Source organism: Equus quagga, chromosome 11, assembly GCF_021613505.1.
Source record: "Equus quagga isolate Etosha38 chromosome 11, UCLA_HA_Equagga_1.0, whole genome shotgun sequence".
Lineage (NCBI taxonomy): Eukaryota > Metazoa > Chordata > Mammalia > Perissodactyla > Equidae > Equus > Equus quagga.
In genome coordinates this window covers 49949173-50093351 of record NC_060277.1, presented here as the reverse complement: position 1 = coordinate 50093351, position 144179 = coordinate 49949173, and the positions used below count along the sequence as shown (strand labels likewise).

Below are 144179 nucleotides of genomic sequence, written 5' to 3'. Positions count from 1 at the left end.
GCCGCGGCTGCCCCCTTCAAACGGAAAAGCCCTGGAAAGTTCAAGGAACTGATTATTTGGCCCAGGTTACGTATTTCAACTACTTATTGTTTGTTTTTAATTTCCAGGTTAGTAATATTAATGCAAAAAGACCATCTGGGAAAACTTTTTTTTTCTGTCCAATGTAGGTTCTTTGTGGATAAGCAAAAATGTTAATTATTTAAGCAAAAATGTTTTTTTATATGGAGCTGCAACAATGTGTTCAATAAAGAGTTATATCACTGTGCTGTCCGCTTCTAGGCCCAGAAAAACAGAAGCAGATTGCTTTGTATTCCTAAGGAAGGTGTGGAGGTCATTGCTAGAAATGAATTTTAGAATTTGCCCCAAATATTAATCTATAAATACCATTCTTTGTTATTGAGATTTGCTATAGGAAAAACACCCTCTCAGGAAACCCTTTCAAATGATCTTTCATAAGATTCTAAAATTTCTTAAAATATTTTTAGATTAAGAAAGCCACAGATTAACAACTGGGAAAGGGGAATTTAAAAAAATAATTCTTGACAATAAGACATTGGCATAATTAAATTAGATGAGTTCTGGTGATTACTAAGGAATAAAACACCTGGATTCAATAAAGCTTCAAGCATTTAAGCATGTAGTAAAGCACAGAGAGACGGGGTAAAATGTGTAAATTTGAATTCTTATCCAATTTAAAGTCAGAAAAATAGGAATCACACAAAATACTCTTGGCTTCCTGGGCAGAAATGAGCACGTCAACACTACAGGCTATGGCAGGGTAGTACATTATTAATCCATTACGGATACCCAGTTAAAGGGCTTGATTAGCAAATATAAGGCTGTGTAAAGCAGCACTCTTCAAACTGGGGCTGTGTGTATAGCAGAGTTCTTGGAGACTGCCCTCTGAGACCTGGAGCAGCGGCTTTAAGGATCCAGGTCCCCACCCTTCAAATGGACTCTTTCCTAAACCCCATGTGTCTATAGGGGCACGCCTTGCACGTGCTCCTCTCCTACCTCTCATGCCTGTTATCTTTCTCCCAGTTTACAAAAGAAGAATAAACTTCCCTTCTTGAATCGGACCATGTTGCATTCTCCCAGGGTAGAAAAATCTTTCATCAAACCAAAGGGACTCTTTCACATATAAAATATTGCCAGAGAGAAAGAAAGAGCATCAGTGAGAAATACTGAAGGCCTAGATCCTTTATTACATCCAAGTGACACACTTAGGAAATGATTTTTTCATCAAAGGTTTTTACCTACTTATCATAGAATTAGAATATTTAACTGTGAAAAGCATGTTGGGAAGTTTCAGTTGGGTAGCAGTGTGTGCTCTGTGCATGTTTATGATTCTCAGTAGTGAGAATGAACTTGCTGATTTGTGTTACTGACCTGCGTCTCAACCTGTGTCTGCAGTAGCATATTTTGCTCAGTTTCAAGGAAGAGATAAAAATGTCCATGTTTATTTACTTCAACTTTTTTCAAAAGATTATTGTATAACAGAAACCTGTTTTCCTTTTTACATAGACACAAATCTCTAGCTCATTGTCACTCAGTCATTCTGTTTATTTATGTACTCAACGTTGCTCTGCTGTAAATGCACTTAACATCAATCATTAACTCACTTTTCATAAATTTTATATTTACAAGGGACTCAATACCTTCTCTTTTCTTTGCTGTTAATTTCCCATACAGTAAATTGTATTCTTCAAAGTAGAACAGCTACTTAGGTATGGCTGTGTAACAAATATTCTTAAAATGCAATCTAGGATGTAATACCCTGAACTTTAGAAAATGATCTTTATTTAATTAGGATTAGCTTCTTCCACTCAGAGGTTATTTTAATATTGTCAAATGTACAATTATAAACTTAATAATTTTCAACCATACAATGAAATTACTAAGTAATCCATATGTAATAATTCTCAAGTGTCTGTCTTTAGAGCCATCTGTCACACCTTTTTAAGGCACTTCAAGTCAATCTAGAATATTGAAATTGGCGGAAAATAAGTCTTTGTTCATGGGAGAAGGAAAAAACTTTTGTAATTTCCAGTTTTATGAAGTTGTTTTTATTAGGTTTTGTCCACATCCAGCTCCATAAACAAGATGCCTCTATAAGAAAGCACAGCAGGTGTAACTAACCATCAATTGTTCAGTCTTCATATAGCTTTAAGGTATGTTTACCAGAAAGGGAAAAACTGAGTGTCTCTTAGTTTGCATGGCAAAATACTAGATTATAGTCTCAGTATCCCATCCAGTTTAGGATTTATCCTGGAGATTTTAATATTTTACCTAAATATTATTATCAGTGGTTGCATTAAAGTCACCTGAAATGGGTTTGTGGACCTCCACTTTGTACCTTCAACTTCTGAGAGGCATGTGCAGTGAAGAGATCCGTCACTTCAACACAGGTTAAATCTGAGAGATGCCCACAAATAACCCATTCTCTCTCTTATTAACACTTTTCACACTCAACACAACTAACATTTACCTTTCAAAGACAACATGCAGAGTATTTCCTGATAAAACAAAGTGCTCTAGGACACGAGAGATTTAGGGACAACAGACTCCCTGTAGCTTCAGGTGATGGTTAGGAGAAACGTTTGATGCTGATGCTCCCAGCTAACCACTCAATTTTCCAGCAAGTTGTGCCATAATCTGTGCCATGGCCTGGAGGATGCAGGAAACCCAGTCTACCAGTCAGCAAAGTCAGTGGCAAATGTGGTGTCTTAGTCAGCTTGGGCCGCCGTAATCAAATACCATAGACTGGGTGGCTTAAACAACAAACATTTATTTCTCACAGTCTGTAGGCTGTGAGGTTCAAGATCAAGGTTCCAGCTGATTTGGTTCCTGGTGAAGACTCTCTTCTAGGCGAGCAGATGACCAGCTTCATCACTTCATCCCCACATGGCTTTTCTTCTGCACTCATGTGGAAAGTCCTCTGGTGTCTCTTATAAGGACACTAATCCTGTTGGGCCAGGGCCCACTCATATGACCTTCTTCAACCTTAATTACTTCCTCAGAAGCCCTCCTCCAAATACAGCCATCCTAGGGGCACTGGGGCTTCAACATAAGAATTTGGGGGGGACTCAGACATTCAGTCTGTGACACATGGGAAATGATAATTAGGTGTATGTCAAAAACATGCAAAACAGGGACTGAGCAGTCTGGCGGAACAAACCACTGCAAACCTATTGACCTAAAACAACTATTTAATGCTCACAATTCTGTTGTTCAGAAATTCAAATACTACTCAGAAAGGAAAGCTCATTTCTGCAAAATGTGGTGTTGGCTGGAGAATCACGTGCCTGCTTTCTTAGCTGGTTGACTGGAATGGCTGGGCCTCTCTCTCTCTTCCCCTTCAAAGGCTCTTGTTCTCCAGGGCATCGTTTTCTCCACATGCTCTCTCTTCACATGGACTCTTTAGGTAGTTGCTGGTTTCCCCCATGATAAAAAGCAGGAGCTATACCACCTTTGAAGGCGTAGGCTCAGAAATCCCTGACTGTCACTTCTGTTGCACTCAATTTTTCAAAACAACCACAAGTCCAGTGCAGACGCAAGGTATGAGGAGATAGACTTGCCTTCTTGGTCAGAGAAGCGGCATCAGTGCGCGAGGATGAGAGTAATTGTTATCGGTTCTAGTGGTAGACAAGTTTACCAGTCTGCCTTCAGGCCACAACAGTTTACATCACTTCCACAGGCTAACCATAGTCAGCTCTTCCAAAGCTCCCAAAGGCTCCTTCAATTCTGACAAGAGGTGCCATGCCAAGTATTTCTTTATCTACATTGATAATATATTATTTTTTTTAAAAAATTTTATTTTGGGGAATAGTTTTTGAATTAAATGATTTTATAGGTCAAGAAATATAAGAAAAATAATTCTCAGTTCATAAACGAATATTTTTCAAAAACTATAAATGTCCTAGTATAGATTTTTAATTTCATAGTCACCATTGAGTAATTCTCTTACATCGCTTTCTGCAATGATGGACACGTTCTATGTCTGCACTGTCCAATGCTGTAGCAACAGCCGTATTTTAATACTGAGCACTTTAAATATGGTTTATGTGACTGAGAAATTGAATTTGAAATTTTACTGAATTGTAATGAACTTAAACTTAGCCAAATGTGACTAGTGGCTGCTGTAGTGGACAGTGCAGGTCTGACAAGTCCTTCTGCGGGTTAGGTGCTATACAATTCTTTTCTTTCAACAGACTTGAAGGAGAATAATTGTATTGTCCACTGATAGACTGAATGAGTCATGGCAACCACCCATGGCCACATAGCAGGAAACATACGGCATATGCACATTAGGAGAATAGTTCAAGGAGGGTTTAATAAATGGACTGTTTATAAATGTGAGCAGGATGTAGGGAAAGGCAGAGATAGTACAATACCCTAGGGATAATAACAGGAAGGTTGTTCCCATCTTTGGGCCTGAAGGGATAAGAAGGAGAGTTTATCAGGACCCAGAAGGAGACAGTCAACGTAGAGAGGGTCACCTTGAAAGAATAGGTAACTTGGCAGGGCAGGAGCTAGGAGGATAAATATCCTTCTCTTCTCTTCCTATCATCTCCTGCCAAGGGATCTTCATTGGTCAAATCCAACTGGAAGCATGAAGGCAAGTAAGCACCTTGATGTAGTCTATACAGGTTAGCTTCCAGATAGAAAGAAGGGTAGAAGAGCATGGCATAGATGTAGAAGGATAAGTAGAAGATACTCAATACATAAATAATTAAAATAAAATAAGTTTTATGATAAATTATTATGTTTTTTTGGCATCCAACTCAGATGGAACTCAAAGAATTGAGTGACATTGCTGTAGTTAGACTCTTTATATTGTTTACTTATTTATGTGAACAAGATTTTCTCAATCTGAACTCTGTCTCATTTGAGCAATAAATGATTCTTCCAAAGTACATGAACTGAGTGGAAGGGAAATCCCCATCCATCTCAGATGTGTTTACAAAAGTATGATTAGAATTATCAAATGTTTAATATATTTACATATTTAAATCAATGATGAGTTGTAATAATTATAATTACAATTTAATCCAGAGGAAACTTTTCAACAGCAAGAGCATACAGTCAGAGAATTTTTTAACTTAATGTATGTATATTCAAAGAGAGATTATATAGTAATCAATAAAAGACTTTTAAAGTATAAATAATGTCAGAAAACTCCCTAAATCTGGGACAGGAAATGAACATCAAGATCCACAAAACCCAAAGAACTCCAAATAGATTGAATATAAAGAAGGCTTTACCAAGAAACATTACACTCAAATTGACAAAAGTCAATAGCAAAGAGAGAATTTTGAAAGCAGTGAGAGAATAGCAACTCATCACAAACAGGAGAATACCCCTCACCACCTACATAAGACTATCAGCAGGTTTCTTTTTGGGGTGGTGAAAGTGTTCTGGAATGTTCATGGTGGTGATAGATGCACAACATTGTGAATATACTAAAAGCCACAGAACTGTACAGGTTTTTTCCAGTTTTCTTGAGAAATAATTGACATACATCACCGTGTAAGTTTAAAGTGTACAGCATGATGGTTTGATTTACATATATTGTGAAATGATTACCACAATACGTTTAGTTAATATTCATCATCTTATACAGATATAAATAAAAAGAAAAAAATTTTCTCCTTGTGATGAAAACTCTTAGGATCTACTCTCTTAATTTTCCTGTATATCATACAGCGGTATTAACTATAGTCATCATGTTGTACATTACATCCCTAGTACTTATTTATCTTGTAATTGGAAGTTTGTACTTTTTGATCACCGTTCTCCAATTCCCTCTTCCCTTACCTCCCACCTCTCTAACCACAAATCTGACCTCTTTTTCTGAGTTTGGTTTTTGTTTTTGTTTTAGATTTCACATATAAGTGAGATCATATAGTATTTGTCTTTCTCTGTCTGACCTATTTCACTTAGCAAAATGCCCTCAAGTTTCATCCGTGTTGTTGCTAATGGAAGGATTTACTTGTGTTTTTATGGCTAAATAATATCCCATTGTATATATATGTAGATAGATATAAATATATATCAAAACTTCTTTATCCATTCATCCATTGATGGACCCTTAGGTTGTTTCCATGTCTTGGATATTGTGAATAATGCTGTAATGAACATGCGGGTGCAGATATCTTTTTAACTTAGTATTTTTGTTTCCTTTGGATATATTTCCAGAAGTGGAATTGCTAGATCATATGGTACTTCTACTTTAAATTTTTTGAGGCTTTTCCACACTGTTTTCCATAGTGGCTCTACCAGTTTACAATCCCACCGACAGTGCACAAGAGTCCCCTTTTTCTTCACATCCTCCCCAGCATTTGTTATCTCTCATCTTTTTGATAATGGTCATTCTAACAGGCATGAGGTGATATCTCATTGTAGTTTGGTTTGCATTTCCCTAATGACGAGTGATGTTGAGCATCTTTTTATGTACCTATTAGCCTTTCGTATATAGTCATGCACTGCATAATGACATTTCAGTCAATGACAGACTGCAGATACAATGGTGGTCTCATAAGATTAGTACCATATAGCCTAGGTATGTAGTGGTCTATGCCATCTAAGTTTTATAAGCACACTCTATGATGTTCACACAATGACAAAATTGCCTAATGACACATTTCTCAGAACATATCCCCACTGTTAAGTGATGCATGACTGTATCTTCTTTGGAAAAATGTCTGTTCAGGTCTTCTGCCCATTTTTTAAACTGGATTACTTGTTTTTTTGCTATTGAGTTATATGAATTCTTTACATATTTTGTATATTAGCCCCTTATCAGATGTATGGTTTGCAAATATTTTTTGCCATTCAGTAGGTTGTCTTTTCACTTTGTTGACTGTTTCTTTTTCTGTGCAGAAACTTTTTAGTTTGATATAGTCCCACTTGTTTTAGATTTTGTTGCTTGTGCTTTAGGTGTCATATCCAAAAAATCATTGCCAAGACCCATGTCAAAGAGCTTTCTTCTAGCAGTTGCATAGTTTCAGGTCTTAGTTTAAGCTTATAATTCACCTCTAGTCAATTTTTTGAGTGGTGTAAGAGGGGGTCATTCTTTTACCTGTGAATATCCAGTTTTCCCAGCACCATTTATTGAAGAAACTGTCTTTTCTCCATTGAGTATTCTTGGCTCCCTTGTCAAATATTAGTTGACCATGTATGCTTGGGTTTATTTCTGGGCTCTCAATTCTGTTTCATTGATCTATTTGTCTGTTTTTATGCCAGTACCATACTGTTTTGATTACTACAGCTTTATAGTATAGCTTGAAATCAGGAAGTGTATTGCCTTCTACTTTGTTCTTTCTCAGGATTGCTTTGGCTATTTGGGGGTTTTTGTGGTTCCATATACATTTTAGGATTGTTTTTTCTCCTTCTCTAGAAAATGCCATTGAAATCTTGATAGGGATTGTATTGAATGTATAGTTGGTTTTGGGTGTGGACATTTTAACAATATTAATTCTTACAATTCATGAACTCGGGATACCTTTCCATTTATTTATGTCTTCTTTGATTTCTTTCATCCATGTTGTGTAGTTTTCAGAGTAGAGACCTTTCACCTCCTTGGTTAAATTTATTCCTAAATATTTTATTGTTTTTGTTTGTTTGTTTTGTTTTGTTTTGAGGAAGATTAGCCCTGAGCTAACATCCACCACCAATCCTCCTCTTTTTTTTTTGCTGAGGAAGATTGACCCTGAACTAATGTCCATGCCCATCTTCCTCTATTTTATATGTGGGACGCCTGCCACAGCATGGCTTGATAAGTGGTGTGTAGGTCCGTGCCTGGGATCTAACTGGCAAACCCTGGGCCACCAAAGCAGTGTGTGAACTTAACTGCTGTGCCACTAGGCTGGCCCCAATATTTTATTGTTTTTGATGCTATTGTAAATGGAATCAATTTCTTTATTTCTTTTTCAGAAAATTTGTTAGTGTATAGAAATGCTATTGATTTTTGTATGTCGATTTTGTATTCTGCAACTTTACCGAATTTGCTTATTGGTTTTAATAGTTCTTTTTGTTGAACTTTAGGACTTTCTCTATATAAAATTCTGTCATCTGCAAATAGAGACAATTTTACTTCTTCCTTTCCAAATTTGATGCATTTTATTTCTTTTTCTTGTCTAATTGTTCTAGCTTGGCCTTCTAGTACTATGTTAAATAGTAGTGGTGAGAGTCTTGTTCCCGATCTTAGAGGAAAAGTTTCCAACCTTTCACCACTGAGCATGATGTTAGCTGTAGGCTTGTCATACAGGGCCTTTTTATGTTGAGATATGTTCCTTCTGTCTAATTTGTTGTGTTTTTTTCATGAACAGATATTGAATTCTGTCAAATGCTTTACTGTGTCTGTTGAAATGATCATATGATTCTTTTCTTCCATGCTGTTAATGTGATGTATCACATTGATTGATTTGCATATGTTGAGCTATCCTTGCACCCCAGGGATAAATCCCACTTATCATGGTGAATGATCTTTCTAATGTGCTCCTGAATTTGGTTTACTAGTATTTTGTTGAGAATTTTTGTATCTATATGCATCAGGAATATTGGCCTATAGTTTTCTTTTCTAGTACTGTCCTTATCTGGCTTTGGTGTCAGTATAATGCTGATCTTGTAAAAAGAATTTGGGAGTGTTCTCTCTTCTTTGCTTTTTAGGAAGAGTTTGAGAAAGATTGGTGTTAATTCTTCTTTAAATATTTGGTAAAATTCACCAGTGAAGCCATCTGGTCCTGGACTTTTTTTCATTGGGAGTTTTTTATTACTAACTCAATCTCCTTACTAGTAATTGTTGTAATCAGATTTTCTATTTCTTCTTGATTCAGTCTTGGTAGGTTCTATGTTTCTAAGAATTTTTCCATTTCTTCTAGGTTGTCCAGTTTGTTGGTATATAGTTGTTCATAGAACTGCATACTTTAAAATGCTATAAATGTTATGTGAATTTTACCTCAATAAAAAAATTACTATGGTACTTAGATTCCTTGGATAAGTTAACACTGATAAACTTTTATTTTACAATTTGATATTTTTGGGGGCCGGCCCTGTGGCACAGCGGTTAAGTGTGCATGTTCTGCTTCAGTGGCCCGGGGTCCGGCGGTTCAGATCCCGGGTATGCACATGGCACCGCTTGGCAAGCCATGCTGTGGTAGGTGTCCCACATATAAAGTAGAGGAAGATGGGCACGGATGTTAGCTCAGGGCCAGTCTTCCTCAGCAAAAAGAGGAGAATTGGCAGCAGATGTTACCTCAGGGCTAATCTTCCTCAAAAAAAAATTGATATTTTCAGTATTCTTAAAATTAATCTTTGTTACAATTTAAACTAGAATGAAAAAAATTTAGATGTTACTTAAAAAACATATGAAAGGGTGGGTTCAATCAGATGAGACTGCTGATATTTGACCATTTTTCACCTACAAAAATGACAGTTTCATATGATTCAATTTAATAGTTTTCAAATTCTGTTAGAAAGTACATGCAAAATAAGTTTGGAGACCACTGATGTAAAGGATCTGAGAAGGAGGGTAAGTTTAGCTCCTGCCAAGGTAGGGGGAAAAGTTAGTTTCAGATGAATAAGAACTTTTTTTTTTGGTGAGGAAGAATGGCCCTGAGCTAACACTTGTTGCCAATTGTCCTCTTTTTGCTTGAGGAAGATTGTCACTGAGCTAACATCTGTGCCAGTCTTCCTCTGTTTAATATGTGGGATGCTGCCACAGCATGGCTTGATGAGTGGTATGTAGGTCTGCACCTGGGATCTGAACCTGTGAACCCTGGGCCGCTGAAGCAGAATGCATGAACTTAACCACTACATCCTGGGGCCAGCCCTGAGTGAGACATTTTAAAGGGGGTGAATGGAAGCATAAGCAGTCTGTAGTGAAGGCAGCATGTAAAAATTCAGCCTCTGGGGCCAGGTGGCATGGGATCAAATATTCCACCACTTGCTTGCCATGCACCTCAGCTTCCTGAACTGTAAAATGGTGATGACATTTTACAAAACTTACCTGATAGGGTTGTTTTGAGGATTAAATGACCTAATGAATGTAAAGAGCCTAAAGCAGTACTATTTAAATAAATATTGTTATCAGTCAGCCATTGTCACAATAACATTGCACAGCAAACAACCATAAAATCTCAATGGCATAAAACAATAAGCATTAATGTCTCACTCCGCCCCTGTGGATTGATTAGAGTTGCCTCAGGCTTCAGGTTGGACCCAGGTCTGCTCCAAGAGTCTCTCCTCTTTGGACCAACAGCTAACCAAAGCATGTTCTTCTCATGCAAAAAGCAGGAACACAAGGAGATGTTAAGTCTCCTTTGAAGTAAAGCTTTTTTCTGAGGTTTTTAATTTTCTTTTGTTTCATATGTCTTTCTAAAATCTTGTCTTTTTATTGGAATTTCAATAGAGAATATATTATTATCTATAAAAAAAATTCCTTGATTGTGAACCAAATTCATGCTTTAGCCAAAAATACTGGTCTACTCCATTCTTTCAAACAGCCTGCTCCCCTTCCGCAGCAAACAAGCTACAAAAGCCCTGGACAACGTGGATACAGGAAAATGCAAAGAATTCGTTTTCCTGGCATTCTGAATTTGTTTTGAGTACAATTCTTTCTGTCCCTTTCTTTTGACAAGCCTATCTTGTATCCTGTCTGAGCAATTTCATACATCTACTGAAGACAAATAATGTGGAAAACACATTCCACGTGCTAGCTAAGAGATTCATCTTGCCGCCGAGCAGGCAAGGCAGGGTTCAAGGGGCATTTACATCTCCTCCCATAGTTTGGCCTTTATGTTTTACTATCAGAAGCCAACAAAGTTTTAATTTCATCTTCTTCTATTTTCTAGTGAACAAACAAAGGAAGATTCTTTTGATGAAGAGACTTAGTGGAAGAAGTTGATGTATTACATCTTTGCAGATAACTCAAATTTACGAGCTTAGGCGAACAATTTACCAATTCCTTCCTCTTGAATAGTCTGTTTTGCTTGTGAGAGTCTGGTAACAAAGTACATAAAATCAACACTTTTGTTCATCTACCACTGCTATAAATTGTGTGTAAAGTTATCTTATGTACCTGGCCAGGCTGAAAAACCTATTGAGATCAAGTCTTTGCCACCAGTGTAGAAAACGGTAGAGACTCGGCTGAAGAGCAAGGAGCACCATTCTCAGCGTGCCTACTGTGGCTTTCAAACACTGATGGGGCTGTACTTGTTTCTAGAAAGAAAATTCTAATTAGCAATGGCTGAGTGTGTGTGCCATGTCTGTGCCCAGGAGCCAAACCGGGAAACCCTGGGCCACCGAAGCAGAGCGCACGAACTTACCCACTCGGCCACGGGGCTGGCCCCACAAAACTTTTTTGTGGAAGTTGTGTAATTTCCACTGAGATAGAAATACATGGTTATTTGGAAGGAAATACGTCTAAATTTTATTAGTGGGGTTTGGGATGATTATGATTCCTCTTCTGTACTTTCCTCTATTTATGAATTATTTACAGTGAGCAAGTTTTATTTTTACAAGTTGAAACATTCCTAAAATTCATGATATAGTTTCCTCCCTCCCCATTCTTGTAATATACTGAGGGGATAACATTTTATACATTAAAACTAGCTATAAAAGGGACTTTTCTAGGCTTCCCGAAATTCCTGTCCCCTGTCATCTTTGTTCTTCACTCTTTTCCACGATCTCAGTCAATGGCACAGCTGCTTCTCACCACATAAACACCTCAGTCCCATGTATCCAGCCCTTGCCTTGATCTTCAGATCTAGTCCTGCAATGCTGACCACTGCCAGGTAGTCAGGTGAGCCGGAAGCTCCATATGGATGCCTTGTCAGCACACTCAGTGTACCCCAAACAAACTCGGGAATGGTCCTCCAGGTCTGCTTATCCTCCTCTGTCTGTTTCTGTTAATGACACCATTTTCTCTAGGTCATTAAGAAGGGGTTTCTCACTGCAATCCTTACCTTCTCTTATCTATTACATACAAACAGTTGTCATCATGGTCTATCTTCATGTTTCTCACATTTAATTGTTCCTTTCCATTCCCTCTGGCAAAATCCTAATTCCAGCTCTCCCTTGGGCAATAGCACTGTACTTACCAAGCACTTCTTGTTTATTAACCTTAATCCTCACAACAGCCCTAAGAGGTAGGTACTCTTCTTATCTTCCCTATTTTATATTACCTTACCAGAGGTCATAGAGTTTGTACCTGAGGTCACAGAGTTTATGAGGAGAGCTGGAGTGGAGCCCAGGCAGTCTAAGGCCAGAGACTGTACATGTACCTTCCAGCCACACAGCTTCTAGAGCAGCAATGGCAACAATAGCTTCTCATTAGTTCTCACTACATCCCTATGTTGGTACTATGCCTATTGTAGAGATAGGAAAACAAAGGCTTGGAGAGGTTCGGAACAGAAACACCTCATGAGCTAATCTGCCTCCTTACCCGCCTACCTCCATCAAGATTAATCTTCTAAATGTACCTTTCTGATCATTCCTTTAAAAAGGAAAATAAAACCCAATGCTCCTCATTTCCCAGAGAATAAAATCTGAATTGTCTAGTTTGTCATTCTGGGACTCCCCACCTGATGCCCTCTCACCTTTCAGCTTTATCTGCCACTCTCTACTTCTGCTGGATGGGTCTCCTGGCTGCCCCTCAGCCGTGCCCCCAGGTCCTGCCTCCATTCCTTTGAGCTCAAACTTCTATTTTCACTTCTTAACACCCATTTCAACTGCCATGTAAATATTCTCCCTTGTAAAGGAGCATTTGGAATTTTCACTCAATGGGAGCCATGCATTAGGCACATTCTAAAGGCTATCAAGACTTCTCTGCCATTAGACAGACCCTGGAAAGAGAAAACCATATTTAGTTTTTCCAAAGTGCAAAAACTAGGCTTGACAGAGCGATCCTGTTGCTTTCTTTTCTGCAATGGTGCCCCATGGTGCATATTATCAGTTCAACTATCTATCTATCTATATAAAGTAATAAAATAAAAGAGCAGGATTGTTAGTGAGTGTAGTGGAAGCAAGAGGCAGATTGAGTGTCCTTTAGCTATTAACCTTGAGAATGATGACTTGCGTAGTCCCAGCCTTGAGACCTCTTGCGCCTGCAGCGCTCTTTCATGTTGATCTTCCACTGTGGGCTAGCGCAGTGGTTTTGACCTCCACCTCCTCCTCCTTCTTCCTGTTCTTGTTCTTCTTCCAGATCTTTCTTCTTCCAAATCCTTTTGTCAAAGAAAGTCTTACCAGGAGGCTCGATGTGAACAATAGTTTTAAAACAGGGCTGCTCTGCTGGAGGTGGAGGGGGGGCCTGAAGCCCTCTTCATTTGTCCCCCACTTCCCAGTGCCCCTCACTGTGCCTGAGGAATTCGTGTGGACCAGTTTTCAAGGGCCATGTGGTTGTGTGTGGGCGTGCAGGCCTGTTTAGAGGTGGGGTGGGGAGGAAGGCGATTCTCTGGTTCATAAAAATTAACATGTTCCAACCTCTCCTCCCTTTCTTTCTAAATTAATTGCTTTTATATTCTGGGCTCCCTAGGACTTGGGTTGAATTGTAATCCAACAACTACTTGTTTCGGGCTTGCCAAGCTGCTTCCATGATGTGAGGTTTCAGAGAGACATGCGGAGCGGTCCCCACCTCCAGAAATTGGGTAATCTACTTGCGAGGCCAGGACTGTCACGTTCCTGAGAATGGCTCTGCATTTTCAGATATTCTGTTCTGCTTTCTCGCTCAAACCTCAGCTCTAACACTTTCCCTATCTGCCTGCCTCCCGGACAGTCCCTGCTTACTTCTCCCACTCTCACCTCAGCTCCACATACTCCTCGACTCTAAATCTGAAACTAGGCTCTTTCTCAGAAAACCCAGAAAGTTCGCAGCATCAACATCAGAGTTGTCTGGTAAAAGAACAAAACCATGATGAACAGTGAGAGGTGGCGGGGATCAGCCAAGTGACAAAAGTATCACAAATAATTGGGGAGAGCTGTGGCTTACGATGAAATCTGTGAAGCCCCTCATGTACGAGGGGAGTAGATGTGTCCTGGAGGCAACGCATACTCACGTTATCTTGACTGGTCACAGTTCCCTGATGCCTCTGGTCTTGTGAGCATCTCTCTATATTAATGTGATTGCAGTATTAAAAAACAGATATTTTATATATAAAAGGCCTTTTATTGCAAGTTAACAACTACATCTGTAGTTCAGCCAAAAAAAAAAATAGAAATCTGTTCCAAAAATGGAGAAATGTTTCAAAAATGGAGGAAAAAACTAGCTGTGATAGATGTTCTAAAAGAAGGGACTATATACATAAAACCATATTTACTATAATTTCTGGATGATGACTGGGATTTCCAAGGGTAATACTGACCTCACCTTGTCTGCCTGCTTTAACAACAAATCCCTGCATGGATTGTGGCTTTATTGTACTTGATCGTGCTGTAGAGGACGAGCCGAGTTGCAGGGTAGCAGACTGTTGCCCAGTGTAAGGGACAACACCTAACGAGAGAGCCATCCAAAGTCAGGCTGGTGGTCTGGGAGAGCAGCGTGCGTCCCTTCCCAACTCAGACACGGGCTGGCGTGAGTTCCTGCATTTGGAGGGAGATTGAATTGAAAGGCCTCTAAAGTCCCTTCCAACTGAACATTTTATGAGTGTATGGATATAAGTCCATTGGGAGGTCAGGGAGGTGAGCAACTATAATTAGAAGGAGATTTAGCAGAGGGCCTTCCTAATGGAGGAGGTTATTGGGGCTTGCTTTAAAGAACTGCTAGGTTTTGGAGATGGGGTGAGGAAAAGGCATCATTCTCGGGGGGAAAGTATTATGTCAAAGGTGTAGAAGAGGCTGGGCAAGTGCAGGGGAATGAAGAGGGCAGCTGATGTTGATGGAGGAAAAAGGAAACAGGACAGAAAGAGCCTCTGGAGAGAGAACAGGAGTTGACCTGTTTGAGGCAGTGGTGAGCTTAGCAAACACCTGACAGCTGTTGCTGCAAAGCTGACAGCTGCCTAAGGACATAGGGACTTTGCAGCAGCTCTGAAGTGAAGGGAGGTGGAAAAGCTGGGTGAGTACTGAAGCTTCTTCCCCAGTGCCGAAGAACGGGATTTTCCCAAATGCAAGGGTGGGGCTACCAATCAGAACTCCCAACAGCTCCACGCAAAGTAATCTGCTGTCTTAGGGTGTCTCTTGTCTGTATCGAGATGAAAGGGCAGCAAGAAAAATCTGTAAACGTCCGACTAAAGTCAGGACAGGACATTGTAAGAACTTGCATTTCCCCACAGAGGTGAAAAAAGACTTAAAAAAAATATTATAAAGATCCTTTGTTAGTGAACAAACAATTACCAAGATGGGACAAGGTGATTTATTAAGGAATTGAAACAGTGGAAGCAAGCCTGTCATGGAATTGTTTCAAAAGGATTTTTAAGTGACTATCCATTTTGTAACTCTACTATTATAATTATTATATAACTTATGTTATATATTTATATATAAATCATAATATAAAACCATTACAGGATGGTTTGCAGTAGTGTGCAGCTTGGAGTGAGGGTGTATCCCCTGGATTCCAAGTGACCAACGTCTGATGTCACCGCCCCACCTGAGCCCTGGGGAATCGGGCTGTGCATGTTATGGCAGGTAGCCAAAGAAATACCATGGTGGTCCCATCAGTATCTCGAAAGCTCTGATGCTTCCAGGGAGTTTGCATGTTTCTATGTTTTGGCATCAGAGGCTTATTACTGTGTAAATCTGTATTTTTATTTTGTTCCTTAAATCTAAGTAAAGAAAAGGGAAAAAGGCAAAGAATGCATTCAGAAAATTGGTAGTGGGACAAATTATGTTTCAATCAATTCGTACTTTTGTAATAAAGAGACCTCGAATCCAGAAATATCACTAACCTAGAGCAGGTGAAGTCCCAAACTGTCTAGCACTGCCATCCACTGTTGGGGTGGGAGGAAGATGCTGGTTGTGGGCACAGAGGACTCATCGCAACGCTCGTTATTTGGGTAATGAGAATTCCCAGTAGGATAAAATATCAGCAACTTATGCCCATTCTGAAAAACAGACAAAAGACTTGTGGCTTGGATTCTGGTGATACCAGTGTTGTTTCTATTTGTACCTACCCCTGTAGACTATTCTCTCTCCCTGGATCCTGTCAGTTTATAACGGACCCTGAATTTATCGCAAATAAATTTTCCAAGACATTGTAGTTTTTCCCTCACTTTTAAAATGTTTATACAGGTAAGATTGGGATGAGATGAGGGGAAGGGGACATTCAAGGCAAGAGAACCAGCCTGAGTAAAGACAACGTATTCCTGAAGGAGGGAAACCTGAGTGGGAGCAGCCAGGCGGGAACAGACGATTTCTCCCAGGGTGGGCACAGTGGAAGGCTATGGAGTGATATTTTGGGGGGACAATCTTCTATAGTAGCGGACATGCTAGGCTATAGAGTGGTGGGGAGAAGGTGACATAGCTCACAAGTGGGTCTTTATGAGGAACAATGGAGGGTACTGGGTTGCGGCTGAGTGCAAAGTCAGGGAGCAGCCCACAAAACCACCCGCACTTCTGACACCAGGTGCAAGTTTAGGGGTCCCCAAGAACTCCCTCAGTTTCAATAATTTGCTAGAAGGACTCATGGAACTCACTGAAAGCATAACTATCATACACGTGGGTATGGTTTATTACAGCGAAACAGTGCAGATTAAAATGAGCCAAGGGTCCACTCACAACTAGAATATACAACTATGTACTGGGGGCCGTCGGGGAGAAGAAGAAGAAAAAAAAAGAAGAAGAAGATTGGCAACAGTTGTTAGCTCAGGTGCCAATCTTTAAAAAAGAAAAAAAAGAGCCAAGGGAAGAGATGCATGGAGCAGAGTCCAGGAGAGCACTGAACTCAGTTTCCAGTTCTTCTCTCTCAGTGGAGAATGGGCAGTGTTAACATATTTCAAGATAATATGCAGAAAGTATTGCCAATCGGGAAAGCTCACCTGAGCCTTGACGTCCAGAGTTTTCATCAGGGCTGAGTTACACAGACCCGACTGGCCACCCACATCACTGACCTCAGTGTCCAGCCCCTCTGGAGGGCTAGCTGATGCCAGATGACCCAAAGTCCCTCCCTAAGTCACACTGTTAGACTATCGGTGTGGCCCAAGGCCCTCAGACATCTTGGCAGGGAAGATATTCCAAGGGTTTAGAGATCACCTCCCAGGGACCAAGGGCAAAAGCCAGACCCCTGTTTGGGTAAAGTTAATTCTTTACTACACACTGAAGCAACACTGTTTTGCCCTTTTATTCCTTTTCCCTCTCATTTCTGTCCCTTCCCCAAATCTTTTAAGGTACGAAACAATCTGTGTCCTGAACACCCTCTTCTCAGCTGCTGTTGAGTCAGGCCACCGTCCTAGTGACTGGGCTCCAAGAAATGGGAGCAGGGTCAGTGGCATGTCTTCATCCCACAGAGTGCCCTGGGCACACCTCGTGGGGCCAGCTCCCTGGAGAGTGTTGTTTGCAAGGACGGCTTCTGCTCATGTGGAAAATTACAACAAATACAATTCACCTCAGAGGCCAAGGACTGAAAGTCTAATCTCCATGGTGACATAGGGACCACTCCTCTCCACTGAGGATGGAGCAGTTGAAGACTTATTTGGGGGCATATATTCTCAAACAATGAGGTTTCTAAAGAATACTAAATTACCCCAAAGAAAGTAACTACGGGATCCAAGCAAGGCCGTCTCAAAGCCTTAGCCCAGGTCCTTTGAAAGCTCTCTCAGGTGGCCTTGTGTTTGACTTGAGATTCCTTTCATTGCCAACCTGCTTCCCTCAGTGAGTGCTTAGCAGAGAAGCCCGCTCAGAAGACGTTTCATTTCTCGAGAGTTTGCTGCCTGGAGTCATAGCTCATCTTCAGTCTTCCTTAATCATCTTGAGAGATTTCTGTAAGGGTTGCCTGCCTTAAAATGTTTTTGAATTCTTTGGAAAAAGCAGATTGGGCCCAGCTTTAGGCTTATGCATACATTGTAAATGCTAAAGGGCTTTATTTGCAAATAAATTATTTTCCACAAGCACTTGTCTAACTAAATCATACAGCAAAAAATAAAAGGGCTTGAATTTACGAAAACAATCATTATTTGCAAAGAGAAACCCTTTCAAATGTGCTCATACCTACCCACATCTGCTTTTTGACGTTGGGGCCAAAACGCGCTTGAATTTAGTGTTTTGCTTCCAGTGCACTTATCTCAGAATTATGAAATGAAATAAATAGGGAAAGTAAACAGCGTTATTTTAAAATAATGCAATTTGTATCTAATGTGGCCATGTGTGGTACTCTAACTTGTTATGCTGAACTGTAATTTGAATTCATATCCTACATTTTAAAAACTAACCTAGGGTTTTCTCCTGCATTTTCAAAAGTCACTATTATATTTTCATATTATCATTGGCATTGATTAAGCTATCATACTAGTGTTCTGCTTTATATATTTTAATTACATGTTTTATATTTTGTACTTGTACCCTGAGGCAATTTTAACATGAAGGGGACAATTTTATAAATGGAAAAAATATAGATATATAAAATGAATGCTGTATTCTCTGCTGCATGAAACATTTAAAAGCCAGAATTCCTGCCCCCAAATTTTTATAGGCAAAGTAAAATTATAAGGAAAATTCGATGCTTTAAATATGTCAAGAGTAAGTTGTCTCATTTGGTTTGATTTTTTGGTTTGTTTGATATAGTTATGAAACCTCCTTAAAGATGAATCCATTTTTGCTGAACAGAAGGTATGAAGGTTTATTACATGGTTATTTACAATCATTAAAAAATTGGAGATGGGCTGGCGTGGTGGCGCAGCAGTTAAGTTTGCACATTCTGCTTCTTGGCGGCCCACGGTTTGCCGCTTCGGATCCCGGGTGCGGACATGGCACTGCTTGGCTAAAGCCATGCTGTGGTAGGCGTCCCACGTATAAAGCAGAGGAAGATGGGCATGGATGTTAGCTCAGGGCCAGTCTTCCTCAGCAAAAAGAGGAGGATTGGCAGTAGTTAGCTCAGGGCTAATCTTCCTCAAAAAAAAGAAAAAAATTGGAGACAATGGAAGTGTCCAAAAATGGGTGGCTAGTTGCACAATTATGTAGCATCCACACCATGTGATCTATACAAATCAGATCATAAAATATTATTTAATGACATAGAAAAACGTTTACTATACGTTAAGAGAAAAAAATCAGATTATAATCAGTATACAAAGAATAGTCATTATTTTATTAAGAAAAAATATGTAGACTATGAGTAGATAATACATGTAAATGTGCATAGGAAACCCTGAAACACTTTTTATCTCAAGTTAGTAGTGGTTCTCTCTGCATGAACTAGACATGGTTTGGAAGATCATAAATCATTAAATATTGTTGAAGAGACTTTGAGATCATTTAATTCAGTTACTCATTACTTCACCAGATAACTCACTCCATTTACAGATTGATCCAAATATTTGGGAGTTCTTTCTTAAATGGAACTCCTATCTGCCTCCCTGTAGATTCCACCAACTGGTGCCACCTCTGCCCTCGGAGAAGTGTGGAATAAATCCAGGTCCTTATGCATCACTGCTCTTTAGCTGTTTGAAGACCGCTCCTCCTTCTTCCTAAATCTCCTTTTCTTCGGGGTAGCAGCCCTAGTTTATTTGATCTTTCTTTGTGGTTTCCCGACTCCTCCCATAGCCCTGCCACATTTATCTGGAGGTCCTTGAGTTGTCAGCATTCCTCTTAAGACGGGTCACCCAGAGTGGACCCCGTGTTCCCAGTGTGCTCAGGCCAGCCAGAATCCAGTGACCTGGTGCTCCTTTGACCTCTAACCAGCAAAGGCTGTGATTCATATCAACTTGAAGCCAACTAGAACTTTTCCAGAGAATTTCTACATGAGCAACTATGAAGGGCCATCTTCCCCAAGCTGAATTCATTCTATTAATTCTCTGAATCCAAAGCAGGATCTATACAGTGATAACAATCTGTAATTCAGCTTCCGGCCTTTCTATTAATCCTTACTAAGCCATATCTCATTTGTTTTACTTCAAGTCTATCAAACTCATTTTAAATCTTGATTCTATCCAGCAATATATTACCTCTTTTTCAGTTTTTTCCTTCCCATATTGATAAGTAAGCCATCTCTATCATTCCTCATCTCTGAAAACCACTTTTTTTATTAAAACATATTTTTAAATAATTTCTTTCTTTTTTTTGAGGAAGACTAGCCCTGAGCTAACATCTACCAGCAATCCTAGTCTTTTTGCTGAGGAAGACTGGCCCTGAGCTAACATCTGTGCCATCTTCCTTTATTTTATATGTGGGATGCCACCACAGCGGCTTGATGAGCAATGTGTAGGTCCATGCCGGGGATCCAAACTGGTCAACCCTGGGCCGCTGAAGCGGAACACACAAACTTAACCACTCAGCCATGGGGCTGGCCCCTGAAAACCATTTTAAGGGCCAGGACTAGAAGTCTCTGATGTCCTGAATCTGCTTTCACAGAGGCCTTTATGGGACAGTATTTCATGGACACCCCCTCCCACTCACTCACCATAACTCGGGAACCAGGACCTGCGGCCAAGGAGAGGGAGGAGGCCCTACCTGCAGGCACAGTCAGTGGCTGGGGAGGAACTCAGCCCTGAATCTCCTGCACTCGAATTCTAGCGCTTTTCCCACCATCAGGCACAGTAAAAAGAATTCAGAAGAAAAAGTGGAGACAAAACTAAAGAGAGGGGATTTTCCCAAAAGAAAGAAAATACAGTGAAAGAATGGAGTTCCAGGTATCAGTCATGTGTATATGGTGCTGACAAGCTGAGAGTCTATAAACCGACTAACAGGTTGGATCTCTGCCCAGTTACCCCTGTAAGTGCCACCCATGTCTGGCCGGTTTATTTGGTGAATGTGGTTTCTGGAAAAATCTTAGATGGGGAGCCGAGTTCCTAGGAGAATGAGTCAGCTGTGAATTTCAGAGACTCTAGTCTTTATCTTTACGACAGTGTCCTCGCTGGAGCTCAGGTTGCACACCTACAAGGGGAGGGAGTTAACGCGCCTTGGTGACCTTCAAGCCTTCCTCCGTTCAGGATTTTTGCTATGAAGATGAGTCGATGCGGCATCAAGGGGCGGTTCACAGCTCTTCCTTGTTATGCTGCTCAAGGTCATCTGTGAAGCACAGATTCAATGTTTCCAGAGCCTCGCCTTTGCTCAGCAGTTCTTCCGTTTATCGCACACTGACTCCCTGCTTTTTCCACACTCCTCAGGCACTGCTTTACCCCACTCTACACGCTCTCTGCCTCTGCATGCTCCTTGCTTTCCTGGAAAAATGGCTGAGGCCTAAGCCGATGGCTCAGAGCAGGTGTGGCAGTCTCAGAGGCCTGGATTCACATGCTCCTCACTGCCAGTGACCCAGCCCGTCAGTTAACTTCTTACAGCCTCAGTTTACTCAGATAAAATGAGGATGATGATTCTCTTGGACTGTTGAGAGGATATGTGAAAGGAAGAGTGTAAAGTGTAAAATAGATTGTCTGACACACAGAAAACACAAATAGATGTTAGCAAAAGAATCTTCACGTTTCTCTAACATTTCTGTCTTCACCCTCTGGTCTCAGAGGAAGAAGGATCTCTATTCTTTTTCCGAGGCTATCACGGCTTCATTTGTGTCCATTACTGACAAAACAACAGAGAAGAATCACAGGTGCGTGTAACAGGACGTCCAGAGGAGGGCAGGCGTCACACCACAGCGCCCTGAGGGCTGGAATTCTGCCCTTGCTGATGGCCACTTCAGCTTACGCTCAGGGTCCCTCAGGACCACAAGACGATTACAGCAGTTCCAGGGTTACATGCTTCCTTTTTCACATTCAAGCAGAGAATGAGAGTTGCTTCCAGAACTTCTCAGAAGAGCAAAGAAGCATCTTTTTCAAAACCCTGAAGAAAATCCCTCCTCTATCTCAGTGGGCTGAATTGGAGGAATTGCCTACCCTAAACCAGTAACTATGGTCAGGTGATAAGTTCAGGCTATTTTAGGCTTGAACCCTATACTCTGTTTCTAGAAACAGAGTGGAATCAAATTTCCCCAAAGCATATAGGGTGTGGGGTACCCAGGCAGCATTGTCGAATTGCACAGTGCCAGGAGGTGTGGTTCACATAGATTTCTATTCTGGAACGGTGCTCTGTGCCATTCACATAAAACACAGTCGGAACAGCGTTCCCTAGAGTTACTCAGTGGGCAACTTTGGACTTGGACAGAGGTACTTGAAATTAAGTGTGGTTGCCATCAGAAGGGGTACTAGATCAATATCTACCCAGTAATAGGTCATCACCAAGTCCACTCCACCATGTGCCTTTGAGTCTATCTCTCCCTCCATCCTATGGAACTTTTCCTTGTTAATTTATCCTTTTCCTGTTTTTTTTTTTTTTGGCGAGGAAGATTGGCCCTGAACTAACATCTGTTGCTAATCTTCCTCTTTTTGCTTGAAGAAGATTGTCACTGAGCTAATATCTGTGCCAATCTCCCTCTAATTTGTATATGGGACGCCACCACAGCATGGCCTGACGAATGGTGTGTAGGTCTGCGCCCAGGATCCAAACTCGTATACCCTGGACTGCCAAAGCAGAGTGCACAAACTCAACCACTACACCACTGGGCCGGACCCTTATCCTTTTTGTTGAATTAGCAACGGCTCCCTTTTTATTAGGTCATTTGCTTATGCTTATTCTTCTTCACCCAAAATCAAAGACAAAAATTAAAGTTAAATCAAGTTAAAATTTAAAACTCAAAGCTTCCTCAAACCTGCTACCCCATCAAGCTACCTGGGCTTCCCACCACAGACATTGAAAGCACAGTCTGTATTCATTGCCCCAGCTCAGTAATGTTGCTCTGTCTCCACGCTCTGCTGAATCTGCTCTCTCCGAGTCATTTTTCTGTAAACGAATCCAAATGTCAGGCCAGTCCCAACTTCTCTGATCACCACATCCTTCTCCTTGAAACTCTCTCCTCCTTTTTATCCATTTATCTGATCAATATTTACTGTTGACCTACCACATGCCACACACTGGGGTAGATGCTGAAAGTGCAAACGTTGATAGAAACCAGTCCTTGCCCTCGAGGAGGCCAGAAAGGCTGGTGGGAAGACAGCCAACGAAACAGGTGAGAGCCATGGCGGAGGCACATGAGAAGAGGAAGCATCTAAATCTACTAGGAATCAGAGAAGCTTCAAAAAGAGGCAATTCTTGGACTGTTTTAAGAAAAAGTAAGGAGTCTGTCAATTGGAAAATGTCAAAGGCACAGGGATGAGCAAGGTGCAATCAGGGAACCACAAGTCCTCAGTGTGTGTATTGGGGGTGGGGGAGGGTGGGGGAATGTGGGCAGGTGGGATGAAGTTGTTCCAGAAGGCCGAAGCCAGGTCGGTCAAGGGTTTGGACAATGTGACAGAGATCATGGGTAGCCACTGAAGAACTCTGAGCCATTTAATGGCATGATCAGATTTATATTTTAGAAAGATCATTCTAGTGGAATGGTGGAGGACAGAACAGGCCAGCAGATGCCCAAGAAGCTGGAGGACTCGTAAGAAAGGTGCTAAAGAATTCACATAAAGATGAGGATGTTTCTGAACTACAACTGTGGTGCTGTGTGTAAAGAAGGTAGAATAAAGTCGAAAGATATTTAGAAAATAAAAATCTATAGCATTTAGTGTGGGATAGGAAGGAATGACCAGTAAAAAATGGGGAAACCAAGTGGGAAGAGAAATTCAATAATGTCAAATATAGCAGAGTGACCAGTGAAGAGAAGGACACAGACTCTTCCTGGTTTTCTCCTTACTTCTAGGACCAGTTCTCACTCACGCTTGGGCCCCTCGGCAGAGGCGCTCCCAGTGACACAGCCAGAGCAGGCTTCCTGACACCCTCCCCTTCACGTCATCGTCTGGTCTCATGACTTCAGCAATTACAGCTATGTCACAAACCCCAGATCTACATATTTGAGTCTGACTTCTTTCTCAGATTCCAATGCGAGTTTTCAGTGGCTTCCTCACTGTCTTTATTTGGACGTCCACTTACGCATTCTAACTAAATTGAAATCATCATCCTCTTTCCAAACTTATTCCTTCTCTGTTTCCTAATCTGTCAATGCTGCTACTGTCCTTTTAGCTGGACAATTTGCCGTCACGTTTGTGTCCTTGTTAGTCCATTCATTTATCTATCAAATATCATTGAGCACCTAAAATATGTCTTGCACTCTTGTGTGTGCTGTGGACATAGCAATGACCTAAACAAAGTCCCTGCCCATATAGAGCTTCATTCCAGTGAGGGAATACAGGTCGTATCATATCAGATAAGCACAATGATTTACGATGAAGTAGGATGCAGAGCATTAGAGTGACAGAATGCTTGCTTCCCACATTCAGTCAGTGGGGAGGGCCTTTCACTTCACTTCTGACGCCTCTGGCGTTTTTCCTCTCCCCTCTATTCCCACACTGTCCAGTTTGCCCCCATGGCCTTTATCAAAATCCTATGAATTGGCAGAGTCTATGAAATACAAGAAATTTGAAGAGGAAATTTTAGTAGACTATCTCCAGACTTTAACAAATGTCTGAACAAAAATACCATAAATATAGTTTCTTCCAAAAATATGTTAATAATTATCCATTTCTAGAATGAGACATTATTTCCCAAAGAGGTGCTAATTTGTCTTTCTAAGCAAAAGACTGAAGTGTTTAAGTTCTGTATCAACTTACAAAAGGAAATTCCCATTTAGAGGACTTTCAAAAGCAAATAAACCAGCTGAAGTTTCCAAATATAGACCTATATGTGTTGAATTAATCACTTGTCCTAACCACCAGCATTCTGGTTTAGCTTCTGAATTATTCTGTACATGGGAAATCTCTTCAAAGTATAGATTTGGAAAAGAGTGTAGTAGAGTACTAATAGCCTACTATATGAGTAGATTTGAAACCCCATATGATTTCAAAATTGGCCAACTTTGCCATGGGCTCATGAACAAAGGTTGCCATAGTTTCAGAGAATCAATAGTGCCCTCTAAAGGAGATCCCTGTGAGGTACATTCAATATCTACGTTTAATTCAGCATTTATTCTGCCAAAATGTTACCCAATTGTCATTCACACTATGGATTCAAAAGTGTAAAAGGAATGCAGGCCAGCCTTTGTCGTAAGTCCCACAGGTCGCTGCCCACCCCACTTCTGGACAGGTAGAACAGAAAGGCCATTCTTCAGCCCAAGACGCTTCTGCTGACTGTGAACTACTGTCAGCATCCTTGAGGAAAGCTCCTGGAAAGGGAAAAGGTGATGCTTTCTGAGTTGTGGGTTGGGAATCCTGGACTCTGAGAGATGGGAAACTCAGAAGGGGATCCAGGTAGATGTCTCAGGAAAGAGTGTTACACTGAAGGAAAAATGGGTAGAATTGATACTGAGGAAGCCGTGTCAGCTTTTTGCCCAGGGCCAATTCTGAAAACCTATATATTGGGAAGAAAGCCAAATCAGCTGAATGGGAAGGGGTTGGGCAGTGTAGGATGGCTGAAACACATGAAAATTAAAAGAAAAAAGTGATATGAAACTTTTATAGATTGTCATCTGTCCATCTAATTTTGTGGTTCATTCTTACATTTTTCTTCTATCCTTTTTACAGGATACCCAGAGAATTATTCACAAATTGCTTGATAATGTTACCAGAAATACTGGGCTAAACTTCATGTTGTTATTATCAATTAGGAGCAGGGTAACTCTTAGAGACTAAGATCTGCCTTAGAGACATAAAAAATCAGTAAGTACAGATGACTGCTAATCCCAAATATAAACGCCTGCAGCAGTTATTATTGTCAGAACGAGATGGTTGAGAATGAAGTTTAAAATATTTAATGTCTTCTGTTACCAAAACTACACCTTTAGAACACTGTGTACATTTTTAAGACTTTTCCTTCAGAGCTCAGGTCCAATGTTCTCAGACGATAAAGACCACAGATTAGGCTGGCGCTCAGCACAAACATCTGGAGCAGGCCGACAGCTCACCTGCACATTCGAACATAATGCTGCCTGTGAGCCTCGCAGCGACCTTGCAGAGCAAGAAAAAGATCTCAGAGAGTATGAGCAGCATTACGTGGGAAACAATTTTCCAATATCATTTTTTCTACTTATTAATTGGAATATTAAGACACTTGAAGATATATTAAGTTAAATATTAACGGAAGTTTCAAAATCTGCTGAGATGACCCATCAGCCACAGTCAGCAAAGCTGGTCCCCAGCTTTGGGGACAATCCAGGTTAAATGGCACATTCCAGCAGAGCCCGCTGTGCTTAGTAGAGCCAGGTGATAGCACTGTACCATCTTAATCAGATGTGACACATCAGTCTGAAGAAATCTGAGAGTTACGGCGAATAGAGTCATTCTGAGCAGACTGCTCAGACTCCTACCAAATCTGGAAGGGGCGTCATCAGAGCAGAGGCCTGCAGGAGCTGCAGTGACTCACAGGCCTCCTGGGGTGCATTTGCCTTCAGGGGCTAGAGTTAAAAGGGGTTTTAAATGTTCATTTAGGGTTCCCTTCCAAAATGGCTCTAGCGAAAGACAGATCCCAGAAAGCACAGATTCCTTTAAATTTCCAGGGCAGGAGGTAACACAAGATCCCTCCTCCTGTGATTTATCCTTTTTATTGATTTATTTTTATTGAGTTCATAATAGTTTACATCAATGTAAGATTTCAGTTGTACATATTTCTTGTGTCACCACATAAGTGTTCCCCTTGAGCCCCTGTGCCCACCCCCCACTCCCCTTCTCCTGTTAACCACTGAACTGTTTTCTTTGTCCATGTGTTTGTTTATATTCCACATATGAGTGAAATCACCTAGTGTTTGTCTTTCTCAGTCTGGCTTATTTCACTTAGCATAATTCCATCCAGGTCCATCCATGCTGTTACAAATGGGATGATTCTGTCTTTTTTCCTGGCTGAGTAGTATTCCATTGTATATATATACACAACATCTTCTTTATCCAATCATCAGCTGATGGGCATTTGGGTTGCTTCCATGTCTTGGCTATTGTGAATAGTGCTGTAATGAACATAGGGGTGCGTATGTTACTTTGGATTGCTGATTTCAAGTTGTTTGGATAGATACCCAGAAGAGGGATAGCAGGATCATATGGTATTTCTGTTTTTAGTTTTTTGAGGAATCTCCATACTGTTTTCCATAGTGGTTGCACCAGTTTGCATTCCCACCAGCGGTGTATGAGGGTTCCCTTTTCTCCACACCCTCTCCAATATTTGTTATTTTTAGTCTTAGTGATTATAGCCATTATAACAGGTGTAAGGTGGTATCTTAGTGTAGTTTTGATTTGCATTTCCCTGATGATTGGTGGTGCTGTACATCTTTCCATGCGTTTACTGGCCATCTGTGTATCTTCTTCAGAAAAATGTCTGTTCATACCCTCTGCCCATTTTTTGATCAGGCTGTTTGTTTTTTTGTTGTTCAGTTGTTTGAGGTACTTATATATTATGGAGATTAACCCCTTGTTGGATATATGATTTGCAAATATTTTCTCCCAATTGGTGGGTTGTCTTTTTGCTTTTTTTAAAAAATTTTTATTGAGATTATGATAGTTTACAACCTTGTGAAATTTCAGTTGCACATTATTGTCAGTTGTATTCTAGGTGCACCACTTCACCCTTTGTGTCCACCCTCCACCCCCTTTTTCCCCTGGTAGCCACTAATCTGCTCTGTTTGTCTACATGTTTAACTTCCACATATGAGTGGAGTCATACAGAGATTGTCTTTCTCTATTGGGCTTATTTCATGTAACATAATTCCCTCAACGTCCATCTATGTTGTGAATGGGATGATTTTATTCTTTTTTATGGCTGAGTAGTATTCCATTGTATTTATATACCACATCTTCTTTATCCAATCATCAGTTGATGGGCACTTAGGTTGCTTCCATGTCTTGGCTATTGTAAATAATGCTGCAATGAACATAGGGGTGCATGGGACTTTTGGAATTGCTGATTTCAAGTTCTTTGGGTAGATACCCAGTAGTGGGATGGCTGGGTCATATGGTATTTCTATTTTTATTTTTTGAGAAATCTCCCTACTGTTTTCCATAGTGGCTGCACCAGTTTGCATCCCCACCAGCAGTGTAGGAGGGTTCCTTTTTCTCTTCAACCTCTCCAACATTTGTTACTATTTGTTTTAGTTATTTTTGTCATTCTAATGGGTGTAAGGTAATATCTTAGTGTAGTTTTGATTGCATTTCCCTGATGATCTGTGATGATAAGCATCTTTTCATGTGCCTATTGGCGTCCGTATATCTTCTTTGGAGAAATGTCTGTTCATGTCTCCTGCCCATTTTTTGATTGGGTTGTTTGATTTTTTTGTTGTTGAATTTTGTGAGTGCTTTATATATTATGGAGATTAACCTTTTGTTGGATATATGACTTGCAAATATTTTTTCCCAATTAGTGGGTTGTTTTTTTGTTTCAATCTTGTTTTCCCTTGCCTTGAAGAAGCTCTTCAGTCTGATGAAGTCCCATTTGTTTATTCTTTCTATTGTTTCCCTTGTCTGAGAAGGCATGGTGTCCAAAAAGATCCTTTTAATACTGATGTCAAAGAGTGTACTGCCTATATTTTCTTCCAGAAGCCTTATGGTTTTAGGTCTCACCTTTAGGTCTTTGATCCATTTTGAGTTTATTTTTGTGAATGGTAAAAAAGACTGGTCAATTTTCATTCTTTTACACGTGGCTGTCCTGTTTTCCCAGCACCATTTGCTGAAGAGACTTTCTTTTCCCCATTGTAGGCCCTCAGCTCCTTTGTTGAAGATTAGCTGTCCATAGCTGTGTGGTTTTATTTCTGGGCTTTCAATTCTGTTCCATTGATCTGTGCACCTGTTTTTGTACCAGTACCACGCTGTTTGGATTACTGGAGCTTTGTAGTATGTCTTGAAGTCAGGGATTGTGATGCCTCCACCTTTGTTTTCTTTTCTCAGGATTGCTTTAGCAATTCGGGGTCTTTTGTTGCCCCATATGAATTTTAGGATTCTTTGTTCTATTTCTGTTAAGAATGTCATTGGGATTCTGATTGGAATGGCACTGAATCTGTAGATTGCTTTAGGTAGTATGGACATTTTAACAATGTTTATTCTTCCAATCCATGTGCATGGAATGTCTTTCCATCTCTTTATGTCGTCATCAATTTCTTTCAGCAAAATCTTGTAGTTTTCATTGTATAGGTCTTTCACTTGCTTAAATGTACCCCGAGGTATTTTATTCTTTTTGTTGTGATTGTGAATGGTATTGTGTTCTTGAGTTCTTTTTCTGTTAGTTCGTTATTAGAATATAGAAATGCTACTGATTTATGTAAGTTGATTTTATACCCTGCAACTTTGCTGTAGTTGTTGATTATTTCTAAAACTTTTCCAGTGGATTCTTTGGGGTATTCTATATATAAGATCATGTTGTCTGCAAACAGCAAGAGTTTCACTTCTTCTCTCCCTGTTTGGATTCCTTTTATTCCTTTCCCTTGCCTAATTGCTCTGGCCAAAACCTGCAGTACTAGGTTGAATAAGAGTGGTGACAGAGGGAATCCTTGTCTCGTTCCTGTTCTCAGAGGGATGGTGCTCAGTTTTTGCCATTGAGTATGATGTTGGCTGTGGGTTTGTCATATATGGCCTTTATTGTGTTGAGGTAATTTCCTTCTATCCCCATTTTGTTCAGAGTTTTTTTTTTTTATCATAAATGGCTGTTGGATCTTGTCAAATGCTTTCTCTGCAGCTATTGAGATGATCATATGGTTTTTATTCCACAATTTGTTGATGTGGTGTATCACATTGATTGATTTGCGGATGTTGAACTATCCCTGTGTCCCTGGTATGAATCCCACTTGATCATGATGTATAATCCTTTTGATGTACTGCTGAATTCAGGTTGCCAAAATTTTGTTGAGAATTTTTGCATCTGTGTTCATCAGTGATATTGGCCTGTAGTTCTCCTTTTTTGTGCTGTCCCTGTCAGGCTTTGGTATCAGCGTGATGTTGGCCTCATAGAATGTGTTAGGAAGTGTTCCATCCTCCCTAATTTTTTGGAATAGCTTGAAAAGGATAGGTATTAAATCCTCTCTGAAAGTTTGGTAGACTTCCCCAGGAAAGCCATCTGGTCCTGGGGTTTTATTGTTTGGGATGCTTTTGATTGCTGTTTCAATCTCCTTCCTTGTGATTGGTCTGTTCAGATTGTCTGTTTCTTCTTGACTTAGCTTTGGGAGGTTGTAAGAGTCTAAGGATTTATCCATTTCCTCTAGGTTATCCATTTTGTTAGTATATAGTTTTTCGTAGTATCTCTTATAATCCATTGTATTTCTGTGAAGTCTGTTATTTCTCCTCTTTCATTTCTGATTTTGTTTATTTGAGCTTTCTCTCTTTTTTTCTTTGTAAGTCTGGCTAGGGGTTTGTCAATTTTATTTATCTTCTCAAAGAACCAGCTCTTTGTTTCATTGATCCTTTCTACTGCCTTTTTTGTTTCAATAGCATTTATTTCTGCTCTGATTTTTATTATTTCTCTCCTGCTGACTTTGGGCTTTGGTTGTTCTTGCTCTAATTCAGTTAGGCATAATTTGAGATTGCTTATTTGGGATTTTTCTTGTTTCTTAAGGTGTGCCTGTATTGTGGTGAATTTCCCTCTTAATACAGCTTTTGCTGTATCCCATATGAGTTGGTATGGCATGTTATCATTTTCATTTGCCTCCAGATATTTTATTTCTTCTTCAATTTCTTCAATGATCCATTGGTTGTTCAATAGCATATTGTTTAGTCTCCATATCTTTGTCCCTGTCTCAGCTTTTTCCTTGTTATTAATTTCTAGCTTTATAGCATTATGACTGGAGAAGATGCTTGTTATTATTTCAATTTTTTAAAATTTACAGAGGCTTGCCTTGTTTTCCAACATATGGTCCATGCTTGAGAATGTTCCATGTGCACTTGAGAGGAATGTGTATTCTGCTGTTTTTGGATGGAGTGTTCTATATATGTCTGTTAAATCCAACTGTTTTAGCTTTTCATTTAATTCCACTGTTTCCTTGTTGATTTTCTCTCTGTATGATCTGTCCAATGATGTGAGTGGGATGTTGAGGTCCCCTACTATTATTCTGTGATTTTGGGTATCTTCTTTTAGGTTTAATAGTTGCTTTATGAACTTTGGTGCTCTTGTGTTGGGTGCATAGATATTTATAAGCGTTATTTCTTCTTGATGTAGTGTCCCTTTGATTATTATATATTGCCCCTCTTTGTCTCTCTTTACCTGCCTTATCTTGAAATCTACTTTGTCTGATATAAGTATTGCGACACCTGCTTTCTTTTGTTTGCCATTAGCTTGGAGGATCGTCTTCCACCCCTTCACTCTGAGCCTGTATTTGTCGTTGGAGCTGAGAGGTGTTTCCGGGAGGCAGCATATTGTTGGATCTTGTTCTTTAATCTATCTCACCACTCTGTGTCCTTTTATCGGAGAATTCATTCCATTTATGTTTAGGGTGTTTATCGATATATGAGGGCTTAATGTTGCCATTTTATCACTCATTTTCTGGTTCTCCTTTCCTTTCTCATCCTGTGTGTTTTCGTGTACTAATTGAGTTATGTAGTTTATGTTGAGTTTTTTTGTTTTCTCCTTATGTATTATTTGTGTCTCTGTTCTGCTTTTTTGTTTAATGGTTACCATGAGGTTTGTATTCAAAATCTCATAGATAAGATAGTCCATTTTCTGATGGCCTCTTATTTCCTTAGACTAAACTGATTCAGTCCCTTTCCTCTTCCCCTCCTAAGTTGTTTTTCTCACATCTTATTCCATCTTTTGTTGTGAGTAGTTAAAATGACAGGATTATCTTTGTTTTCAGTGTTTCCTTCCCTTTATCTTTAATGTTATACTTGAGTATTTGCTAACCTGTTCTGATGTATAGCCACACTTCTCTGATTTTGTCTACCTATTTATCTGCTTACTCTGTGCTATGTAACCCCTTTATCCTTTTTTATTTTTCATGTATAAGGGCCTTCTTGAGGATTTCTTGAAGGGGTGGTCTTGTGGCTACAAACTCCTTTAGCTTTTATTTATCTGGAAAAGTTTTTATTTCTCCATCATATCTGAAGGATATTTTTGCTGGGTAGAGTATTCTTGGCTGAAAGTTTTTGTCCTTCAAAGATCTGAATATGTCATTCTAGTCTCTCCTAGCCTGTAAGTTTTCTGCAGAGAAATCCACTGAAAGCCTGATAGGGGTTCCTTTGTAGGTTATTTTCTTCTGCCTTGCTGCCCTTAGTAATTTTTCTGTCATTCACTTTTGCCAGTGTCACTACTATATGCCTATGGGATCAAGGACAATTTTCCCATAACGATCATCAACTCAGTAATGCATACATGCATTGGATTTCCCTCATTTCCCTGTTTCACTCTCCCTGGTCTCTCACTCCTGTTTCCTGGTATCACTTCCCAAATAAACTCCTGTACACAAGCTCTTGTCTCAGGATCTCCCTTTCCCAGGAACAGAAGGTTAGTCAGGCATGGAAATCTCACCCTCAGGATGGCCTGGAACCTAATTCACCAGTCAGATGGCAATAAGAACCCCACTGTGGTGGAATGAACCCAAGGTAACTGAGAGACGACTGGGAACCTTACCACGAAAAGATTGCCTATGAGCACTGGAGATATTTAGCTACAGAATTAAGACTAAAGCAAATGCAGAATAGAGTATCAGATCAGAGTGCAAATGTTTTACGCCCTAACATTATGGAAATTATAAAGCTAATAAAATTTGAGAAGAGAGAGAAATAGGAGGTATAGTAAGTACATTAACTACTTCTGTAATAGTTTAGAGTTAAAAGATAGCATTTAAGGGGCTGGCCCTGTGGCTGAGTGGTTAAGTTTGCGCGCTCCGCTGCAGGCGGCCCAGTGTTTTGTTGGTTCGAATCCTGGGCACGGACATGGCACTGCTCATCAAACGATGCTGAGGCAGCATCCCACATGCCACAACTAGAAGGACCCACAACAGAGAATATACAACTATGAACCTGGGGGCTTTGGGGAGAAAAAGGAAAAAATAAAATCTTTAAAAAAAAAAAAGATAGCATTTAAAACTGATGACCCAAGAAGTAGAAATATAATAATATTTAACAATAAAAGGATAAGAAAGATAATATTATCAACTAGAATCTGTTGTTGGAGAAAAGGGGTGAAGAGAAAGAAACATGCTAATTTTTAACACTGTTGGAAAGGGAATTAATAGATACTAGTCCAAATAGATAATAGTCCAAAGTAGCAGAAGACTAATAGGCAATAGAAAAAAGAATCCTCACAAACCTTTCTTAATATCAACAAAAATACACACACACAGGTATACGCATGTGCAAAGAAAGCAAACTACACAGTGAAACACATTTTAAAAACTGCTATAAAGAGTATAATACAGTGGAACAAAGATTAAGCTTATCTGATTATCAATAAGTGTAAAGTTACTTAATTTATATATTGAAGGAAAGATTTTCAGACTGGACCACAAAGTAATACCTAACACTATGCTTTATATAAAAGACATATTTAAAACAAAATGATCCAAAAAGTTTCAAAACAAATACTAGGAAAACACCTCCCCAAACAAAAATAGGATCAGAATCCTAATATCAAAAAAGGTGGAATTCACACCAAAAAGCAGTAAAAAATACACAAAAATAAGGACTTTCTTAAACCAAATGGGCACAATTCATAGTGAGTGTATAATTATTAATCTTTCACGCACCAAATAATACGCCTGCAAATTTTATAAAGCAAAAATTACAGAACTGTAGCTATACACACACAAAAAATAGAAACACATTCTATTGATATAATTCATCACATTATTAGACCTAAAGAGCAAACCATATAATCCCATCCATTGCCACCAAAAAAGCATTTGGAAAACAACTGAATCACCATTCTTGATTACAAATATTCAAGTAAAATGGGAAAAGATTATTATTTGCTTAACATGATAAAATAAATCTATCTCAGCTCAAAGGTCAGCATCCTGCTTAAAGGGAAAACAACAGAAGCATTCCCACCAAAAGTTATGGACAAAACAATTGTGACCAGTGTCACTACTATTACGTGCTGGAGGAAGGAGCCGATGCAATCAACCAGGAGAAAGAAATGAGAGATGTGTGAAACAGAGACAAAGAGCTAAATCTATCATTACCAAAATGATCACAAACCTGGAAAACTCAAAAAATAGCTTTTACATATACAAATAGTAATCTGATAAAATATATGATGAAAGTAAAGTTGCTATTTACAATAGCAACAAAAAGATTCAAAACCTAGGAATGGACTTAACAAGAAATGTGCAAGACCTATACAAAAACAACAACAACAAAACTTTGAAACACTACTGAGGGACACAGAAGAACGGAACAATGAAAACACGTATTATATTCTTAGATAAGTCGGCCAAATATTATAACAATTTAATTCAATTTTAATAAAAACATCAAAAAGTTTTTGTAAAAAATTGGACAAGATGACTCTAAAGTTTATAAGGCAAAAAGTAACATGTATCAAGGAAAACTCTGAGAAACATGAGGTGAGCAATGGGGTGAGGAGCTAGCGCCACTAGACATTAGATATAGTTTCAGAAGTTAAAAGTGTAATATTGGCACATGAATAGAAAGGCAACCAACGGAACAGAAATTCCAGAAATAGATCCAAATACACAAAATAATGTCATATATGATAAAGGTGGAATTTCAAATCAAAGTCCAAAGAAGGACTTTTCACAAATAATGTCAGGACAATTGGACAGCCATTTGGGAGAAAATGAAGTTGAAACCATATCTCACAGGATATACAAGTATAAACTCTATATAAAATGAAACTAAAAAATTGTTAGATGAAAATAATTTTTTTATAACGCTACAGTGATTCAGAATAAATAACTGATACATTTTACATAAAATAAATTATGCATGTTGAAAACAAAGAACAAATAAGCAAAATCAAAAGACAAAGGACAAACTGGAGGGAAAAGTTTCCATGTCATGTCACAGATAAAGGGCTAATCTCTCTAACATCAATAATCCTAGATATAAAGATCAATAACCTAATAAAAAAATGGAAAAAGAATATGAACAGGCAGTTCAGAAATGTAAATGGCTCTTAAACACAATTGCACACTTAGTAAGGGAAATACAAATTAAAACTATATCAATATCTATCAGAAGGGCAAAACAGGCACTTACATTGCTGATGAGTGTATAAGTTGGTTAAAACCATGGAGGATAATATTGTAGTATCTGTCAAAATAACAAATGATATACCTCCTGGCCCATTAACCCCACTTCTGGGGATTTGTCCTACAGATATGCTTAGATATACCTGAAACTGATGTACAAAGTCATTCGACAAAGCATTCTTTGTAAAAGCAAAGATTGGAAGCAATGCACATGCTCTGGTTATCCATAACAATGGAACACCATGAAGCTACTTTTAAAAAGTGAGGATGCTTTCTATCTAATGATACGAAAAGATGGCAGTATTAGCTTCTCAGGGCTGCTCTAACAATCCACCACAAACTGGGTGGCCTTAAAACAACAGAAATTGATTCTCCCACAGTTCTGGAGACGAGAAGTCTGAAATCAAGGTGTTGGCAGGGCCACATTCCCTCTGAAGGGCCTGGGAAGAATCTGTTCCCGGCTTTTCCTAGCTTCTACTGGTTGCTGGCAATCCTTGGCATTCCTTAACTTGGAGACATCACTTCAATATCCACCTCCCTCTTCATATGGTGTTCTCATTTAGATTAGTGTTTGATTAAATAACTGGGTACCACAGCTAGCCAAGTTGACAAATAAAACTAACCATCACAATTGCCAAGAAATAAAGTGAAAAATAAATCAAGATACAGAATAGTGTGTAAAACATGCTACCTTTTATTTACAAAAGAGGAAGAATAAGAATTTGTATTGCTTGTATTTGCATAAATTCTGGAAGGCTTCTCTCAGTTAAATGTGTGCTTGTGTAACTGGTTAGATTACGGACAAGGAAAGGAACAAGAATTTACTATATACCTTTTTATATCATTTTGATTTTTAAAACATGGAATGTATTATCTAGGCAAAATGTTTAGTTAAAAAAAAATGATGTAACAGTAAGATCTGTGGTATTAGAATGGGAAAAGATCATCAGAACAAGATACAAAGTCCAAAAATAGAAATAAACATGCACGTGCGCACACACACACACACCCCCCCTAAAAGTGGTATTTCAAATGAAGGTAGAACTATATGTGAATTTTACGTCCTTTTGCTTATCTGTATTGTCTGTTTCCTCAATGAACTTTCATCTGCAGCACTAGAAAAACGATGCAAATGTCTTTAATCCCTTTTGGGAAGTTTAGCAGAGACAAACGACTATTGATCAAAGCCTTTTGAGAATCAGAGAATTCCTCCCCTTCCTAAAAATGTTTAAAAATTGATAGCCTCTCCTACTTGTTGTAAAGATACATTTCTTACCTTGAAGGATTTGAAGGGAGGAAAGAAAGGAGAAAGGCCTAGCAACTTCATAAATTGTGCAGCTCAGGTATTTACGAAACTCAGAATTAAAAGTGCGAAATGATCTTTAGGGAAACTGTTTGACGTGATTTTCTTATTTCTATTTATACTTTTTACACAGAGTGACCTTGTGCAGACCCATCTACACATTTCATACATGTGGAGTGAGTCTTAAATCTTCCTTCCATTTGCTGGACCTGTCCATATGGACATCCCAAAACCAACTCAACATGCTTGCAATGAAACTCCTCATCTCACCTCCTACCTCTCAAATCTGTTCTTGGCATAGTCCCCATTTCAGTCCTTGTCACTGTCTTTTTTTTTTCTTTTGGCCAGCCCTGATGGTTTAGTGGTTAAGATTTGGTGCTCTCACTGCTGCGGCCCAGGTTCATCTCCCACTCAGGGAACCACACCACCCGTCTGTCAGTTGTTCATACTGTGGTGGCTGCATGCTGCTGTGATGCTGAAAGCTATGCCACTAGGATTTCAAATACCAGCAGGGTCACCCATGGTGGACAGGTTTCACCAGAGCTTCCAGACTAAGACAGACTGGGAAGGAGGACCTGGACACCCACTTCTGAAAACATTGGCCATGAAAACCCTCTGAAGAGCAGCGGAGCACTGTGTGATACAGCGCCAGAGGGGAGAGGATGGGGCAAAAAGACCGGGCAGGGTTCCGCTCTGCTGTACACAGGGGCGCTGGAGTCGGAATCGACTCCAAGGCACTAACAACAACATTGTCATTTCCGCAGTTACTGGGGGGCCTTTTTTCTCTCCTCCTCTCCCATATCTAATTGATTACCAAGTGCTGTCAATTCTCTCTCATAAATAAGTCTACAATTCATCTTTATGTATGCCCATTGACTCATTATTTCTTTTTTCCAGTTTTACTGAGATATAATTGATATACATCACTGTATAAGTTTAAGGTGTATAGTATAATGGTTTGACTTACATATACTGTGAAATGATTACCACAGTAAGTTTAGTTAGCATCCATCATCTCCTATAGACACAATAAAATGAAAAAGAAAAAAGAGGAAAAAAAATTTTTTTCCTTGTGATGAGAATTCTTAGGCTCTACTCTCTTAACAATTTTCTTGTATACCATACAGCAGTGTTAACTATAGTCATCATGTTGTACATTACATCCCTGGTACTTATTTATCTCGTAACTGGAAGTTTGTACATTTTGGCCACCTTCTTCCAATTTCCCCACTCCCCACTCTTCACCTCTGGTAACCACAAATCTGATCTCTTTTTTTATGAGTTTGGGGTTTTTTTAGATTCCACATATAAGTGAGATCATACAGTGTTTGTCTTTGTCCGACTTATTTTACTTAACATAATGCCCTCATGGTCCATCCATGTTGTCACAAATGGTAGGATTTCCTCATTTTTTACAGCTGAATAATATTCCATTGTAAATACATACCACAACTTCCTTATCCATTCATCTGTTGATGGACACTTAGGTTGTTATCATATCTTGGGTATTTTAAATCATGCTATTAACATGGTGGTGCATATATATAACTTTTCAAGTTAGTTTTTTCATTGACTTTGGATATATTCCTAGAAGTAAATTGCTGGATTATATGGTAGTTTTATTTTTAATTTTTTGAGGAACCTACATACTGTCTTCCATAGTAGCTGCACTAATTTACATTCCCACCAACAATGGACAAGGGTTCCCTTTTCTCCACATCCTCCCCAGCATTCATTACCTCTTGTCTTTTTGATAATGGCCATTCTAACAGGTGTGAGGTGATATCTCATTGTGGTTTTGATTTGCATTTCCCTAATGACTGATGATGTTGAGCACCTTTTCATGTACCTGTTGGCCATTTGTATATCTTCTTTGGAAAAATGTCTATTCAGGTCTTTTGCGCATTTTTTAATTGGATTATTTGGGGTTTTTTGTTACTGAACTGTATGAGTTCTTTAGCTATTTTGGGTATTAACCCCTTATCAGATAAATGGTTTGCAAATACATTTTCCAATTCAGTAGGTTGCCTTTTTACTTTGTTGAATTGTTTAGAACTCCACTGATAGTTTCATGAGGCCTTCCTTTCGAGTAACTTCTCTCTTTTCTCTTGCTGCTTTTAAAATTCTTTGTCTTTGACGTCTGACAATTTAACTGTAGTGTGTCTCTATGCAGCCCTCTTCGGGTTCACCTATTTGAGGTCCCTTGGACCTGTTGGATCTGGAGGTCTATTTCTCTCCCCAGGTTGGGGAAGTTTTCAGCCATTACTGTTTTAAATATACTTTCTGCCCCTTTTTCTTACTCTTCCCCTTCAAGAACTCCCATAACAAGAATGTTGTTTCTTTTCACTGTGTCCCACAAGTCCTGTAGGCTTTCTTCACTCTTTTCCCTTCTTTTTTCTTTTTGCTTTTCTGTCTGGATAATTTCAACTGTCTTACCTTCCTGGTTGCTGATTCGTTCTCCTGCGTGGTTGTTTGCTTTTGAAGGTCTTTATTGAATTCTTTTATTCAGTTACTGTGCTTTTCAGCTCCAGGGTTTCTATTTGGGTTTTTTGGATGGTTTTTCTTTCTTTGTTGAACTTCTCATTTTGTTCCTGCATTGTTCTAATTTCACTTAGGTGTCTGTGTGATCTTGTCGTTCACTACATGTCTTTCAGAGGATTATTCTGAATTCTCTGTCTGACAGTTCACAGATCTCATTTCTTAGGGTCAGCTATCAGAGCGTTGCTAGTCTCCTTTGGTGCTGTTGTGTTCACCTGATCTTTCATGATCCTTGACTCCATGCGTTGGTGTCTGCACGCCTTAGGCAGTGGTGTCCCCCTCCAGACTTTGCAGGTTCACTTTGGCAGAGCCAGTTCTTCCCCAGTCAGCTCAGTCTGGGCTTCTGGAGTGTCTGCTGGCTGCAGGGTGGGCTCTGCTCTTGCCTGGATTCTCTGGTCAGCCTTACTAGATGGTCGGGACTGGTAATATACTCAGCAAGAGGTGGGGCTACAAATTAACTTTGCTGCCGTGGTGGGGCAGCCAGATGGGACCCAGGGCCCACAGAGCTTGTTGTTTGGGGACTGGAACCAGACAAGAGTCTGCACTGAATATTCTGGTCAGGTGAGGCCATCAGTTTTGCTCTGCAGACAATGAAAGCCACAGGCTGTGCTGTCTGTTCAAGTGCCACCGTAAGCAGGGCTGTTATGTGGGCTCTGCAGCTCTGTGTGCTCTGGTAAGGTTTCCTGGTCGAGCGGGCTGAAGGCTGTATTCAGCAGTAAGTGGGGCTACAAGTTAGTTTCCCTGCCTGGTGCCGCGGGAGCAGCAGCTCCAAGGCCACTAAGGCTCTTTATGGTCTTGACTCAAGCCAGCCTGTGCCCCAAGTTCCTTGGTTGAACAGGCCACTGGCTTTGCTCTGGGGACCATCAGTTCTGCCTGCCCACCTCTTGGCTCGAGTGTTGCTGGGTTACACAGCTTCCAGGTGTTCTCGCTGGCCCTTTCTGTGAGTTGGAGCTGCCACACTCTGCAGCAGGTCAGGCTATGACTAAGTTCTTCTGCTGGCCATGGGCAGACCAGGCTCCAGGGCTGGCAAAACTCCTTGTTTAGGGGCCTGAATTAAGCAGACCTGCACCCTGCGGAGTTCCCTGGTCAGACTGCGCTGCCGACTTGGTTCTGCAGATGAGCCAAGCTGCTGGTTGGGATTACTACCTGGGCTCTGCGGGTAGGAAGTTGGTCTGCCCAGCTCTGAGTGCTGGTTGTTGGAAGCCCCAAGCCCCCTTCTCTGTCACAATCAGATTCCCAGAGGTTGAGCCCTGTAGAGTCCCCTGCCCTCCCTGTGGGGCAAAACCAGAGTAGGAGCCCTCACAAAGTGGCCCACAGTGCTGGGGGGGCTGGATATTACCTTGGGCTCTCTTTTCCCACTGGAGGAACCATAGCTGTGGTGCTGGGGCAGCCTGGGGGAGGGGCATTGAGGTCTGCATGTAGCTGTTCCTCTCACCCTTCTAATGCAGTCTGTCTTGGTCTCTGTGATGAAGGGGTTTTCAGTCTCACTCTCCTGCTCTGGGGCTCTCTCAGTGGTGTCTTGTCTGTGAATAGTTGTTGTTCTTCTTGTGAGGGGGAGTGAAGTCAGGAATACTCATCTTGGTGGAGTCACTCTCTCATTATTCTTATGTGCAATTCCTGAATGGCTTAATCCATTTTCCACATTAGATGTTACAGTTCCAAAATGAAATCTTATGTCATCTAAAAATCGTCTTTTGACTTCTAGTAAATTGCATTTTATATTACAGAAGCTCCATAAACTCTTGTTAAAGGAATGAATAAATGGACAACTGGATGATGGGCAGTGAGTAGATTCAAGCAGTCATTTTCAGACTTATGAGCCATAAAACAATTGTTAGAAGAAATGCCAACCATTTAAAGCCATCTGCTAGTCCTTAGCCTCTGAAACAACTGTCCGTATCACATCAAACTATTATAGATGACATTGTTTTTCTTTGTAAGTTTCTTGATTTTATTTTATTAAATCAACCAGAGACAATGATCACACTTCATATGAAATTTTGGGATTGAATACATCAATAAATAATAATAATAAACCATAACAGAATTTCTGCTGTACTACAGATACAATGGATATATATTTCCAAGCGGTAATTTAAAATTCAGAATTCTTTTAGCTCCAAATCCATACACAGTGTGCACCACAAAGGAATGCTTTCCCTAAAATAGAAGTGACTAATTCTCACCCACTAAATCGCTATTCAAAACACACTCTCTGTAAGTATACTAAACCTCTCTGTCAAGCTTTAAAAGCAGCTAGAGATATAAAGTACTCTTCTTGCTACAAATTTAAATGCAATCCTGACCTGTATTTTTATGAATTAATAAAAATCTTACTTGGGCAATCTGGGTTTTGCAGTTAATCAAGAAAATTGTATCTTTGACTGAGTATCCTAGCAACCTCTCAGCAGCTAAGGAAAGACACAACTGACAAGATACACTGATTTAATTATGCTGCTGGTCTCCATCAAACTTTGCAGTTAATCAAAAAGATACTTAAAAACAGAACCAGAGTTAAGTCACAGGTGAAATTGAGACCTAGTCGCAAAGGGGCATAAGAGAAGAATTTCCTAACTAAAAGAGAAGTTTTTACTCTGGAACGTATTTATCAATAAGCAGAGTAGCAATGAAATTGGTAGTTATGATTATGCAAAGGAATTGGTAAAATAATGATTGCAGCAGGGGTGTCAGAACCAATATATTAATTACTCTAAGAGATTGCTGGTCCCGGGGCCAAAATTACATTGGGATAATCACAGCTTTATAGATCTATTTGAAACTAGCAACCCCACTACATTTTGAATGGCCCATCCAAATGTACACTTTCTAGTGGCAATGCATTTTATGGGAGATAAGCCTTGGATAAATACGCTTCTCTTGAGTGCACATTTGGAATACAGCTAATTTCATCACCACCACCTCCCTCAACCACCAGTCGCCTACCCCATAATCACCACCACTATTTTACAAGGCCCAATACTTGGCACCATCTTTATCTGTTTATATCTACATCCGTTTCTAACAGATTACACAGACACAGGTCTATCCTAGATGAGACGAGGTTTTTTGGTAATAGATGCATAAATCAAGGAAGCCAGAGAAAAACAGATGGAGACTTTCTATAGCAAACAAAATCCAAACTCATGCAAACATGATCTACTTTGTCTATAAATAAACACTTTCTCTGGATATATGTAAGAATTCTTGTTTATATATATCTGTCTTCACAGATGCTAAAGAGTGGACACATGACAAATTGGAATAGTTTTAATTTTTCTTTTAACATCTCCCCTGTATATAGGCTAACTTCTTCTAGATAACTTTAACATTTCTTAAACCTCAAGCGCAGAAACTACTTGCCTGGACCGTACACGCACACATACACCCACAGACACACACTCTTCTCAAACTTTGAAAAAGCTGAACTTAAATTTAAGAAACTTGTTGCTCTAACACAATGCATGCTCACAAAGAACGCCAAATTTAAACCACATTGATTAGTTTTTCTTCAAGGAATACTGTAGGACAACGTTTTGAAGGTTTTTCTGGAAGCTTGGGGCTTATAGTCTGTGATGGAGGAATGACATATGAACTACACAATCGTTTTGGTGCTGCTTATTCCAATAGCATTTCTCTTTCCTGACTAATTCAAATCTTCTGATATATTAGTCACAGACAACTGACAGTTACAGACCATTACTGGTTGGAGCCATAAAGACGACAGTGGTTTGTTTCTAGCCCAGATAGCATGCAGTGTGAAGGGGCAAAGGCAGTCTGTACACTGCACCTGCACACTGCAACCCCGCGCCCTAGGTGCTGGATTTGAATTTGCAACACGCCGCAGGTAGCCATTTCTGTCTATGTAGGAAGGCCGCCCCGCTAGTGTTACCGTAAAGCAGTGGTTCTCAAATGTGCGCCGCATCAGGGTCCCCTGGAGGGCCTGCTTAGATACAAGCTGCTCCACCCCAGAGTTTCTGGGTCGGGCGGGGTCCAGAGAGCTGGGAATGGGCATTCCTAGTAAGTTCCCAGGGGACACTGCTGTGTCCCTGGGGGACACATTTTGAGAACTACTGCCTAAAGTATAAAGCAAATGTGCCTATTTAAAGAATGCTGAATCTGTTCTTCAAAACTGTGGATATCGTCCAGGGAAATACTATTATTTTCTGCTTAGGACCAAGGAATGCATTTTTATTAAAAATCTGATTTCAGAGTTACAGGCCCCATTGATTCTGGACCCTGGTGATAATGTTTGAGGTGATAACATTAACAGATTTTCCTGGCCTAAGTTCTTTGGTTCCATAGATTCTATTTCTCTACTGAAAACTATTTTAGATAAAGAACAGATTTGTGCTGATTACTTCAAGGAGCTCTTCTGTAAGTGCTGAGGAGAGTAAGTAGTACACATGTCACTGAAACGAGAAGCAAATATTGAAGCCAAATTTAAGATTTGGGAGGTAGTTCTTACAGAAGAAAAAAGACTTCAATAAACCTTTGTTCCTAGGTGTACCCAGTAGTTTGTGGTATCCATGACTGCCCATGCAGGCTAATTCTGGGGTTCTTTTCATCAGAGGGAAAAAACACCTGAAGTGTATGATGTTCTTTTATAGACGGTGTGAAAGCAGGCTAACCAGGATCAATATCAACTGGGAGAGGAATTCTGAAAATTGACATTCAGCTCACAGAGAGGAAAGGCCACCGCCGTTGGCCCTGCTGTGCAGGGCGTCCTGGCTGGTCCACGGGGAGGCCGCATCCTGAATCCTGATGCCCTGCCTTCAACATAGTATGGCCCTGATTTCTATCTGTCACTCCTCCATGGAGACGCCCAGTGAAGCAAAACCACACAAATCAAACTGCTTCTCCCGTAGCTGCTTGTTCAGAGCAGCAGCACAGGGCCTTGTGTTCTAGAAGAGTGTAACCTCTGCAGGGTCTGTACAGACAAGCGCCATTTCAAAGATGGCAGAGTGTAGGGGAAAATAACATGTTTAGTTTTTTGAATTTCATATTGACAAGCTTCTGCTGTTAAAAAAAATCGGGTGTGTTGATACAGAAATAAAAGAAAATGCTGAATAGGTGATGTCTCGTTATTTTACTTATTCTCTTCTGTCAAGAATACCTCACCTCATTTGATCCTCACAATAACCTTGGACTGTATGATCAGCGCCACTTCACATCTGAGGAACCTTAAGAAAAGTTAAATTATTTGACCAAAGTTGTAATTAGTAAGTGGCAAATTCCAACCCAACTCCCGACCCCAAAGCCAGTGCTTTTTCTACCTTACCCTGGCTACCCATTTCTAATTTTTTTGTTCTGGATCAAGATAGATTATATTCATTTATATATGGATATGTATTTCACGAATGTAGCATTTAGTATGGGAAAATATATATCTGGATCTCTAAGCCTTTTCTAAGAACTTTAAGAAGTGTAGTTTAAATGTCTTGCATATTCATCTTACCGACTGCTGAAATTGTTCACCTTTTAATAACAAAATAAACTTGATAATACAACTCCATGGGGTAATCATATCTTATTATGGAAATGGCTTATTGCTAGGAATAAGGCATGTTGAGGCTTTCTCCATAAGAGACATTAACTTAAAACTTTTTAATTGGAAAATACAGTAATTTGGGGGGGGGGGGCAGGATACCCAAACTTCTTGCTCAGGGGAAGATGCCTCCCACATTCCATAGAAATCCTGACCATTCCATGAAGAGGAGGAGGAGGGGGGAGTCCATCCTTCCCCTGCACAATGCCACCAGCCCTACAGGTGAGCAGTAACATAAACTAGCCAACCAGACTTCTGCCAGAGCTACAGGAAAGTGTTTCTTTTTTTGAGGTGGGTGCCAGCTGAAAGGATGATGTGGGTCTGAGGCCATAAACTGCAATATTGTTACCAAATGTAGAATTTTCCTGGAAATGACACCCAGCAAGGCTATGAGGTAGACAGAATAAGCATTATTATTTGAACCTCCAGACCAAACCACACTTTCTTGAGCTTTCCAAATTCAAGCTAAAAATAATTTCCTTATTTTGCTTAAGCTAGTTTTATTTGGGTTTCTGTCACTTACCACTTAAACAGCACTAATGCAAAACTTTCAGATATTTTATTTCTTTGGACTTCTTAAATTGAGACTATTGGATGCAGTCTACTACCTGTGTAATCTATCACTTATATAGTATAATCTATTAGCTTTAACTATAAAACGGGAGGAACAAGTAACTACTTTAGAAAAAACTTGGTGAGGATTAAATGAGTTAAAGCACATAAATAAAAACACCAACTCCCAGACCTAGCATTCACCGAACATCAGTTCTCTCCCCCTTTTCTCCATTACCTTTCAAAACACCAACAACAATTATCTGCGCATTTAAAACTGTTCTAAGTGTTTTTCATGTATTAACCCATTTAATGTACTCAGCCACCCCGAGGCAGGCACTGTCATTAGCTCCATCTTATAGCTGCAGGAGGAGGGGGTGCCCAGACAGATTTTGTAACTTATCCAAGGACACACACAGACATTGTGGGAGAGCTGGGATACAAATTGTCAGATTATGCAATCAAGTCCTGTGTTTTCTGGATTTCACTTTCTTTTTGCTGCAAGGCTGTTAACTCTCACCTCTCCTTATGTCACTGAATCTGTCTTCAGAAAATCTTTACAAAGTTTAGCTTTTCTACTCTCCTGTGGATTCGGAAACAAGCTCATCAACCTTACTGCACAGTTAATGCTGAATAAAGTAAGGAAAGTCTTAAGAGGCAAAATACGTTCAGTACAGATGCTTTATGATAATTAATTTGGAGCTTTAGAAGCTTCTCTTGCTAGTGCAAGAGTATAGTGTCAGTGTTGTTATATACACATACCTATGCTCTATTTTTTCAATTATTGCCTAAAAGAAACCCGTAATTAGCTATGATAGTAACAGCTGATGTTTACTGAACGCTTATAATGTACCAGGCACCATCTACTCCTCATAACCACCTTAAGTAATCTTACAAGAGACCAGCACCAGCTGAGGAACCCCAGGACTCCCAGGGAGTGGGCTCGGGTGCAGGGATGTGACCGGTGCAGCCTGGCTCCATGCTCGGCAGCCACTTTGTGAGTGCATGGCCAGTGGGGGGTCTTACTCTCCTGGCACCTAATACAGAGTAGGGCACCCAAGAAGCACTCAAACAGTTAATGAAGGAATACATGCTCTTCACTAAAAGGAGAGCACTTTCAAAGGATATAAAAGGGGACTTCAACGTGAAAGAGGCATTCATTGTGTAGAAAGGAAAGAGCTTTAAAGGCAGATCCTTTCTTAACAATTTATGGTACATTCCTTAATCCTAAAAGACCCATACTGTCACTGTAATACAAACGTCTCTTCCCTTTTTCATCTGGCAGATCTGCATGCTCTGCCCAACTGACACCCACCCAGGGACACCAGAGGTTTAGTATGCCTGCATATGAGACGAAGAGGAGGGTTAGAAACACAGTCAGCCAGGAAACAAGTTTAGGTTATAATTCAATTTAATCCTCTCTACCCCCACCTTTTTTATATTTTAAGCAATATATACTATTATGATAGCTATTAAGGGTGAAAGGATTAATTAAAACTCTAATTATGTGATAAGACTAGCATACTGTCTAACCTGATTTAGGGCAAATTCATCTACTTCAAATAAAAATACTAGACAGAAAAAAAAGGTGAATAATGAATAAAAATTAACCGTGCAGGTACTATTTTTATATATTTCCTAAGTGACCTAAGGTATCATTCAAACAAAGAGTCATAGTGCATTTTTAATTTTTATTAGTAAGAGTTGGGTACAAATAGCAAATTTAACTTGATATTTAGAAAAAAATGATTCACTCACTAAGGTCTTCATAAAGAAAAATCCATTCTGTACATTTTAATCTCCAATTTTAATTCTTAACACCATAATGCTTCTAAGTCTGAAACTTCACTTTAGGTTTAATTTTAATAATTCTGTCTTGTTGCCTCTGGTTAAAGAGATTAGAAACATCAGGTAGAAAAAAAGCAAGAGACTAACTAAAATCACCTGAATATAAAACTTTACTAGAAAGTTTTTTTAAAAATCTTTAAAACCACCTAAAAATGAGAATACTTTTGGCAGAAAAATTAGCAGCTATGAACAAAATTAACATTACATAATATTTTATCAAGAACCGCATTACAATAGTATTGTGGTTTACATATATTAGAATGATTTGCAACATACTAAATGCCTATTTATATCAAATAAAAATCTCTTTATTAAACTTTTTTTTTAATATAGTTTAGCTCTTTTGGGAGATTCAGTTCCCAATAAATGACAAGAACACAATTTAGAAGATGATAGGTGGTACATCTTTTAATTAGAGACCTAACCAGGTAAGTCTGGTCAAATGGTTGTGAAATTATATCCAATAATAAGCATCTATAAAAACTCAAGACAAAAGACTAATTCTGCTCCCCTCATCAGGATGTGTGCTCGGTGTCAGAAATCACACTATGAGCAAATACATAATAAATTCTTGAAACAACAGCTCGTTTTAAAATAAGTGCCAATCTACATTTTTTTTATTCTTCCCCTGACACACAATTTCTACCACTCTTCATTTTAAGTGTTTTCTCCTTGGTTGGTGGTATATTACTGCTTCTTAAAGACCAATCAAACACAGCATATTCCAAGCTCATTAATTCCTTCACAGGTGAGCTGAAGGGAGCTACAAACAGCAAAAAACCAATGGATTTCAACAGCAAACCATCCACCCTACTCAGGCAAGGCAAAGCCCCATCTCCAAAACACTTCCAACCAAGGTTGCTCTAAAATTAGTTCTGTAAGTCCAACAGTATTACACTCTCATTTTCTCTTTGGTTTGACAGTAAGTTCATATCTTAAAAGGATATATTAAAATTTCCAAGTTACACTACTCTGGAAACATAATTGAGTTGAAAATCCTTCTCTATTGGGACGAAATTTCTTCTATGCTGTGTATTTGGTATGAAATCTCACACCCAGTCACTGAGTTACAAAGAATGTAGGAGAACAAGGAGAGGAATTACTGACTGCACTGTCTCCAGGCCTCTGGGAGCCAGGACAGGGGAACTGCCCATGCCAACAGACAAAGGTCTTCTGAATTCAACCTAATATGTTAGCACAGTTGTAGCTAAGTGATTTGATGAGACTTGTACTGGGAAATGAGTAGCATTTAACTGTGGTTCCTTCCAGAGATATGGGAAATCCCAACATTGTCACTGCTTCCACTTAAGAGTAGCTTAGCCTTGCCGTGTAAGACAGGCACCCCTGCCCCCATGCACAGAAGACAGGGTTCCTAAGTTGCACCAGTTTTCCACCACCTGGGAGCCACACTTTCCAACACAGAGCTTCTCACTCTTAATGGCCATTCAACAATCAGCAGGAAGACTGAACTTAGCTCAATGAGAATATGACCAAAAATAAATTAATTAATAAATAGGGATAAAAATTGGAAAAGAATATGAACACCAATGGAGTAAAACTTCCCATACAGCTGATTCGAGAGAGAAAATCTATTTGTAAATAACAAGTCAAAACCAAGTAAGACACATCTCTGATTTTGGTTTCATTCAAAAGAATCTTTCATTCCTGGCCAACTAGCTATGTGGTGCAATATGATCTACTTCTTATTTACACTCTATCTATTAAAAATAATTCCTTAGTAAGGACTTGTTAATATTAAAAAGTCTAAATGTTTATAATAAATACTGTATTACAATATTTTAATATTTACAATTGGGAAAAATGTGTACTCTAGTCAGTCATCTCAGTGCTACTTCTTCAATTTCCTCTTCTACAGAATCAACTGCTTTTACTGCTGGTTTACTGTTTGCAGGTTTTAATCGGTGTCTATTTGGATTAAAACTTCTTCCTTCGCCGAAGAAAAAGTCATCATCTTCATCATGTTCTCTACCCCTCCTGCTTTTATCCCCAGGGAGAAAACTGAGAGGGTCAAAGTCTCCTTTGCTGGCAGCCAGGGAATTTGGGTCACTGCTTTTAGAGGAAGTGGTACTGCTGCCACTGGCACCAAAGAGCTGTTCCATCAGATTAGCTTTTTTCTCTTTTCTTGTAATTAAATCTACACTGTCATTACTAAGTTTCTCTAGGCTGTTTCTTTGGAAATCCAAAAGGCCACTTTTTTGGCTAAAAGGATTTGACTTCCCTGATGTTTTTGCAAATGAAGGTACATAGCTGCCAAATGTAAGCTCATTTGGAGAGGCTGGGCTTCTAATATTTCCTGGATTCTGACCATCTCCTTTGGTTAAAAGGCTGAAGTCTTGCAAATGATGCCCGTTAAACAATCTCTCTGAGGATTCAGAGAACATGTGTGTTTTGGGGCTTCTCTCTGGGGAGCGCAGTTTTGATTCCAAATCAGGCAGCAATGGCAGAGGAGGACATTTTAGATTCCGAGAATCCTGGAGTTCTCTGTTGATTTCATTCAGTTTAGCAAGTAGCATTTCTCTCTTCAGTCTTTCTTCCTCCTCTTCTTCCAGTTTATCAATATTTTGAATCTGACACATTTCCATTTGGTATCTTCCAGTTTCCAACCCTGGTTTTTCTTCTCTCTCCAGCAAAGATGTCTTTTCTTTCTGCTTTTTAGCAAGCTCTTCTCTTTCCCACTCTGTATGAAATCAAATTTTAAAAATGGGATTTTATAGCAGTCAATATTTTTAAAAAGGAAAACAACTCTCATCTTTTACAAAACAACAGTCATTACCTAATTTTGGTATTATCAGTACATTGAGGATGGATATCACAAATTTCATCTCTATACTTGACATTCTGGGATTCCAAAAGAATATACTTGATGTGTATTGCATTTAAGATTCATTTACAGAAACAATTTTGTTCTTCAATTTAGGGGTGGGGAAGAAGGTTCTCTGCCTATGTTTTATACCTAGTATAGGTTCGTACACTGAATGGAGGGTGGTGGGATGGATGCAACAAAGACTTTTATTTTAAACTTAAAAATAAATTGAAACTCTGGATGTCATACCCTGAGAAGGACACAATATCATTTATATAATATTCTAACAGAAGAAGCATTAAGCTGAATCTGATGAAGAGAAAACTTCAGATAAACCCCAAATGAGAAACATTCCTTTTAAAAAAATGAGTCTGTATTCATCAAAAATGTTAATCTCACAAAATATTTTAAAAACGCTGTGAAACTGTTCCAGATTAAAGGAGACAGAAGAGATGAGAACTAAACGTAATTCATGATTATATCCTGAAAGGAAGAAAATGCTATAAAGGACAACACTGTGTCAACTGACAAAATTGTAATATGAACGGCAGATTAGAGAAATGTGTTCTATCCAAGTTAAATTTCCTGAAATTGAAAACTGTACTGGAATGATATAAGAGAATGTCCTTATTTTGGAGAAATACATATGGAAGTATTTTAGGGTATGGGCAGGAGGTACACAACTTACTCTTAAATAGTTCTTTGGCTATTACTGCCACTTTGCTATAATTTTGAAATTATTTCCAAAATTAAAACATTAAAATATGTAAGAATACTATAATTGATAGCTTTAGTAAATAGCATACATTCCCACTAATGTCAGAAATCATTCCATGTAGATTCCAGGAAAAAAAATCAGTCAAAAATGACAAACAGAAGTGACAGTCTTCTGTTACTTTATTCCTTTTCCTGGTACCTTCACAGAACTGACCACAGTATCTAATTTTCTGTTCTATAGTTTAACATGTGAAAGCATCTCCCTTTGTGCATTAGCCAACAGTGATGTAAATATACCTTCTATTTCAGCTGTTATATTGTTTTAAATACATACACACACACACACAAATATACAAATACTAATTTAAGCAACAATTAGGTCATGATTTTATGTTCCACTGACTTTAAGGAAATAAAAAAAAGGATTTCTCTGTAAGCAGTTACTTTATAACTATTAAAATACATTCAAAGGACTAGAGTCTGGCATCCCTCTCACCTACACCTTTAAGACATTTCATCCAGATGGAAATGAATTTATTCCTGAACTTCATTTCTAGTATCTGAAACTATGTGAGTTGGTTCACTAAACTTCCACACTAAATGGCTGAACATGTTAAAGATTTACTTTACATGTTAAAAACAAAGAAAAATTAAAGGAATATATTCAGGACCTCACAATTCATTGATTTTAAAGCTTGGGCTAGTCTACAGATTCATGAGTCTCAAGGTCAAGCCAACAAAGAGGCTTGTCTTTCAGTTATCTCTTCAACAAGCTTTAGTTAATACACATTTTCCCCCTTATCTGAATTTTCTGAAGTCACCTGTCCTTACTCCCTAACCCCAAACAGCAACTGACTGATAGTCTTCATTGTTTTCTCTTCCCTTGGCAACTTCATTCAAATGTTTGTGACTCCTCACAGACCATCCCCCACTTCTGAATCAACCTCTTGCTCTGTATGACCAAGTCACTGTTCAGCTGAAGGCATCAGGAGAAGCTAACCCTCTCCTTCCCCAAGGATGCTGACTCATCGTTCGCTCGAACAAACTCTTTCTTACCATCCTCCAGTTCCTCAACCTCTTGTTTTACAACTTGGAGTCCTTGATCTTTAACGAACTTTTCTTCTCTTTCCACAATTGAATTTAGAAGCCCTGCTTCTCCATGCTCATCCCTCTCTTGAGATTCCAGGTCCTATTACACATTTTTTAAAAAAACACAAGTTCACATGTAGGAAAAGGGGAAGAAATTATCTAAATATCATAGATTTATCTCCCACTAAGCATGATACCAGGCTTAAGTCAGAAATAAAAGCAAATTTAAATTAATTTCAAATTTCAATGAATAAAGCAGCAAGTCACAAGTTACCATCCCTTGAAAAGCACACAAAATTATTTCTTAGTTAAAATTTTTAAAAAGCATTTCTAAGACATATCAGAACCAACATAATGGAAGTAAAGCCAACACCTTACATAAAATTCTGAAGAGACAAGTTTCAGAAGTATCCTTGCTTTGTACATTGCACAACAAAATCTGATTAATTCAGTTAACCAGAAAAGGCTATTAACCAACTATGGAGGCCAAGTGAGATGGTACTGGAACTGTAACACGGGCAGTGACAACTGTATTGAATCTTTCAAGTTTATACTATACCCAAAGCCTCCAACTAATAAATTTTATAATATTTAAGTCAAATAAAAACGTAAACAAAATTCCTTGTTTCTTATGGTCCCTTTCACGTGCATGTACGTAATTTTTTTAAATAAATGTAAAATACCTATTATTAGTAGACTTATATAGTTGAGAACTGTCCCCCAGAATGCATTCTCTCCTTTTTCCTTTTAGATACAGAATCCCTTGAGTTTTAGCAGGGCAGACAGCTGTTCAACTGGAGACTACATTTGCTAGCCTCCCTTGCAGCTAGACAGGACCAATGGGATGTGAGTGGAAGTTACATATGCAACTTCTGATCACACTTATAAAAACAAAAGCTGCTTGCCCTCCACTTCCTCATTCCTTCTCAAAGGGGGGTTGAGCCAGTTCCAACCAGACACTCTTTAAGATGGAAGAGCAATAAGAGAGAGTATGATTATCATGGAACAAAGCTGTCTACCTGGATTTCCTACTGACCTTCAGCCTATAACAAGAGAAAGAAACTTGCATCTTGCTTGAACCCACTGAATTCTGGGTCTCTTTACAATAGCAACTTAGTTTCCATAGCTCCCATTTGCTGAGGCCCTTTAAAGTGGCAGGATCAGTCTTAAGAGCTTTACAAACTTCATAAACAGTTATAAGCACAACCCTGAAGGGTAAGCCACCCCTGTTCTATAGATTAGGAAACTGAGGCTCCAAGAAGTAACAACTAAAACGTTAGAACTAGAATGTAATTAAAAAGCAGTGCTAACTCCAAGACTACACTCTTTTCACTGTATCAGGTTGCTGTTCCTCCTGTTGAACCTTATAAAGACCAAGGTTTTTTATCCTTTTAAAGAATTACTTTGCTATCCTACACTTTACCTTTCTCAAAAAGACAAATTAACATCAAAGTACAAACATAGGAAGAAACACACTTAGCAGATAGAGCTAACTTGTCTAAATTGTAAAACAAAAACGAAATAAAGAAACAAATAAAAAACTAGAGTACACACAGGAACCAAATTAGTCCATCCTTTCTGTTTTATACCACAGGAAGAGATCTCGGGGTGACTGAAAAACGTACATGGCACACAAATATAGGATCATATGAAATACACAGGATCCCTGTTATACTGGGTTTTTGGGAGCTTAAACTGTAAATACTAAAGAAAAAACCTCAGAGAAAAGGAACTTCCAGTATTCAGTGTATAAGTCCCTTTAAATGAAGGTCCAACGCAGAACCTCTGAATTCCATTCTCATTTCATTGATACAAAGTCAGATTCCACTGGAATTACTTTGCTCAGCATTCAGTTAACCTATAAAATTCTCTTACATAGGAAGCCAAAAAAATTAAATGTAGTCAAATTCTAACAAATCATTTGAAAACTACTACAATTTGCTATTAAACATAAAAGCAAGGAGGATTTTTAGTGACTATTTGGGTACATAAAGGTAAGAACTTAGAAGGCAAATTTTTCTTCTCTTCTACCTCCAACCTAGAAGGAACAATCAACCTTTCTGAAGCATCTGAAAGATGCAATGTGAACTAAGAGTCAATCCAAAGAAATTTAACAAAACGCAGATACAACAGTTGCATATTTACACAGATAGAGCACTAGATTCACTGGTGAAATTTTTAAATGTTTGACATTGCGTTTTTAGGAATAACTTCAAACCTAGAGCCTAGTATCTAATCATATTGCTAAACTCACCAAAGTAAGATGTTCAGGTTCTTCCCGTTTGTTTTCATAACACATAACTGTTTGTGGTGATAGAGGAAATGCTTCCAGCTCCAAGTCTTCACTGGTTTGTACTCCTTTTGTACACTGGTCTGTAAAATCACTCTGGCATGCAGCTATCATAAAAATTATAAGAGATTTTTTCTAATCATATTGAACAATGCTAACATATATGGAATTCAAACTGCATTATGTTCACCATCTAAATAAGATAATCCATGTTTTGTTCAGCTCCATGACTACTCACCATTACTATTATTGTTTCTAGGATTTACTGGCAATTATGTAATTTGAAGGCAATTCTGACAGGTAAATCCTATTAAGCTCTTACAAAGTTCATGTTTTTAACATTTTATAATTCACAGAAGAGAGAAGTTTATACTTGTGTTTAAAAAAAGTAAAGATATGCATAACAATACCAAAATGTTTATGAGTGAAATGAAACAAGAGCTGGGATTTATTTTAAAATACTCCAGAAAAAAAGCAGAAAACATAGATGAAATAAAATTGGTAAAATATATAACTGTTAAGGCTAAGTGATACATAAACAAAGGTTCATCGTGTTATAGTCTCTAGTTTGCGGTATGCTTATATATTTTCATAAAAGTTTAAGAATTATCATAAGAAAAATTTCTGAAAATTACGTAAAGCATAATGTTAACAGCCTCAGGAGAAAAAGCCGGGAAAGTTGAAAGGATTTCTGAAAATATAAGGAAATTTAAATTTATTTCAATGAAGTTCTTTCCCCTTTGCCTTCCTTCTACTTCAGAATTAATTTATTTTATTAATAAGTAATAGCCTACAGTATGTTTTTCACCCATAATAGCTACTATACCATTTTTTCTTGGTGTAAGTTCTTTTTCTTTCTTTGGAGAAGACTTTGGAAGACGATTAGAATATATGTTTTTTATATCCAGCTCTCTCTCCTTTTCCTGAAAACAAACCCAACATAATTAACAATGCAGAGTCTCAGTTTAAAACAAAACAAAAACTCTCACCTTGTCAACTGGTATTTTCCTGACCAAACTGGAATATATGTAATTCAGCTTCCCTTTGTAACTACTAAACTATAGAAACGAGTATCCCTGAGCCATTTAGGTTAGAGTAGAGCAATGACTCTCCCTAAAAAGTCCAACATGCACTGGCAGCAAGAAAATGAGAGCAAATACCGAAAAATTCATTTTCTACCCATACCACCTGTTAGAGCTAGTATTGTCTTAAACTGTCTTCCAGGCTTAGCCATAGAGACAAAGAATTTAGTTAGCATCCTTCAAATGTGGGTTCTGAATTACTAATGAGTTAAAAATTAGCCCATTTTTTTAAACACATATGTTCTTGACTATTTTGGGACTATGGCTTTCTCTAAGAATTTGATTAACAAAACAAAAATTCCACACAAGATAATAGATAAAACCTCAATTTTGCTAAAAATTTCAACCCATCAATGACCTCTGGATAGAATTAACATCTGCTTTAACAAAATTAAATAATTTGAATGTTTCCTTTAAACACTATGTACATGAAGGACATTATTTGAAACAATTTCTAAAATAATCAATCATGGGGTTATCTGAGGAAGAAGACTGAATTATTCAACCATGAAACATAGAAAAACTCTAGTTTCCATAATTTTCTTCCAGGATTTTATCCCTCAGTTCAGTTATATCTCTCCTATTAGTGTATTTGATGTTTCATTTTTAGCATGCGTTGTAGTGATTATACTAAAAAACCTTTTCTTTCTAAGTGCCAAAGATAATGTTAGAATTGTGTAAACTACACTGTACCAAATTACAAATATGAATGGTAACAGTGTTTTAAGTATTGAGTTCTCATCTAATATATATTATAGTGAGAAATAATGCAATTTTTTAATTTATTTTAAAAGTGCTTACTTTTAATTTGTGATATAGACGTTGTAGCTCCTTTTGAAGAACTTTATTTTCATCATGAGCCTCATATGCCTTTTTCCTTTCAGCAAGCAACTGTCGTTGGAAACTGCTAGTACTCAGCTCAAGGTTTTTCGACAGTTCCTGTGATGTATATAAACACATAAAAAATAGTACTTGAAAAAAATTCAACTGTAAAACACTGCATTTAGCATCAAAATGACATTTTTAGTGGTACTGTACAAGACATAAAAATCAGGCTGGGCTTAGTGTTCATGAACATAAACTGGGAAATAGATTTACCAACAATTTAGTAAGGTACTTAGCCTATTATTCCTTTCGTTGTTTTTCACAGATTTGTAAATAAATTCTTAAGCATTTGCCTGAAATATATAAGAGCAAAAGACAGCCAAAGGATGTGATGAGAAACAACGGCTTTTGGGAATCATTGTTTGGGTAAACAAATACCAATAAAGCTGTGTAAAATAACACAGCACTATTCAAGGTACAGAGATTACCTTGTAAAACATTTCTAGATAAAAACAAGAGAAATTTCCATGGTCTTTAAACACGTTTTGTGAAGTTTATGAAAGAATTTAGGGCAAAATATTTTCTTTGAGGTGACATCAGCAGCATGGCAGTGTGAGTCATTCCTTTTTTCTCTCTCCTTTGATTTACAACTAATCAGACATCTATAACCAAACAAAAGCACCTCTGCACAGCACACCAGGACATCTGAGAGATCCATCCATCTGTGCACCCAAAGTGGGTGGACTGGAACTCAGAGGAGGCTGCAAAGCCAGGGGAGTGGTGGTGATAGAGGCAGGGGCCATGGGCCAGCATGACCTTTCTGGCAGAGGAGGTGGAGGGGGAAGGTAGTGAGTGAGGGTCTGCTGGGCATGCATGCTGCAGCTAGCATTGCTCAAAGAGAGACCACAATGACTGGAGGAGGAGAAAGAAAGGGATGAAGAGAGACAATGCGTTTCCTGCTGTCTGCCCTGGGATTCTGGCAAGAGATCCACCCACAGACCTCTCAGACTCCCCTACTGGAGGACCCCCTACCAGGCCATGGGCACACCCAAAGCCCCAAGTCCTAAGCACATACCTCCCCCAACTCTGCTGCCATCCATTTTTTTCTCTCCACCTCCTTTTTTTTTATGTACATGCTCCTAACCTCAGCAGCAAATCAGCTCTCATTAGAGAAACCAAAAACTCATGGTATTGTGCCACCTTCTGGAAAACAAAAGAAAGGCTCCTAATTACCAACCTGTTGAACTGTTATAATCAAAGTAAACAAAGCCTTACCTAAAGAAGGAAGGTGTTCGCTACTTAAAACACAGCAGCAGAGACACTTTTCATCAAACACTACAAAAAATTATAGTACAGTATTACAAAAAGAAAAGGACAATTTTCCAGCAGCCAAACCCAAAGACATGGAATATCACAAACTAACTGATAAAGAACTCAAAATAGCTGTTATGAAGAATGAGCTACAACAAAACTAAGAAAGGCAATACAATGATGTCAGAAGTAAAATTAATGAATAGAAGAACTTTACCAAAGAGACTGAAATTCTAAAGAAGAGCCAAATAAAAATTCTGGAGCCAAAGAACTCAATAAATGAGATGAAAAATGTATTAGGAAGCAATGGAAATAGAGCAGATCAGATGGAAGAGAGAACAAGCAAGCTCAAGAATAAGAATTTAGAAATGATTCAGGCAGAAGAGGAGAGAGAAAAAAATTTTTTTTCTGGTGAGGAACATTGGCCCTGAACTAACATCTCTTGCCAATCTTCATTTTTTTATGCTTGAGGAAGACTGTCCCTGAGCTAACATCTGTGCCAATCCTCCTCTACTTTGTACGTGGGATGCTGCCACCGCATGGCTTGATGAGCAGTCTGCAGTTCCATGCCCAGGATCTGAACCTGTGAATCCTGGGCCACTGAAGTGGAGTGCGTGAATGTAACCACTACACCACCAGGCCAGCCCCAAGAACTAAAATTTTTAAAAAGTGAAGAAACCCTACAAGAACTATCAGATTCCATTAGAAGAGCCAATATAAGATTAATGGGTATAACAGCAGAAAAAGCAAGGGGGAAGAGAGCAGAGAACTTATTTAGAGAAATAACAGCTGAGAAGTTCCCAAATCTGGAGAAGAAACTGGATATACAAGTCCATAAAGCTAACAGAACACCTTACTATCTCAAGCAAAAAGATATTCTCAAACACACATTATATTAAAACTATCAAAGAATTGTAAAGGCAACCAGAGAAAAAGAGACTGTAACATATGAAGAAACCTCCACTAGGCTATCAGAAGATTTCTTAGCAGAAACTCTACAGGCCAGCAGAGAGTGGAATGACATGTTCAAAGTATGGAAAGATAAAAATTGCCAGCCAAGAACACTCTATTCAGCAAAGTTATCCTTCATATCTGAAGGAAAAATAAAGGCTTTCCTAGACAAACAAAAGCTAAAGGAGTTCACCGCCACCAGATGTGCCTTACAAGAAATGCTGAAAGGAGCTGTTCAAGCTGAAATGAAAAGACGAAAGGACCCAAAACTCTGATTAGGGTGAAAGACAGAACTAGAAATCTGTAACTCTTTTTTGGAATAATATATTAAATGGTTATAGCATAAAGGTTAAAGGAAAAGAGCAGTAAAAATAACAATAAAGAGCACTAAAAGTAAGTAGTATAGTTACTACAACTTGGTAACAAAATCACAGCATGAAAACAGAGAATTTCTGACAACAAAAAATGTAAAATAGGTTAGAGTAAAACGATGGGACTTTTATAAGTTGATGAAGATAAATTGCTTTCAGCCGTAAAAGGACTACTACATTGATGAGATGCTGTACGTAAACCTCATCGTAACCGCAAAGCAAAAATCTAAAGCAGAGACATAAAACATAAAAAAAGGGGAGACTGAGCAAATCACCATGGAAAACCACCCACTGACAAAGGCAGACAGAAACAGAAGGGAAAAGAAACAACGGAGAGAAAAAATAACCAGAAGGCAAAAGATAAAATGCCAGCAATAAATCCTTACATATCAATAATCACCCTAAATCTAAATGAATTGAACTCACCAATCAAAAGGCACAGAGTGGCTGAATAGATTAAAAAAACAAGAACCAACTATAAGCTCCCTACAGAAAATTCATTTCAGCTCTAAAAACACACAGAGGCTCAAAGTGAAGGGATGGAAGATGATATTCCAAGCAAATGGAAACCAAAAGAAGGCAGGCATAGCTATTCTTATATCATACAAAACAGACTTCAAGCCAAAAAAGGTAATAAGACAAAGAAAATCATAAGACAATGATAAAGAGGTCAATACATCAAGAAGACATAACAATTGTAAATATATACGCTCCCAACACCTGAGCACCAAAGTATATTAAGCAAATACTGACAGATCCTAGGGGAGAAACAGATAACACAATAATATTAGGGGACTTTAATACCCCACTACCGGAAATACATAGATCTTCTGGGTAGGAAATCAACAAGGAAAGAGTGGAACTGAACCACACTTTAGAACATGGACTTAAAATACATACACAGAACACTCCATCCAACAGCAGCAGAATACACATTCTCCTCAAGTGCACATGGAACATTATTCAGGATAGATCATATGATTGGCCATGAAACAAATCTTAGGAAATTTAAGAAGAATGAAATCATACCAACTATCTCTTCTGACCACAGTGGCATGAAACTAGAAAGTAACAACAAGAGGGAAATGAAAATATCTACAAATAAGTGGAAACTAAACAACACACTTCTAAACAACCATTGAGTCAAAAAAGAAATCAAAAGAAAAATAATAAATTATCTCAAAACAAGTAAAAATGGAAATACAACATATGAAATCTTGTAGAATGCAGCAAAAGCAGTTCTGAGAGGAAAGTTTATCACAATAAATACATATATTAAAAAATTAGAAACATCTCAAATAAACAACCTAACTTTACACCTCAAGGAACTAGAAAAATAAGAACATATTAAGCACAAAGTTAGCAAAAGGAAGGAAAAAAATAAAGATCAGAGTGGAAATAAATGAAATAACAACCAAAAAAACCAAGAGAAAGAATCAATGAAACTAAGAGTTTATCTTTCAAAAGATAAACAAAATTGACAAACCTTAGGCTAGACTAAGAAAAAAAGAGAGAAGACTCAAATAAATAAACTTAGGAAGGAAAGAGGAGACATTACAACTGATAGTACAGAAATACATAGAATCATAGGATGCTACTACGAACAATTATAAGCCAACAAATGACATAACCTAGAAGAAATGGATACATTTCTAGAAACACACAACCTCCCAAGCCTGAATCAGAAAGAAACAGAAAATCTGAACAGACCAATAATGAGTAAAGAGATTGAAGCAGTAGTCAAAAAAACCCCAACACAGAAAACTTCGGGACCAGGCAGCTTCACTGGAGAAGAATTAGCACCAATCCTCCCAAAACATCAAGGAGGAGGGAATCCTTCCAAACTCATTCTGTGGAGCCAGCATTACCTTGAAACCAAACCAGAGAAGGACACCACAAGAAAACAAAACTATAAACCAATATCCCTGATGAATACAGATGCAAAACTTCTCAAGAAAGTATTAGCAAACTGAATTCAAGAAAAGATTAAAAAGGATTATACAACATGGCCAAGTGGGACTTACCCCTGGGATGCAAGGATGGTTCAACATATGCAAATCAATAAATGTAATACATCACATTAATAAAATGAAAGAGAAAAATCATATGATCATCTCAACAAATACAGAAAAAGCATTTGACAAAATACAATATCTTTTTCTGATAAAAACCTTTAATAGTATTAAAGGAACATATCTCAACATAATAAAGGCCCTATACAACAAACCCACAGCTAACATTATACTCAATGGAGAAAACTTGAAAACCTTTCCTCTAAGACGAGAACAAGGCAAGGATATGCACTCTCACTATTCCTATTCAACATAGTACTGGAGGTCCTAGCTAGAGCAATTAGGCAAGACAGAAAAATAAAAGGATCCAAAATGGAAAGGGAGAAGTAAAACTGTCGCTATTTGTTTAACTACTATATGCCTTGGAGAAGGTCTTTTTACACTGATATAGTCAGGAGAGCTATTGGATTCTTTCACTTGTATTTCTAGCTCCTTTGCCAGGTTTGGGAAGTTCTCAGCTATTATGTCTTTCAACAAGCTTTCTGCTCCATTCTCCTCCTCCTCTTCCTCTGGAATACCTATAACCCTTATGCTGCATTTTCTAACTCAGCTGGATATTTCTTGGAGAATTTCTTCATTTCTTTTTAGTCTTACTTCTCTCTCCTTCATCTGAAGTATTTCTCTATTTCTGTCCTCCAGACTGCTGATTCATTCCTCCATAATATCAGCTCTATTATTCAGGGAGTCCAGATTTTTCTTTATCTCATCCACTGTGTTTTTCATCTCCAATATTTCTGATTGGTTCTTCTTTATAGTTTCAGTCTCTTTTGTAAAGAAGTTTCTTATTTCATTGAATTGTCTATCTGTATTTTCTTGTAACTCGTTAAGGGTTTTTTTGTTTTGTTTTTGGGGGAAGATCTGTCAGCCCTGAACTAACATCTGCTGCCAATCCTCCTCTTCTTGCTGAGGAAGACTGGCCCTGAGCTAACATCTGTGCCCATCTGCCTCTATTTTATATATGGGACGCCTACCACAGCATGGCTTGCCAAGCAGTGCCATGTCTGTGCCCAGGATGCAAGGGGCGAACCCTGGGCCGCCAAAGTGCAACGTGTGCACTTAACTGCTGTGCCACCAGACCAGCCCTTCATTGAGTTTTTTTTATGATAGCTATTTTGAATTCTCCGTCATTTAGATTATAAATTTCTGTGCCTTCAGGATTGATTTCTGGGTGCTTGTCATTCTCCTTCTGGTCTGGAGATTTAATATATTTTTTCATACTGTTTGAAGGTGTGGATTTGTGCCTCTGCACAGTGATAGTATCTGGTCACAGCTTCCACCCGCCACCACTGGGTGGGGGTCAAGAGCTGTGTATTCTGAGCCTGTCATGATCCACGGCTCACTTGCTCACAGGCACTGCTTTTCTATCTGTGTGGGTGCTCTGGCCAACTGCTCAGCTGGAGCGTCAGGCTGGAGGAGGGGTGCTTTCTTTTGTCTGTATGATTCCAGAGGCATTCTCACTCTGCCCTTGCTATCTGCTCTCCTGGGGCACTAGCTCGATGAAGACACCCCAGAAATAGCTTAGTCAGCTCTGTGTGGGTCTTTTGCACAGGTTGTGAGGAAACCTGGAGACTGAAGGCGTTCCCCTGGAGGGCCGCCCCTACCCCCTCTCCTCTCAGAGCCATGCAGTCCAGAGCTCAGGGTCGCTGCCACTGAGGGAGGGAGAGGAGATCCCCTTATCTCCTTCCACTTTCTTCACCTCCACCTTCAGAAGTATGGATGCGTGGGTCTCTCAGATGTCTTTTGTGATGTATGAATGTCCTCTGTTGGTATATGAATGTCCTTTTGGCTGTATCTTAGGGGGGAGAGTCTAAGGGGAGAGCTCATTCTGTCATGATTCTGACACCACCAAACTGTCGCTGTTTGTTGATGACATGATCTTATATACAGAAAATCCCAAAGAGTCAATCAAAAAACTGAAAGAATTAATAAATAATTTCAGTAAAGTGGCAAGATACAAAATCAACATATAGAAATCAGTTGCATTCTTTTATACTAACGATGAAGCACCTGAAAAAAGAAATAGACAAAACTCTCTCATTGATAATAGCATCAAAAACAATAAAATACTTAGGAATAAATTTACCCAAGGAAGTTAAAGATCTGTACAGTGAAAACTACACAAATTTGCTGAAAGAAATCAAAGACAGAAACAAATAGGAAGACATCCCATATTCATGAATCAAAGAATTAATACTGTTAAAAAGGCCATACTACACAAAGCCATCTACAGAGTCAATGTAATCCCCATTAAAATACTAAAGGCATTCTTCACAGAAATACAAGAAACTATCTGAAAATGTGTGTAGAACCACAAAACATCCTGAATAACCAAAGCAATCCTGAGAAAAAAGAGCAAAGCTAGATGTATTGCACTTCCTGTTCCAAACTATTCTACAAAGCCATTGTAATAAAAACGGTATGGTACTGGCACAAAAATACACAGAATACATATTCTGTTCCAAACCAGTAAAACAGAATAGACAGCCCAGAATTAAACCCTGGCATATATGGTCAGCTAATATTCAACAAGAGCCAAGAACACATATGGAGGAAGAAGAGTCTCTTCAGTAAATCGTGCTGGGAAAACTGGCGAAAAATATGCAGAACAATGAAATTGGATCACTAATCTCAGATCACTCAAAAAATTAACTTGAAATGGATCAAAAACTTAAATATAAGACCTAATACCATAAAACTTCTAGAAGAAAATGGAGGGAAGAAGCTCAACAGTATTGGCCTTTGCAATGACCTTTTGGACATGATGACAAAAGCACAAACAAAAAAACGAAAAAATGAACAAATAGGGGTGGGACCAAGATGGCAGAGTGAGTGGTCTTCTTTGTCTCTCCCCCTTCAAACCTACAACTAATTGGACATTCACCGGTTAACAAAGGATATCCAGATAGCATCTCAAGATGCCTGAGAGACTCATGCTGCTATACATCGGAAGGCGGACGGACTTCCCCCCGGCAGGAGGTGGAAATAGGTGAAAACTCTCTGAACCCCGACCCCCAGACAGACTAGTACCTGCAAAAGGCTCTCTTCCAGCGGACTCCCCCATAGCATCGCCACACACCAAGGGCAGGAGTGTGCACTCACCGGCAAAGCGATGGTGGAAACAGGTGACAACAGCCCTACCTAAGCCCCCCGAGATTACACCTAAGCCCAGGGGCAAACTCCAGGGTCCCGCACCCGCTGGCAGGGAAAGCCTCTGCTCGCCATTAGCAGAGAGGCTCCGCCCAGCATTAAGAACAAGGGGAAGCTCCCAGGGAGCAGATTCCCCGGCAGGGCACAAGCCCGCCAGCCGATGCCAGGCCCACGGGCTCCGGCTGTGCACGGGACAGTGCAGGAGGCGCCCAGACTTCCCGTGGATGTGCTTGGGGACTGGGTGGAGCTCCAGCGCCTGGCTCTGCGGCCCAGGGGGAAACTCCAGGGTCCCGCACCCACCGGCAGGGAAGGCCTCTGCTCGCCATTAGCGGGGAGGCCCCACCCAGCATACAGAACACCAGGAGACTCACAGGGAGCGGATTCCCAGGCAGGGCACCAGCCCGCCAACCGCTGCTGGGCCCACAGTCTCCGGCTGTGCATGGACAGTGCAAGAGGCGCCTAGACTTCCCATGGACGTGCTTGGGGACTGGGTGGAGCTCCAGCGCCTGGCTCCACAGCCCAGGGGAAAAATCCAGGGTTCCGTACCTGCCAGCAGGGAAAGCCTCTGCTCGCCATTAGCGGGGAGGCCCAGCCCAGCATTTGGAACGTGAGGAAGCTCCCAAAGAGCAGAATTCCCTGCAAAGCAGCAGCCTGCCAGCCACCACCAGGCCCACGGACTCTGGCTGTTTCCCAGATGAGGCAAGGGGCTCCCAGAGATTCCGTGAGAGTGGTGTGGGGCTGGGTGGAGCTCCAGTGGAATGGCTACATGGCCCAGGGGGGAACTCCAGGTTCTCACAGCAGCCTCAGTGAAAGCCTCTGCACAGCACTAGTGGAGAGGTCCCGACCGGCAATCACAAGGATGGAAGGCCCTGGGGCAAAGGTAGCACAGCTAGGTGAGCTAACCAGAGACTGAAGAAGATACCCATAGCTCTGCTGGGACCTATAGTGGACAAGTGTGATCTTGTGGGCTCTGACAGCGACAAAGCTGCGATTATACGTGATCCTGCTCCCGGCTACTGGGAAAGCCCATAACACCACTGCAGACCCCACGGAGGGAGCGTGTCTAGGTGGGCTGCAACAGTAGGCACCAGCAGCCTGAGGCCCCCTTGCGATTGCCCCCACAACTGGCGAGGGACCCCACAGGACCACTGTGATTATGAGGAGAGACCCAGGTCCAGTCAGTAACAGCTGACAGGGTTCCTGGTTGGTCCATTCTAAACAGCCGCTTTCCCCCCAACACCAGTTGCAACAAGTGGAAGCACGACTAAACTCTAGCTCTATGCGGAGGCACAAATCCATGCCATCAAGCAGTATGAAAAAATATATTAAATCTCCAGAACAGAAGGAAAGTGATAAGCACCCAGAAAACAATCCCAAAAACAATGAAATCTATAACCTAAATGACGATGATTTCAAAAAGCCATTATTAAAAAACTCAAAGAGTTAAAATAGAATTCAGATAGACAACTCAATGAGTTCAGGAGCTATGTCACAAAAGAGCTTGATACTATAAAGAAGAACCAATTAGAAATACTGGAGATGAAGAACACAATGGAGGAGATTAAGAAAAATCTAGACTCTCTGAACAGTAGTGTCGATAATATGGAGGACAAAATTAGCAATTTGGAGGACAGAAATATAGAAATGCTGCAGACAGAGGAGGAGAGAGAAGTAAGACTAAAAAGAAACGAAGAAACTCTCCGAGAATTATCTGACTCAATTAGGAGATGCAACATAAGGATTATAGGTATACCAGAGGGAGAAGAGAAGGAGAAGGGGGCAGAAGGGCTGTTCAAAGAAATAATGGCTGAGAACTTTCCAAACTTGGGAAGAGAGATGGAACAGAGATGTGACAGAAGCCAATAGATCTCCAAACTTTATTAATGTAAAAAGACCAACCCCAAGGCATATAGTAGTGAAACTAGCAAAAGTCAACGACAAAGAGAAAATACTAAGGCCAGCCAGGCAGAAGAAAATAACTTACAAAGGAAACCTCATAAGGCTATCAGCAGATTTCTCAGGAGAGACCTTACAGGCTAGAACAGATTGGAATGAAATATTCTGCAGCTAAGAATACTCTACCCAGCAAAAATATCCTTCAAATATGATGGAGAAATAAAAACTTTCCCAGATAAACAAAAGTTAAGGGAGTTCATTGCCACAAAACCTCCTCTTCAAGAAATGCTCAGGAAGAACCTCATACCTGAAAAATCAAAAAAAGGAAAGGGGTTACAAAATCCAGAACAAAGGAGATAAGCATAAGGACAATAACAGAAAGTAGCAGCTCTCCATCAGAACAGGTTAGCAAAAGTTAAATAAAACATTAAAGATAAACGGAACGGAAACACCAGGAATAAATATAACCTAGTCATTTTAACCACAAACTCACAACACAAAAAAGAAGAGAAAAAAAAATTCTGACAATAACAACCTAGAAGGGGAAGAGAAAAGGGATCGAATGTTTTAATTTAAGGAAATAAGAGGCTATCAAAAAAAGGACTATCTCATCTATGAGATGTGTTATACAAACCACCTGGTAACCACTAAACAAATAACAAGAATAAAGACACAAATTACAAATAAGAAGAAAGCCAAAATTAACATCACCAATGAAGAACAGGTGCCTCCAGATGTGGTATCTTAAGGAGGAATAACATCACCTATTCAGTATTACGGCCTAGAAGGCAAAAATCACAGTCTAATAACAATGAAACAGAGAAATGCAAATTAAGAATACTCTATTAAATAAAAAGGGATGGGGTACCATATTCTTTAGAAATGTCAATGTCATAAAAAGACAACAAAAGTATAAGGAAAATTTCCAGATTAACAAAGGCTAAAGACACCTGGATAATGCAACACAATACTTGACTCTAGATTGGATCCTGTACTAGAAGGGGAAAATTGCAATGAAAGACCCTATTAAGTCAACTGAAAAAATTGTATTGTGGACAGGAGATTAGAGAAAATTACTGCATAAGTGTCAATTTATACTGTAATTGCACTATGGTTATACAAGGTTAGATCCTTTTTCTTAGGAAATAAAACCAATATATTTATGGATAAAGGACATGATGTATGACATTTACTCTCAAATAGTTAAGAAAAGAAAATCATGTGTGTTTGTGTGTGTATGCATATCACAGAGAGAGAGCATATCTGTGTAAGACAAATGAGGTAACATGTTAACAGAAGGTGAATCTGGGTAAAGAGTATGGGAGTGCTGTTAGTACTACATATATATATATATATATATATATATACTGCAACTCTCTGTAACCTTAAAATTATTCCCATATAAAAGTGTATCCTTAGATATTTTGGGGCAAAACAGGAAACCCATTGAACTCAAAGAGAAAAATGTTAATAGCTACCAGAGATTTAAAAAAATACTTTCAAGTTCTAAATGATAATAACTGTCACCCTAGAATCCAGGACCCCGTAAAATTATCAGTCAAGAGTGAAGACAAAATTAATTATTTTAAGATAAAGACTAGAAAATTTTACCACTCAGAAGCCCTCACTGAAAGAATGACCAAAGGATATACTTCAGTAAGAAAGAAAATGAACCTTGAAGGAAAGAAGCAATAATGAGCAATGGTGACATGCAAGAAACAACAGTGAGCAAAGAAACTTGGTAAACCTCATAAGTACTATTAAAAAACTGATAGGTTTCAAAATAAGGTAATTTAAAACAGATAATAATATAGAAGATGACATGAGAAGAGACAGAACAAAGTACTCTACTGTCCTGATAGCATTTGAAAAAAGGGAGATATTAACTGCTCCAGACTTCCTTAATTCAAGTACATATATCTTAAAAATTTAAGGATAAACTCTAAAAGAACAGAAATAGGATGTGTCACTTTGAAATCACCAGAAATGCAGGGCAAGGGGTAAAAGGCAGGAAGGAGAAAAAAGAGGCAGAGAGAAAAGATGATAATTTTGTTTTTATAGACAACCCATGTAGACCCAAATATCTCAGTAATCACAACAAATGTAAATAAGTAACTTTGTAAATAAGTAACTTTGTTGAATAAGATACTCTTATGTTGGATTCTTTTTTAAAAAATTTAGTCAATATTGTACAAGCACAGAGATAAAACATTAACAAAAAAAGATAAACATTAAAGAAAAAATATATTAGGTAAAAATATTAACCAAAAGAAAATTAGTATAGACCAAATAGGCTTTAAGATTAACAAAAAGCATTATTAGGGAGAGATAAAGAGTTATTATTTAATGATTAAAAGAACAACTCACCAGAAAGGTAAAACAAGTGAACATGTTTTGAATTCAATTCTAAAACTAAAAATAACACAGCTTCTAAATATGCTAAATTTTTTGGCAAGCTTTATCAAGAAAACAAAGAGGTACATATTAATATATTAGGAATAAAAGTGGTGCATACTACTACAGAAATGATAAATATTTTAAATGTCAAAAGTCTATGAAAAACCTAATATCAACAAATAGAAAATCTGAGATAAAATGAACAATTTTCCAGAAAAATATAAATTACTAAAAGTAACTGAAAAAGAAATATATGATCTGAATCAATCTAAATGAAGTGAATAAGTAGGAAAAAATAAAAAGACAAAAACTCACAAATAAGCACTAGATCTAGAAGTTTCAAAAGTGATAACTACCAAATTTTAAGAAAGAGATATTCCCTATCTTTTACAATCTAGAAAAGGGAAAAGAAAAAAGGAAAAACTCTCCAAGTCATTCCTTATAAGAATTTTTATAATATTGATGCTGAAACTGGATAAGGACAGCTTGAAAAAATAAATCATATGCTATTCTTATATATGAATATTGTTGCAAAAATCTCAAGTATTAGCAAAAGGAATTCAGCAATGTACAAAAATTACACCACAACTAAGTAGGATTTACCCTAAGAAAGGCAAGGATAAGAGTAATTTAACAATGAAATTTAATTTTCCATGTTAATTAAATGAGAAAAAATACTTGCTAATTTCAACAGATGCAAAAAAAAGGTATTTGAACATTTGATAAAATTCAACACTAAACATGATTTTAAAAAATACTAGCAAGTTATTAATAGAAGGAATTTCCTCACATATAATATATATAATACACACACACACACACACACAGAAAGATCCAGAAGGATATACACTAAGATGCTAAAACTGGTGGTACCGGGGAGTAAGAATGTTAAGTTTTTATTTTAGTTTTTATTTTTCTCAAGGTTTTTTACAATGCACATGTGTTACTTATGTAAAAATAAGGAAATTTCTAAAAATATATTTAAATGAAAAGATAAAATAGGAAGGATATATATCTACCAACTTCAGAAAAGTAGTTATTTCTGAGGAGGGAGAGTAGAAGAGGGATATTTTGGAGAAAGTGTACAGGGGAACTATAAAGTAATACCTTATTTTTAAAAATACAATCTAAAGCAAAAGTAGCAAAATGTCAACATGAGTGTTTTAAATATTATTCTTTTCTGTACATTCAAAATATTTCATAAGAAAAAAATTAAAAGTGCTTTAAGAAATTAAAGATATTGAATGGAAAAAGAAGAAAATGTAAACATAGTGGTTATCTTCAGCTGGAAGGACTATGGGTGTTTTTCCCCCCACTTTACCGTAAATTTCAAAATGTCTTTAAACAAACATTTTAATAAGACAAAAAAAATTTTAAATACTTTAACTGATTTTTTTCCAAAAGGAAATATCACAGAATTCTACCAATTTTTAAAAAGCAAACCCAAAGGATAACTAATCTTAACTTCACTTATTTTTTACCAAGAAATAAATAACATACTTAAATAACAATATTGCATTTGTTAAAACAGGTCTATAAATGTCAATTGTTTTAATCTCTTCTCAATGTTGTTATAACTCAATTCTGAGGACTTCTGCCCTTGTGTAAGCAAGGACCCTAGCCCATCTTACACGAACAGTTTTCACAATATTTCTAGTAGATGGTCATTTAGCCTTTGTACAAATACTTCTGGTGGTAGAAAGCTCGATAATTCAAAGGGTATTCATTTCATTATCATCAGATAATTCTAGCTATTAGGAAACTCTTCCTTATGAATGAGCAGAAACCTGTTTCCCAGAACTATCCATTAGGTTTGTACTACCTTCAAGGATATTCAAAAGCATATCCACCTCTCTTCCACACAATAGCTCTTTAAATACTGAGGTAAGTTACCCTTAGTTTTCCCTTAATTTGAATCTTATCCATGGTTCCATGGTTCTTCCACTGTTTCTTATATGGCAGGTTTTCCTGCTTGCTCTTTATGTCAGTTTGTTACCTACAATTTGGTAGCTTTTATCAGATGTGATCTGGCCAGTAAAATTAGGACCTAGGCACCACCAATGCTTGGTTAACGGTTTTCTTCTTCTGTTAACACTTTAAGTAGCTATATGATTACTGCTTCATCAGCTAAAACCCTATACAGGCATACCTCGGAGATATTGCGGGTTCCGTTCCAGACTACCACGATAAGGTCAGTATCGCAATAAAGCGAGTCACACAACCTTTTTGGTTTCCCAGTGCATGTAAAAGCTATGTTTACACTACACTGTAATCTATCAAGTATGCAACAACATCATGTCTAAAAAAACAATGTACGTACCTTAATTAAAAAACGCTTTATTGCTAAAAGATGCTAACCATCATCTGAGTCTTCAGTGAGTCATCATCTTTTTGCTGGTGGAGGGCCTTGTATCAATATCTGTATCAGTTATCAGTATCTTGTATCAGTATCACAGAACAGTATCTGTGAAGTGCAATAAAGCAAAGTGCAATAAAACGAGGTATGCCTGTACTTTTTAAAACCTGAATTACTTTCAAGCCAGGTCTCCCCAGATGCTACCCATAAAAAAGATGGAAAAAAATTGAGGACTTAATAGTTAACTTGACTAAATTTTATCTTGTTTGTTTGAAGTCAGATTTTGAACCTAAGGAGATCAATTCAATCTTTTTTTTTTAAAAACTTTTTTTTTTTTTTCCTTTTTCTCCCCAAAGCCCTCTGGTACATAGTTGTGTATTCTTCGTTGTGGGTCCTTCTAGTTGTGGCATGTGGGACGCTGCCTCAGGGTGGTTTGATGAGCAGTGCCATGTCCGCGCCCAGGATTCGAACTAACGAAACACTGGGCCGCCTGCAGCGGAGCGCGCGAACTTAACCACTCGGCCACGGGGCCAGCCCCAAGAGATCAATTCAATCTTAATCTTGCCATCCATCAAATTAGCTGTCCCTCCTATTTCTGAACCTGCCATGAATGCCACTTTACTTCATTGATCCATCCATCCACTCATTCCTTTAAAGGACACTAATTCTAGCTAGATAGTGTGTCAAATGTTGCAAATACAAAATCAAATAAGACTTGCTATTGCCTTTGAGGAGGCTGGTCAAATTTTCTGATAATCAGGCTGAAAGGGACAGGGCCTAAGATGGTCCCCCAAAGCACCCACTTAGAAACGTTCTCTCCAAGCTGACAGCTGTTTATTTATTTGTACCCTCTGGGATCAGTTACTGATCCGATTGTAAAGCTTTCTAACATTATTTTTGACCAGTCTGCATGTCTCCATTAAAATACAAACATGAAAGATTTACTGTATCTACTATATACTATCTCTACTATATCAACAGTATATCAAGATATACCATATCTACTAGAATTGGGTAGATACAGTATACACCTACAGAATAGAGATGTATAATGTACATATTATATACTATATAAGTGGTATAGTATGTAGTACGCACTATATCATATATGGTGTAGTATACAATTTAGAATATAGATGTATATAGTATATGCATATAGAATGTAATATAGTAAATCTTGATGTACTAATCCAGCAATCCTATGGGAGAAAAAATAAGGATAGTTCTAAGTGAGAAATATTTTCCAAAACATATTCAAAAATTTGGCAGAGATTAGCATTAAGTTTACTGATAGCTAACTTCTAACATCTACCTCTGCTTACCTTTAAAAACACTAGTACTCGCTTTTTCTCACTTTTCTTACCTCTCCTAGTATCAGTATCTGTATCAGTTATCAGTATCTTGTATCAGTATCACAGAACAGTATCTGTGAAGTGCAATAAAGCAAAGTGCAATAAAACGAGGAATGCCTGTACTTTTTAAAACCTGAATTACTTTCAAGCCAGGTCTCCCCAGATGCTACCCATAAAGCATCTGACAAAGCATGCTGACAAAGGCTCTGAAATCACATTCACAGGGTTCTTCAGTCCTCTAGTGTATAATTGATCGGAATCTGGAGAGGGAGCTCAGTTAAATGAACTACCCATCTCTTAATATTTCTTTATCTGCTTTGAGCAGGACAAGATACAAGCAAACTTGGAATCCAGGAGTTATGCTTCCTTTGAGCATTACAAGTAGTGGGCTTTGGCTTATTACTTTAATGAAACCTCTGCTGTTTTTCTTTAAAAAGTTTTCAAGCCTTTGCTTACTCTGAGTTTTTGTCTTCCAACATAGCTAGATTTTACTCCACAGTTATTTACCACAGTTATCACCAAAAATAAAACAGACTTCAGAAGTGGTTGCTGCTCAACAAATTGCATATAGAAAATAAGCATGATATAAAAGATTTCAAAAAAGTATTTCTTTCTTTCACAGCATGCGAAACTTTTTATCAGAAGATACGGTACTCCCCCCTTATCTGCGGGGAATATGTTCCAAGATCCCCAGTGGATGCCTGAAACCACAGATAGTACTGAACCCTATATGTACTATGTTTTTTCCTATACATCCATACCTATGATAAAGTTTAATTTATAAATTAGGCACAGTAAGAGATTAACAACAATAACTAATAATAAAATAGAAAACATAACAATATACTGCAATAAAAATTATGTGAATGTGGTCTCTCTCTCTCTCTCTCAAGATATCTTACTGTACTGCACTCACCCTTCTTGTGATGATGAAGTACAACGCTGATGTGATGAGATGAAGTGAGGGGAATGATGTAGGCACTGTGATGCAGAATTGGGCTACTACTGACCTTCTGATATGTCAGAAGGAGGATCATGGAGCCATAACAATGTCGACAGATGGATGTCAGGAGCAGACAAGGTCTGCAGTTGACCACGGAAAGTGAAACCACAGATAAGGGAGGACTACTGTACTGACAAAACAGCCAGAATTAATTTTAGTATTTTAACTCATGCTGTCATTAAAAATTATGAAAAAAACATAAATGTATTACTATAACAGGAACACACTACTCAGCTTTTAAATACGTGATAAAATTCCACATAGTTTACTACAATGATAATAGTATAATAAAAAGGGCAACAGAATGGGGCACAGAAGGCTGCAGCTGTAGTCCAGGACAGGTGGTTCCAGTGACCTGTGTGAGTCTGTGTGACCTAGAAGGCAAACACCGTCTCTCTGTCATGGCCTCCTCAACTGTGAAATGCTTGGGTTGGACTAGACTAGAGAGCTCCCAATGAGGGTATTTCAGGAGCTGCCTCAGATTGCTGGGCAAGTGAGTTTCCCAAGCCCTCTTTACAGCTTAACTCACTAATCACCACACCAAATAGTTCAGTCTTTATCTGTTGCCTGTAAAGAACTGTTCAAATCTAAAAAATAAAAGGATGAAATCAGTAGTTTTATACTTTAAAAACAAAAATAGAACGCCTGATGTCCACTGAGCTCAATTTGAAAACGAACGCGCTAAACCATTCCTATGGTCCTTTCAAACTCCAGAATACTACCATGCTGTGATGTATTTACTTTTAAATGATGTACTTTTCTTTAAGTGTATTTCTCTGTTTTTACAGATACTGAGCAAGATGCATTATGAACTTTATCTCTAACACCTGACAGCTTTTACAGCCTGGAAACTGAGGTTCAGATAATCTAAGTGACATAGCACATCATAAAGCTAGCCTGGTCTAGAACCACAATTTGAACTCTGTTTATATAATGTGTGTTTAAATTTTCAAGTTTCCTTAGGAACTTAACAGCTTAAGAGGTAGGTATTAGATAATAGCATAATTAAACTATAAACTAAATAATTTATTTGGCTTTGAATTCTAAGCCAATAATTCTGACAACCAAGTTGGCAAAATTCACCAGTTTCCATATTAAAGATGCTTCCATAAAAAGATTTTTTAAATATGTTTTAAAATCTTCTTGGGTGATATTAATCGCAAGGCAAGCCAATTTAATTCTAAAAAAATAGAAGAATTTAAGTATAATTACTGCAAGAAAAACTATTATCCAGTAGCATTCTTTACAACCCTTCTATTAACAAATAGCCAAAAATGATTTTAAAATGTTTTACTGACTTACACTTCCATGAATTTTCCATTAGTATACTTACACATGCATGCAAAGACTTATGTTCACTGTCATATACATTTATACTACCCCTAAAAAAGACACTATTATATACATGAATACAATGGAATAGAACATAGCCTTTAAAAGGAATGAGGCAGGAGAGAGTGACATCACCAAGACCGTGCCATAGTTCATCTTGACTTGGCTCCACCTCACAAGAAGAACAAATAACACCTATTCATGGACATGACACCATTTAGAGAGCCCCAGAACAGGAGAGTGAGACTGAAGACCCCCTGCATCACAGAGACCAAGACAGACTGCATTAGAAGGGTGAGAGGACCAGCTACACACAGACCTGAATGCCCCTCCCCCAGGCTACCCCAGCATCACACCTGTGGTTCCTCCAGTGGGAAAAGAGAGCCCAAGGTAATATCCAGACCCCCAGCACTGTGGGTCACTTTGTGAGGGCTCCTACTCTGGTTTTGCCCCACGGGGAGGGCAGGGGAATCTACAGGACTCAATCTCTGGGAATCTGATTGTGATAGAGAAGGGGGCTCGGGGCTTCCAATAACCAGCACTCAGAGCTGGGCAGACCAACTTCCTACCCAGAAAGCCCAGGTAGTAATCCCAACCAGCAGCTTGGCTCATCTGCAGAACCAAGTCGGCAGCGCAGTCTGACCAGGGAACTCTGCAGGGTGCAGGTCTGCTTAATTCAGGCCCCTAAACAAGGAGTTTTGCCGGCCCTGGAGCCTGGTCTGCCCATGGCCAGCAGAAGAACTTAGTCATAGCCTGACCTGCTGCAGAGTGTGGCAGCTCCAACTCACAGGAAGGGCCAGCGAGAACACCTGGAAGCTGTGTAACCCAGCAACACTCGAGCCAGGAGGTGGGCAGGCAGAGCTGATGGTCCCCAGAGCAAAGCCAGTGGCCTGTTCAACCAAGGAACTTGGGGCACAGGCTGGCTTGAGTCAAGACCATAAACAAAGAGCTTTAGTGGCCTTGGAGCTGCTGCTCCCGCTGCACCAGGCAGGGAAACTAATTTGTAGCCCCACTTACTGCTGAATACAGCCTTCAGCCCGCTCGACCAGGAAACCTTACCAGAGCACACAGAGCTGCAGAGCCCACATAACAGCCCTGCTTACGGTGGCACTTGAACAGACAGCACAGCCTGTGGCTTTCATTGTCTGCAGAGCAAAACTGATGGCCTCACCTGACCAGAATATTCAGTGCAGACTCTTGTCTGGTTCCAGTCCCCAAACAACAAGCTCTGTGGGCCCTGGGTCCCATCTGGCTGCCCCACCACGGCAGCAAAGTTAATTCGTAGCCCCACCTCTTGCTGAGTATATTACCAGTCCCGACCATCTAGTAAGGCTGACCAGAGAATCCAGGCAAGAGCAGAGCCCACCCTGCAGCCAGCAGACACTCCAGAAGCCCAGACTGAGCTGACTGGGGAAGAACTGGCTCTGCCAAAGTGAACCTGCAAAGTCTGGAGGGGGACACCACTGCCTAAGGCGTGCAGACACCAACGCATGGAGTCAAGGATCATGAAAGATCAGGTGAACACAACAGCAGCAAAGGAGACTAGCAACGCTCTGATAGCTGACCCTAAGAAATGAGATCTGTGAACTGTCAGACAGAGAATTCAGAATAATCCTCTGAAAGACATGTAGTGAACGACAAGATCACACAGACACCTAAGTGAAATTAGAACAATGCAGGAACAAAATGAGAAGTTCAACAAAGAAAGAAAAACCATCCAAAAAACCCAAATAGAAACCCTGGAGCTGAAAAGCACAGTAACTGAATAAAAGAATTCAATAAAGACCTTCAAAAGCAAACAACCACGCAGGAGAAAGAATCAGCAACCAGGAAGGTAGGACATTTGAAATTATCCAGACAGAAAAGCAAAAAGAAAAAAGAAGGGAAAAGAGTGAAGAAAGCCTACAGGACTTGTGGGACACAGTGAAAAGAAACAACATTCTTGTTATGGGAGTTCTTGAAGGGGAAGAGTAAGAAAAAGGGGCAGAAAGTATATTTAAAACAGTAATGGCTGAAAACTTCCTCAACCTGGGGAGAGAAATAGACCTCCAGATCCAACAGGTCCAAGGGACCTCAAATAGGTGAACCCGAAGAGGGCTGCATAGAGACACACTACAGTTAAATTGTCAGACGTCAAAGATAAAGAATTTTAAAAGCAGCAAGAGAAAAGAGAGAAGTTACACACAAGAGAGGCCTCATCAAACTATCAGATTTTTCAAAAGACACTTTTCAGGCTAGAAGAAAATGAGATGACATACTCAAAATATTGAGGGGGGAAAAACCCATCAATCAAGAATACTATGCCCAGGGGCTGGCCCCGTGGCCGAGTGGTTAAGTTCGCGCGCTCCGCTGCAGGCGGCCCAGTGTTCCGTTGGTTCGAATCCTGGGCGCGGACATGGCACTGCTCATCAAACCATGCTGAGGCAGCGTCCCACATGCCTACAACTAGAAGGACCCACAACGAAGAATATACAACTATGTACTGGGGGGCTTTGGGGAGAAAAAGGAAAAATAAAATCTTAAAAAAAAAAAAAAAAAAGAATACTATGCCCAGCGAAACTGTCGACACTTCAGAAACAAAGAAGGAATAACAGCTTTCCCAAACAAATAAAAGTTCAGAGAATTCATCATGACTAGATCTGCCTTAGGAGAAATGCTAAAGGGGGTTCTTTGAGTGGAAATAAAAGGATGCTGATTAACATTATAAAAACGCAAGAAGGGTATATAAAACTCACTGGTAATGGTAAACATAAAGTACAAGTGGGATTTATCCTAAATAAACAACCTAAATTTATGCCTTAAGGAACTAGAAAAAGAACAACAAACTGAGCCCAAAGTTAGCAAAATGAAAGAAATAATTAAGATTAGAGCAGAAATAAATGAAATCGAGAACAGGAAAACAAAAGAAAAGATTAACCAAATGACGAACTGCTTCTTTGAAAAGGCAGACAGAACTGACAAAACTTTAGCTAGCGTAACCAAGGAAAAATGAAAGAGGATTCAAATCAAAAGCCTATAAATAAAAAAGGAGACATTACACCTGATACCGCAGACATATAAACATCATAAGAAGTTAGCATGAATAACTATACACCAACAAACTGGACAACCTAGAAGAAATGGAAAAATTCTTAGAAACATACAAACTACAAAGACTGAATCAGGAAGAAATAGAAAGTCTGAAAAGACCAATTACTAGTAAGGAGATTAAATCAGTAATCAAAAATCTCCCAAGGAAGTAAAGCTCAGGACCAAATGGCTTCTCTGGGGGACTTTACCAACCATTTAAAGAAGAATTAATGCCAATCCTTCTCAAACGCTTCCAAAAAATTAAAGAGGAGGGAACACTCCCCAACTCATTTTATGAGGCCCAGCATCACCTAAACCAAACCCAGAAAAAACACTACTAGAAAAGAAAACTACAGACCAACACCTAGTGAATACAGACGCAAAAGTTCTTAATAAAATACTAGCAAACTGAATTCAGCAGCACATTAAAAGGATAATTCCCATGATCAAGTGGGATTCAGACCTGGGAAGTAAGGATAGTTCAACATATGCAAACCAATCATTGTGATACATCACATTAATAGAATGAAACAAAAAATCAACTGATCATCTTAATAGATGCAGCAAAAGCATTTGCCATAATTCAATACCTGTTCATGATAAAAAAACTCTTAACAAATTAGGTATAGAAGGAACATACCTCAAAATAACAAAGCCCATGACTAACATAATACTCAATGGTGAAATGTTAAAAGCTTCTCCTGTAAGATCAGGAACAAGACAAGAGTGCCCACTCTCACCACTCCTATCTAACACAGTACTAGAAGTCCTTCACAGAGCAATCAGGCAAAAGAAAAAAAGAAAGAAAGAAAGAAAAGGCATCAGAGTTGGAAAGGAAGAAGTAAAACTGTCTTTATTTGAGGATGACATGATTTTATACAAAGAAAATCCTAAGGACCCCACAAAAAAACACATTAGATCAGTAAATTCAATCAAGTTGCAGGATACAAAATTAACATATAAAAAGCAGTAGTGTTTCTATAACTAACAATGAATTATCTGAAAAAGAATGAAAATCCCATTTAAAATAACATCAAGAACAATAAAATACTTAGGAATAAACTTAACCAAGGAAGTTAAAGAGCTCTACTCTGAAAATTACAAGACATTGATTAAAAAAAACAAAGATGACACAAATAAATGGAAAGGTATCCCGAGCTCGTGGATTGGAAGAACTAATATTGTTAAAATGTTCACATTACACAAAGCCATCTATAGATTCAATGCAATCCCTATTAAGATTCCAATAGCATTTTAGAAGAAACAATCCTAAAATTTATATGGAACCAAGACCCCGAATGGCCGAAGCCATCATGAGAAAGAAGAACAAAGCAGGCACATCACACTTCCTGATTTCAGGCTATACTATAAAGCTGTAGTAATCAAAACACTATGGTACTGGCATAAAAACAGAAAAATAGATTAGTGGAACAGAACTGAGAACCCAGAAATAAACCCAAGCATACACGGTCAAGTAATATTTGACAAGGGAGCCAAGAATACTCAACGGAGAGAAGACAGTCTCTTCAATAAATGGTGCTGGGAAAACTGGATATTCACATGTAAAAGAATGAAACTTGATCCCTATCTTACACCACTTGCAAAAATTAACTCGAAATGGATTAAAGACTTAAACATAAGACCTGAAAACCATGCAAGTGCTGGAAGCAAACACAGGAAAAAAGCTCCTTGACACGGGTCTTGGCAATGATTTTTTGGATATGACACCTGAAGCACAAGCAACAAAATCTAAAACAAACAAGTGGGACCACATCAAACTAAAAAGCTTCTGCCCAGCAAAAGAATCCACAAAATAAAAAATGAAAGTTTTTATGATACTGAATGGGAAAAAATATCTGCAAGTCATATATCTGATAAGGGGCTAATATCTAAAATATTTAAAGAACTCATAGAACTTAATAGCAAAAAAAATAATAATTTGTCCAATTAAAAAATGAGCAAAAGACTTGAATAGGCATTTTTCCAAAGAAGATATGGTCATGTGTCTCTTAACAACGGGGATATGTTTTGAGAAAAGCGTTGTTAGGCAATTTCGTCATTGTGCAAACATCACAGAGTATACTTATACAAACCTAGATGGTATAGACTACTACACATGGGCTATATAGTACTAATCTTATAGGACCACCGTTGTATATGCAGTCTGTCGTTCACTGAAACGTCATCATGCAGCACATAACTCTATACAAAAGGTCAAAAAGTACATGAAAAGATGCTCAACATCATTAGTCACTAGGGAAATGCAAATCAAAACCACAATGAGATATCACCTTATGCCTGTTAAAACCACCATTACCAAAAAGACAAGAGATAAGTAATGCTGGCAAGGATGTGGAGCAAACGGAAGGAACCCTTGTGCACTGTTGGTGGGATTGTAAACTGGTACAATCGCTATGGAAAACAGTATGGAGGATCCCCAAAAAATTTAAAATAGAACTACCATATGATCCAGCAATTCCACTTGTGGAAATACACCCAAAGGAAATGAAAACACTAAGTTGAAAAGATATCTGCACCCACGTGTTCACAGGAGCATTATTTACAGTAGCCGAGACATGGAAACAACCTAAGTATCCATCAACAGATAAACGGACAAAGAAGTTGTGGTGTATATATACAATGAAATATTATTAAGCCATAAAAAAACAAGAAAATCCTGCCTTTTGCAACAACATGGATGGGCCTTGAGGGCATTACACTAAGTGAAATAAGTCAGACAGATAAAGACAAACACTATATGATCTCACATTTATATGTGAATTCTAAAAACAAAAACAAAAACCAAACTCATAGAATGGAGGTCAGATTTGTGGTTATCAGAGGTGGGGGATGAGGGAAGAGGCAATTGGAGAAAGGTGATTAAAAGGTATAAACTTCCAGTTAGAAGATAAATAAGTACCAGGGATGTTATGTACAGTATGATGACCGCAGTTAACACTGCTCTATGATACATATCAAAGTTAAGAGAGAAAATCCTAAAAGCTATCATCACAAGGAAAAAAATTTTTTGTCCTTATTTTGCTTTCTCTTTTTATTGTATCTATATGAGATGATGGATGCTAACTAAACTTATTTGGTAATTATTTCACAATAAATGTAAGTCAAACCATTATGCTGTACACAGTAAACTTACAGAGTGATATATATCAATTATATCTCAATAAAACAAAAAAATCAATGAAAAGAATGAGGCAGATTTTATATGTGTGAGTATATACATATATATTACATATACATATACATTGATATGTAAAGGGCACTAAATAAACTTTTCAGTGAAAAAACACATATCAAGCAGTATATATGGTACACTCTCACTTGCATAAGAGAGTGAAAAAAAGGACACACATACATATATATATATATATATATATATATAAAAGAACATGTGCACGTAGAAACAATTTCTTAGTGATTATTTCTTGAGAAGGGGCCTACAATGATAGCATAGAAGGGATACACATTTCATTGTATCTCTCTCTATTCCTTGAATTATTAGGCCCTTTTTTAGTGATTGTATTACTTTTTCAATAGAAAAAATGTTTTAAATATTAACACAAAATTGCTGTAACATTTGTTTTATCTAAATGAGTGGTTTCTAAGGACCCTGCAAAATTTACTCTCTGAAATGGTTTTAAACTTTATTCTTCAATCACAGATCTCACAATTGTAAATCTTCTCCCACAAAAAATAGTAAAAATATTTGTAAATAATATAATAAAATCTAGCCAATTCTTTGAATTATTATACAATAAAAAATTAGTAGGCTCTCAATGAATGATATTTTATTTTACAAGAAGTTCCCTTTTTCAACATTAGAAATCTTTCATTTCTCCAGTAGTCAATAATAGATACAATAACAATTTTTTTAGAATATGATTTATGATGCTAAAAACACTTTTGGCACATGAAAGCTTTAAACATATGACTTAGAGTCATCAGATTCCAGAACTGAAAGTGCCTCCGAATCATCACATTTAACTCCTCAGATGAAGCAACTGAAATCTGGGTGTTACGAGAGCTAAACAAAGTCAGACAGAGTTGAACAAGACCAGAGCTGACCTCCTGGTTTGACCTCCATTATTGTGTCCTAATTAGCTTCGTTTTTTAGAAACAATGCAGAACAGGGAGGTGAGGCAAAGGCAGACCTTCTGGATTTGGTTTCTGAAGGGTGAAAGGGCAGAAAAGCGTTTAGACAGATAGCTAGCTAGCCACTTGAATAAAGCATGCCACAGAAAGATGCAGGAAAAGGGACCTAGTGGCCCAATACCAGATAGCTCAATTCTAGTTATGAATAAACTAGGAAAAGTTAAGGGAAGATAACGCTGCATCAATTCTTACTTTCGAAAACGGTTTAAAGTAGAAGACAATATCATTTTTTTCAACACGAAATGAATACCTTCTTGAGGACAGCTCTAGGGTCAAGGGAATTTTAATACCAGTCTCTTACAGGAAAATCTATCAAAAGAAAAAGAAGTCTATTCAAACTTTCTTTCACAGCTCCAGGATACTCAGGCTACTCAAGTTATTCCCCAAAATCTTTAGAAATTTCTAAAAAGGGAAAGAAAGCTTTGTTAATAGTTTCATTATGTTTTTCCGACAAAGTAATTCACTCTGTGCTAATTCAATGTTAAAACAGAGTTGAATTTTTTTTAGGAAGATTAGTCCTGAGTTAACTACTGCCAATCCTTCTCTTTTTGCTGAGGAAGACTGGCCCTGAGCTAACATCCATGCCCATCTTCCTCTACTATATATGGAAGATGCCTACCACAGCATGGCTTTTGCCAAGCGGTGCCATGTCCACACCCGGGATCCAAACTGGTGAACCCCAGGCTGCTGAGAAGTGGAAACATGCGAACTTAACCGCTGCGCCACTGGGCCGGCCCCCAGAGTTGAATTTCTTTATGTATTAAATGTGTGCCCAACAGTTAACTGGAGTCCTTTTAATAATTATGTACATGCTATTCCATTTAATCTTTTCATAAAACAATTTCCCAGTTAATGATTACAGATTCTTATGATAGTTACAATTCATATTTACTTTATATACCGCTGGTCATATCTGTAACTAATTCGCCACTGCATCCCTGGATAGGGAATGCAACCCCAACCGTGAGTCTTTCTTATGCAAGGTGACACTGGATTGGCACCTTTACCTTCAGCCCATATTGGAGGCCAGTCCCAAGCCCAGTAAGCAAGGGGGCAGTTTGGCAGTCATTAAAGGAAACTGCTTACTGGAGGAATCGCTAATGAAATTGCTAACAAAAAACTGCTTATATTAAATCAGTGATTCTCAAAGAGTGGTGCAGGGACATGTAAAGGTCCCTGAGACACTGTCGGGAGTCTGCAAGGTCAGATCTATTTTATAATACAATATTATTGGCTGCTTTCACTCATCATCATGAGTGTAGACTGGAGCTTTCCAAAGGTTATATAACATGTAATATTATATATTATATAATGAAACACAAACATTTGGAAAATCTACCTAATGCAATGTACAAACATTTTCCAAATGATTAATGCATGAAATTACAAAATCATTCATGGGTAAAACATTCATTCAAAGGAGAAGAAAGATCAATGGATTTTAATGTGACAAAGTACAAAAAGTTCAGATATGGTTTCAGATTACACAATGCAAAAACACCTTTAAAAAATACTGCTGACTGAGTTTTAATGTAGTATCAGAGAAGAATATCCAGTTATCTGAAAAGGCTACTTAAAATACTCCTCCATTATCTAACTCCTGGAGACATCTATGTGAGGCTGAATTTTTTTTTGATATTTATCAACCATAACAACATATTGCAACAGACTGAATTCAGAAACAGCTATGAGGACCCTCTTGTCCTCTATTAAGACTGATGTTGAAGAAATCTGCAAATATATAAAACGATGCCACTTCTGTCCCAATTTATTTTTGGTTTAGAAAAGAGACATTTTTCATTAAAAGATTTCATGATAACATGTAGTGAGTTGGTTACTATTATTTTTAATTAAGAAATGTTTTTAAATATTCTCAATTTTAATTTCTAATAAATATCAACAGACACACCCACATCAACAAAAGCTTAATTAACATGTATAACTATTAATATTAAAATAAATAAACATATTAAAATGGAGCTGCTACTTTGACAGGATCCTATTCAATAAATTTATTGAAGTAAAAGCCAAAATAAAGATATAAAGCCAGCTGTAAATAAAGTAATAAACACGTAGTCTGATTTAGCTGTCTTCCCCTTTGTAAAGAACTCAGCAAGTTTAGCCCCATCAAGGCGTTCTTCATCCCTGGTACACGGCCCAGGATCGGGCAGACCACATCGCACAAGGTAGGGGGAAAACAGCTCTCGGGCGGTTGTCTCCACTCACACCTTTGGTTGTTTGTTTGTTTGGTTGGTTGTTTCTCTAACCACTTCTAAACTACTGTGCTCTTAAATTACTGAGAGTGTGCATTCTGTTATTTCATCAAGTAACAAAATGAGCCTGAATCCAACTTACATGTTGATATTCAGAGGGAAGTTTTACCCAGCTCAATTATTTATAGGTAACCCTGAAGAATGCTTTTTTCCCCCTCCCCTAAGAAGAAAATGTAACTCATAAGGAGAATAAGAATTGTGGCCTGAAATCCTTCCTGGAATGACACAATCTATAAACAAACAAAACTGCCTGCCATAAGTTCCAGCTTAAGGACAGACTCTTACAACAAAAACTACGCCAAATGAAAAACAGAAAAAACACCATACAGACAGGCATCCTTAGGAAAGAACAGCACAGAACTTACAGACAGCACTACTAGACTTTCACTGCAATCTCAAGGAATACTCGGGACTTTCTCGGGTTTTAGTTAATTTGCAAAATGAAACAACAATCGGGCTCCTAGATTTCCCCCTTACCCAATTAGTGGTACTGTCTATAATCGACTGAGTTCTAAGAAAAAAGATTAACTCAGTGTTGGATGGAGTCCACTCTGAATAACTGAATGAGGCATGAAAACAAAAGCTAAATTTCACACTAAATTAACAAATTCAAAAGTAAATATTTCAAATTCTGGATTGATTACTGAGATTATGGAAGACATAATTATATACAGTGGGCCAAAGGCTTTAGGAATATGAAAAGATAAGCTAAAAAGTGAAAATAATTTCCCTCAGGTGGGTTGCAGAGGCTCCTCCATTCAGAAGAGAGTTAGTATGGTGTGACAGATGAAATGAGATTGATTTGAGAGAAATAGGTTCATAATAATATATTAAATGTTGATTCCAATACAATTTCAATCACAACAGAAATGAAGCAGTTTAGATCTCCCAATCAAACTTTGAGGCTTAGAGCTAACAAAATCAACACTCCTAAAACTTGAGAGGAAACATAAAATCAAGCCATTCTTGGTTTTATAATTATTATAAATTATATATAAATATAATAAAAAATAATTACTACAACAAAAATAAGCTTTGAAATTTGAAAGTAAAAACTCACAAGTAACTTTCTCATCTAGAAAGAACTGAGACTAATTACAATTGTTCCAAAGAAAATGAAATACTTAGGAATAAGTCTAACAAAATCCTAGGATTTGTATCCTGAAAACTACAAAATGATGATGAAAGAAATCAAAGATGACCTCAATAAATGGAGAAATATACTGTGTTCAAGAATGGGAAAGTTCAATGTAGTGAAGATGTCAATTCTCCAAAAATTGATCCACGTTTAATGCAATTCCTATCAAAATCCCAGGAAGGTGTTTAGAAACACAGACAAGCTTCTTCTAAAGCTTAAAGGGAAAGGCAGAAGACCTAGAGCAGCTAAAATTTACAAACAAAGCGTAAGACGAGAGGAGTCACTCTGATTTTGTTAAGGCTTACCGTGTAGTCTAATGAAGAGTGTGGTACTAGCAGACGGACACACATATAGATCAATAGAACAGACTAGAAAATCCAGAAACAGACCCACAAAAATATGCCCAACTGATTTCTGACAAAGGTGCCAAATTCAATGGAGGAAGGACAACCTTTTCAATAAATGGTACTGGAGCAACTGGGCCCACAGGCAAAAAAAATTGAAGCTCAACCTAAACCTCACACCTTATAAAAAAATTAACTCAAAATGAATCACGGACTTAAAAGTAAAATAAAACCATAAAACTTTTGGTTAAAACACAGTAGAAAATCTATGGGGCTACAGGCAAAGGGTGATAGGTATAGGCGAAGAATTCTTAGACTTGACACCAAAGCACAATCCATAAAAGAAAAATCTGATAAACTGGACCATATCAGAATTTAAAACTTTCCCTCTGATAGAACCTGTGAAGAGGATGAAAAGAGAAAACTACAGACTGGGAGAAAGTATTTGCATACCACATATTTGACAAACAACTTCTATCTAGAAAATATAAAGAATGCCCAAAATCAACAGTAAAAGCACAAACAATCCAATCAGAAAGTAGGCAAAAAACAAGAACAAAATGAATAGAATCTACAGATGGCAAATATGCACATGAAAAGATGCTCAACATCATTAGCCATTAGGAATAACGCAAGTTAAAACCACAAGATAGTACCACACACCTATCAGAATGGCTACAATAAAAAAGAGTGATAACACCAAATGCTGTCAAGGATGAGGAGAAACTGGATCACATACATTGCTGATAGAAATGTAAAATGGTACTGTTACTCTGGAAAAGAGAATGGCACTTTCTTACAAAACCAAACATGCGCTTATCATACAACCCATCAAGTGCACTTTCAGGCATATATTCCAGAGAAATGAAAATTTATGTTCACACAAAAACCTGTAGAATACATGATTATAGCAGCTTTATTAGTTAATGGCTAAAAACTGAAAACAATCCAAATGTCCTTCAACAGGACATATCATAACACTCTATGATATATCCTTACCAGGGAATACCACTCAGGAATAAAAAAGGAACAAACTATTGATATTTGCGACGACTTGGATGGAGCTCAAGAAAAGAATGAAATCTGCTAAACTCAGAAGGTTAAATACTGCATGATTCTATTTATATAACGTTCTTTTTTTTTGAGGAAGATTAGCCCTGAGCTAACTACTGTCAGTCCTCCTTTTTTTGCTGAGGAAGCCTGGCCCTGAGCTAACATGCGTGCCCATCTTCTTCTACTTTATATGTGGGAAGCCTACCACAGCATGGCTTGCCAAGCAGTGCCATGTCCTCACCCGGGATCCAAACCGGCAAACCCTGAGCCGCCGAGAAGCGGAGCGTGCTCACTTAACCACTGCGCTACCAGGCTGGCCCCTATGACGTTCTTAAAATGATAAAATTATAGAAATGGTGAACAGATGACTGGATGCCACAGGTTAGAGACGGGGAAGGCAGGAAGGTAGCTGTGCCTATAAAAGTTGGTAACACAAGGGATCCTTGTGATGGAACTGTTCTGCATCTTGACTATGGTGGTGGTCACATGAATCTACAAATGTGATAAAATTGCATAGAACTAAACATACACACACACAAACACAAGTGCACATATATAAAACTGGTGAAATCTGAATAAGGTTAATGGATTGCATCAATGTAGCACAACCAATTTCCTGGTTGTAAAATTATATTCTAGTTATGCAATACGTTACCACTGGGGAAACTGAATGAAGGGCATATGGGGTCTCTCTATATAATTTTCTTACAAATGCATGTCAATCTACAATTAACTCAAAATAAAAAGTTAAAAAGCCTTTTTAAAAAGTAAGAAAAAGAAGAATTGAGGACACTAAACAGTTAACAAGTATTTCAAAGACTTTGTATTAGATTGCTGATTTTCATGCTCCCAAGTGGGCAGCCACATAATTTACCTCCATCTACAACTTAAAATCCACAGACTTATTCTGTTTTTCCTTCTTTCTTTTTTCTCCTCCCTCTCCCATCACTCCATCAACCCCCTTCATAACTGGCTAGAAGAGAGAAGCACAGTAAATAGTGTGTATGTGTGTGTGTGGACGCACTGCAATTCCATGTTCTATTTTTATATAAAGACATAAAGAGGGTTTTTTTAATTGTTCTTATTAATTAGCATTCTGTGCCCTTGGTTCCTAATTTAAAAATCCACCATGTGGCACATTTAATACATTCCTTTAAAAATAATTTAAATGTCAGCTATTTGTTGTTTACGACAATAACTGCTTCCAGCCCCTACCTCCACCCCACCTCACAGGCCCTTAAAAAAAAGTTTCCACATGTTTGCTCTGCAATTTGAGTTGATCACTGGTGGAGCCTATACAATAGGATATCTTCAGTGTACTGAAACGAAGATAAGGATTGCTAATTTTAGAGAATAAGCTAGGCACTTTTTCTGGCCACTGATGTACACTGCATTAAACAAGCGACTGCCCCTGGGCATGGCATTGACATATGGAGCATGGTATATAATCCAGACTAAGAAGTACTATAATAAACCATGTATTAAAAACACCTAGTTAATACACTGCAGAAAGCTTATTAATTTCTAGTTCTGACTTTCCCTTGCTCAGAGAGCTTTCACAGCAGGCATCATTCCCACACTTTTTCTCTACTTTCCTTTCCAAACTACTTGCTAACTTTAAGCAATTCTAAGCGCTGGCTCAGGACTTCTGTTTGATGTATAGATATTCAGCAGGCAGCACCTAACATGAGTTCTCTATGTAACAGTCACGGGCTGGTACTCTTTTCCTCTCTCGTTTCAAGCAAAATAAAGTTTTAAAAGATCTGTTGTATTCTCAGAGTAGTAATTCAACTTTCTCCCACCCACCTCTCATAGCAGTTTTTATTCTAGGGAGTAGGGGTACACCCTGCCCACAAAGATGCCTTTCACAAATGTTCAAAGAAATAAAAACAGAAAGTATTGTTCATGTGGCATTTCTTACACGATGGCCCCAAAATGTCAGTTTTATATAGTTACTATAGTATTTTCAATTTTAGAGAAACAATCAGATAATCAAATAGTATACTTCCCCAAAATGACTAAGCTCCACGAAATTAAACACTCATCCATTAACATGTAGCCCATTAAGGCATACAAGCTGTTGCATCTTGCTCTTAAATATACAATCTTAAATTTTTCCTAATCTCTTACTCACAAAGATAATCCGAAAAAGAACGGTTTTAATTTCCAAGAAAATGCTGAACTGCAATAAGCAGTCTTAACAGAGCACATTAAATGCCCAATGAAAAACAATGCAAAAAAGCACAACTAGAAGCTGTAGAAATTTTACCTTAATTCTTCTTTCGGTGTCATCTAATTTTAACTCTGCTGAAACTAGTTTCTTTGCCAAGTCATCTCGTTCAGGTAGGTGTCTAGCTTCAGAGATCTTTTTCAGTTTCTGTAAGGAAAATTTGGTCCTAGATAGTTCACCTTCTGTATCTTTCACCCTTTTCTCAGTTGCCCGTTCTTTCTCTTGAGATTTTCTTAAGCGCTCTTTCAGTGCTGTCATCTCATTGTTATGACGAGCAATAAGTTGTGAGATTTCATTTTCTGTGTCTTCAAATTTATTCAGGGCTTTCTCCTGTCTGTACTGAAGCCTTTTCAAAGCTTTATTTTCTTTTAGCAGCTCAGCTAACTTGACCTGGAGTTCAGTTACCTCATTCTGCAATTCAGTGATTTTTAGCAGTCTTGCAGAAAGAACCCGTTTTGTAACAAGATCAGTATCTTTCCGAAGCGGCTCCCTATTGAGGCTCTGGGAGCGAAATCCCACTCGGACTCCCTTTCTTTTGGGTGGGCCCTTAGGGCTTGGTTTCCTAGGGGCTAAAAGAGAAACAGTAATAATGTACAGTGAAAGCTGTACCAAACGCAGTATTATTTATTCATCCTAACACAAGTGGATCCTTTAGATATTTTGTTCCTTAAAAAATGATTTTACTATCTTTAGTTAAATAGCAGGTTTTATTTAAAGCTCTTGATATAATGTTTTTCTTAAGAAAGACTTGGAATATTTTAAGAAAGGTCAAGAATATTCTTATCCATCAAAATGACATGCCAGTAGTTTACAGGGAATTATTTTACATTGCTTTAAAAGATGGCAGTATCAGGCTTTACTGTTTTTTTTAAACATTGGCACCTGAGCTAACATCTGTTGCCAATCTTCTTTTTTTTCCCTTCTTTTTCTCTCTAAAGCCCCCCGGTACACAGGTGTATATTCTAGTTGTAGGTCCTCTGGTTGTGCTATGTGGGACACCACCCCAGCATGGCCTGATGAGTGGTCCCATGTCCATACCCAGTATCCAAACTGGCAAAACCCTGGACCGCCAAAGCAGAGTGCGCAGACTTAACCACTCGGCCATGCAGCCGGCCCCAGGCACTACCATTTTCAACTTTACAGATAAGATGGCAAGCCAGAATTCAAACACGGGCAGCATTAGCATGTGGCCTAATAAACACTGGAGAAAACACTGTAATATTCAAGCCATCTGTGCCAAGATATTTGGGATCATTATTTGAAATGTGGAAACGTATGTTTTCTCTAAATTAATTAGAACCCTTTTTCTTTATTTGGGGAAACAGGATGACAACATGTTGTACAGTAAGAAGATTCACGTTTGGGACTCAGACTTCCAGTTAGTAACTCCTTGGGCAATTCGACTATGCTATTCCAGGTCTATTTTCCCTACCCATAGAACGAGGATACACCATCTATACAAGGTTGTTGTAAGGATTAAACGAAGTATGCACATAAGAAACACGCTTCTACGCAAATACGCCATCAGTAATAAGAACTTCATCCCATTTATCAGTGATTAAAAACAGAAACCAGTTTAGCAGTACAGATGTGATTCTAAATGCTTTCTCACGGCTTTCTTTTGTGTGATGTTCAAATCAAAAACATCTGACATAAATTGAGAACAAAATAAAAACGAAAAACTACATTCTAAAAAATATAAGCACATGAAATCTTTAAAGTATACACATTAAATCACATTTCGCAAAAATTTGGAATCTTTCTCTTTTTATGTATGAAACCTAGACCTCAATATACAGAGCACCTGCCCTTTAAAAGAGGCATCTGGGGGCTGGCATAGTGGTTAAGTTTGCACATTCTGCTTCGGTGGCCTGGGATTTGCAGGTTCGGATCTGAGGCACTGACCTAGCACTGCTCATCAAGCCACGCTGTGACAGCATTCCACGTAAAACAGAGGAAGATTTAGACAGATGTTACCTCAGCAACAACCTTCCTGAAGCAAAAAGAGGAAGATTGGCAACAGATGTTAGCTCAGGGCCAATCTTCCTCACAAAATTAAAAAAGAAAAAAAAAGGAGGCATCTGGAAGTCTGCCACAGTTGAGAATGAACTTTAATCTCCAAGGTGACTGCATTTTTTCAAGAAGGAGATACATTCCAGAGGAAAAAAGAAAAAATGAAGAAAAACTAGAAAATCCAACCTTTCTCTACTGATCTCCCAACCACGGATACCGATTCCATTATGTAAACAAGAAAAGAATAACAAGTAATATTCATTACTTAACATTACAAAGTTTCACTAAAAAGATGGAAGATTTTATAGAAGCTGTTTTGAATGTGTACTGATTTAGGATTCCTACTCCGTAAATGCTTGAATACGTGAAGGGAAGTTATAATAAAAAGAAATGAGGGAAAACCTACTGGCACCTTTGAAACTCTGCTATCCAGTACAGTAGTCATGAGCCACGTGTGGCTACAGAGAAATCCGCAGTGTGGGCAGTCCAAATTGAGATATGCTGTAACGCTGAAATACACACTGGATTTCAAAAAGGACACTTAGTTCAAAAAAGTAACGCAGAGGGGCCAGCCTAGTGGAGCAGCGGTTAAGGTTGCACATTCTGCTTTGGATCCCGGCTGCGGATCCCGGCTGCAGACATACGCCACCGCTTGTCAGGCCATGCTGTGGCAGGCGTCCCACATAAAATAGAGGAAGATGGGCACAGATGTTACCTCAGGGCCAGTCCTCCTCAGCAAAAAGAGGAGGACTGGTGGCAGATGTTAGCTCAGGGCTGATCTTCCTCAAAAAAAAAAAAAGAAGAAGAAGAATACAGAATATTCCATACACAATGTTTTCTATTAACTATATTTAGAAATGATAATATTTTGGATATGTTGGGTAAAATAAAACATTATTCAAATTAATTTCACCTGTTTTTCTTTTTAATGTGGTTACTAGACAATATAAAATTACATGTGTGGCTTGCATTTCTGACTTGTATTATATTTCCACTGAACAGCATTGCTTCAATTTTAAAATGAAGCATCCATCATTCCAATTTTATTCTTTCCCAACATACTCAGTTAACAGAGTTTTGGTATCTATATCCTATTATGGAACATGTACTCAGCTCTTGGAATGACACAAACTTTATACATTAAAATGATTATACATAAAGATGAATGTCAATCGTTCCAAATCCGATTTTTATGTATAAAATTACATTGCTCAGCAAACAAAATTTCATATAAACAGAAACTTGTTTTATTTGAAAACTTAAAGCCTATATAATATGAGAATCGGGATAAAAATTTTCCACTAATATTTCAACTATTTAGTCATACAGAAAGGGCTTCTACAATCAACTTTTTGACATCCTAAAAATCTGAACATTTATTTTTAGCACATTCTATTAGCATGACTACAAACTGATCATTAAAGGTACTCTTAGGGCCAGCCCCACGGCTGAGTGGTTAAGCTCGCGTGCTCCGCTTCAGTGGCCAAGGGTTTTGCTGGTTTGGATCCTGGGTGTGGACATGGCACCGCTCATCAGGCCATGCTGAGGTGGAGTCCCACACAACACAACCAGAGGCACTCACAACTAGAATCTACAACTATGTCCTGGGGGGCTTTGGAGAGAAGAAGGAGGAAAAAAACGAAGATTGGCAACAGATGTTAGCACAGGTGCCAATCTTTAAAAAAGAAAAAAAAAGATAGAAAAGGTAACCTAGTAAAAAAAAACACAATTTGAACTCAAAAATATCTCCCATCTTTCATCTATGTTTATTTTCATTTTTAAAACTATCAAGATGAAATATAGTGCTAATAGGAGTGAGAAGAAGAAAGATGACTGACTGTCATGTATATCATTCTTCGTTGCCCCCTTGTAAAAGTCACCACCAAAAAGAGGGTGGGAAAATACTGCTTTTTTTCTTCCTTCAGAGATTAAAAACAAAATATGACTCATTTAAAAAACATGCAGTAAAGATAAACTATGCATCTACCAAAAACTCAAGTTGTTTTTATTACTGATAAAACAAGAAATATAAATATGTAATACACAAACATGAATAACCTATTATTACATTTTATCATTATACATATAACTTCTCATAGAGCACCAATTTCATTTTTAAAAATAATAAAATATGCTGAAAATTAAAAAGGAGGAGGAATATACTATCAAATATGCAATCCCACAAGTTCAAGTGTTCAAGATGCTATTTTAATCACGTTTGTTCTTCCCTTAGTTTAGCCTACCCTAGTGACTGCAACTTAAACCCAGAGAAATTAACTTAGCACTTAAGGAAAGGTCTCAGTTTGATCCTACTGCTTCATCTGAGATAGACAAACTGCCACAGACTTTAATTCAGAAGACAATGCAAAGCAAACAACAGTACAAGTCAAACTGAAGACGATAATTAAAATTTTTCTGGGTGATGCTGAAACTGTTTTTCATACCTTTTTCTCAACTATCTTCTCAAATAAGATAAGGCTTAAGAAGTTCTGACTCCTTAAGTGGGTGGCCTCCTAAACTGCTTCTGGGGAAGAAATAAAAAATTAAAGTATTCCTACCAATAATTCCCTAGATATGTAAATTATTTCTTGGGAATCAATAGGACTTCTAAGGTTCAACTCTAATGTCTGTTTATTCTTAAATATATAGCAAAACTTTAATATCAGATCATGCTCTCAACCACAAAATCAAAACAAGAGGCCTGCACTGAGACAGACTTAGAGGAAGAGACCAAAAAACCTGCAGCTCCCTAAGAAAGAAAAAAAAGTGCCCAATGGGTAAAAGTATGGACATCCCTGGGAAGCCAGACCAGGGGTCCACAAAAGGGCTGCTTTCAAAAGAACATATATTCTTTGTAGATTTTTAGAAAGCAAATATTACTTTTCAAAGTAAAAATTTATAAAGGCAAATTTAATTACACTCCTGCTTAAATCGTTTCAACAGCTAACTATTCCCCCACAGAAACAGTCAATATATTAGCATACAATTCAAGGCGTTTCATGACCTGCCCACTGTTTTCCTTTTTAGCTCTCAAGTTTACCACTTCCTGCTGTGCAACCTAAACTCTCACCATTCTAAGCTACTGCTGTTATAGCTGGGCTGCATTTATTAACCCATGCTATAATCACCTTATTTACCTTAGCTTATTTCGCTATGGTGTACTTGTAGCCCTTACATATTTTGTTACTTAGTATATCAGGGTTTTCTTGACCAGGGATTTATTAAGATGAAGAAGAGATTTCTAGAACATTACCTAATCAAATACCTAGTTCCAGACTAAAAACATTTTAATAAGAAAAATTATGTATTTGTAATGATTAATCTTGCTTCCATTATAGAACAGTTTAACAGAAAACAGACTGGTGGTCCTGAGTCCCAAATTCCATTTCTAGGTTTAATTTGAACTTTTGCAGTAAGCACTGCATTACCTAGGGGAAGTAATTTTACTCAATCTACAGAAATACCCCTTAACCACTTTATATCAGTGCCTTTCACTACTTTTTAAAAATGGAGACAAAGAAAGGTACAAACGTTTTGTGATTTATTCTTTTTACCTTTATAAAACCTCAGAAACCCCAAGACAAGCATTTATTTAGGAAGAAGAGAAAACAAAATGAGAAGCCTTAGTTACAGTGCTTTCTTCTGTATATAGGATGACTTTGAATATAACAAAGGATAATACACAGCACCAATAGCACAGCACTAATACTAATAGAAGAGTTTCATTCATAAAGCTCTCAAGCACTCAAAACGAGTCTTCTATGGGCCGGCCCTGTGGCCGAGTGGTTAAGTTCGGGTGCTCCGGTGCAGCAGCCCGTGGCAAGGTTTGGATCCTGGGCACAGACGTGGCACTGCTCATCAAGCCACACTGAGGCAGTCTGCCACATGCCACAACTTGAAGGACCCACAACTAAAAACACACAACTATGTACCAGGGGGCATTGGGGAGAAAAAAGAAAAATAAAAAATCTTCTAAAAAATGAGTCTTCTAGGGGTCAGCCTGGTGGCGCAGTGGTTAAGTGCACATGTTCCACTTCTCAGCGGCCCAGGATTTGCCTGTTCAGATCCCAGGTGTGGACATGGCACCACTTGGCAAAAGCCATGCTGTGGTAGGTGTCCCATGTATAAAGTAGAGGAAGACGGGCATGGATGTTAGCTCAGAGCCAGTCTTCCTCAGCAAAAAGAGGAAGATTGGCAATAGTTAGCTCAGGGCTAATCTGCTTTAAAAAAAAAAAAAAAGAGTCTTCTAGATCTAGCAAACTCTTTTAAAGACTTACCTTGGTGATGAACTTGGCTATCTGAAATTTGTCTTCTGGGATTTTTTCCCTTAATACTAGTAGGTGAAGAGGAATTGACCAGCGATGACCGGGCAGAAGATTGTGGAGTAGTTCCAAAATCAGATGAACAGTAAGAGTAGCGGTGTCGGCCTGCCTTACTTTCTCGATCAGTATCTGGACTTCTTTCTCTTTCCCCCATGGTTTTGAATAATGGTCTCTATTCACATAATTTCACAGATTATTTTCTCCAGAAAAATCCATGACAAGCCTGAAGAGCATTTTTTAGAGTCTTCAGATTCTGTTGATAATACTCCTGACTGTGCAGTTTGTTTTCTCTACAGATCCGTAGTCCACAATTCACAATAGCAACCAGAAGATACACTTTCTTCCTCTACAATTAAGGAATGGGGAGGGAAACATCATATTTCACGAAACAGATTTACACAGTTAATTACAATGAAAGACACCAAAAGTAAAATAATACACTGCTTACAAATTTTTTAAAAGCTATAATTTAATTCATCTATATTTTCACATGTATTTACAGTATTCAGAGAAAAGATCGATGGTCATTGCCTAGATAGAGAACATATAAAGTACCTGACATTTAAGTGCTTCTCAATAAATGTTAACTGAATATGATTCTCTTAAACCTTACGATTTATATCAACACAAATGCTGATTTTTAACAGGTGAATAATGATCAAATAACCAGTGTTTTATTTTTTGCAGGGATACTGGTGGCGGTGGTAAAGAACAGGTCTGCTAGTAAGGACAAAGAAAAATATCTAAGATTAACTACATAAAAATATATAACTAAAGTATATAAAATATTAATAAAATTAAAACACTTGATAAAAAGCATTTGTACCATGACAGAAAAATGGTCACCATCCTTAACACATAAATAAATACCTTATATTACTCCATAAGAAAAATATGAGGTCAAAAAGTTAAATGGGCAAATACATGTTAAGACCCACAGCAGGCACATAAAAATACTCAACCTCAGATATCATTTTTAAACCTATCAAACTATGAAAAATTTTTCAAAACAACACTCAATGTTGCCAGAATGCCTGTCAAGAAAAGATCTACAGAATTCTCGGGGAAAAAAGTTAGCAAGATGTATTAAAACTTTAGTTTCCAGGGTAATGTCAGAAACACAGTGGAGTGAGCTGTTTCCTTCACCTCTCCCCCTTTTGAACTACAACTAAATGGGCATTCACTGACCAATGGAGGAAGCCCACACAGCACAACAGGACGCCTGAGAGACACACACAGCTGCACATTTGAGGGTGGATGGACTGGCCCCATGGGACATGGCAGAGATAGGTAAGCATGCCCTGCTCTCCCCTGGTAGCCCTGTGCATGCACATGAACGCTTTCCAAGCTGGTGTAAGCCCCTGGAAAGTGGGAGCATGCACTGGGGTGACCATAGGAGGAGGCAGTGGTAACTCTTAGCCTACCCTTGTGGTCCCAGTGGAGAGGGGGAGCCAACTGCGCCCCTATGCTGCCAAGGAGCAGCTGTAGCTCAGGTCCCAGTGAGGAAGCCCTGCCCGCCAAGCACAGAGGCCCCGTGGATGGCAAACCATAAACAGAAACCTCAGCAGATCTATGTGCTGGGGCAAACGCTTCCTCGGAGTGTGTGTGAGGGAACCTGTCCCAGGCAGCTGTGAGAATAGGCACAGCAGCTTTGAGCCCACTGGTAATCAATTTCTGGTGGGGTGGGGAAGCTCAGAGTGCCCCTAGCCCAGCGAGTAAGCCCACCCGACAAGGACAATCCACACAAGTGCCTGAACGCACCCCACAGGCTAGGGTAAACACCCATAATACCCCCACAGCTTGCAGCAGATGGGGTGGGGCCAGAAACGCTGCTCGAGTGTCACCCTAGAGGTAACAGGGAATCTGAATCCTAAGAATACCACAAATGCCCCGACAAAAGATTAGTTTGTCAAACACCATGAGAAACTGCAGCAACAATTCAGACAAGAAGGAAAATGACAATACTCAAGGAAGCAACACTCAAGATATAAAAATATACAACCTAAATGACAGAGAATTCAAAATAGCCATTATAAGGAAACTCAATGACTTACAAGAAAACACAGAAAGACAATTCAAGGAGTTCAGCAATAAAATGAATGTCTTCACCAAAAAGATTGAAAACCATAAAGAAAAAAAATCAAGGGGGCCGGCCTTGTGGCCCCGCAGTTAAGTGGGCACATTCTGCTTCAGTGGCCCGGAGTTCACCGGTTTGGATCCCAGATGCAGACATGGCACCGCTTGGCAAGCCATGCTGTGGTAGGCATCTCACATATAAAGTAGAGGAAGATGGGCACGGATGTTAGCTCAGGGCCAGACTTCCTCAGCAAAAAGAAGAGGACTGGCAGCTGATGTTAGCTCAGGGCTAATCTTCCTCAAAAAAAAAAAAAAAAAAACAAATCAAGCAGAAATTCTGGATATGAAAAACACAATTAATGAAATAAAAAATAATCTACAATCATTAAGAAATACAACTGATCTTATGGTGGAAAGAACTAGTCTTCTTGAGGATAAAAATGCAGAAATTCTACAGGTGAAGAAGGAGACAGAAGTAAGACTTAAAAAAAGTGAAGGAATTCTTTGAGAAACATCCGACTCAATTAGGAAAAGCAACATAAGGATTATAGGTATTCCAGGGAGAAGCGAATGAGAAAGGAGTCGAGAGGTGTTCAAAGAAATAATTGCTGAGAGATTCCCAAACCTGGGGATGGTTTTAGATTTACAGATTAATGAAATTAATCGAATGTCCAACGTGAAAAGACCCTCTCCAAAGCATATAATACTAAAAATGGCAAAAGTTTGGGATAAAGAAAGAATATTAGGAGCAGAAAGGCAGAAGAAAGTAACCTACAAAGGAAACCCTATCTGGCTTTCAGCAGATTTCTTGGCAGAAACCCTACAGGTCAGGAGAGAATGAAATGATATATTCAAAATACTGAAAGATAAAAACTTTCAGCAAAGATTACTCTATCCAGCAAAACTTTCTTTCAGATACAATGGAGAAATAAAAGCTTTCCCAGATAAACAAAAGCTGAGGGAGTTCATCGCCACTAGACCTCTCCTACAAGAAATAATTAAAGATGCCCTCACACTGGCAACAAAAAGGCAAAGGTCTACAGAGCTCTGAGCAAGGAGACAAACAGAGAGACATGATCAGAAACCTGCAGCTCTCAACCAGAAGTAGGGAGGCAAAGAATCAATTACAACTTAAAAGAGAAACCGAAAGAAAGCATCAAACATAACGATAAACACTTCAACTCAGCCACACACACACAAAATTCAAAACAGAACAATTTGTAACAGCAATTACTCAGAAAAGGAGAGGAAAGGGAAGGAACCTACTTAGGTTAATGGAGAGAAGAGGCTATAAGAAAATGGACTATCTCATCTCCAGTATCTTTCATACAATCCTCACAGTAACCTCTAAACAAAAAATCAGAGCAGAGCCACAATTCACAAAAAGACAGAAAACTGAGAAATCTTCCTCAGAAAACCACCAAAATGAAATGGCAGTCAGCAATACAGAGAAAGAGAAACAGTGGAAACATAGAACAACCAGAAAACAAGACATAAAATGGCAACACTAAGCCCTCATATAGCAATAATCACTCTAAATGTAAATGGGTTGAATTCTCCAATCAAAAGACACAGAGTAGCTAAATGGGTTAAAAAACAAGACCTAACAATATGCTGCCTCCAGAAAATGCACCTCAGCTTGAAAGACAAGCATAGGCTTAGAGTGAAGGGATGGAAGACAATACTCCAAGCTAATGATCAACAAAAGAAAACAGGTGTTGTCATACTTTTCTCAGATAAAGCAGACTTCAAGTTAAAAGAGACAATGAGAGACAAAGAGAGGAAGTATATAATGACAAAAGGGACATTCCACCAAGAGGACATAACACTTACTAATACATATGCACCTAACACAGGGGCACCAAAGTACATAAAGCAATTATTAACAGGCCTGAAGGAAGAAATTAACAGCCACACAATCACAGTAAGGGAGCTCAACACCTCACTTATTTCAATGGATAGATCATCCAGACAACACATCAACAAGGAAACAGGAAATTTATATAAAACACTTGACCAGACGAACTTAATAGATATATAGAGAGCATTCTATCCCAAAACAGCAGAATATACATTCTTCTCAAGTGCCCATGGAACATTCTTAAATATAGACCATATGTTGGGTAACAAGGGAAGCCCCAATATATCCAAGAAGATTGAAATCATCCCAACCATCTTTTCTGACCACAACACTATGAAGCTAGAAATCAACCACAAGAACAAAACTGGGAAAGTCAGAAGTATGTGGAGACTAAACAACATGCTATTGAACCACCACTGGATCACTGAAGAAATCAAAAGGGAAATTAAAAAATACCTGGAGACAAATAAAACTGAAAATACAACATACCAAGTCTTATGGGATGCAGCAAAAGTGGTCATAAGACGGAAATTAATAGAAATACAGGCCCACTTCAACAATCAAGAAAAATCTCAAATAAGTAATCTTAAAACACACCTAACAGAGCTAGAAAAAGAAGAACAAAGCCCAAAGTCAGCAGAAGGAGGGAAATAATAAAAATTAGAGCAGAAATAGAGACTATAAAAACAGTAGAAAAGATTAATAAGAGTTTAATAAGATTAATAACAGTACAAAATCAATTTTAAAAAATCAGTTGCATTTCTATATACTAGCAATGAACGAGCAGAAAAAGAAATCCAGTGGGTTCTTTGAGAAGATAAACAAAACTGACAAACCCTCAGCCATACTTACCAAGAAAAAAAGAGAGAAGGCTCAAATAAATAAAAGGAGAAATGAAAGAGGAGAAATTACAACAGATACTGCAGAAATACAAAATATTATAAGAGAATACTATGAAAAACTATAAGCTCACAAATTCAATAACCTATTAAAAATGGAGGAACACCTAGACTCACACAACCTCCCAAAACTGAATCAAGAAGAAACAGAGAATCTGAATAGATCAATCACAAGTACAGAGATTGAAACAGCAACCAAAACCTCCCAAAAACAAAAGTCCAGAACCAGATGGCTTCTCTGGAGAATTCTACCAAACATTCAAAGTAGATTTAGTACCTATCCTTGCCAAACGATTCTGAAAAACTGAAGAAGATGGATGCTTCCTAACACATTCTATCAGACCAACATCACCTTGATCCCAAAACCAGACAAGTACAACACAAAAAAGGAAAGTTACAGGCCAATATTGCTGATGAACATACATGCAAAATTCCTCAACAAAATATTGGCAAACCGAATACAGCAACACATGAAAAGAACTGTACACCACGATCAAGTGGGATTCACTCCAGGGATGCAGGGATGGCTCAACGTCCACAAATCAATCAATGTGATACACCACATTAACAAAATGAGGAATAAAAATCACATGATCATCTCAATAGATGCAGAGAAAGCATCTAACAAGATCCAACATCCATTTATGATAAAAACTCTCAATAAAATGGGTATTGAAGCAAAGTACCTCAACATAATAAAGACCATATATGACAAACCCACAGTCAACATGATACTTGATGATGAAAAACTGAAAGCCATCCCTCTGAGAACAGGAACATAGTACTGGAGATATTGGCCAGAGCAATTAGGCAAGAAAAAGAGATAAAATGAATCCAAATTGGAAAAGAAGTAGCGAAACTTTTACTACTTGCAGATGATATGATTCTATATAAGAAAACTCTAAAGAATCCACCACAAAACTATTAGAAATAATCAACTACAGCAAAGCTGCAGAGTACAAAATCAATTTTAAAAAATCAGTTGCATTTCTATATACTAACAATGAACGAGCAGAAAAAGAAATCAAGAATACAATCTCATTTACAATTGCAACAAAAAGAATAAATACCTAAGAATAAACTTAACCAAAGAGGTGAAAGACCTGTACACTGAAAACTGCAAGACATTACTGAAAGAAATTGAAGAAGACATAAGAAATGGAAAGATATTCCATGTTCAGGGGTCAGAAGAATAAATATAGTCAAAACGTCCATACTACCTAAAGCAATCTACAGATTCAATGCAATCCCAATCAAAATCCCAATGACATTCTTCAAAGAAATAGAACAAAGAATAAAAAAATTTATATGGAATAACAAAAGACCCCGAATACCCAAAGCAATCCTGAGAAAAAAGAACAAAGCTAGAGGCATCACAATCCCTGACTTCACAACATACTACAAAGTTACAGCAATCAAAACAGCATGGTACTGGCACAAAAACAGACAAACAGATCAATGGATCAGAATTGAAAGCCTAGAAATAAAACCACACATCTATAGACAGTTAATCTTTGACAAAGGAGCCAAGAACATATAATGAAGAAAGGAAAGTCTCTTCAATAAATGGTGTTGGGAAAACTGGGCAGCTACATGCAAAAGAATGAAAGTAGACAGGGGCTGGCCCCGTGGCCGAGCGGTTAAGTCCATGTGCTCCGCTGCAGGCGGCCCAGTGTTTCGTTGGTTTGAATCCTGGGCACGGACATGGCACTGCTCATCAAACCACGCTGAGGCAGCATCCCACATGCTACAACTAGAAGGACCCACAACGAAGAATATACAACTATGTACTGGGGGGCTTTGGGGAGAAAAAGGAAAAAGTAAAATCTTTAAAAAAAAAAAAGAATGAAAGTAGACCATTACCTTGCACCACGCACAAAAAATGACTCTGAATGGATTAAAGATTTGAATGTAAGAACTGAAACCATAAAAACGCTAGAAGAAAATATAGGCAGTACACTCTTTGACATGGGTCTTAGCCACATCTTTTTGAATACCATGTCTACTTGGGTAAGGAAAACAAAAGAAAAAATTAACAAATGGGACTACATCAGACTAAAAAGCTTCTGCAAAGCAAAAGAAACCATCATCAAAATGGAAAGACAACCCACCAACTAGGAGAAAATATTTGCAAATCATTTATCAGACAAGGAATTGATTGCCAAAGTATATAAAGAACTCACCCAACTCAACAACAACAAAAAACCCAACCCAATCAAAAAATGGGCAGAGGATATGACCAGACATTTTTCCAAGGAAGATATACAGATGGCCAACAGACACATGAAAAGATGCTCAACATCACTAATCATCACGGAAATGCAAATTAAAATTACAATGAGCTATCACCTCACACCAGTCAGAATGACTATCATTACCAAGACAAAAAACAACAAACGTTGGAGAGCATGTGGAAAAAAGGGAACCCTCATACACTGATGATGGGAATGCAAACTGGTGCAGTCACTATGAAAAACTGTATGCAGATTCCCCAAAAAACTAAAAAGAGAAATACCATATGATCCTGCTATCCCACTTCTGGGTATCTACCCAAACAACTTGAAATCAACAATCCAAAGTAACATAAGTACCCCTATGTTCACTGCAGCATTATTCACAATAGCCCAGACATGGAAACAATCCAAGTGCCCATGACTGACGACTGGATAAAGAAAATGTGGTACAGACATACAATGGACTACTACTCGGCCATCAAAAGACAAAATTATCCCATTTGCAACAACATGGATGGACCTGGAGGGTATTATGCTAAGTGAAATTAAGCCAGACTGAGAAAGACAAATACCAGATGATTTCACTCGTATGTGGAATATAAACCAACACATGGACAAAGAGAACAGTTCAGTGGTTACCAGGGGAAGGGGAGTGGGAGGTATGCACAGGGGGTGAAGGGGAGCACTTAGGTGGTGACAGACAAGAAATAATGTGTAAATCAAACTATCATGAATCTCAATTTTTAAAAAAAGATGTATTAAAACTTTAATTACGCTTTTAACCTTTGATCCAATAATTCCATTCCTGGATACCAAGAAAAATAAGGGGAAATTTGTGCATAAATGTTTAATGCAGTACAATTTTTATTTTTTCATAAAAAAGAAGCAACCTAATGTCTAACCATTGTGGAATAATTAAGTACTGTAAAAATCAATACAGCATAATACACAGCTGTTAGAAATGTTTACAAAAAGTTTGTGTTAACAAGGAAAGTGCTTATATAACTATTATTGGAAAAAATAAAATTCAAACCAGTATATACAATATGATCTCAACTATACGTATTCACTGAAAAAATACTGAAAATAATGAATATCTTCCTATCTGAACTAAGGAACTGAAAAAAAAAATTACAAAGCAAGAGATACATATACTCTAAAATAGTGTCTGGGCAGCATCAATTTTAGATGATTTTATTTCTCTCAATATATTTTTATTTTCTAGTAAAATGAAATCGTATTACTTTCATAATTAGAATAATTGGTTTTAATATTTAGAAGAATTAACAATCCCATTGATAAAATTAGTGTTAAAAGTATAGTGGTTCTAGTAACATATGAAAAACGACATGCGCACAGCAGCACTACTCCTCTTCACTGCAGCACTACTGAAGTGGTAAAGGACTAAAACAGTCAAAATGACCGTCAATAAGGAACTGGCTACATCCACTACAAACACCCACACCACGAAGGACAGTACTATGAAGCTATTAAGGGAATGAGGACTATCTGTATATTCTCTGCAGTCTGAAGTGATCCCCAGGATGTATGAAGAAAAGGAAGAGAGAGAAAAGTATGTATAGCATGCTACCATTTATCAGAGAAGGACAGTTATAAACTTACATACGTAATTTTTTATATTTTTAAAAAGCAGAAGGATAAACTAAACACTTAAAAAGAAAAATGGGTCCTCTAGGGCAGGGCCGTCCAACAGAACTTTCAGCAACAACAGGGGTGTTCTATAATCTGTGCTGTCCAGTATGGTAGCTGGTCACATGTGGCTACTGAACACTCGAAATGGGGCAAGTGTGACTGAGGAACTAATTTTTAATTCTGTTGAATTTCAATTAATTTAAATTTTAAAGGCCATGTGTACTGGCGATTAGCTGATTAACAATACAGCTGGAGGGGAAAGGAGGAAGTACAATTTAGGGACGGGGTAGGCGCTAGACTTCTTTATCTATAACTTTTGTAGACTTGACTTTGGAAATTATAATTTTTAGAAATTAGATTTTTTAAAAGCAATTCTTATAACAAAAGGAAATGAAACAAATCTAACTACATACACAGTTGGTAAGATCACATAGATTAACCAGTTCAAATGACTTTAAAACACAATGATTTTACTTTATATCCCTAGTGAGATATATCTATATCCTACTGACAAAAAAAGCGCAGAAAGTCTTTTTATAAACTATTTTCAAAAATCATATTGTTGGTATTGTTATTCTCCGACTAGTACATATACATTGTAAAGCAAATGAGTAATTATGTTGCTGCGGTTAGACATTAGAATTTTCAACGTGGGAAGAAACAAAAATAAGCTAATATGAGTATTAAAACCAGTGAAAAATGTGAATTAGGAGTATCAGTATGAATTTATGATAGACTATTTCTTAGCTCTGTCCACTGAAAAATCCTAGAAATAACAAACTAGTAGCAACAAGCATTCCTAGCACCCAGATGTAGTGTCTAAATACTATTTCTCTTTAAAAGAAACTAGAGCTCTCTATAAAATGTCTTATTCCATTCCTGAGAATTCCATCCCATCTTGTACAGAAACATACAAGATGAAGCTAAGAATCTAGAAATTTGGTCACGCTAGAAAGCAAGGAAGACATCAGACACTACTGATGGAGTGTCAAAAGGGCTCAGGAGCCAACTCGATGAAGCTCCTACTAGCTAGAGATGGGACAATCTCATAATCAATGAGAATTATATCACCAAAGGATTAACACACATTAAATATGTTTAAATCCATGAGGCCATATGATATTTTAAGAAACTAGTTCCCTTTGGAAAATGCTAGGGAACCAACTCATTCATCTGAAAATCAATATGTAAAGAGAAAAAAATCAAACATGTATCTTGCCTACGCTGTTACAAGCTGTATCTCAAAACAACAAAATAGCAGATAACGGGCAGTATGTCTTAACAGAATTATTCTAGCTAATAAATGAAAAAGGAAATATTAGAATAACAGAACTGGAATATTGCCATTTTGCAGTCACTAATGAAATAATGAAGCTAGACAATGATCACTAACAGCTGCTAACACCACAGAAAAGAAAAAACCAGACACTGCGTGCCTCCAGATAGGACACAATGATACCGGTGAAGTAATCTGCTCCTCCTACAAGAAAAATTAAGTCTGATTCTGATCAAATCTCTAAATGTAAATGACAAGTTACAGAAAACAGAAGGGACAGATGTACAAGGAGGCAATTAGCAAAATCCAGACTGGCAAATTCTATAGGACAAACTGGTTTCCTTAACACATGAATTGCAAGCAGAAAAAGAAGAGATACAGTGATATCTATATATTAAGAAAGTCTTATGGAAAACAAACAATTGCAATCTGTGAACCTTATTTCAATCCTGATTCAAACAGAACATGAAAAAAATTATAAGATAACTGAGAAAATTTAAACATTGACTAGATGTTTCATGATATTAAGGAATTACTATTGCTTTAGGTGAGATAATGATATTTGTGGTTATTTTTTTAAAAAGAACTCTTATCTTTTAGAGATATATATTGAGATATTTATGGATAAAATTAAATAATGTCTGGGGTTTATTTCAAAATAACCCAAGGGGAAGTAGGTAAAGGTAGAGATGAAAAAAGATTGGCCATGAGTTAATACTTATGTAAACTGGATGACAGAGATCGCGGCTTCATTATTCCAGTATCTCTACTTCTGTAGCTGTCTGAAATTTTCCTTAGTAAAGAATATTTTTTTAAAAAGCAAGCAAACAGACAAAATTAGAACTCTGATTTTACTTCCTGGTTTATTAGTGCCTGGCAATCTCAGTCTGTTACAATTAACTACTGGATCTGAAATGAGCAATTCCAACAAATACTAATATTAAAAAATATATAAATTGGCCCGAATCTTTCACTCCGCAATTATCAAAGAAAATATTTACACATTTTTTAAAAACTATCTAGGGACCGGCCCAGTGGCACAGCAGTTAAGTTTGCAAGCTCCACTTCAGCGACCCGGGGTTCACCTGTTGAGATCCCGGGTGCAGACCTAAGCACTGCTTATCAAGCCATGCTGTGGCAGGCGTCCCACACATAAACTACAGAAAAATGGGTATGGATGTTAGCTCAGGGCCAATTGTCCTCAGCAGAAAGAGGAGGAATGGCAGCAGATGTTAGCTCAGGGCTAATCTTCCTCAAAAAAATAAATAAAAATTTAAAAATAATAAAACAAAAAGAAATTTTTAAAAGACTGTCTAGAAAACAAGGATGATGGATTAGAGCAATTAAGTGGCTCCACCACTTATTAGCTATGCAAATCTGGAGAAGTCACCTAACTTCTCCATCTAAATCTAAATCTCAATTTTCTCATTTATAAAATGGGAAAAACAATAGCAATTTCCTTAGAGAATTGTTGTGATGATTAAATGAGATAATTCACTATCACACAATAAGCACTAAGTAAAGACCAACAATTATATTTACAATTCAAACATACAAAATGCTCAATAAGTTGATTGGTGTTCCTTGTTAAAGACTTTCAGTTTTAATTCAAATAACATAATTACAAGTTGATTATATGGTATAGATGAAGATTATTTCTGTTTATACACGTGTAGCAGAAGCAGCTCCCTAACACCTGTCCCATCTAAGTCAGAGGTGCCACCTAACTTTTCACTGCAAAGATTAAGAATCCACAAAACATTACCTGCCACTCATATCCTATGTACCAGCACTCGCTCTCTCCCTCTGCCCCAAATATATGCATACAGTTTAAAAAAAAAAAGAAGAGGGGCCAGCACAGTGGCGCAGCAGTTAAGTTCGCGTGGTCCGCTTTGGCAGCCCAGGGTTCACCAATTCAAATCCTGGGCCTGGACCTACGCACCGCTTACCAAGCCATACTGTGGCAGGCATCCCACAAATAAAGTAGAGGAAGATGGGCACAGATGTTAGCTCAGGGTCAATCTTCCTAAGCAAAAAGAGGAAGATTGGCAGTGGATGTTAGCTCAGGGCTGGTTTTCCTAAAAAAAAAAGAAGAGGAAAAAAGGAAATACGCAGAGCCCCATTATGCAAGTCCTACTCCCTGGAGAACTATTTTAATGGCTTATATTTTTACGCTTATACTATTTTTTGAATTAGCAATTTTAGACTATGAAAGATGAGGATTTAACTCACATCTCATTTTAAATGGTTCAACGTGCAACTACACATTGGTTATGCAGGAAATTTTCCTTATAATTCCTAATTGTCCTTTTTTCTTATTGAGAGGAAAAAACATCCTTCTTATCATATCACAGATATCTATCAGCTTCTTAGTCATTCAATCTACAGCCTGAAATCCATTCCATTCTTCCTCTTAAGGATATTTTTCTTGGAGACCAATGATTTCCTAATCTAACTTAAGCCAACTACTTTCCAGACCTGTTACACCACTGTCATTCTGGAATTACTTTTATTGTACTCCTGAGTTAATCTATTATTTCTAGTAGCCCATGTCATCATCTTTATTAGTTTTCATCATCATTTTACTGGTCCATATCCTCAAGTAACTTCTTGAGAAAGGGTAAATGGATTAGGAAGTAAATGTTCCGATTCCCTGTAGCCTGGGAATGTCTTTATTTTGCCCTCATACTTGATAGTTTTCATAGGTTCCAAATTCTATGACAAGTCATCTTCTCTCAGAACTTTGGAGACACTGTCTCACTGTCTTCTAAGCCCTCAGAGCTGCTAGTGAGACGTTACAGTCATTCTCTTCATCAACAGAGTTTTTTTTGAGCTCTCACTATGTAACAGAAATGAAAACAACAAATCTTTGCCCTTATGGAGTTTACACACTAGTTATGCTCATCTGATTCTCTTTCCTTTATAGGTTTCTTTTTTTCCCTCCCTAGGAGCTTTTAGGATGTTCCCTCCTGTAATAATGAAATTGCACAACCATTTGCCCAGGTGTGGGTCTTTTTTCACTGATTGTGTTGTCCTATTCTCCCCTTCTTCCTTTCAACCTAGAAACTTACATTTTTAAGCACCAGAAATTTTTTTTTTAAAGATTTTATTTTTCCTTTTTCTCCCCAAAGCCCCCTGGTAGATGGTTGCATTATTTTAGATGTGGGTCCTTCCTGTTGTGGCATGTGGGACATGGCCTCAACATGGCCTGACGAGCGGTGCCATGTCTGCACCCAGGATCCGAACGGGCGAAACCCTGGGCTGCCACAGTGGAGCGTGCGAACTTAACCACTCAGCCACGGGGCCGGCCCCAGCACCGGAAATGTTTTGTTACTTTTTGATAGTTGATTTTTCCTTTACTCTTTTTGAAACTTCTACTGGTTAAATAACAGACCTGCTCTCTTTGTCTTTTTGCTATTTTCAAAGAGATTTACTCAATTTGTCTTCTAAACCATCCAGGTGCAAACATCTTAATTTCCAAGAACTGTTTCTTATTCTCATCTTTAAAATAATTATTCTGTTCTTGCTTTACTGAGGCAATATATCTTCATTTCTCTGAGAGCACTACATAGATATTTTATGTCTATTCTGTCTAATTCTGATCCAGGAACTATCTCTGTTTCAAATGGTCATGGTTTTTCTGTTTATCTTAGGCTTCTTATTTATATACTGCTGGTTTTATTTCTTTGAAGGTAATTTTTGGTTGGCCATTGACAGTTTAGAAAGAAGAGAAAGGAAGAAGAAATGGAAACTGTGTACATGTGAGTAGGGCTTTCCGACAGGCACACGTTGTTTTAGGATGAACAGCAGAGAATCAGCCATTATGCAGGGGCCTCCCTAAAAGCTAGAATCAGGAGGGATTATCTCCTAACACAAATGTCCACCATGGCAACTCTGCTTCTCCTTAGTGTTGTCTTTGTTTTTATTTCCTGAAGAAATTACCTCTGTCTTTTCTGATGGGAAAGGGAGGGAGGCACAAGGGGCAGGGAGTATTACACTGACCATCACTGTGCACGGGCTTGGGTGGGAAAGGAGGCACAAGTATTCCATATATAGTTTTTCAATTATTCTTCCTTCCCGTTTGCAATTTATCCTTTCTCTCCGACTTTTTAAATCCCAAGATTCTCTGACATTCTGTTAGATACACCAGAATCTTTCTTTACTGCAGTTCCCTCTTAAATATTTGGGAAAATAGTTCTCTCCTCTGTTTCATCCATTGTTAGTCTTTGTATCTGTCAGAAATGTGTTGTAATCTCTCATCTACCGCAAAAACTCTATCATCCCTTCAACGTTATAGGTTTATTCCTTTTTCCTTAATATTACTTTAATGTTGCCTCCAAGGAGAGAGGAGACGAGAACATATGGTCAGATCTACATCTTTAACAGCAAATATAAGTCATTTTTAAGCCAATTATTTCTAACAATTATTCTCACCTTTTTAAAACAATTTGATATATGCACTTTTCCTAAATCCGTGAAACTACTATTTAATTCATGCACTCATTGAGTCAACAAAAATTACTGACGATACAGATGCCATTTTAGACAATGAGGAAACCAAGATGAGCAAGAATACACCGAGTTCCTTTAGGGCAGGACCTGGCTCTTCCATCAAAGAGAGATAATTAAGAAAAACATTCCCAATAAGTTATTTATGCATCCTTTATATATTCCCTAAAAATATTACATGCTAATTACATGAAAACACTTTCTTAATAGTGATAACAAATTCAAGAATACCCCCAGAAACACTAGAGAATATTTTATCTTTGCCAGACTTCTGATTATTTAGGATATATTCTGAAATAAGGCAGGTATTTCTAACCTACATATACTGGTATCACCGCATACTACGTTACAATTTTTCATGACAACAAACAAGTATTCTTTAGAAAATATAGCCACCCAAAGACGTAAGCCTTCCTAGAGAATGGAAATTTACACACTTGTGAAAATTCACTTTTAAAAAATTCATCCTTGATCCTTGTAGAAACACTGTTGCCTGGCTGACAGTGCTGTCAGAAAAACAGTTCAAACAAGCAAAGAGGCAAACAAAAGTTAACAAATTAAAGAAAAAAAGAAGACATGAAATATTATACCAAAAGAAGAAAGGAAGAAATAGATAAACATGAGGTAAGGCAACTATTAGAATAATAATTATTAATTTTTTAATAAAGTATAAACAAATAAAAAAGTGCTATAGCTTAATAAGATTACATAGCAATTTAGCACTGGAAGGAATCCTAGAGAACCACTCCTTTCTTTGCAGAGATTAAGGAAACTAAGGGCCAGAAAAACAAAGGGACTTACCCAAGATCACAATGTATCCACGGTCACGGAGCTAAGTTAGTAAAACTTGAAATGGACTACAAGTTTTTCTGACTTTTAGTTGAGTGACCTATTTAATATTTCGAAATCAGCAACCAGATGAGCATGACCTCAACTCTGAAGCCACCTCCACCTGCATATATCCCACACTGTTGCGCTCCCTCTGCTAAAACTGAAGAAGCATTTCTGCTCCTTTTAAGAACTAAACCTTTCGCCTGTCTTCTTTCCCACACCTTCTCTCCGTCTCAAGGATTGTGCCCTCTCTACAGGATCATTCCTATCAACAAAGAGGCTCTAATAAACCTCTTGCTTGACTCCATGTCCTACCGCATCTACAACCCAATTTCTCTACCCCAATTTTCCAATAAATTTTTTTGGAAAAGTAATCTATAATCTAGAATGTCATCTCTACTTCTTTTCCAACCATTTTCTTCTGAATCCACACTAGTCACGTTTTCACCCCTACCATTCCACTGAAATAGCTTTTGTCAAAATAGACAATGATGGTCATTTTGGCTAAATCCAACAGCCAATTTTCTGTCCTACTCGTCCTTGACCTCATAGCAGGATTTGACACAACTAACCATTCCCTCTTTCCTGAAATACTCTCTTTTCTTATTTGGTTTCCACAGCCATCTGCTCTCCTGGTTTTCTTACTGTCTCACTGGCTGTCTCTTCTCAGGCTCCTCTGTTGAATCTCCCTGTTCTTCCTGATCTCTAAATGTTGGAATACACAAGGCACCACGTATTGGCCCTCTTTTCTTTACCTACACTCTCTCCTTAAGTGATCTCATCTAGATTAATTTACCTTGACCTCCAGATTCATATACTCACCTTCCTATTCAACAACTCCATCTGGGTATCTAAAAATCATTTCAGAATTACAGGTCCAAAACCAAAACCATGATCTGTCCCCTCTCTACCCCCACCCTTTCCTATTTTTCTGATCTCATTAAATGACACCTCCATGTACTAAATTACTCATGTTGCAAATCTAAGGATCACTTTTGATTCCTTCTTAATCTTACATCCCAACCATCTGTAAAACCAGATGGTTTTATTTCCAAAATATATTCCAGATTTGCTTATTTCTTACCATCCCCACTGCTACTGCCCTAGTCCAAGCCACCATCTTTTCTCACTTGAACTTCTGCAACTGCTTCCTGATATGCAGCATCATCCTTGCTTCACCAGTCAGAGAAAGCTACCTGACACAGACATTAGACAGCATTATTCTCCTGCTTAACACCCCTCAACGGCTTCCTACAGTCTTCAGATTCCTGAACCAGATCTGCAAACTCCTACAAGATCTAGCCTTTCTGTGTACTTCTCCATCCTTATTTCATGTCACTCGTCCCCTCACCTGCTTTTTCAGCCAACGTGGCCTTCTTTTGTGCCCCCAACATGCCAGGTTTGTTGCCACTGCTGCCTGGCTACCTCTGCTGCCAGCAAAAGAGCTCATAACAGGCAACTAGACGTGTAAAATAAAAATGACCTTAGAGAGAAAGATATAAATAAGGAAATCTCTCTCCCCAAAAAGGAAAATAACTAACTAAAGAAAAGGAAAAGAACTAACTAAAGACGGGATAAAGATAAAAACAATATTGCTGCATTGAAACTGCAACCTCTTCTCTCCTATAAAGGAGAAAAAATGTTTAGAAACAAATAAAACCAAGTAGTTTTTCCACTCCTCTACTCATATGTTCCAGGATATTCCTGAGCATTTTCTTATCCTACATTTATTTACAGAACATCTGCTCTTGCTTAAACACAAAACTATGTTTACATTTTAAGGATGGTTTCCTAGACTTCAAGTCAGATCACAGTAAATTCTAGACTTAAAATTTAAGGCATCATCAGCTTCTTTTAAACAGCATTTTGAAATAATGGGTCAAATGAAAGCATCTTAACTACAGTGTATTCCTAAAGTTTAATCAAATGAAAACACCAGAGAATATTCATTCATTCATTCATAAGGCATTTATTGAACAGCTACTAAGTGTCAGGCACTTAACTATGGATCAAAGTGGAGATACAAAAATAAGTAAGACACAACTGATCCCCTCGTTAAGAGTTAAGGAACTCCCCAGCCAAGAAAAAAAGATAATGCAAGAGTAAACGTACTAACGATAAAGGGAAGTTAAGGAAGCTAAGTAAACTAAGAACAGAGGACAGAAGGGAGTTTGGGAAGGTTTCCAAAGGAGGTAAGGCCTAAACTGAGTCTTTAGGTATTAGCAGAGGTTAAGCACAAGTATGATTTAGGTTGTGTGTTTGTGTTCTGGTGGGGTGGAACGATAGATGAGGCTAGTAAAAGAAGGCAGTTGGTGAGGGAAGACCCTATTTCAGTAAGACGAAGCAGCGTGTGCAAAAGTAAAAGGCATGAGATATATGTGGCATTTCATCAAAATGCCAATAGTTTACAACTGTGCTGTCCAACACAGTGGCTACTGAGCACTGAAATGCAGCCAGTCAGATTGAGCTACGCTGTAAGTATAAAATACACATGAGATTTTGAAAACTTAGTGCATAGAAAAGAACATAAAATCTCTCGTTAATAATCTTTTTTATATTTATTATATGTTGAAAGAGTAGCTGAGATATATTGAGCTAAATAAAATATATTATTAAAATTAATTTCACCTGTTTGTATTTTCTTGTGTGGCTACAGAAAAAATGTTAAATTACGTTTTGGTCAACAACAAAACGCATATACGACAGCGGTCTCATAAGATTAGTACCATAGAGCCTAGGTGTGTAGTAGGCTATACCATCTGGGTCTGTGTGAGTACACTCTGTGTTGTTCACAACGGTGAATCACCTAAGGACATGTTTCTCAGAACATATCCCCGTGCTCAAGCAATGAAAAACTGCATACGGTTCACGTTACGCTTCTATTGGACAATCTTGGTTTAGAACTCCACTGGCTGGGGGGTAATAATAAAGAAATAATAAGTCAGGCACGATTAAGTGGAAGAGGCCATTAAAAGAAGGATCTTTACATCATACTAAGAAGTTGGGTGGAAACAAACCAAAGATCTTCAGTAGGATTAAAAAGATCAGATCTGACATTTACAAAGTCCATCTCCAACCCAAGAATTAGAGGGCAATAAGGCTGAAGAAAGAAGACCAGCTTGTCTTGAAATCATTTGACAAAGGATAGCGGTGTGAACTAAGGTAGGATAACTAGAGATACAGAGTGCAAAAGTGAGTCAGAAATGTTTATCAAATAAAATAAACTGGACATGGTGAGAGATTATACATGGAGTATGAGAAGAGAGAAGAAACTAAATGAATTCCAAAGTTTTGGGCTTGCAAAACTGGGTGAATACGGTACCACTGAATAGGACAGGTTTGGTGGGGCAAGGGGATGGGTTCAATATTAGACAAACTAAGCTTAGGATGCCTGTGGGAAATCAAAGCTAATACAAAAAATTAGCTATATAAATTGGGAGCTAACTCAAGAGTTCCAGGACAGAGATAAAAAAATCAACAAAATACAGATGGTGGAAGCGAAGACTACCAAACGCCTGAGGATGAACTAGCCGAGAAAAGAACAGAGTGAAGAGAAGGCAGAAGACTGAATTATGAGGAAACACAATAATTAAATGATGGGCAGAGGAGGAGGATCCCACAAAGGAGATGAAGAATGACAGGCAGGAGAACCAGGAGAGGGTAGCGTCTTTATCATAAAGGATTTCTACTGTGTCTTACAGAATTACAGCTACATGATTGTTTAACAGAACAGATGTGACTGACAAAAAAAAAATCTCTTTTCCAAAGTCACCAATTACTTTTTGATATTTGAAATGAGAGAATCAAAACAAACTCTTATTTTCTATTATGTGTTTGGATAATCACATAAGTCAACATGCAACAAAAATCCCAAAGTGAAATATTTAGAATGGTAATATAAAATTCAAACATGGAAATACAACTGGAAAAAACAGAGATTAAAATAACAACCATGCTAGAGACAGTAAAGAATCTCCAGACCCATATCCTTTTTCCAGTTTTACTGTTTTCCAAACTGCATGGACCCCTCTCGCCAAAAAAAAAAAAAAAATTTAAATGATGACTGTTGATCCTCAAGAAATATCTTATCCAAGTTCTTAACCTGAAGGTAAAGGACGAGCATAAACATGGATGTGCCCGTGTACCTTCCTAGGGAGAGGAGCCAAAACTTTCTTCAGACTTTCAGCGGGGGGTCCACAAGGGAAAAGATTAAGAAAATCGCCAGTCAATGCAGCCCACAGAATAGCTCACACACACCAAATACCAATAACAAATCCACTTTAACAAAACCATCCAATTTTTTTCATTTACCTAAGTAACATTTCAATAAAATCAATCCTCACAACATATCTACAATTTCCATTCTCAAACGGAAAAAAAATATGGTTCTAGTAATTTGTTACTAGGCAGTAATTCGTTGCCAATTGATGTTAGTAATCTGTCCAAGGCCACAAAGTGAATGAGAGGTTTATACTCAGGTGAACTGGACGGGTGCTCCTCACAACTGTTAAACTCTGCTCCTTGGTCCTCCCAAGGTACAAAACCGAGTATCTGACCACCTACGCCAACTCATCTATTCCAACAAGGCACATTTTTGCCAACCCTCTTTCCTCCCTTCATCTCATCCGTGAAGGATGTGGAAAAATTTCACAGCCAGGACAAGTGAGGCTTTCCACTCTAACCAGTCTTAATCTCCCCCTATTTATCATCCCAGAGCTACCAAAAGCCTCACAGCCTCCTTCCCCTTCTTGGCCCCGTCCCTCCTTGCTCATCTTCAGTCTCCACAGCCTCTAGGGTTTTCTAATAAATCCTAACCCCTCCTTCCAGGGCCTCCTGCACCGCGCTCCCTTCCTCCTCGCCCCGATCTCAACCCTTCCCCAGCTCCTCCTCCGCCCCGTCACTTTCCGACCCCCACCTGGCAGTCCCTCTCCCCTCCTCCGGCCCGCTGCCGCTGCCCGGCTCTGACTTCCTTTCCGAGGACTGTCTTCTCCCCGCTCGCCACAGCCTCCCCGCCTGGACAGCTCCACTAGCACGCCGCGACCCACGACCACCGCCTCGCCAGCTCCCCACGCCCCGGCCGCGTCCCCTCGCACCGCGACCTCGCGAGTCTCCACGCCCACCCAGAGCCCAGCGCCACCCCCCGACCCCCTCAGGGCCGACGCGGCGGCCCGCCTGCTTGCCTTCTCTCCGCCGACCGGACTCCCCGCCGGGGCCTCGGCGTCGGGCCCCCGAAGAGCGGGTGCCTGGCTCCTGCGAGGCTGCGGAGGCCGCGGGGCGGGTGCCGAGGTTGCCGGGTTGCGGGAAGTTTGAACACAAGGCCAGGGTAGGGGCGGGGACGGCAGCTCCCAGGCGGCGGAGGCGCGGCTACCTCGGCTCCACGGTAACGGAGGCAAAGACCCAGACTGCACTGCGGGGCGACCGCAGCCAATGGTGCCCGCCCTCGATCTCTCATTGGTGTCTGTCTCCAGGTTGCGCTTTCTATTGGCTTAAGTGGAACCGGAAGGCGGGACGAGAAGGACGAGAGAAGGCGGCCATTGGTTGGTCGCTCTAGCGGCCCCGGCGATCTACAGTAGAAAAGTCATTCGCGCCGCCGCTTCTCAAAGCGGTCGGCCATTTAGGCTGTATGGATCCAGGCGCGATGTGGGGCGTGCAGGGCCTGGCGTAGTGCGGGGAGTCCGTGAAGTGGACTGTAGAAACTTGTCGACGACTGCCTGGTTGCAGACGTGAAAATCGTCTCGAGTCCCTTTTTGAAATCGCTCGGTTTTAAATTAGAAATAAGTCATAAATAGCTAGTTACTTCTCGGCGTGAGCACTGAAACTGCTGATTTACAGGCGCGTGCGGACTGCGTGTGCTTCCCGTTAGCCCCCGCCTCGAGGTCCTGGCCTTCGTGAATCGCGGACGCGCGCGAGTGGCTGGAAAGTGATTTTTAGGTTTTGGAACCGGAGTGAGGTGGAGTGACATTTGAAACGTTTGCACACAGTCTTGAAACATGTGTGGTGCGTCAGTTATGTATGGGGAGCTGCTGTATGGCATATTTTCCCCTTTAAAAGATCGACGATGCATTAAATGGCATTAATTGTAGGAGGCAGGGAGGGTAAAAAGAAAATCGTCTCTTCGGTGAAGGTTATTTTAAGGCTTTCTGAGCCTTCTGCCTATCAAGATGGTTTAACACCGTTCTCCGCTGTTCTCGCCACTGTTAATTTCTCGAGAACTGGCTTTTACCTCCTCTCTGCAGAGAATCTAATTCTCGAAGGCAAATGCGTTCTAATGAATCTTCTGACCATGAATTATGGTAATTCCGTTTTTTGCTTGGCCTCGTTTTCCCACTTTGCATAGTTTCAAAGCCTTCATTTTGTCCTGTCAATATATTTTACCTTTAAGTTACAGACTAACCCACCTAACCAATACCATAATTAAATAATTTTCCGTATGCGCAATGTATTGGTAAATGATCGCAATCATATGTTAGTGAAAAACAGGAATGAGTAATCCCTAAAACTGCGCTGAAATATTTTGCATCCGTTTGCTTAAATCTCCTAATACTCTTCTTTATAATAGCTCACTGGTTATCATTGACTCCATTAGAGTTAATACTATGTAGTTTAATAAACGCATCGGCGGATTACTTTTAAAGAAAGTTGCTATAGAGTCAAGAAACACGCTGTATTTAGGAGAAAATACAAACGTCTTTCCCCTGAGAGTCAAGTGGGGGTTGCTAGCCCTCAAGGACACTTGAGAATGAAGCTAACGTTTATACAGCTCTCACAATGTGCTAGGCAATGTCTCATTCCATCTTCATTCGTGATTCTAGACTGGTATTGTTATTCATCCTTATACCCAAAGAAACAGATTAGGAGACGTTGAAGAATCTCCCAGGAGATACTGAAGTGGTAGGGCCAAGAGTCAAGCCTAAGTTGGCTAAGTTCCAGGTTTCAAATTTAATGCCTTAATGTGTTTCACCTACAGGTTAATAGAGTCGCTGGAAAGCAAGAAAGTATTTAAAAGGTCAGGATTCTCAAAAAAATTGTCCAATTGTATGTAACATTTTCAAGATCTTTACAATGTGCAGTTTTGGTCACTCTGTAATGTTTGGAATAACAGTGACTATCAATTTATTTGACCTTGAAAAAATACTAAAAGAATTTATAAACTTACAGAAGTAAAAACCACTTTATTGAACTAATTTTTAAAAGGTTACCCCAAACTATGAGATAATTTCAAATGTTTTATGTTATTTTACATGGATTTGATATCATCTTTTTGGATAGGATTAGAATTTTCTAAGATTATGCCATTTGTCATTTCATTTCACAGGAAACAAGCCAACAAAACTACATTTTTAGATTTTTGCCACTTGAATTATGTTTAACAGGAATCAGGCTTCTTATTGGTTTTAAAGATTGTATTTATGAAAGAAATTATACTAACAACACTAAGCACTTTGGAGTTTTATTTTTAATATTCCTGGGCTTACACTGATATTGCAATATCACCAGATTTGTTATATTGCTTACCGAATGTTCATTTGCTACAGGACTTTTTTTTTTCTGCAGGACTTTGATTGTGTTATTTAATGCTGTGTCTTGATGCAGATAATATTAATTAAAATCTTCCTAGAAATGCTTACCAATAGAATTATTCCCATTTTCTGTATGGGGAAACTAAAGAGTTTAAACAATTTGTTAGAAGTTTCATAAAATCAATAGGCAGAGTAATAAGTAGACTTTCTAACTGTAGATAGTCTGGAAATTACAGTGACTATAATTTAAAAGGGGCATAAAGGGGGCCAGCCCCATGGCGTAGCGGTTAAGTCCAACGTGCTCCACTTTGGCAGCCGGGTTCATGGGTTCAGATCTCCAGTGTGGACCTACACCACTCATCAAGCCATGCTGTGGTGGCAACCCACATATGAAATAGAGGAAGACTGGCACAAATGTTAGCTCAAGGCTAATCTTCATCAATCAAAAAAAGAGGAAGATTGGCAGCAGACGTTAGCTCAGAGCAAATCTTCCTCACCAAAATAAATAAATAAAAGGGGCATACATAAATAATCATTCTTGGAAAGCACACTAATATAATTATCCTTCGCTAAAGTTCAATTGTTCATTTAATACCACTCAAAAAATAAAAGCACTGTCACAATTTTCTATATTTTACCTAGATATGTGACAATACAAAATTCAAAAATTTTAAATCTAACTTCTTTGTGTCCATATTGCTAGAAAATTTTAAGTTTATTAATAAATTCCAGGTAAAACGTATGTTGTCAGCATACAAGATTAACTTTTAAACAATATCTAATATGCTAAGTATTTAAAAGAAATTGAATGGCTTAGGAAAATGAGTTGGGTGTAAAGATCAGTAAAATTGGAGACAGAAAGTGGTCTGCTCTTAATAAAGAAATTTAGTCTAATTGATTGTTATTATTTGCCTTTGCAGTACAGAAAGCTGACACTCTGATTATTGCTTTGTTTAGTTAGAAGATAAGTATTTTTTGATCATGATGAAATTTACAATTATTTTGTTAGTGGAGAAAGATAAAACTACTGAGATGTTTACTAATATTTTTCTTCTTTCATAATTGGTGAGTAATTGAGTTTCTCAATTTCATGGAGTTTATTTGAATTTGGTGGGCTTTTGCTTTTGTTTTGCATAAAAAGATCTAAACCAAAAGTTGGCTTAAGCTAGTTTTTAATACATGTTTTCAGATTTTGTTGTTCCACAATTAAATCTTTAAGTAAATTGACCTACCAAGTACTATCTCCAAAGCAGGAGAATAGCACTGAAAGAAAACATAATTCTGTTTGCATTCACCTTGTTAGATTTGAAAGAGAGAAAGTCAGTACAATTGTCTTAGTAGAAAATTGCTTGTTTGTAACTGAAAATAATCCACAGAAGATTCTGTTAAAAATCAATGACTATGTTTTTAATTGACAGTAAATATTCTAAGTAAAGAAAAAGTGTTTCTACTACTTTGGAATTGTAGCATAATAAAATAGCCAGCTATTTCTCCAGTGAAAACAGGAAAACGGCACGGCAGAATTGCAATGGAAAATTTCTAAGTTCATTCATGAAATACATATTGAGTACTTATTAGGTACCCTTGGGAAATAGAGATGAAAAATGAAGTCCTTGTCTTCCAGCTGCTCACTGTCTAATGAACAAGAAAGATAAGTTTCTCCGATGGCAGGTGCTGTGTAATAAGGGCAATTATAAAGGTAGGCCTAGGGTGCTAAGGGGCCTTGGAGGAGGGACTCTTAACTCAGCCTTGTGGTCCAGATAGACTTCCCAGAGGAAGTAACTCTTGAATTGGCGTTTATGTTACATAAAAGCTAACCAGAGGGGAAGATATATGAGGTAGAAACAATTCAGTACACACCCAGGCACTAGAGGGGCAGGGCAAGTCGTTTAGGAAGACATGATGGGGGAAGACGTGATGGACAAAGGTGGGGGTGCACTGGGAGAGGGAGTGGCAGAGAGGTGGCAGGAGCAGAGGCAACAGCTGGACGTCAAATGCCTTTTTAAGAAGCTTGTATTCAGTCCCAAAGCCATAGGTAGTGACTGAATTTTTGAACAGAGGACTGATATGATTTGATCTGCATTTTAGAAAGATTATCCCAGTAGATCATGCAGGCTGAGACAAGAAGCTGAAAGGTCAGCTAAGACCTTTAAAACTTCAGGAAGGGACCATAACAGAGGCAAGAAATGAGGAAGACCTGAATCACCTAATATCTACTGAGCACCTTCTCTTCCTCGCCCGGAGCTGATCATTTTACATACTCATTTTAATCTTTGCTACAAGCAATTTTAATCCTTAGCACAACTCTATGGGGAAATAGTACTTCCATTATTATTTCTTTGTTACAAGTGAAGCCCGAGGCTGCTTGGCCAAGGTTCCCGTTACAAGTAGAGGACTAAGGATTGAAACCCTCGTCTCTCCGCCTCCAGGATCTCAGCTTTCCACCACCTATTTCTCAGACTGTGGTTGTAACTCATGAATAAATCAGTAAATCAATTTATAGTTTATGACCACATTTTTTAAATGGATATAGAAAATATCAGTGTATACCGTATATAAGAAGTATCATTTTATGCAACTTTTTTCAGTTATTTTTTATATACATGTAATATGTATTTTTTTTACTATGCCCCAAAGCAAAAAATGTTTCAAAATGGCTGTATTATGTTACACTGCAATTCCAGTGAGGAAAGAAAGAAAATAGATATGCACTACGGTGTCACAAGACTGGGTGACTAATTGTATGTGGGAGGGTGGTGGCAGAAGAAGGGGCCTCGGCTGACCCCAAATTCCTGGCTAAGACACGTGGCACTCTTCAGCAAGACAGTGACTTCAGAAAGGCAAGTGTGACATAAAGGACAGTAGTAAGCAGTTTGGGGACTATGTTTGAGGTATCTCTGGGACAGCCAGGTGAAAATCCAGATGGCATTTCTTATGAAATTAAACATACGTTTCTGGGGCCGGCCTGGTGGCGCAGCGGTTAAGTTCGCACATTCTGCTTCGGTGGCCTGGGGTTCGCCAGTTCGGATCCCGGGTGCGGACATGGCACCACTCATCAAACCATGCTGTGGTAGGCGTCCCACATAGAAAGTAGAGGAAGATGGGCATGGATGTTAGCTCAGGGCCAGTCTTCCTCAGCAAAAAGAGGAGGAATGGCAGCAGATGTTAGCTCAGGGCTAATCTTCCTTGAAAAAAACACAAAAAACGTTTCTAACATGAATTAGTAATTTCACTCCAAGGTATTTACACAGGAGAAATAAAAGCATATATCCAAAAAATACTTAACAGTATTTATAGTGGCTTTATTCATACTAAGCAAAACTGGAAAAACCCAAAGATCCATCAATATGACAGTAAACTTTTAAAATATAGTATATACTTGCAATGTAATGCTGGTCATCAACAGAATTAACTACTGATCAACATGGATGAATTTCAAAGACGTGATGTTGGACAAAAGAAGTCAGAAAAGAATATATTCTATATATTTCCATTAATAATCAGTTCAAAAACAGGCAAAGTTAATCTATACTGGTGAAAATCAGAACCATCAACTAAGGGGATAGGGTAGGGATTGACTAGAAGGGCATGAAAGAGTGATGTATCTGTACTATATCTTGACTGAGGTGGTAGTTAAAAGAGCATTTACTTTCTACAATTCACCAAAATTTATACTTAAGATGGATGTTTTTCATTGTATGTGGACTTTACCTCAATTTTTTAAATGGCTTAGTGAAAAAAATTTTTTTATTGCCTTATATAATAGAAAAATCTAGAAGTAGACCTGGTTCCAAATATAGTTGGATCCAAGTGCTCAAAGTCATTAAAATTTCTTTTCCTCTTTATCTCTTGCATATACTTTCCTATGTGTTGGTTTTATAACAGGCAGGCTTTCCCTGCCAGGTATGACCACCAAAGCTGCAAACTCACATCCTATTCACCTAGTTTTTCCCACTGGAAGCAGAACACCTCTTTTCCGATGGGTGCAGCAGCAATCTTGGTATTAACTCTGATTGCTCATACTGGAACAAGAACTAATTACTGTGGCCAAGTGGTTGCTTGGTGTGAGGGACGGGTGGGCATGATTCAGTCACCTGAACGTTCATGTTCTCCCAGAGGAGCTTAGAGGGCTGGTTCTCAAAGGAAAACTGGAATGCTGTTAGTAGAAGAAGGAATATTGGACAAAATCAATAGATGTCCGCAAAGGAGGTGATGATAATTTTATTCAAATAGGTTCATAGATGAGTCTAATGTACTTGTTTTTAAAATTCAATTAAGAAAAACACATGTAATTCTAAGTTCCCCAGTCTGTAAATACAGGTAAGATCAACCAAATTTTGTTGTCTTTTGACCCCGTCTACTTTATAGTAGCTCTACTGTCAAAAGATTTCCCCACCAACAATTTCTTGGACTTCCAGAGTGACTCTCATACTTTTAAACTCATCCACCTTCACCCGTGATCCCTGCTAGGAGAGACAGCAGGACTGCCATTCTGTCACACAACAGTCTATGGCATTTCTCTTCAGAACCCAGCAGTTTCCTTTGGTAGCTGTCACTGATTCTCTTAATACCACCACTTATGCCAAAGCTGAACTGGAATAGTGCCAGTTATATGCTTATTCTCAGATCCTAGCCTGCCTTTCTATATTCTATTATGTGACACTGGGGCGAGAACTTAGCAAACTACATTTCCCAGACTCCCTTGCTGGTTGGCTCACTGTTAGGTTCTGCCAAAAGGAGGCATTAGGGAAAGGTTGGAAGGTGAGTGTTAGGGAGAAAGAAGTTCCTTCTTGATTACTGCAGCAGCAGCAGGTCGCTCTAGTCTCACGTGTCTCGTGCTGCTCCTGGGACTAGATTGCTAGAGCTATCCCCTAGGGGTGTAGACCCAGCTCTGTGGGGCCTTTTTCTGAGTTCCTAGGTTCCAGTGACTCCACCTCTATTCTTTTGTTCCCTTAACCATGCAGGTTAACTGCTCACTGAAGTTACAAATTTCTGGGTTATTTCAGTGTTCCCTTTGTGATCTTTCAGTCTTTCAACAGTTATGTAACAATTCCCTACATTAAATACCACCTGTTTAAACCTAGTGTTGTTTCTGTTTTCCCAACAGCATCCTGACTGAACTAGTATCCTAGAAACGAATTTTGGAGGTAAAGGTGAAATGCCTCCTTCCCTATGTGTGACTGCATTACATGGGTCCCAGTGAATTGTTACTTGCTGTTACAGACTGAATCTTTGTGCCCTCTAAAATTCATATGTTAAAATCTGATCCCCATTGTCGTGGTATGAGGAGATGGAGCCTTTGGGAGGTAATTAGGTCATGAGGATGGAGCTCTCATGAATGGGATTAGTGCTCTTATAAGAAGGGCCAGAAAGCTAGCTCTCGGCTCTCTGACATGTGAGGATACTACGAGAATACAGCCGTCTGCAAACCAGTTAAGTAGGTTCTCGCACCAGACGCCAGATCTGCCAGCATCTTATCTTGCACTGCCTAGCCTCCAGAACTCTGAGAAATAAATGTCTGTTATTTAAGCCCCCCGTCTATGGTATTTTTGTTGTATAGCCTGAACTGACTAAGAAACTTGTTATGCCCAGATATTTTACATAATTTAGTGAAACTGCTTTCATTTCTCCTGCCTTATGACATAAACATAGTGGGGAGCAGGCCTGTAATTGATCTGAGTAACAGTCACTGGCTATAGTCACTCTCTACTCTGACAGCTCTTGATGGAGATAGCTGTACTTGACTCTTTTCCCCTTGGAAAAGTTCTTTCCCAGAAGGATTCTAAGGTCTATGGCTCAAGCTGAGATCCTCACTGCATGGAAGTAGCATCTACCATCTATATGGCTCAGTACTGAAGCTAATGACGGACTCAGCACACACACGGAAAATAAATGAGAAGACTGAATGAGTGTGCTCATTATCAGGTTTGTAACCTACACTATTACTTTACCTCCTCCCAGACTCGCCCCAGAAACGTAAACAACAGCAGAAGAAAAAACTCCACAAAACGTTTCTTACCATCTTCCAGGGAGCAACTAAAACAACAGGTGACCAAAGAAGTATTCAACTGCCTTGGAATATGAGCTTATATTCGTATAGCAGTTTGCAGAGCACTTTCACAAAGATTACCTCATCTGATTTGAAAATAACCTTGAGAAATAGGAACGGCAGATATATTCTACTTTTAATAGATGAGGAAACAGACCCTGAGGTTAAATCTGATTTGTCTAATGGAAACGTAATGTAAGCCACATACGTAATTTTAAATTGTCTAGTAGTCACATTAAAACAAGTTTAAAAAGAGAGATTTCTATAATGTTTTGTTTAACATATCTAAAGCATCATCTTTTCCATATGTAATCAATATTTTTAAATTATCAATGATATATTTCACATTACTTTTTTGTACTAAGACTTGGACACAGTGTATATTTTACAGTTACAACACATCTCAATCAAGTCACATGTGGATTGTGTCTACGCTTCTGGACAATATAGGCTTAGATTACTTATTATTTAGAGTCGTTTAATAGAAAGTAGTGGTTCCAGGTAGCCAAGCTTTTGAAAAAGAGAAATAATGCTCTGGAAACCTAGAGACCTGAATTCCAGACACGAGTCTACCCCTTAATGGTTGTGGAATAGTGGATAAAGCACTCTTTTAATGCTTGGTTCCTGGTTTGTTAAACAAAGCAAATAGTATTAATCAGATGCCTTTACTTATTTCCCCCACCCCCTACAGCAGAAGACATTCCTCAAATGCAGTCTTGTATGGAAGCCCAATGTTTACAACATAGGAAGCATATTTAAAACATAAAAGCTGCTTCTCTGTTGAAGAGAGCATGGCAGCGGGGGAGGGGAGGGGGCACAAGGGGATTACAACCTGTTTAGTGTATACACGTGTTTGCACACACACACACACACACACACACAGACACAGGGGCACCATCTGAGAGGGCTCTGATGAACCCTTCAAGCATATTTGAAAGCTCTTGGAGGAAATCATCTCTACGATCCTTCTGATTTTAAAAACATCTATAATTCAGTGGATGCAATTCCTCAGGCATGGTTGACTCTTTCAGCCAGTGTTTAGCTTTAGATTTAACCAAGAAAGAGAAAGTACTATTGTAAGTACAGTACTGTCCACAGACATTGGTGTATCGATGTTTGACTCACATTTTTAGTTTCATATAATCATCAATTTTTTTTTTTTTTGAGGAAGATTAGCCCTGAGCTAACATCTGCTGCCAATCCTCCTCTTTTTGCTGAGGAAGACTGGCCCTGAGCTAATATCCGTGCCCATCTTCCTCTACTTTCTATGTGGGACGCCTACCACAGCATGGCTTGCCAAGCGGTGCCATGTCCGCACCCGGGATCCAACTGGGGAACCCCAGGCCGCCGAAGTGGAACATTCACACTTAACCACTGTGCCACGGGCCAGCCCCAGAATCATCAATTTTTATAAGTGAAAAGGCTCTTTAAGATCAATTATTCAAGTGGTTTTCTGATTTTTTTTCCCTCTGTAATAGAAGCTTCTCTTCAAACAGTATCTTACACAGAAATCTAAAATATTCTATGACAGGGTCAGGACAGCCCTGCAAAGTTGAAGTTCCAAGATATAAAGAGCCAGAATCCTAACAGCTCAGCACCTCCCAAATACCCCCTTCCAGAGCAGCCCCCAAGAATCCTCTCTGAAGCCACCAAGGCAAGACAAGGCACAATTTTTAACCACCAAAGTTTAAGCCCAGCTCCAACTCTTTCATCCCATGAGGAATGCCAGGCCCAGTGAGGTGGGCAAAGTTCCACCACTAGTTTGGTGTCAGAGCTGGCAGAGAACCCAGTCCTTGACATGCTAGAGCTCCCTGGTACTGGCTCACAAGAGCCAATTGTTACATTTTCAGAAATTGTGCAAGCCAGTTGACGTCACTCTGGTAAATGGAAATAAGCCATGGTGAAAATATTGACACCATAGAAATTAACAAAAAGTACAAACCAGGGCTGCCCCAGAGAGCCGGTTGTTAACCTCCCCCAGCACACCTCTGCACCCAGCGTTGCCAAGTCCTGGTCTCTACGAGGCAGCAGCCTGACAACAGACACACTGCTTTTAGGAAACACAATTCTGTTAATAAAACATTTAAAATAAACTACAGTAAAAATTGTGCTTGTTCACGAATAAGAACTTAATACCTAAAATAGCAATTTTTCCCAATATTTACCACTATCTATTGTTCTGCAGGTACTGGTTCATTTGATTCTTTCGAGCTGTTCCTTCGAGTCTTCAGCTACTTTGGGGATTGATTTTTAATATTAGGTGAGCCAGACAGGTCAAAGCTTTAGAACATTAGTTAAAATTAAAGTCTAAACATACAGAGAACATGAAAGAAACTATCGAAACTGCCGTTGGAGGAGCAAATGGTCTGATACACCTTTTCTCTCCATCTCCCTCTGCTTCTATTTCTGGCTAAGAAGGTATTAAAAGGTCGGTGTAAACAACTGCGGGTCTCCAAGCTTCTGGGCTGGCCTCGTGCCCGTTCGCGTTTAATCCTCTCCACTGAACTCCTGATTCATCTCCCGAGCACGCCTCGCTCCCTCGCGCCGCTCCCTGCCCGCGCTCCTGCCGCCCTTTGTGCACCGCTGCGCCCCTCCGCCGGCCTGTTTGGGCATGCTTGTGATGTCAGACGCTTGCACTTCAACTGTCCTTTTGTATCCATGGTGATGGATGAAAAATAAGCCGCTTTGCAGCGATTTGAACTTTAATCCTTTCAAATGATGCATGCTTTATTACTCAGGTGGCGTTTCCCCCCAGTTCTTCCAGATGACTAAAATCTTGAATTATTAAAGAGAAGGAAAACGCTTTTTCTTTTCCTTTCTTTCTCTCTCTCTTTTTTTTAACCTTTTATGCCTTGGTAAATTCAAATAATCTTTGATCTCAGCCCCTGAAAATTATTCCTTGATAATTAAATCAATAGGAAAATAATTTCAGAAATATGATTCCAAAGGAAACGAAATTATACAAGGTATTTAAAGTGCCTTCTCACTACATGTGTATAAGTAACTTGTATTAAGCTAAGTCACGCTTGGAGGACCCACGTAACAGGAGGGAAAACATGACAGAAACTGTCAAACATTCACAAAGTAGTGTTGCCCCAAACGTTGGCCCCTTAGCACTGTCTTGAAATTGCTCTAGTGCTCTATAAATAGAGTATTAAATAACTGACTTCCAATTTTTCTGAATTCAGGAAACAGAAAATTGCAGACTCATGGTAGCCTTTAGGACCTTGCTAATACTTGCTAATAATTTTTTTTAACAACAAGAGCAGACTTTTTGTACACGGCCTTTGCATGCAATAGGTTTTAACTAAAATGTAATAATTATGTTTAAATTCTGTCAATTTTCATAGTTTTCTTCTGTTTATAAGCAACACAGACTTTCCAATGACTGTAAAGTTTCCTTATATTGAAACAATGATGTAATCAATACTATAAATGGTACAAACAAATAGCAAAAATCCTGAAGGTAATAGTCACAGGAAACTCAGTACTCAGTACTCTATAGTCGACAGCCAAGATTTGCCTCTTTGGGGGAGGGGGGTATATATTTATACACTTTTCTTAAGTTAACTATTATCTATCGTATTTTCCTGCTTCAAAAGCCTGGACACTCAATGATCAGTGTATCTGGAGGTGAGTAAGCCTTGGGAAAAACATTAATGTTATATGAAAGATTAGAGTAGGCAAACCCATAGAGACAGAAAGTAGAAGAGAGGTATCTAGGGACCGGAGAGAGCGGGGAATGGGGAGTTCTCGTCTAATGGATACAAAATTTGTTTGGGATGATGAAAACGTTCTGGAAATGAACAGTGGTGATGGTTATACCACCTTTTGAATGTACTTAATGTCACTGAATTGTACACTTAAAATGGTTTAAATGATCAATTTTATGTATATTTATGTATAGTTTACCACAATTTTTTAAAATATTGCAAATGTATGGCTGTTATCCTTGGTGAAAGAAGTTTTAGTGGCTTGACATTGGCAGAAGCTCGTGTTGGGTCACAGTCTGGCATTAGAGTTTAGTGAAGCTGACGTGCACAGGATGCCCCTCCTGAAAATTCAGAGGACATATGGCAAGTCTGGGCTGTGGTTGAGTATCATAATCGTGCAGTTCACTAGGTTGGATCCTGAGACGAGAACAGGGGACCTGGCTGTGTAGACTGAGGAAGGAAGTCAGACAGCAGCAAGCAAGATCCCACTTGCCCTGTTTGGCATCACTGAACTCTGTTTCTTCTTATCAAGGGCATAGTGGCCAATTGCCTGCTCTTAGTGACAGGATAAGATCGGGTCGAGGTCATGGTATCTGGAGCAGACAGCAGGGGAAGGAGAACAGGGTAGCAATTTCATATGCCTTCGTCTAGTCTATAACACCAACATTGACAACTGGGAACAGAAACCAGCTAGGCTTTAATACTATAACATTACTCAAGACATTTAGGAAACCAGCAACAGTTGGATGAATTAAGAGAATTTTTTTCAGATACTACAAATTAAACAATACAAATAGTGGGGGTAAAAATTATTAAACTTTAAAGTGTCTCTAGCCTTCCCCTTTCCCACTAGCTGCTAAGAGGAATGTTGCCTGGGATTTTTCCTGTTGCCCCAGAACTGTGGCTACTGCCCAAAGCTAAGATCATTCTCTAAAGAGCCATAAATAATTAGGACTCCAAATCTTCCACCCAGGGCTTATTAAAAAGTGCAGAACAACCTTGCTACTATCAACCACCACCCTAGGAAATTCGTCTTTTCATCTTCACCTCACCAAAGGAAACATCTAGTGGTTAGGGGTGAGGGGAAGAAATCCAGGAGAATAATTCACAGCGATTTGTAAGGTACCTTGAAGAAGGGGAGACTGGCACCTTGCTCTCTGACTCATGCCTGCTAAGTTGCAGCCCCTTTGTAACTTTGTGCTGCTGTTGGAGTAAAGCACTTGAGGCAGTTCTGGGGAGAGTTTTTCATTGTTCACAGGGCATTCAAAGAGACTAATGTCCATTTTAGTCCAGAAATTTCTGAAGGTGGGAGTGGAAAGGCCACTGCCAAGAGAGCTTAAATATATAGCATGCCTAGAAGAAGATGAGGCCTCCTGTCCGCAGTCTAGTTTGCCATGACCTTAAAGAACATGGCAAGGACGTCTGAGGTTTCATGATTCCATGTGGAGGAGCGGGGAGTTAGAGGAGAAGCAGAAGAGCACAGGGCTGCCCAGAAGGCTGCTGGGTGGTTGATGATAACCCAAAGAAGAAGCTGGCAGTGTGAACTTCTGGTCAGCCTGGAGGAGGTCTAGTTTGCTCCCTCTCTTCCTCACAGCGAAAGAGAGGACCTGGGTAAAGCTGAGCTTTGCCCCAAGGGAACCACACCTTGCCTGCCTGGAGACCGTCCCATTCTCTAGGGTGTTGGCGTCAGACAAGAACACGCTGAACCAGTGTGAGGCCAATGATGCCTCCCCACCTCTGACCCAGGGGCCATCCACATAAGAAGATGGATGCTTTCCCCTCCTCCAGAGCCAAGGGCACTGCCTCCCCTGCTTCAGATGTGTTCGGAGTCCTAGCTTCTACTGCGTGGGGAAAGGAAGAGAGATTGAATCAGAAGTAAGACTGAAGTGTTAAAACTGGACTATACCTCAAAATTTGAAAGTAACCTGAGTGTTATGGAATCTGTCCAAGATGTTAATCTGAAATTCAGTAGAGCACAGTTGAAAGCAGTGATTGGAAAAAAAAAGATACTATTTTTATAATATCCCACTGAGCTGAGACAGCTCAATTAACAGAGTCAATTAACATACGAAGTCAAACTATATACATAATTTTATATCATGATTTTTCACTTAATAACAATTTTCTCATCTTAAAAAATCTTCATAAATATCATTTATAATAGTCTCATATCTCCATTTTATGGATATATCATAGTTTATTTAACCATTACTCTATTATCGGACATTGGCATTATTTTTAAATTTTCATAACTGAATTATAATTTTTATTTGTTCCTTTAAAAGTGATTATTATTATCTTTATTAAATATCCACTGATCTATGGACAAAGAGATCCTGACTACCTAGTAATTCATTAGAAGACAGTTTCGGGCATTGATATGCCAGCCAGGAGTTTTCATGATGTGTTTACTAAGCTGACAGCATTGGACATTTTTTTCTTACAGTGTTTGCCGATTTGTGTGGAGCTGATGGCTGCAGTCCTATAGGGTATAACATATTCCTGCCTTCTAGAATATAAGCACCACGGGGCGGGAGTTTGTCTCTGTTTCATTCCCTGCTATATGCCTATCACCTAGAACAGGGCCCAGCACAGGGTAGGCACTAAAAAAATACTTTTTAAAAAAATTAATGAATGTAATTTTAAGTAAGAGTGGGACAGAATTACTCCTCAATTTCCCTTCGGTTTTTGTCGAGTGGGTTTATGAGAACCTCATAAGTAGGTGGTTAGGGCAAGAATGGATCTAACAAGAAATAAAGAAAGGAGGCAGGGCCTATAGCAGAAGACAGAGACGGGGAAGAGGGACCTTCAGAGTCTGGCATTTGAGTAAATGTTGATGTGATCCTATGGCTTTTTTATTAAAATCTAAACTCATGAATCCAATTAGTAAGATATGAGGCTCATAATGAGGTGTCTGAAGCCAAGCAATGGCCAAAGGGGGGGAATTATTCCTAGTGTTGTCAAGTGGCGGACTGGACAAACACGTCCGACCCCCAGCCTCCCCCAGTCCCAGTGAAATAACAGGAGAGCCGTTAAATAAATTCTTTAGCATGCTTAAATATTAAAAATACCATTAAGGGAGGGCGGTATGGAACAAAAGCAGCGGTTGACCAAAGGTCTGAGGAAATTATGGAAGATAGAAACCAAAAATGATCAGACCGAAGGAGCAAACAGAGGAGTGAAAAACTAGAGTCCAGCCGCTCAGGTGCAGAGGAGGCCTTCCCGGGAGCCCCGGAGAGCCCAGGGCGGGCGGGGCCTCGTCAGCGCCACCGCTGAACGACGTGGGGAGCGGCGCGGCCTTCCCGCTCCCTGCTCCCTGTCCTTGCCCTGGGGTTACGTTTCCAAACTCAGAGTATAAACACAGCCTACGGAAGCTACTTAAAGCCCTGAGACAACGTCAACATTGCAAACTTTAACAATTAAAAAGATATCACAAAAATCAGGCAGGACAAGGGTCCGCATGTGTAAGTCTTAATTTCCTCATCTTTCATAACATTGAGAGGATGAATACTGCCGTCCTCTCAAGTAATAGTCAGGAAATAGCAATGACATGTCTTGTTTGAGGTTAAGGCGTACCACCACAAACAAACAAAAATTCCTGAAAAACATTCAGTGGCTACTGAGGAAAACGATTATTTCTGGCGCGAGAGACTTGGCATACGAGGTGGGGGGAGGGGCAAGGAGTCTTACACAGACACATTTGTATAATTTAAAGGGTTTTCTAAGTTTTGATGTTGCTTTAATAAAAACTACTAATTTTCAAAGAGGAAAATGTAAAGAGATACACTAAAATGTTAAGAGTGGTTGTTTCTGAATGATAAGAATTATGGACTTTTTTTTTTGGTTTTCTACAATTCTACATTTTCCAAGTTTCCTTGCTTATATAGTACAAAAAAATTACTTATATAGTAGAAGAAATACCATTACTTATATGGTAGAAAAAAATTCCTGTCAAGGAAATATCATGACCATGGGGTTGCTGTAAAATGTTATACATGCAAATAAAGAGTTTAAAATGATACTTAGCTGAAGGGAGGAGGATCAAAGAGGCCAGGAGGGAGGGCTGGAATTTGCAGATCCTGGAAAAGGGAAGACACAGAAGTTGGAACTGAAGAGAGGAAGCTGGCACCTGTTTCAGAAAGGAGTCATTTCTGAATGTGCACTGGAATGGAGAGTTTGACCAGCCATGGAGGTTACCGAGCCACTCCTGGATTTTCCCCCACAGTTCTCTTCTGCTAATCTAGATTTTTCTGTATGATGAGACATGCATATCCATTTTTCCTCCCTTATTTATCAAAACCAGATAAAAATCTGACCATCACAGAGATCACAAGAGACCTTCCCTGTTGGACATACTCTACCTGGAGCTGCTGCCTCCTGCTTTTGGGCTCGCTGGTCATGTCCGCCACAAAGCAGACATGATCTTATAGAGTTAACTTCATGGTCACCTGACTGCTGCTTCTGCTTGGTCAAGGAGTAAGGGCTGTGCAGGCTGTTGAGTTCTTCTATAGGAGGGTCCCCACATAACGGTGTGGTTAGTGCAGAAGTTAGCAGAAAGTAACTGGCTGCTGTAAGAAGGCCTCTGCCTCCATGCAAACCTGCCTGTAGCAACCCCGTCTTACTTGTACGTCAATGTCATGACCATGTCGTCTGTCTTTCTGCCTTTCTTTTAACGCTTTTTCTGCCAATGTCCCAGAAGTGCATATTCTTTCATGTGATATCTAGCAGAGATTTTCTACAAAAGTCAGTGGTCAAGGATGCAGCGTTAATTGAGCATCAAAAGGGTAGCATGCTGGCCTACCACAGGGCAAGAGCCCCTTCAGAAATATCCACCATTTCGGGGAGCTGTGATGAAGCCCATTGGAGAATTTTTATGCAACACTTCCAAAATTTGAAGGACAGTTACTTTTTGAAGGACCTTTTTTACTGGTCCCTGTGGTGGGCTTTTTCCGTTAAAGACTGTAAAGACATTTTAAACTGTGTACAAGTTCTTTGGGATTACAAAGCCTCATCCCCAAATTCTTTACTATATAATGGAGCAGTAGAAGCTATTGAAATAGTAAGGGAGCCATGGCTGCCTTCTCAGTGGACTATCTAAAAGTCAGCTGGGATCTTTTTTGGCCAAAGTCTTCCTTCTCAAAGTTGGGTCCACGAACAAGCAGTGTCAGCATGGCTGCCAATTATTCAGAATCTCAGGCCCCACCCCATACCTACAGAATAAGAATCTTTATCTCAGGTGATTTGTATGCACAGTAAAGGTGGAAAAGTACTGGCCTAGGAGAATCCGAGGTTGCTTTGGAAGTGTTCTCAGCTGTCAACACAGAGTCTCTACATCTTATGAATTTCATATCTAACTTCTGAGTGTATTATACTGGTTATTTGATATTCCAGGCATGTTAGGTGGTTCTCATAATGATAGCAGTATTTCAGACCACAGTTACTCTAAGCATGAGACACTATGCCCTAGGGTTTGGAATCAAGCCCTTCATTGCCTTGGTGATTCAGACCCTTTTGATTGTGATTGCAGTAGACCAGAGATGATTCCATCTCCACAAAGTATTCAGTTTTGGATATGACAGCTGCTTTTCAGTCATTGCTAGAATTTTCCTTTGAAAAGGAAAAAGCACTTACATAATCTGTACAGCCAAATGAAGAAAGAAAAGACAGTTCATAACTAATGTGAGTCAAGGAACAAAGTTCTAGTTTTACCGTCTTATCTGCCGTTGCCTCTGAGTTTGTACCTGCCAGTCCCAATGTTACTCTGATCAAAAATACAGAGTACTAAGGAAGATGGTGTTTATATATTTTCTTACACGTGGAAATACTTTGCAAGACTGGATTCCGATGAACCTCTTCAAAATCACGGCAAAACCTCAGTTTTAGACAAGACACACACGCGTTCAAATGAACTGACTGCGGAAGAAAGAGTTTATCATCTCAATGAAAATAATCCATGCTTGTAGCCCCAGTGAAGAGAAGGGACCCAAAAATTTAGTGTGTGCTTTGTTTTGGGTTTGTTTCTTTGCTTTTTTCCACTTGAATGAACATGCAAACATGATATATCAAAACAAGAAGGGTGAGTCCTGCAGCCACGATGACAGAAACCACCAGAACGCCAAAGATCCTGGGTGACTTAATTTTGTAAGACTGAGCCATTTTCCTTCCTCTTCCGTAAGAATCTTTGAGAAGGTACAGTTTCTTGAAAAAATTATATGGTCTGGTCCCATTTTTTTAAGGACTCTACTTCATTCTGAAGAAATGCTCCAGCTATTGTTCATAAGCTATTATTTAATATGTCATCATCCATTTCTTAAAAGTCATTTCTTTATTATGTGCTCAGTTGAGCTGTGTTGAGAAACTTCAGCTCATGAATGCAATTCTCAATGACCTCTCCTTTTTCTTGTTCTGACTACAGTAGGTATATTAATACTATGTCATTATGATGGTTGTCTAGTGTATAAAAAAATTAACTAGGAATTTCTAGAAGTGTCTAGAGGCTTTTTTATATAAGAAATTCCAGGGGTAGGAGGGAGACGTAATTTTTAAATCACGAAGTTTGGGCTAAGGACATAATATATGCAAAAATATTAATAGAGCCTTTCTAATCTTCTTTTGACAAATTCTACTGACAGTCATTTGAGAGTTCTTGTTTCTGGAGTATTCTTTGAAATTCAATAGAGGATTTATTGAGGAGTCAGCAACAGGGAATAAAGAATGCTGATTTGAAATTTGTAATTCAAATGTACTTTTCTCTAAATCCTAAAATCCAGTCAATTGGATGATGTTAAAAATATAAAATTTAATAGCTTTCATATTGCAGAGTGATGTGGTTGAGAGCACAGACGTTAAAGTCAGAGGTCAGACAGACTTGGCTCTGTCACGCAGAAGTTGCAAATTGGGGCGAGTTACTGAGACTCTCTAAATTTTAGTTTCCTTATTTGTAAAATGGAAACCATAGTGTCTGCTTCCTCAGATTGTTTTTAAAATTAAGTAAGATAATTGCTTAGTAAACCCGCAGGCCAACGAATTAGGTATTATTATATTATTATTATATATCTGGCAATATCCATTTAGACAATGAAAAAGATAAGTATTATTATATAGATGAAAATTGTTACTACAGATATTGTTATTATATGTCTACCAATATCTGGCTAGATAATGTAAAAGATAAGCTATTTCATTCACAATAGTCACATTCCATGACCTACATAAAGAAAAAACTAAAAATAGACCATGTCTCTGGAAAGGAAAACTGAATAATTTTAAAGGTGTCATATCACCCCAGATTGATTTATAATGGACATTCCAAAAACCATTTCTTTAAATTTTCCAAATGATCTTAAAACACATTTACATGAATAAACACTCAAAGTAAGTTTAAAAATGAAAGATAATTATTATGAGGAGAGATAGAACATGTGCAAATATTAAAATATTATAGTGCTACAAAAATTAAATATACAATAAAGAAAACTTCAAATCAAAGGAAAAAGAAAGAGTCATTCATTAAATGATCCTAGGACAAGGCATGAGTGTAGGGATCTTTATTTATAACCTGTACCTCATACCATTTCATCAAATACATATCAAGCGAATGTGAGAATTCAGTGTAAAAAGACAAAATTAAAAAGCAAGCATTAAATCAAATATTTATCAAATTTCTGCACAGAGGAGACTTACTAAAATTAAAAATGGTGAAAGAAGTGTCCAGTGAACCCATGAATGAGGGATACGAATAGACAATTGCCCAGAGAGACAGTAACACAAATGTGGAACAGTCCAATATCGTTAGAAGCCTTTAAACAATTTCAGAATGAAATTCTTAGAACTAAGTAGGTTCTGCTTTCGTGTCTCCAGTTATTTCATGTTTCAAGAATAAAAATACTGATGCTAGTAAGGAGGTAATAAAACAGGCTCTCAGGGAATAACTGGTTTAAACCTTTTTGTTAGTAATGTATTAAAAGTCTTAAAATGAGTGTATCCCTTAACCCAATAATTCGACTTTTAGAATTATTCTCCTAAAAGGAATTCCTAAACACAAAAATTGTAAAGTGCAAACATACAATTATCACAAAATTATTTATGAAAGAAAATTGAGGATACCATAAATAGTAATGTGATTAAATATATTATTGTTTATGGTTAAATTTTGGAAAACATTAAAAATCTTTTAAAATTTATAATGATTAGAGAAAATAAATATAATAATTTTTTTAAAAAAACAAACGAATATAAAAGTATAATAAATATGCAAAAATATTAACTCTTTGTCTTTGGGTGATAGAACCACAAAAAATTTGTGTTTACTTTTTAAATATATGTCCTGATTTGTCTAGCATGAATATATTTAACTTTTATCATTAGAAAAAGATAAAATACTTTGAAAACTCCAAAAGTATCATATTTACTTTTACAGCCATTCACACTTTCTGCCTTTGTGAGAAATGTACAAAGTAACAATTATCAATTTATATTTCTTCCTTGACCAGTGCATAATTATAGACTCCTACACGTCCAAGTAGAATGATATTATGTATATTTCAACAAAGTTTGACCAAAAAATGAAATTTTTTTAGTTCGTTTTAATCAGTGGATAGAATATCTGCAATTTATATTTTTTATGATATTTTATAGATCATTTCAAAACTAAGTGATAAGATGATTGGAATAAAAAGAAGAAACGCAGAATTGTAACTGTCAGTCAAATTTAAATTTTTATTAAAATTAATACCTATATTTAATTCTTTGGCCTTTTTAATTCATGATCATTTTAGTGGTTTATGACAGGAAAAATTAAAATTTGTGACTGTGGAAAAGATGTTAAATTTTCCAAATTATTATTAAAATATAAGACTTAAATTCTTATTGAGCAACCAAAAACATCCAGCACAGGTTTTCAAAGAACATATGTAACATGGAAAAAACAAACAAACAAATGTGGGGAACTATTAATAGAGAATGAGAGAACTGGAGCTATTCCACTGGGAGTGTTCTCAGATTGTGGCAACCAGCACCGTGCAACAGACTTCCAAGGGTAATTATGTCTGGAATATTTACATTTGGACTAAACTGGAGGAAAGTGCATTGTAATTAGTAGTGGGTAAGCTTGCTAGGACTCAACTTTGCTTCAGCCAGCAAACATTGCATATCCAGAGAATGTCTTTTTTCTAAGTAAATTTTAGTATTTTATGAGACAGTTATTCATTTATATGTCTTATTTGGCATGCAAAACTTTTTCCAGAAGGCTTCCAGGAGAAATGTTAGCCTGATTGCAGGGAGTTTGGAATTAATCAGGCTGGAAGGGATAGACTATTATGTCTATTATAGTTTATTATTTTGAACCTCACTGATTTAGAACTTAGGATCATTTAAATCTGACTGGGCTCTTGTTTTCCTTGGAATCATCAAGGAAGAAAATGTTTACAATGCAAATTAATATGATAAATGAGAATCTTCTGAGAGAGAAAATTAAACACGTCAGCACGTTGTTTTGCTATGAGGGTCAAAGAAGTTTCACTTGAGTGAGCAACACACGCAAGGAAGGAAGTGACATGACCGTGGGGAATGAACGACAGGCGGCAGGAGGTGTGCAGAGCCCGGTGCTGCCACTCCTCCGGACAGCTCAGCTCTGGAGGTGGGTGGACTGCAGAATCAACACAGTTTGGGCACAGGTCATCTACACACAGAAGGGTCACCCAGTGTAAAGTAAATAGGCGATGGCTTAGTGTGTTGCACACATAAGGATAGCACTAGGACCTCAGGACCAGCTTTCCATGATTGCATAAATACGCAGTATAGATGTAATTTTTAGAATCCTTTTTGAAAGGAGGAAGCAATTTACTTGAGGGTATTTAAACCACAGAATCCATTAATTAAATAGAGTCATATATTTGCTTAAAAAATGAAAACTCTAAATAAGTTCTCTGTGAAAAAGAAATATTCCTAACTGACCTGACCTAATGGGGAGATCGCTGTTGCTCAGCAAAAGATTCTGATAATAAAATGAGGCGAACCTGTAAGATGCATTCTTAGCACTTTAGGTGTTCTTCAGTTTAGCTTTTCATTATGAAAATGTTCAAATGTATGCAAAAATAGAGAAACTAGTATAATGACTCTCCATGTATCTATCACTGAGTGAAAACAATTATCAATATTTTGGTGGTATGACTGATTAGAATTACTACTTCTATTAGGGTGTGTCTGTCTCTTTCACCTTATAACCTGGAATATCAAGGACAGACATGACACATATATGAATGAATGAATTAAAGAACAAATTTCAAATTAAAAGAAAATAAAAGGGTTTAGTCCAGAAAGTCTTAAGAAAAAAGGGCTAAGGCAGCTGCTGGAAGAATATTGCACTCTAACTAGTAGACCAATTTGATGTAAGAACTGGTAAAATGAAAGTGTGAAATAGAACAAATCACAATCCAGCCATACATCCACCAAAAAATAGGTAGACTGATCCCCTTTCCAGGGCCCAGAATGAAAGAAGAAAAGAAATGTCAACATGTATCAACTTTCCAAAGAGTAAAAGAGAAGCTATTTTGGATCTGTAAAAGAAGGGCAAATCAGGAATAAGGAATGACTGGTACTATAACAGTGTATTGCAGATGCAAAAAAGGAGGCAAACAGCATGAGAGAATGAGAAGTAGGTAGGGATGACTGAGACGAATGGGAGAAGACAGGAGCTCTTAAGGAAAAGAAGCAGGAAGAGCTCTGTCCGGTGAAAGGGCCCTGGGAGCAAAAACATTCCAGTAACAAGTTCATCTAGTGCCCAGGTCTTGGTCTCTAATGTCATTCCCTGAAGAAAGGACCCAGAGCTTCCAGGAGGAGCGGTTGATTCCAGAGCTGGCATGTGCCTACCATATTGGAATATACAGGTTTACTCTATCCCCCTAGTTTTAAAGACTAGTAAATTGGGACCCAGGGAAGTTATGTAATTTCTAAAAGCATTCAGTTCAGAGGCAAAATCAAAATTAAAATCCACATCTCCTGATTACTAGAAAATTGCATTTGCGCTGTGCCATATTATTTATATTCTTATATTTATATATTTTATATTTATATTATATTTATTTATAAAAATAAACACATTTAAAAATGAATACTATAAACTCCATGAGAGCAGGAATTATTTTTTGTTCACTGACGTTTTCCCAGTGCCTGGAAAAGTGATGACATGTTTTAGGTGCTTATGAAATATTTGTTGAATGAATGAATGCAGAGGCAAACAGTTAGAAGATGTCAAAATCATCAGCTCTGTGATTATTTTAATGTAAGCTAGATGAAAGCAGGTACTATATTTTGTTCACTGTCCTATCTTAAGCACCTAGAATGTGGGCTGATATCAAATATTTAAGTAACTTTTTGAAATAGTTATGAAATGGTGAATTACTTGTACCACAAAATTTACTTTGGTTGGAGGCAGCTTGATGTGGTAGGAAGAGCACTAGACCAGGATAGGTGGTCTGGGTTAGGGTCTCTGCAATTCACTGGCTTTGTAGCTTTGGATAAATTCCTTCAGCTCTCCAGGCAGTGCTAAAATGAAAGTTTGAATCATGTTTCTGATTTCCAATTCAACTCTTATACTCTAAGATTAATCTCCCCACACCCTTGCCAAAAAAACAATATTAATAATAATTTTGCAAGACTACAGATGACAGTTTAGTAATTCACTGGTTTTCAAATGTATGACGTTCTTCTTCTGAAAACTGTCATATCAGATAGGTCATGAGGGAGCCAAGATCCGAAGTTGGGTTACAGCTGCTCTGAGCAGCAATTTTCATCATCTAGATCACAGAGGTAAAATGCTGAGAAAGAGACACGTCGATAGTGGCATAAAACAGATCTAGTAGCATAATTGTCTAGCCCTTGCAGTTAGATGTCAATTGTATCTAAACACAGAAGTTTCTTTCAATTTCAGAACATTCGAATACGGAGAGCTATGTAATGTCACTTAAGCATAGAGTAGGGGGGATAACATAAGAGGTCATCCACTGGCGTTGGCTAAACTATTTTCTCACCAGTGAAGTTTACCTAAGTCGTTAGTCCTCCTTCTCACTAGCTGTGTAAAACCCATCCTGGCCAAAGGAGTCTATTTTATCAAGGAATTCCACTGGTGCTTATTGCTTTCATGCACGGCCCACCACCACCACCACTCGGAATCTGAATTGCCTTCAATGGAAATAATATTAATGATTCATTTTATTATTTGTTGTTTGTGGCTAACTTCTCAAATTGCCATCACTTTCTAAACATGATAAAATTTAAGGTCTGAAAGGCAAGTTGGGTCAACTGTACAAATTGCCGTTTTTACTGTTCTCTTCGTGATTTTTAAGATTTCTTCTATCAGGGTAAGCAAATTGGTTGGAATTTAAGTTTGACATTAAAAAAATAATCTAAGTTCTTATTTTGAAGCTTGAAATATGCAAGGTTGGATAGTGGCAATATGAAGAAAGCGAAAAACACAGGTTTTCAGAATAGGATAGGATGTTTCCTCCTCCATGGCTTTTAATAGAATGTTCTCTCTTCTCACAATGAATTTCTCTCCCACTTGTCTATCTGTAAAATCCCGTGTCTCCTTTAAAACCAGTTCAGCCATCACCACCTGTTACAGATTGTTTACAAAATTTCCCTCCTTATACCTATGACCTTGGATAGGCACCTCCCACACCGACTTGTGGCTTGGCCAAGTGACATGCTTGGCCAATGAGAAAGTAGCAAATGTGACACAAGCAAAGCCTTTAAAACTGATTAAACTTACTTTTTGAAACTTAGTTTTTCTTGCTGTTTTTGGAACTTAGCAACCATATAAAGAAGGCTAGGGTAGCCTGCTACATGCTGGGGACGTGTGATCCAAATGTCCCTGTTGCTCCAGCCACCCATCAGCTATGTGACTGAGGCCATTCATAAACAGCCCGACCCCAGTGACACGGTGGGTGAACACAGTCACTTGAATGAGTCCAGGTGAGACCACCCAGATATGTCCAGCCAAAATTGCTCATGTATGGATTGGGGAGCTAATAAATGGTTATGCTTTTAAGGGACTATGTTTCGAAGTGGCTTGCTTTAAGCAAAAATTAACTGATATAAACATGTGTGTCTATAAGCGGAGTGTTGCTGTAACAAATATTTAAAATGTGTGATGGTGGCTTTAGGACTAGGCAGCAAGTGGAAGTTGGAAAAGCTGTGGACCAAGGCTGTTAGCAAAGACTGGAGTAGCAGCAAGAAAACTGTTAGCAAAGGCTGGAAAAGTGTTAAGCAAACTATTAGTGATGGCTTGGACAACAGTAAGGAGACTGCTCCAGCAGGCTGAGGAAACGGTGACCCACGTTGTATAGTGGGGAAACAATTTTTAAAACTGTCACTTGGGAAGATAGAGAATACACCTACTACACTTAGGGAACCGACTAAAGAGATTTCCACGCAGTGCCAACTGGTTTCTGCTAGTGTATCTTAGAAAGTTCTGTGAGGGAGAGATGAGCAGAAGAAGGAACTGTTCAGTTTGTAAACAGAATTTAGAAGATGATGACCTTTATGATGGCAGGAGAAACTTTAAGAATATAAAACTGCACTACATTTTATTCGATTTTTAGTTTTTTAAATTCAATATTACTTTGTACTTTCCTTGAGTTTGCAAATTCTGTGTCTTTTACTAATTCTGCCATGATGTTTTATCAGAAAATGCTAATCTCTGAGACTGGAGATGAGATAACCAAAACTAAGAAATTTGCCCAATTACACAGCAAGTAGTAAAGGCAGGATTAGATCTTGAGCTCTCTGGATTCAAAATTAGTACTCTTTCCTTCTTCCCTGTTTCCCAAATTCTTTCAACAAGGAGAGCCTTTCAATTTAAGAGTTTTTTAACTTAAAATAAAATGTATACTATATTTTCGTTTTATAAAGATTCTCAAAAAACACCCGAGTTTCACAGAACTGAATCATTTTAATCTTCAAGATGGGTGATAGAATGATACATTATGTATGAAGGGCTGGAATGTGTTTCCGCTCCCGTGGTTGTAATAGAGGAAAGGACGGGGCCCCGCGCTTGGTGCTGGTGAAGGTGGCCTCTCTTTGGTATCTGACCCGTGATGCTCTCCCGGCACGGCTCCTGCTGCTTCTGGCTTAGCGTCTTCCTCTTTTTCTGGATAAGTGTTTTCTTTTTCTATTTGGAAAGTTCCCATTTAGATTAATGAAATGGAATTTTCCCTGGCAGGAGAACAAGGAAGAAATGGATTTCAACAACAGAAGGATATAATATTAAACCTACTTAGGAAGAGAGGAATACATTGGTTCAGATAATTGCTCTTTTTTGTTCTTCACTCTCCACAAAGGAAAGAGAACTTTATTTTTGCAGCGGTTTGTAAGTTATTTTCCCTGGAATCAGAGAACACAGATGATAAATTTCTTTAAATCCTTTATTCTCTGAATTTCCTCATAATCTTCATTCTCTTGGGATTTCGAAAGGAGAAAATTCTCCATCTTTCTAAGACATAAGTAAAATACTAATTAGGCCTCCTGCAATGACCTTTATGTGTGGCAGAAGAAACTTTAAGAATATAAAACTGCACTGAATTTTATTCAATTTTTAGATTTTTTAAAATTCAACTTTAGTTTGCACTCTCCTTAAGTTTGTAAATTGCCTCTACTTCTACCATGATTTGATTAAAAAATCAATGCTTATTACATGTAGTTGTTTTGTCACTTATCAAATATCTTAAATATTGTGGAAGAAAGAGAATGAGAGCACACCTTCATAGTTTACCATTTTATCTGGTATTGTTATAATACACCATTTCTCAATAGAGGCATTATTTATTAGCATTTGGGGCAGGAAGATAATTCTTCATGTGAGATCATTTTGAGCATTGCATTAGAGTATCATCCCTGGTCCCAACACACTAAATGCCTGTGGGACCCCAGAGTCATTGTGATAAGCAAAAATGCCTACATACATTTACAATTACCCTTGGGACGTAAAGTATTGTCCCTAATTGAGTGAGTTGCTTTGGTATAGTGCAAATTTGAAAAAATTCAGAACTCTCTCCTTCTCCCCTCTATTTCTCTTGATGATTTATGGGAGTCTCTAGGGGGCGTCTCATTTATGCTCACGAAATGGTCCTCTCCTCTCCTACAGGGCAGCAGCTTATTCCTTCTTCCCGCTTCCACTTTCTGCAGTGATGTCCAGCTCATCACTGTTGGAGCATTTTCCTGCTACAGCTCTTTCTAGATGTACACCGGTATGACTTGCTTCTCAGAACTTGCTTGTTCCCTCCACATTCCTGTATTAAGTGAGATGAGTGTAAGCTGTGGTTAGTTTTGGGGTGAGGAGGATGGAAGGCAGAGGAGTAATGGAGCTGAGAGCTCTCTCTTTTCATCCAAGAACCTGTGTTCAACACTCTCCCTCTTTAGAATGAGTTACTTCCCAAGAGTATCTCCATGCCTACCAGATTCTGGATTTTGAGAGCAGAGACTTCTGAGGAACAATACTGGCTTACTGCTGATGTTGAATATTTGAGGCTTGGACTTATATTGGATTCATACATTCAACCTGCTGAACTGAGCAGCAGCCTCTACTAGACCTCTAGGTACACTCAAAAGTGCCCCATCCAAACACAGCCCTGTTGAAATTCTCAGGTTGAGATACACCATATAGCTGCAGCTTTTAAACACTTCATTGACATCTTGATTATGTTCTCATCTCATGCTTCCCATTGCTTATATTTTTCTATTGTCCCAAACTCAATATACCCAGAGCAACAGTATTGTCTTTCCTGTCAAACCAGCTGGAAAGTCTTTCCAACTTCTTAAAATTTGTGGAGGAGGGAGAGGAATCAGTAGTATATTCACACTTCCTGAATCCCAGGTGAGAAAATTTGAGATAACCTTTGACTCGTCCCTTTCTTATTTCTCATTAGATACTGATTATTATATGTTAATAATTCTTTCTTGTGACCTAATATGTCACTAATTTCATTGATTCCTTTATAAATATTTTCTTAATTTGCCAAATTACATTTGAATTTCTCTTCAATTCATTCTTTCCCCTATCTAATCTATCAAACGAATTTTCCATTGGACCATCATACATATCTTCTGTACCTATTCGGTCAAATATTCTTTGAAGTTATCATTTTACAAATATTTATTGGATTTCTACTATGTACCAGAGCTTGCTCTTCCCTTCCTTCTTATTTTTTAAAGATTTACTTATTTAATATGAAATTTATACTGATTACCTCAACCCACAGCTTCTCCCCTTTCTCTGAACTCTTATTCCACAGTAGATCATAGTTAGAACTACAAAGTTTGGAATTTTATTGATAATCAATTGTTTCCACAATAAATTATATATCCTTGGAAGACCTACATCATATTTTACTCAAATTATATATTTTCTACAGTATCTAGAACAGGGCTGGGTACATTCTAATTTCTTATGAATAAATACTTGTTCACTGATTTTACTGAAAGCTTAGTTTCTCCCAAAATAGACCTGATTTGAAAATGTGATAGCTGGGACAGAATATATAGAATCTCCATTCATTGATCTTGGCTGGTTGCCTATAGGCTGTCATGTTTCATGTTTGGAAATGAAATCTTGCTAATTAAATTTTTTAGGATTGATGTTACTTAATTAACTCATTCCTTAAATCTCTCAGCACTACTTTAAAGTGATTTAACACTTATTTGGGGAGATTCAGTCTATGTTATAGAAAAATCATGATTAAAAAAAGTAAACCTGCAGAAAAAGTTTATTAAATTGTTTTGGTGGAATTTGATAAGCCAATAATAAAACTTATACAAAAGAGCAAAAGAACAAGAATGGCCAAAGAGAAAAAAGAATAACCAATACACTATTGAAGAAAAACTGTGCGTATGGGGATGGTGAGAATTTGCCCACTAGATTTCCAGA

At 38.4% G+C, this 144179-nt stretch overlaps 1 protein-coding gene across 1 annotated transcript; it reads right to left on the bottom strand.

Annotated features, from left to right (window-relative positions):
* Positions 1–46846: 46846 nt before the first annotated feature.
* LCA5 (lebercilin LCA5) lies at positions 46847–94976 on the bottom strand. The gene is made up of 7 exons (XM_046677456.1): positions 94593–94976; positions 88342–88871; positions 55814–55951; positions 54757–54853; positions 53895–54037; positions 51608–51740; positions 46847–49708 (listed from the first exon to the last, which is right to left on the bottom strand). Exons 1-7 carry the CDS (start codon positions 94789–94791, stop codon positions 48849–48851), a joined length of 2100 nt encoding a protein of 699 aa, XP_046533412.1. The 5' UTR covers positions 94792–94976; the 3' UTR covers positions 46847–48848.
* Positions 94977–144179: the final 49203 nt, after the last annotated feature.

Coding starts and splice junctions, on each gene's coding strand:
- LCA5 (XM_046677456.1), bottom strand. CDS start 94,791: ATGGGGGAAAGAGAAAGAAGTCCAGATACTGATCGAGAAAGTAAGGCA. Junction 54,854..55,813: donor GTCTATATCACAAATTAAAA/GTAAGCACTTTT, acceptor GTTTGTTTTCAG/GAAAAGGAGAGAGAGCTGGA. Junction 49,709..51,607: donor GGTTGAGGAACTGGAGGATG/GTAAGAAAGAGT, acceptor GATTTCATACAG/AGTGGGAAAGAGAAGAGCTT.